At 37.3% G+C, this 144,179-nt stretch overlaps 1 protein-coding gene across 8 annotated transcripts; it reads right to left on the reverse strand.

The window, feature by feature from the left end:
- Positions 1 to 30,884: 30,884 nt before the first annotated feature.
- LOC107077586 (adhesion G protein-coupled receptor E3-like) lies at positions 30,885 to 95,902 on the reverse strand. Of its 8 annotated transcripts, XM_015349024.2 has the most exons (16): positions 95,824 to 95,902; positions 92,726 to 92,791; positions 91,307 to 91,603; positions 83,223 to 83,269; positions 74,395 to 74,472; positions 73,465 to 73,642; positions 71,910 to 72,023; positions 71,153 to 71,349; positions 67,609 to 67,779; positions 61,335 to 61,535; positions 60,195 to 60,430; positions 48,124 to 48,190; positions 45,645 to 45,736; positions 34,749 to 34,908; positions 33,753 to 33,842; positions 30,885 to 32,078 (listed from the first exon to the last, which is right to left on the reverse strand). In XM_015349024.2, exons 1-16 carry the CDS (start codon positions 95,843 to 95,845, stop codon positions 32,046 to 32,048), a joined length of 2,049 nt encoding a protein of 682 aa, XP_015204510.1. In that variant the 5' UTR covers positions 95,846 to 95,902; the 3' UTR covers positions 30,885 to 32,045. The 8 variants fall into 8 exon arrangements, 5 of the variants coding, with proteins under 5 accessions (XP_015204510.1, XP_069052023.1, XP_069052022.1 ...); XR_011191145.1 differs by lacking the exon at positions 45,645 to 45,736; XM_069195922.1 differs by lacking the exon at positions 61,335 to 61,535.
- Between the last annotated feature and the right edge of the window lie 48,277 nt (positions 95,903 to 144,179).

The raw sequence follows: 144,179 nt of genomic DNA on the forward strand, positions 1-144,179 counted from the left end.
CCGTGTTGGTCCACCAGGTAGATACACCTGTTCTGACCAAACTATCCTATTCTCCTCCCCACATGTCTGGATGGTGCCCAGGATGAGTACCATCTGAGTTGGATGCTGCATCATTGCTATGGATCTAAGAAGGACATCGTGGATATAGCTATCGTTTAAGAGGAATTTACTGGTCTACAGAGGTCTGCATGCAGCACTAACACACAGAAGACATGATGGATGGATTAATACCCTCATGATTTCCTTTTTTTAAATTATATAATGTTAGCATGCCCAAAGGGGTTGGGCAAACTGTTGACCTTGGACCCCTGGAGGTTTTTTTTCTGGTTACTAAGGAGTTTTTGGTCCCTCTCCTCCGTTGTCTTCTGGTCTTCTGTTTTGTTTTGACAAAATGTATCATCAATTGAATTGTTAAGCACCTTGGGGCAACCTTGTTGTGAAAGGCCCTATATAACAATAAATTGAATTGAATTGAATTGAATCTCTGACCTCGCTCTAGCCTTGGATTTGGATTACGTTCGCCTTAAGAATTCAGTTTTCACTCTCTGACACTGCATAGGGTATTTTGCCTACATTTTCCCTTGGCATACGTGACAAACTGAGCACTATGATTATTAAAAAACAAAGATTGAGACAGGTTGATAATATGTCTACTGCTGTGTTGTGTGCCCAATTATTCCACAGCAAGCATCTGACAAATAAGAGACACCTGTTAGATAATTGTCTAAATGCTTTTGCTCCTATTAATTTATTGACTTATGAAAAATCTGAATTAATTAAAAAATAATTTACTATTTAACCACTTAACCATCTAACTACTTAAACTAAAAAACTTAGGACCTTTAGTTGTTAGCTATTGTATACTAAATGTATTTATTGGATTTCATAGGCATTTAAAATTAACAGTGGCAAAAATCATAATAACATTAAAAGAAGGATTACAAATGAAAGAAGGCCATTTAACTCATATAGCCCATTTTGTATTAATAACCAATTGATCCAATGATCTTTTCTATTTATTGAAAGAAGCCAGGTTACTGGCTTAAACAATTTCATATAGTTTCCACTTGTCCCTTATGGTTTGCTTTATGAAGCTTGTAACGAAAGTTCTGAAGGGATGAAAACAACAAAGTTCAATCAGTTCAATCGCCTCTCAGTAATTAGAAATCACTCCTGTGTCATGTCCTCCAAATCTAGAGGGCTCTCCTGCTCTGTCCTGTTCCTAGTTTCCCTGTGCTTTACTTGTTCTTCCAGTGTGTCATGTTGTCTGAGGCTTTATATTTCCAGGTCTCCCTATCCTCCTCCCTCGGCATTGCGATAGGTTGTCAAGAGGCTCACCTCATCAGGTCGCCCCATGTCTGCTACCTGAGGGCTTATTTCCTGTTCTGACTCCACCCAATACGTTGAGCCCAGACCGAACCCCCGTGTTTGCTCTGTTCCTGCCGCTACGCAGAGGGTCCTCCCATCTCGCCGGTCTCTCTTCACTGCTAGCCCCCGGCTTCCATGACATCCTGAAGTCATTTCCTCTCCTGAAACACTATTAATACTGTACATGATCCCCTTCTCTCCCTCACATACGTCTTTTGCATCTCACTTCCACCCCATTTCCACCTTTACATCTGCCCCTTGATCTCTCCTCACTCTGCATGGGGGTCCTAGCCTCCTTGTACTATGGCCAGGACATTAGCCCTCAGCCAAGCAGGTTGAGCCAAGTTTTCACACTGTATAATCCTTTCACTACACTTATTTTTGGGTGTTTGTTATTTCTAGTGAAACACTGTTAATCTTAAAAAATTAACCTGTCCACATTTTTCAGGATTCTGAAAAAAAAACAAAACAGGTCTCCTCTTAGTATTCAAGATTAAAAGGGATCGATTACTTCAATCTGTCAATGTAGGTAATTTTCTTAAACCACTGAACTGAGCTAGTTTCTTTCCTCTGGACTGATTTCAGACCAGATATATATATTTTGTAACACATTGACAAAAACAGAACTTGATATTCTGAATGTAATCACTTATACATTGTACAATATTAAATTAGCATTTACTTAAATTATATTGTTTTATTTCTGTTTTCTTCAGTTTTGTTCATTTTTTTTCGTTCTTCCCTACATTACTTAGACATTGTAAATGATGTAACACACACGTGATTTTCAGCAGTAGCTTTTCAACCTCAGAAATTTCATGCATCAGTGCATTTTCTAATCATGGATCATGGGGGAGCCAGAGCCTATCCCAGCAAGCAACGGGCTCAAGGCAAGATACACGATGGATGGGATGCCAGCCCATCACATGGTCCACACAGACATAAAAGTGCATACACTCACACCAGAGCCTTTTCCCAGAAATCAATTAACCTGTATGATGATGAACATGCTGTAATACACAGTTTAAATTTTAAAGCTCAAATGCTGTACATGAGAGGTTAAGCTTTATTAGCTCCTCCTGGTGGTTTTACAAGGTGATTCCGGATACTATTAACATAATTTAATTTGCATATGGTCATTTGCGGTATGACGCGAAATGACGCGTTATAACGCGTTTGGACGCGACAGTTGCTTTATAAAGTTGCTTTATTTAGGAATGTAACCTTTACTTACAACAGGACCCTCTGTGCCATATTTGGTAAGCAAATCACACAGTCTAACTTATCGTACCTAAGCAGACTATTTTCTATTGACTCTTATGGTAAAAGCAACCATACTTTAAGTCATATGGACGACAATATTTATTCTCATATAGTTCTAAATTAGGAAATTATTTGCAGTGTCTCATCACTGAGGACCAGCGGGATGCGGCACAGTGGCTGGATGACTGGGTGCATGGTGTTATCAAGCAGGGGCTTGTGGTAAAAAGCAATGATGCAGCCGTGGCCATGAAATGCTGCGGGCCACTGGGACTGCCACTGAGAGCTGACAGTGAGAAAAGCTGAGCCACTGTTGTCAATAAGAGTGAACCCCAGGCAAGCAAAAATTCCAGTCCCAGGAGGTTGGCGCCGTGGTGGGACACATGGAAATTGAAGGCAGAGAGAGACCTGGAGCCATAGTAAGCTGAGTGAGCCCACAATATCAATTTTAGAACTGCCATAACCACACAAGATGGTAGATGGTGCTGAGAGAGGCTGGTGAGAGAAAAGTGTCCTGCCTCAGAGGAATACATACACAGTCTAGCTCAACAGTGCACATTTTGAAAGCTCTAGGCACTGCATTCACTGTGTGAACTGTGGTGGGAGCAGAGGGCGGCAAGTGTTGCGGGCGGGCTGGCAACGAATGGCCAATCTTGGCAAAGTGATTATGAGAAGGTGGACCACAATTCCCACAGTGTCTGTGAGGAGACTTGTGTGAGCGAGTCTGGGCTGCCCGGCCGCTGAGGCAGCTCCACATGGCCGGTGGCGAATGCGGGAGAAGGAGCAGGGGAGCACGCTAGTGTAGAGGACAAGGCAGCTGTGGCCAGGTAAAGTGAGGAACAGGGGAGGCGATGAGAGTTAAAGCTCCATCTTTGTCACCAATGTTACACCGTGTAAAATCAGATACTGAGGTGGACAGATTTCACAGATGTCTGCTCTTTATTGTGCATAACTCATAACTGACACAGAACTGCAAAACCCGCCAAGGCACCTCAATGCTGTAAAGTGGTAACCCCCAAACCAAAAGCGTTACAGCATCGTAAACCCCAAACGGACGCTGTCTGTGACATAACAGCAAGTATTCACAGAAAAGGTGAAAACATCATAGCTTTTTATAAAATATAAAAACTATATATAGTCAGAACAAACATGTCAAAGGCTTTTATGAATAAAATATTTATGAAGAAAGTGGAATACTGTTGTGTATTTCTTATGCTACCACTACCAGCTATATACAGTATGGTGTGATGGCTTAAGTGACTGATTTATAAGTGTGAGTTCGGGTGTTCAAATCCAACTATCGCTACAAATTTTCTTTTAACAAATAAACATTTCTTTGAAAAACTAAAATAGCAATAGCAAAATTGCAATATTATGGACACTCTATTGACTTTTCTATATTTCTAAATATCACAGCATGTTCGAATCTAAGTCATTTATTAATAACAACGAATAGTTTCAATCTGCTACTGATATCATTATCATCAATATGTGAAAAAAGTGAATTCTGTTTTTTATGGTCTGTAGCTGAAAACCTGCTTAACTAAAAATTAGACACAAGAAGAGTATTATTGGACAATGTTGTGAGGCTAAAGAAATCAATAACAATATTAATTCAAAGATCTAAATATATTTAACGCATACGCCTGACATTAGAGGGCGTGTCTGCTCGCCTGTGCGGTGACGTCACCATCTTTCCCTCTGAATCGCTGTAGTAGCAGGAACCTGAACCATGTGGATCCCTTTAGATCTTCCTTCAGATTTAAAAGGTTATAAATAATATCTTCAGTGTCACATTAACATTGGAATGTTCTTCCATGTGTAAAAAGAAGCGATACTCAATGTGTATCCTTTGTAAATTTTCAGTTTACATACTGTACAAGATCATTTTTTATGAATAATGTCTTCCGTATTGCATTAAAATTGGAACTTTTTTCACTGGTGTAAATCCACCTATTTTCTAATCGCTTTATCCAGGACAGGTAACAGTTTCACAACTCACCCTTACCCCTGCCTGTCTGACTTTCTTTTTAACCCTTCTGTACCTGAATCGCAAAGGGTAAGAAAGACGAGGAAGACAAATCACCCGTTTTTCATGCACAAAAAGTGGTTATTAACTATCTAAACCTGTTTTAATCGCTTTTAAAGTCATGCAATTTCTAATTTAAGCAGGAACACATCATTATATCTCATTTTTTATTTTATTTTTTTAATTAAAAAATTTGATTGCCCAGCCAAAGGGGCGTTTATAATATCGTGGCATTATTATATAGCACGGACACAATGACTCAGGCACTCGTTGAATGAAAAACTGTGCTTTATTTTTCAGTACAGCTGAGTATACACACACACTTTTTCATTGACAAAAAGTAACGTTACACTCTCTTGTTCAACGCACACAGGCAGCTGAAGAACTATACTATGGTTGCAGGCTCGCTGATTTTTTTGTAATGTGAACTCAGCCCAATCCCTTGGTGTATTTATATTATATTCTCATGTACGAGTAGAATAGGTTCATTGTCTTCCAATGAAAGACAGGTTCTTTTCGGCCAAGACAGTCTGGGGACAGTAGAAACTCGCCACACCCGGACTGTTACAGTAACTCAATCAATCTTAACAGCCTTGCAAATTAACTCACACTGTTGGATATATACTCGACACTCCAGAGATGTCACATTTTACTTTACACGTCAAACCAGTTGCTTTCTATTGCAGATGTGCTCCCGCTGGGACTTTTTTTCCTCATAGCACTTTACACTTAGTTTAAACTACTGAGAGAAATAGGTATAAATCAGGTGGGTAGCCATGTACAGCATGCGTAGGCTGCAAAGGAACAAGTAATAGGTTTATTCCATGCTTAAAAGAGAATTAAGACAACACAACATTTCGGCCGTTTCAGGCTGCTCTGTTCTGATTCCTATGGTGATATTGAGTAGTATTTATCGCATTGTGAACATGTGTACACAGCGGTCCCCGGGTTCCAGTCAATGCGTAATTACGCATCGATGAAAAAAAGAGAATTAGCTCACTGATAGTTTTATGTGGAGGCTGTGAAGATTTTCACATCTTGTGGTCTTTAAAAAAAATGAATTTGGTTTGAAGGCTTTCTGTGTTCCTTCCAAAGATATGGACAGGGGAATATTCGAGCGTGGTAAAACAAAATTGCTTAAAAACGACATAGTGAAGGCTGTGAAAACAGCCACATGTACTCTGTACACACAGCAAGTGGTTTCGTAACTCTAGGAGGTTTCGTGAAAAATCTACAGGCATGCCAATTGTAATCGTTTTAATTTTTAAAAACTTTTAGAAAAGTATCATCTATACAAAAAAGTTGCACTTAATACCACTCGATAATAATATATTGAGATAAGCTCTCAGTTAAAGCTCAGATCAAAAATCAAGTACAGATCAAACAGCAGGATCTCACACACTGGAACTGATCTGTGATTTGTGATGTGGTTGAATGTGAATTGTGGTGCTCTAGCAGGCTAAAAAAAAATAAATAAATACCGATTTAACAACTCTTAAGCATACTGTAGTTTTTGTTAACACAAGTTTATCATTGAAAAGACCATGGGCATTTTTCCTCCCCCCTACATTCTCAGAATAGAATAGCATTTATTATTAGCACAATATATTACAGTGCTTAATTTAATATTATTGATTACTTAATAGTTTATACTAATACCTAACTTTCTTAATTAGATGTAATTAAAACTATGAAGTAAGTGTAACATAGCACTCAGAAATACAATCAAGAATAGTTTTGTGGTGTATGTATAGATGAAACTTTTGTAAAATGTATAACAAAATTAAAGACGATTAAAATCTGTAATCTTTCCACCTGTAATGTCATTAGAAAGTACAATAAGTTCCTGCTTTGTCTAACAATGGTATCAAAAAGTAGCCTGAGTGCTGAGAAACCTATGCTTAATGATAATCAAGGAACTTAGGAGTCAAAGAAAATGATCTACAGTACTGTGTGGTTACTGTATCATTTTAATACAGGCTTTGTTAAAGAAGGGGTAAGACTTACAGTATTATGTTTAATTTGATACGTATTTGAGAGACTTCAGAACTCTTTGAGTGATGTGTAAAAAATATAACATAATGGTTGCTGTGGTGAAAAAGCTGTTGTGCACAAAACATCTTTCTTCCTGACAAAATAATTGCATTACTCTAATTTGAGTAGAAACAGAAAATACAGAAAGATTTTCTCACGTTTAAGAGAGGTTTGTGTTATTCTGCTTTAGATTGTCAGGTGCTTTGCATACATATGAACAGTAATTCTGCTTTATTCAAAATAAGGTTTCTAAAAATGGAACCAGGTACTAGATATTGTTCAAATAAAAGTTGTGAAATTTTTCACAAATCACAATCTTTAAATCTGTAGGTTGCAGGTTCATTAATTTAAATTAATCTTTAAAATGCCTGTGTTTTGAAGGCTCTGTGTCATTCATTTGCAAGGTTATTGACATCTGAAATACTGTGTCTCAAGAATAGTCATTTTAATAAGAAAGAGAAGGTTGTGAAAACAGTGACAAATCACCCTGAACAAAATACAAGCAGTTAGAAATTATTAATACATTAATATTGTAAATAATGATAATGATTATACTTTGTTTCACACAAATTACTATATAATGTCAAAGTGGAATGAAAGTTTTTAGATACGAAATCTTTGATATGCTGACTCCTTTACTATAATACACCAAATGTAGCCCAGATTAATCTAATGTCCGTGTGCGATTATTCTAAAATGAGTTCTCCTGTGTCCAGTTATATATATTATATAAGGTCCGTCCCTCAAAGCTCTCTGATCAAACTTGAGGGGGCATAAATCTTGGAAAGGGTATACAAACATTTCTAGGATGTTGAAAGTTCCTGGGTGTGTATCAGTTCCTTCATCAGGAAATGAAAATTACTGTATGCCCTGCTCATCCCAAAATTACGTAAATTGGAACAAATGACATTGGTCAGAGAAGTGACCACGAACCTAATAAACACTGACAGAATTATAGAGGGCCTTGTATGAAATGGGAAGAACTCCGGTGAGGACAACAATCCTTACCTCTATATACTATATTGATTTAGCGGTAGCACTTCACAATAAGGTTGTGATATTAAGGGTTTATAAATGCTCTATTAATAATGAACTGACAAGGATTCATAGTTTATTGAAATTGAACAAAGTATTAGTTAAGGATTAACAAAGATGTTCTTAGGCATTGAAAGATACAAGATGTGAAGAACCTTTTTGTGCGGATCGTGGTCGCCGGCGACCACACCAGTCTTACCAGCCTTTACTTAATGTTCACGCAAGATAAACAACTTTTTCAAACCAATCCACAAATCTTCTCACATGCAAGTATTCTCCAATATCATCACAACAAAACAATAAAGTTTGTTTCCACAGCTGTGACACTATTGTGCTATAAACCAATAAATTAATGAACTAGCACGAACCCCAATAAAAACACTTGGCCAGCACAGCATGTCAATATCATACATTTTTACCAACAAAACCACAAAAGGAGCTTTAAAAAAACGTGTTTAAAAAAAAAACCCAAGACAATCGATCACAAAGTCTTTTATCTGATGATGCACTTCCAAGATTCCAATATGCATTGATAAAGCAATCAATAAGCCAGCAAAACAAGACCACAAAAGCAAAAAACAGCAATATATATATATCCAATGTTTTTACCTTATTCTGAAGCATGATATATATCCACACTAGCCCAGACTAGCTTATCTCCAGACCTGGAGGCTATTCACCGTTATTGGCTTTGTTGTAAAATGGAGTTTTGAATGAAAGTTTGGGAGGAATGAAGGCAGCCGCGCTCATTCGACACAGCTGCTGCAATTCTCACTAATCCTGACATCAGCAACCGGTCTCCATAAATATCAAACGTCACCCTCTCCTCTTCCTCGTTCGTTTTCTGCATCCCTCCTCCACCTTTGCAGCTACCCAATTGGTTGTATGGGGGTCCTATCCTCCCCGTCCAACGGCCGGGAGGTTGGCCCTCAGCAAAGCGGGTTACGCCAAATCTCCACATCACAATAAACTATTCTAATTTCTCCCAAGCTTTCGGCTGCTGTCATTCCTCGTGAATAGTAGTAAATGTTTGAAGCAGGACCAAGAGAAATAAGGCAATCTGATTGGTAAAAGGCGTCGTCATTCATTGTATTTTCAGCCATTCGGAGCCCTTAGGGGGTAAGACTTCCTCAGGCTGTATTCCGCCTGCCTTTTCGCTGTCAATCATTGACTCAGAAGGGGGAATCAATCAGTTTTTTATCAGTTTCTTATCAGTGCTCCTTTTTTCACATCAGAAGGCAACTCTGAGGTTTTTTTTCATTGCATAACAGCAGATAAAGGCTATCTAGCAGTGTCTTTTTATGTTTTTTTTATTATAGGCATCAAATTTCATTCCAGGTCAAGTCTTCACAAAGACAGTGATAGATAAAAGAGTGTTATTTACATGTATTTTGTCCTCTAGAGGGTCAGAGAAAGAGAAGCAAGATAAGGAGGAATCAAACAGAATTTGTGAACCTAGGCTGATCAAGTGATCGCCAGTTGCAGACATTTACAGAGGGTGAGGGGGAATTGTTAGAAACAAGTAATTCCAGATTGAAAAGAATTGCTAAATTGTCAGAGAGGCCTAGTTTAAGGGAAGAGAAATGGGAAACAAAAAACCCATTTACAATGATTAAATCTAGGGTGTGTTCCCAAGAATAGAGATCCTCTTATATCTGAGGCATAAAAATAAATGTTATTGCTATGACACCACCTAAGCAGCTGTACGACTTCATCCCTGTAAGTGGACTCATCATCATCACTGATCAGTCCTATTATAATGGTGTCATCTGCAAACTTAATGATGAAGTTGTTGCTGTGTCTTGTTGTGCAGTCGTGAGTGAACAGGGTTGACAACCTTGGACTCAGACAGCAGCCTTGTGGGGTTCCAGTGCTCAGGGTGAGTGGTGTTGATGTTTTATTGCCTATCCGCACCACTTGTGGTCTCTCGATAAGAAAGTCCAGCAGCCAGTTGCAGACAGAGTTGCACAAACCTAATCCCCTGAGCTTTGTTACCAGTTGACTGGGTATGATGGAATTGAATGCTGAACTGTAGTCCACAAACAGCATTCTCACATACGAGTTCTTAGTGTCCAGATGTTCCAAGGCTGTATGCAGAGCCAGGTAGACAGCATCATCCACTGATCTGTTGTTCTGGTAGGCAAACTGCAAGGGGTCCAGGGACTCTGTGATGGAGGAGTTGATGTGTGAGTACACCAGTTTCTCCAGGCATTTCATCACCACAGATGTTAATGCTACTGGGCGGTAATCATTCAGGCATGTCACTTTTGCCTTTTTGGGGAGTGAAACAATATTGTTTTTTTTAAAGCAGGTGGGGACCATAGACTGTGACAGGAAGGAGTTAAAGATGTCCGTAAACACCGTGGTCAGCTGGGCTGCACATGTCCTCAGGACACGAGGTGGTATCCCATCAGGCCCTGCAGCCTTACGGATTTTCACCCTGCTCAGAGTCTTCTGCACGTCCTGCTCTGAGAGTTTCAGAACAAACTCGCCCTGTACACTTCATACAGAACCATTGTGCCCATCCTTTGATTTACAAAAAATATATTTGTTTTCACTATAACAGTGCATGCTTTTTTCAAATCTTTTTTCATAGTTGCATTCTTCATAGTCAAATGGTGGATGTCATTCTTGTAGCGTGATCTCCCAAAACACAGGTCCTTATTGTGTCTGCATTGTTTGACTTTTTTTGCAACTTATCTATTTATCCAACTAACTCTTCTTAATGTAATAGGGTAATTAACAAATACAAGCGACAGACAAGTATTTCAACTTTGTCAATTCAGGGCTCTGTTAAGGTAAAATTAATACTGAGTGATTTTCTAAACCTCAGTCATGAATTGGAAGATTTAACAGGTAGAGTATTGTATTTGGTTGACCAATGTCCACTTTATGAACAGTTTTTGAGGAACAAAATGTTTTCATCAATCAAGAGACTAATATCTACTAGCAACCAAGTCAGCTAGATGTATCAAATGGCCTCCTTTTTCAAAATTTCTTATGTTCTGTGTTCTTCTGTCCTTTGCGTAGACAGAATGTAATCAAACTCTTTAACTGGGTATGGCATGGAATAAGGCTATTCTCCAGAAGAACACAATTATACCAAGTCAGAGAACTGTGTCTACACCTATTTCCACTGCCTACACCCAAATAATTTCACAATACATTAAAACTCCTGTTTGTGCTGTAGATTTTACACAGAAGTACAATTAATAAATAATAATAATTGCTTACACTTATATAGTGCTTTTCTGGACACTCCACTCCACTTAGCTTTGCAGGTAATGGGGACTCCCCTGCACCTGGATGATGCAACGGCAGCCATAGTGTGCCAGAACGCTCACCACACATCAGCTATCAGTGGGGAGGAGAGTAGAGTAATGTAGCCAATTCATGCATAATTCAAATAATCCATAGGGATTATTAGGAGGCCATGATTGGTAAGGACAATGGGAAATTTGGCCAGGACAACGTGGTTACACCCCTACTCTTTCCGAGAAATGCCCTGGGATTTTTAATGACCATAGAGAGTCAGGACCTCAGTCTTACATCTCATCCGAAGGACGGCACCTGTTTTCAGTACAGTGTCCCCATCACTATACTGGGGCATTAGGACCCACATGGACCGCAGGGTGAGTGCCCCCTGCTGGCCCCACTAACACCTCTTCCAGCAGCAAACATTAGTTTTTCCCAGGAGGTCTCCCATCCAGGTACTGACCAGGCTCACACCTGCTTAGTGGGTTGCCAGTTGTGAGTCACAGGGTGATATGGCTGCTGGCAATTATTTCAGCCCTTGGATGTATATGTTTATGTATTTATGTACAGTGCCCATAAAATATTTGTTTTTTTTCCTGTAACCATTTTATTCACTCACAAAAGAGTGCTGAATTACACACTTGAAACAATACAGCCAGTGGATTGGATTAAAATAAATCTACTCATGAACCTGTTCGCTTAACAACATGGTCAACCAGATTATTCAATTAATTGTAGAATTGTAGAAAAGTGAATGATTAAATCAGCACTTACCTTGTTCCCTAATGATACTTAAATTGGTTTTGACAGTGCTTCCCTGCTTAGTGTTGGAACTCTCAGCGTTTTCTCACTCGTGCTACTTGACTTCTTTAGTTTGGATCATCGATTTTTCTCTCAACCATGGTTCCTGAATCACTCTTGTGTTTTTCTTAGTGTCTACCCATATTTGAACCGTACAATTTTGACCATGTGAATTCTCTCCTATACTACTGACTTCTATCTTCCCTGATTACTCCTTTGGATTTCCTTTGTGTTTTTTCTGGCTTCAACCCATGCCTGTTTGACTACAGCTAGGGCTATGTTCTCTGGCTGTTTTCTGTAAGCTTTATATTTGATAGTTCTGCTGCCTAATTAGTTAAAACATTAATAAAGATGGAGTGATCCAATTCAATAGGCACTCATACATGCCTAGATCAAACATTTTTTACATTTTACTTAGAAGTACAAATAATGTTTTTTTGACGTACAGATCCAGCCATTCAAAATGCACGGAGTACACTGTGTTTAAACGCGGTAGGCACATGTAAATTAAAATATAATAATAGTATCCGGAAGCACCTTGTAAAACCTCCAGGTGGAGTTAATAAAGCTTAATGTCTCATGTACAGCATTTGAGCTGTCACCAGAAAATGCCCAGTTTTGAATCCCGGTCACTGCTGAGGGACAGTCTTTTTCCAATTAAGAATTTAAGTTGTATACTCTGTAGACTTTTAATAATTTTAAATTGTGTATTACAGCATGTTAATCATAAAGCATTAAAAAGTCGGTATATTTCATAAAAGCAAGATTGCTCAGTTGGACAAAAGTACACAACCTACCATAAATATTTATAAAAAATAAGGAGACTCGGAGATCGCTTCAGAGAACATGTCAGGGCTGTGAAGATTAAAGATCTCTCCAAGCCCATTGTTTCTAATTTCACCTCTGACGGCCATGACCACTCTAATCTCTCCATCTGTGTTCTCAAAGATGGTTTTCCGAACTCATACAGATGCAGCCATTCAAAATGAGCGGTAAAAACCCGCGGTACAGTAACCTACCCGCTGGGCACTGGAGGGCACCGCGGTAAGTGATTGGCTGGCCAAAATGACCGACAGGGGCACTCGTGGTGCATTGGTTGGTAGTGAAAAGATTTAATCATTTAATGTCTTTACTGTGCACATTTTAATCCGCTTAGTTTTGAATATTTATATTGGAATTTTACCACTAAAGGGAAATTTTAGTAGCTGAGCATAAAAAGAAGAGCAGCATAACGCATCTGAAGGTCATAAACGATATTAATTTAGGAACATAAACATTACTGTATGTACATAAACTGTACTGTGTATGGCTGGTCTTGATAGTTTAAAGAAAAAATACACATCAGTCATCCATTTCTCCCTAAACATTTTAAGCATGAAAGTTTTATGAAACAGTACCCAAATATGTGATTGCTGTATAGAATGAATTTTATTTTTTTTAAATTATTTAACACGAAAATTAAGCTGTTTACATCTTCCGCCTGAGAACAGTCACCTGTTGCTACCCAATGCAGAAACACAGCCACTAACTAGCAAAGAGAGGACATTAGCTAGCCAATATGATAAAGAAATAAATGATTATTTTGTTTATTTCTTTTGCACATTTATTTGAACATTTCCATCGGTTGTACAAGCACTTGGAAACTATCCAATCCCTAGTTCATCAGGCATTTACCGGTCTGGTGCTGGTCTGTGTCTTCTAGGATATAATGCCAGCGAACTCTTAATTTTATGTCCACTATAACTAAGCTGGGTAAACGTTCCGAGGTCAAATTCTTCCAGCACGGGGGTACCTTTAAAACGGAGACGACGGCACCGAAATTTTTTGGCGCGCCTTCTCTTTAAACCTTGGCCAAATATGAAGACAGTACGTACAGTTATAATTCAAACGGAATTAAAAACTACACATCCCAGTTACCATGGTGGTGCTTGTGATCATTGCGTTTAACCAACGAAACAGGGCGAAAAATCAGTCACATGACTTTGGGGCAGAGTTTCGAAAGCTTAACCTATCAGCAACAAAGCAAAATTGACACTATAGGCTACCTCAAACTGTCAGTTACACGACTGTGTATGTCGCTTAAGCCACTCCTATTTGGCATTTTAGTTATGGAGGCGAGAAGACGATTTGCCGCCATCTTTAACTGTTGGGTGTCTGAATCGGAGTAGCTACGCGTACGAAATAAAGTTAATCCCAACTACAAAACATATATTTTTGTGGTAAGAGAGCGCAAAACATCAGTATTTACTGCTATTAATTACTGTACGATTTATAGTTGAAATCTGAGTCTAGATATAAAGTTAAAATCTCGACAAAGCAATGTAGGAAATACAGAGAAAATAAATCCTTTCTGACATCTAAAATCAGTTTCGATCAAGGTCTCTAAAACGAACAAGAAAAAGAGGATTTTCGGAGGGCAATTATGCTGTGTTTAAATAGAATTAGTGATTTCTGAGCAATCTAATTTCTTGTTAGTTTAAAACAGTGAAATGTCAGCTGCAAAAGATCGCACCAGAAACAGCACTCTCTCTGCCTGTCATAGACGTTCAGGAAAGGCTGAATGAAGTCATGTCAAGTACAATAATTCGGAGATCAATAATAACAGTTGTAGGACAGTATATAAGGAGGATAAGGATTTTGAAGTTGACTCGAAATCTAATAGGTAATCAGTGCAAGGACTTGAAAACAGGTGTAATGCATCCCTGATAGGATTCTTGCTGTCATATTCTGAACATATTGAAGATTGCTCAGTGTGGATTTAAGTTCCCCAGTGAACAGGATGTGCATTTATTAATTCTAGAAAAAAAGCCTTTCTTGATTTCTCTAGTTCTTAGTTTCTCTAGTTCCCTTTAAAATAAACTATTATTCCACAATGCAGAGTATTACATGGCCAGTATTTACACATGATATTTGTGATTATAGAAATTAACACAAGCAGCTTTTGGAGATTTACGTGTTGGCTGAGTTATTGCAGGATAAAAGACTAGAGATGTTGGTAAGAAGAAGATAATTTAGGGAAAGCTGAGGAATACACTTATAACAAGAACACTTCCTAATGGGGTTAGGGATACTTTTGATGAAGATGATGAAGTTAACAGACTATATGTTTACATAGATACTGAATTAGGGATTGTATTTTAGATTATGTGTAGTTGCTGGCATTGAACTGTGTGTTGGATGCATTGAAGGAATGGGCAAACATAGCTGATGCGGATCCACAGAGCCAGCATATTAAGATGTTTTTAATTAGAGGCAATTTGTTTAAATAACTAGGTATGGATACTAATGTGCAAGAGAGGTGGAAAGGCTGTTTCCTTAAGCCAGCACTATAAAATATTTTATTCTCAGTGAGATGCTGCCATTTCATAGTGGGTTTCTAACACTGTGTATAGTTCCATCCACACAGTGCCTTTACTTCCATCCATTTCTAATCTCTATCCAGTACAGAGGATTTGGAGCCTATCCCAGTAAGCAACGGACACAAGGCAGAATACACCCTGGACATAGCGCCAGTCCATCACAGGACAGACAGACACAAACACACACACCAGGGCTAGTTTTCCCATAAACCAATTAACTTACCAGTATGTTGTGGAGTGCGAGAGGAAGTCATATCACACATATGGAGAAAAACCATGTAACCCAGAGAGAAGATGTAAACCCCACACACACAGGATGGCAGGAATTGAACCTAGGACCCCAGTGCTGCAAGATAGCAATGCTAACCACTTTGCCACCATTATAAATGGATGGATATCTTAGTTATCTTTCTAGTTCACAGGTTTGCATGCATAATTTAATTTTGAAAGCCACTGAGACATCAGGTACTACTGTTGTATTTATGAAAAAGAAACAAAACAAAAAACATACTAACAACTGTGCCATCCTACTCCTTAGTTAATACATTTTATTATTCATAAACAGTTAACATTGTTAGCAAAATATTTTGAATTATATTAAACCCTATTTTTTCTTTAGTTTTGTATTTAACTTATTATATGATAGTCAGACTTAATGTATATTTGAACAATGAAAATATATTTTTACAAGATGGGGGGGAAAGTGCAACAGCTTATTACAGTGCTAAATTTAATATTATTGATTGCTAATAGTTTATGCTAACACCTAACTTTCTTAATTAGATGTATTTAAAACAGTGAACTAAGTGTAACATACTATTCAGAAATACAATCGAAAATAGTGTTTGTATGGATGAAACGTTTCTAAAATGTATAATGTAACAAAATTAAAGACGATTCAAATCTGTAATCTTTCCACTTGTAATGTTATTAGACAGAACAACACGTTTCTGGTTTGACTAAGGATGGTATCAAAAAGTAGTCTAAGTAGTGAGAAAGCTGTGCTTAATGATAATTAAGGGACTTAAAAGTAAAAAGAGATGTTTCATATTGCTTGATTAATTTTAAAAACTAAGTTATAAATGCAGACACGATTGCTGCCATGAGCGCTCCATGCAGCAGAATGTTCGTTCTGTACTGCTGAGCTCCGCGCCTCCTCCCTCTCTGTAAAATCCTGGGTTCAGTAAAATGTTTCAGGCATTGATGTGAAGGACAACAGAGCTTTCACTGGCCGATAATCATTATTATCATTATAATCATTATTATTAATAATGATATTAATTTAAGGGTCTAAATATCTAAACATATGTATCTGTATAGCAGGTAGTATCACTGTATTCCACTTTCTTTATAAACACGGAAAAACAGATTCACAACGCAAAGCTGTATCGCTGTGTAAAAAAACCCGGTTTGTAATGAGCTGCTGAGCTAAGAATAGGAATGTTCCTGCTGGCAGAGGGGGTGGAAAGTGCCTGCGGTCATTTAATTAGTATTGCAATTCGCACTGATTCCCTTGCGAAGGTATGGACTTAAGAATATTCGTGCCTGGTCAAAAAATGGCATTAAGCACTTAAAATTAATATGGTTAATAATAGTAAACTGTAACATGCTGTAACAAGATCGGCTAAACTGCGAAGAAAATGCTTTCAGAGAAAATGTTTCAGGTGTGAAGAACATAGATCTCCAATGCAATTTCAACCAAACCTGTTCCCACACACCCTGCCCCCACTACCATTAGAATATACACAAAGCACTGAAATCTTTCGAGCTAATGCTAGGTGACCCGAGAGAGAGCGAGAGAAACACCAAGGGGTGCGGAACCAGGGAACTATTTACATGGAAAACAGGCGATCTCCCCAGACTGTCCGCCCGTTTCACTGTTACCTGGATACCTCTTTATTTAGAACTCACTAACACTGATTTTTAGTTTAGAAGGATTCAAGTAGGGTTTTAGATGAAAGGCCTTAATCACGCCCAAATCATAATTGAACCCATTCAGAGCCTACATTACATTTTAGCGTTTCATTCTGAGCAGAAGACCCTCACACCTGAATAAGGCTTGCGTTTTCTCTCTTCTCTTTTAAGCATGTGTACAATGTGTAATTACAATGCTGTAATACAATTTGAATAGTTTGAGGGGGGGGAGGTGTCTTTCGCTGGAAATCTTGCCTGCTTCTACTTTACGAGTACAACCCCTTCTCTGCCAGAGTGCTGGCTGTGACGAATAGACCGGTTTCACAGGTATTTTCAAAGTAGGAAGTACAGTGTTAACTGGTAGCTGGTTCAAAACACGATTCAAATCAACATAAATGTTTATTTTGTAATGCATAGGTGACTATTCATTGTTATTAAAAAGACTTAAATTCGATCATGTTGTGATATTTAGAAATATAAATTTGTTTGGTGCGAGTGAGGTTTTATTTAATCTCTGACCAAGGGAAACATTTCATTTTTTCAAAGAAATGTTTGTTAAAAAATAAAGTCATAGTTCCATGGGATTCAATCACAGACCATGTGACACGGGAGTCAGGAAACTAACATACAGCGCCACCGGATTTGATAATGCTATAAAAACGCTATTAAGATTTCCCTTCAGTGGTCAAATTAGATATGAATATTCAATACTTAAACGGGCACAGTTAAGACATTAAATATACATATACATACTGTATACAGTACATTTTTCATATGGTAATATGTTTATGTTCCTAAATCAATCTTTTTTATGAGCATGTGAAAAGCATGGTGAATCGATTTTCAAAAATTACTGTACTTTGCATGATTGGAAACAAATGCGTTATTGCGAAATGCTGTGGTGTTACTTTTACAAAGACGGTCGATGAAAAAAAGAATGTTGACCAGAGCAATACTTTGAGTTTACACTTACAGCTTGTCCAAGGTCATTCATTATTAATACTATTAGTAATATCTTCGTTAAAGATTTTGATGGCCACAGCTCAAACATGAGAGGTTGAGCTTTATTAGCTCCACCTTGCGGAAATTCAGGATACTATTATTTTGCTTGTCATATTATAGGAGAATTTACGGTAACTCACGGTATTTACCGGTAGCTTGCGTACAAAGTACCGGAAAATAATGCGGTATCGCCTGCGCATTTTGAATGGCTGCATCTGTACATCAGAAAGACTACAGAAACCAAAATTATCCTGCAGCCAGGATCACACCTTCCCCCTTCTCTTAACAACAGACTACTTTTCTTCTAAATTTTCTCCATTCATTGGAAGTTTCATTTCACACCTCTCTACAACTATTCTGACTTCACACCTCTTGATTGGCCCCTCTTTCTGTCCCCTGCTCCCGCCTCTCACTCCTCCTCTCTCCTAGCCTTTGTTTTCCCACTACATTACCTTTGCTTACTGCCTTGTCTTTCTCACGCTTCTTTTTTTCAGCATGGAATAAACCTATTACTTGTTCCTTTGTTCTAACATTATTAAGCTTATATTTTGTACTTCATAAAAATTGATAGTTTTATCCTTTTCTAAGAATACGTCCTGTAGTAAGAACACCACTTGCTGTTACTGTAAAAAAATTAAAGTTGTACTGATTTAATACTGATATTGATAATATTGATAGTAATATTAATATGGAGTCATGTAACTAAGCAGCTAAAATATTTTGGAAACATATTTTGGAAACACTTTTGACATTCATTTTTTTAAAAAAGCTTGTATTGTTCTTATTTTGGTAATGGCAACATATTGTAGAGCATGTTGAAACCGTACCATGACAGTGAAGACATGATACACCTTCAAGTAAGCCAGTGACTGTTGTTTACTATGTTGAGACAAGGTTGTGTAACTGCAGAAATTATTCTGAACACTAAAGAGAATTATAGAGCAGACACGTTGTGTATCGCCTCATACACTTGCTAAAATATTCCAATTTTGATGTGATACGGAATATATTATTAATAGTATTAGTGATGAATGACCTTGGGAAGGCTGTAAGCTTAAAGTATTACAACGTATTACTGATCCACTTTCTTTGTAAATGTCTACATCAGTTTAACTTATTCACCTGTGAAACATTTTGCCTGCCTTTTTCATCTTCTGCATAAGTTATTAAGTGTTGGTGTAATGGGTTAGGTATGTGTCTTGTATGCTGGAGGTCAGGGGTTTGAACCCAGCTGTTGCCAAGAGTTTTCTTTTAACAAATAAACATTTGTTTGACAAACTAAAATAGCAAATATTATGGACACTATATTGACATTTTTGATATTTCTAAATATCACAACATGTTCAAAGCTAAGTGAGTTATTAATAACAATGAATAATTTGAAACTGCTTGTATTTTAAAATTGTATTTTGTAGGGGGTGATTTTTCTTTCAGTTTTCACAACCTTCAATTTATAGAAGAGTGTTACACTGTTTGTTATGTAAAATAGACAGTTCTGCTCGGGGGATGGGAATGGATTTTCAGTAGTATGCTTTGTTGTCATTGTTACTCTTTAACATAAGGCAACCAGCAATCAAACTTCCTGTTTTTTCTTAACACTCGTTTTTCCAAACTGTATTTTTAAAACTTGAACAAAGATGTGCTACCAGCATACAGCTCAACATTGTATAGTTTTAAAGCCACTACAGTATAGCTTGTGGGAAATACATTTATTTGTCCTGCATCAAAGTTTAACCTGTTCAGGGCGCCCTGCATTACAAACACCAAGTATTACATTTTAGGGATTTTATAATAATAGAGAAATCATAACAATGACCCCTTGGGTATGCTAATCATGCATACCCAACTGAAAGAAGGACACTTAAATCGACACATGATGGTTTTGTGTTTAAGCATTTCTTAAAAGAAATCTTTAAGTTAAACAAGGGAAGAGGGAATGTTTTTTTTACAATTGCAGTAATCAGAGAACAGCCTATCAACAAGATGGGCAAATGTTTTTTTATTTTAAAAAATTAAATAAAAAATAAGATACAATAATGTGTCCCTGCCTAACTCAAACATTGCGTGACTTTAAAAGCTGTAAAAAATGGTTTTGATCAGTGGTTATCAAACATTTTGGACCAAGTACCACCCCTGATCAAACCAAAGCATCCAAGTACTACCTGCAAGTCATCTTCTCATAGGAAACCAAGAAAATCTCACTGACCAACATGAGTGCGCGTGCATACACACACTCACATACACATATAATAAATATAAAATGATTTTTATTTGATATAGTGCCTTTAAAGGTGCCTTCTCAAAGCACTTTTACAGAATGAAAACAGAAACAACAATTAAAAATAAACAATACAAAAAAGCACCATTTCAGTGAGAGGGCTGTGCAGATGTGAATTCATTGGTCAAGCCTTGATACAATTCACAACAGAGTCTAACAGATTTTAAATAATCAGGCCTCTTCATATCTGGAGCGACCTCTCTAATTCGTGCAATCAGACCGCTGTGTCGGCTTGTCATCACTCTAGCATCATCTGTACAAACTCTGATGCATTTTATCTAGTCGATGCCATTCTCTTCAATAAATTCATTCAGAAGCTGAAATATGCGCTATCCCATAGATCCTGTTGGTAGCAGCTTACAGAACAGAAAGTCCCAATTGCAACGCTTGAGAGAGAGTAGGGAGAGACAGAAAAAAAGATAACCCTGGTTTTTTGATTGTCAGATATGACATATGTATATTAATGTTTTTACAAGATGTAGAAGTGCAACAATTTATCACAGTGCGAATTTTGTTTAAATAAAAGCTGTGAAATTTTTCAAAACTCGCGATCTTTAAACCTGTAGGTTGCAGGCTATGTGTTATTTGTTAACAAAGTTATTGACATCTGAAACATTGTGTCTCATAAATAGGTATTTTAATTAGCGAAGCTTATGAAAACTGAAGAAAAAAATGACTCTGAAAATGATAAAAGAAGTTTGAAATTATTATTATTAAATTAATACCGTTAATAATAACCAGACACATTATTATAGTTTCAGTGGTATTTTATATACTGCTTATTTTATTCTCGATTGTAATTACAATATATGCGGTTTTATTTTAAGGATTGAGGCATCTCTTAAATTGCCCCACTGAATAAAATGTTTTGAATTAAACCGGTTGAACAATTAACAGTATTCACATTTGCTAATTCAAGTTTTTATTTCATTATCAATATAACTTAATATTGAATATGTTATAATATACATACAAAAAAACATTAATATAGTGTACATAATACTGCATCATGCGGGAAGGAGTTGAATTAAAAATAAAACATGTTTTATAAAGAAAGTGGATTACAATAATACAACCAGCTATATAAATACATATATTTAGATCCTTAAATTAATATCGCTATTAATTTCTTTAGATAAGCAACTTTATATTATATTCTAAAAAGTATCAGGTTTGTTACTGCGATAATGAGTCTATATTCATAGAAAAAGTTAATCACTTCAGTCCCTTAACTTTGAACATGTTGTGATATTTAGAAATACCAACAAATTCAATATAGTGTCGATAATATCTACAATTGAAGTTTTTCAAAGAAATGTTTTTTTGTTAAAAGAAAACTCATGGCAAAAGCTGGGTTTGAACCCCTCGCCTCCGGCATGCAAGTCAGGTCCCTAAGCCATTACACCAATGTGCCTCTAGCCAACTTACGCTCTAACTGAGCAGGGTAGGCAAAAAGTTTCCAAGTAATCGCTGGGGAATTAGTCAAATTGATGCAGATGTTTACAAAGAAAGTGTACAACTGTGATAATTAGAGCTATATGAATATAATTATATTGTAATTAATTTGTTTAGATATGCGATTCCATATTATATTCCCTATTAATCAAATTCTAAAAGGTATGCGTTTCTTTTACTGTGATAATGAGCACAAATATTCATAGAAAAGGTTAAAACATTATAACTTTTTACAAAGTATATAAACTTAATATAGTCAGAAGGAGCATGTAAAAACGTTTTCAAAATAACCACAGTATGTAACCGAATGAAAGACTTTAATGCTTAAAATGTTTAGGAAGAAAGTGGAATACCGATGTGTAATTTTTATTTAATCTACCAATACCAGCCATATACAGTTTACATAATATGTTTATGTTCATAAATTATTATCGTTTATGACCTTCAAACGTGTTATGCACGTGTTATGCTCGAGTTGCTAAAACAACTCGCAGACTGGTGCTGAACCAACAACCTATGTCTCAACATCAGCAGAACCAAAGAGCTGATTGTTGACTTCAGAAGACAAAGAAAAGTTCACTCCCCCATCTACATAGAAGGGTCTGCGGTGGAGATGGTGAATAACTTCAAATTCCTAGGCGTTCACATCTCTAAGGACCTTACATGGACACTGAACACCTCCAGTCTCATCAAGAAGGCACAACAGCGGCTGTACTTCCTGAGAAGGCTGAAGAAAATACACCTACACCCACTGATCCTCACCAACTTCTACAGATGTACGGTGAAGAGCATACTGACTAGCTGCATCACAGTCTGGTACGGCAACTGCACCGCATCCGACCGTAAGACACTACAGTGGGTGGTCAAAACTGCCCAACACATCATCGGCAGTGCCTTACCATCCATCCAGGAAATATACAACACCAGGAGTCTGAAAAAAGCCACCAAAATTATGTCTGAGCCCACTCACCCCGGTCATAACTTGTTTGTTCCTCTACCATCTGGCAGAAGGTTCCGGTCACTCCAGTCGCACACAACTAGACTCCAAAATAGCTTCTTAATAGCCCTTCTTCAAAAAGCCCCCACTCCCTTCCACATTATTATGATCTCTCCTAACATCCTCCTGTACCCACAACCACTGTACTCCTACACCACCACACACACATGTAAGCCAAAATTATACTGTCCGCTCGATAGCCCAGTAAAATTGTAACAGGCATAATAATATTTAATATTAATTAACCATACTACTTTTAACCACACTATTTTTTTGCACTGTTCCAAGAATTACCTTGCACTGTTTTTGTCCTGTTAAATTTTCTCTGTTTGCGGAATTTTGCACAGTTTTCGATTACTTGATTACGTTATTTATGTTATGTTATTACATGTTACTATTATTGCTATTGTCTAACTGTCTATTGTCTTATCTTCTGTCCTATTTATATACTGCACCTGAGTGACTAATGAGAAACACTTTTCATTATACTATGCACTTGTGTAAGTTTAATGACAATAAAGTTGAATTGAATTATATTGAATGCTCCTCTTCTTTTTATGCTCAGCTATTAAAATTTCCCTTTAAGTTGTAAAATTCCATATTAATATTCAATACTAAGCAGATTAAAACATGCACAGTAAAGAAATTAAATGATTAAATCATTTCACTAACAACCAATGCACCACTAGTGCCCCTGTCAGTCAAGCCAATCACATACTGCAGTACAACGCAGTTAACCTTAGATAATTTCACACGGTATTGGGTTGTACTGTGCATTTTAAATGGCTGCGTCTGTGCATACAAACTTTAACCAAAGTGATGGAAAGCTAAAGTGTGAAGAGCGAAAGATATGCAGATGTTCCAAAGCCTCATCTGTGGAACATGGTTTGTTCGTTGATTAGCATCCATTTTAAAATGTGATTCTCCCAACACCTGAATAGCTGGATATGATCATTATGAGTGTGCTAATGTTGTTCCACATCTAAGCACTTAATAAAACAGACCAAAGTTAGATCAACATAGGTAGTTTGAAAATGTTGTGTATGGAACTTCCTCAAAAATTACTCAGCCAGTTCATGTTTAAAAGTTATCAACACTGCCTTTAAAAAGAAGCAAGAAAATGTAGGGAGAAATAAGACAAAAAGAGACAATAGAGAGATCTTCAAGAATAAGTTTCTCTTTAATAAAAAATGGATATTGAACCAAACCCATTGTTAAAATACCTATATAAATTAAAACAGCAAAAGAACAGTAAAGAATGAAGTAAAATGTATAAGGGATAGTAATTGGAAAGATCTACAGTAAATGTTGAAAGTAAAATGACTGATGTACCTGTATTAAATGAACAAGTAATAGGTTTATTCCATGCTGAAAAAAAGAAGAAAGAGAACACAACGTTTCGGCCGTGGAGCCTTCTTCAGGTCTGAGAGAGACAGGGCAGTAGGCAAAGGTAAAGTAGCAGGAGAACAAAGGTTGAGAGGGAGGAGGAATGAGAGGCGGGAGCAGGGGACAGAAAGAGAGGCCAATCAAGAAGTGTGAAGTCAGAATGGGTGCAGAGAGGTGTGAAATGAAACTTCCAATGAATGGAGAAAATTTAAAAGAACAGTAATCTGTCGTTTAAGGGAAGGGAGAATGTGTGATCCTAGCTGCAGAATAATTTTAGTTTCGGTGGTCTCTCTGATGTATGAGTTCGGAAAACCATCTTTAAGAACACAGACGGAGAGATTAGAGTGGTCGTGGCCGTCAGAGATGAAATGAGAAACAATGGGCTTGGAGAGATCTTTAATCTTCACAGCCCTGACGTGTTCTCTGAAGCGGTCTCCGAGTCTCCTTCCTGTTTCCCCAATGTAGATGGCTGGGCATTTACTACAAGAGATACAGTAAATAAGGTTGCTGGAGGTACAAGATGCTGTCTGGGTGATCCGGAATTGTCCTGAGGGGCCTTGAATGAGTGTGGTGGTGGCTGTGTACTTGCAGGTGATACAGCGAGCTCTGTTGCAACTGATCTCTCCAAGCCCATTGTTTCTCATTTCACCTCTGACGGCCACGACCACTCTAATCTCTCCGTCTGTGTTCTTAAAGACGGTTTTCCGAACTCATACATCAGAGAGACCACCGAAACTAAAATTATTCTGCAGCTAGGATCACACATTCTCCCTTCCCTTAACGACAGATTACTGTTCTTTTAAAATTTTCTCCATTCATTGGAAGTTTCATTTCATACTTCTCTGCACCCATTCTGACTTCACACCTCTTGATTGGCCTCTCTTTCTGTCCCCTGCTCCCGCCTCTCACTCCTCCTCCCTCTCAACCTTTGTTCTCCCGCTACTTTACCTTTGCCTACTGCCCTGTCTCTCTCACACCTGAAGAAGGCTCCACGGCCGAAACGTTGTGTTCTCTTTCTTCTTTTTTTCAGCATGGAATAAACCTATTACTTGTTCCTTTGCAGCCTACACATGCTGACGCAGCTACCCACCTGTATAAAATGAATATTTCCTTCATGTGAAATACTCCTTGACCTCAAAGGTTTCCTGGACAACAGCAGTGATCGAATTACTCTCCTATGGGATCCCATTTAGCATAATGTTAGGCTGTTAGGCTGCAATCTGCTCTGCCCCTCCACACAAACAATCTTCCTCAATTTCCAACATCATATCGTCTGCACCTCAGCCACGGTAACGTGTGCTACCCTTCCCTGCTTGTAAAGTGTCCTGGACGTCAGTCCAAGCAATATCTCTTTCCCTTTACTCCTGGAAGCAGAAATTAGAAAATGCCAAAAGAGAAATGGAAAATCATATTGTAAAGGAGGCTAAAATAAACAAATGAACTGTTAATGGACTAAATATTTCTAAGAAAATAATTGGAAATGTTACTCAAGTGAAGAATTCAACAACATCTCAGGCACTGAAACACTAAAAAAAAAAGAAAGAGTTATTTATATTACTTAGTAATTACAATTACTTAGAAGCAGGCATTGAAATAAAAAAAGAAAAAAAAAGTTTTCCTCTTTGTGAAAACATAATAGTCTGTGTTTTCTGATAAAATGATTCACTTCCATCTGTCTTTGCATATTTGTTTCAAACTAAAGAATCATATCTAAAAAAATTAAACTAATCTAATTGTCCTAACTGTTGTTCAGAGGGCTGTACAAATATAATACCCTTATCATGGTAACAAAAAAACTGCTTTCCAGATGAAGACTGTATAGTACAATGTACAATTTTAACATAATTCTATTAATTTAAATTTTACTTTAGCTAGATATTCAATCATTCTGTTGGATGTTATTTAGTTGCTTCCCCACACTGTCTGGAACAGTAACAGTGAGGGACAGTAAACTTCAGCCCTCATCATACAAGAGGCACTTTTTATTTAGCAATTAGTTAAAGTTAAATGACTCAACTTTTTATATACTTAATCATTTCAATTAAGAACTTATCATCTGTGATGGAATAAAAGCCAGAAACAAATACAGCATCCGAAATGCTGACCTTTGGCCTAGATGTTAATAGCTTCAAGCACTTGTCTTCATTTTGAATATCGTTTTTATACAGATGCAGCGGGGTATGCTGCAGTATAACACAGTGGGCGTGTCGCAGTATACCGCATCATACAGTATGCAAATTAGATTAAGTTAATTGTATCCATAATCACCTTGTAAAACCGGCAGGTGGAGCTAATAAGCTTAACCTCTCCTGTACAGCATTTGAGCTGTCATCAGAAAACATCCCGTTTTGAATCCCGATCTCTGCTGAGGGGCAATGTTTATCCAATTAAGAATTTAAGTTGTATACTCTTTAGACTTTTAAATTGAAACTGTGTATTACAGCATGTTAATCATTTTGCATAAAAAAGTTGGTATATTTTATGAAAGCAAGATTGCCCAGTTGGACAAAATTATACAGCCTACCACCTTTATCATAAATATTTTAATTATGCAGAAACATTTTATGCATCAAAGTCTTTACCGAAGATATTACTAATAGTATTAATAATGAATGACCTTGGACAAGCTGTAAACTCAGAGTATTACCCTGGTCCACATTCTTTGTAACCGTCTTTGTAAACAAAAATACTTTATTTTTTCATTGACAAAAAGTAACACCACACCATTTCGTTGATCCGATCACACATTCGTTTCCAATCATACCAAGTAAGTCTTGAGAATCACCATGCTCATAAAAGATATTAATTTAGGAAAATAAACATATTACTGTATGTAAACTGTACTGTATATTGCTGGTCTTGGTATTTTAAAGAAAAGTACATACCAGTATATCATTTCTCCCTAAACATTTTAAGCATCAAAGTCTTACAGTACATGTGGTTATTTTGAAATGTTTTTACCTGCTCCTTCTGACCATATTACTATACGTTTATACACTTTGTGAAAAACTGATAGTTTTAACCTTTTCTGTGAATACGCTCGTTATCGGATTAAACAAAAGCATACTTTTATAATTTGATTAATAGGGAATATAATATGGATTCGCGTATCTAAATAAATTAATTATGGTATAACTATATTTCTATTTTGATAAGTATATTGCTGTTTCAGTGTATCACATGACTGGCCTTGGTGGTGTGACATCTTGAGTGAGTGATTTATAAGCGTGAGGTCGGGTGTTCAAATCCAGCAACTGCTATGAGTTTTCAAACAAATAAACATTTATTTGAAAAACTAAAATAGCAAATATTATGGAAACTACAGTATATTGACAATTTTTATGTTTCATGTTCATACTGTATGTACACAGCAGTACCACAGGTTGTAGGACGTAAATCCACGTGAACCCGAAAGCCCTACATTAATGTTGTACATTTGCCTGGCGCTGTGTGGTTTTCATCTCTCTCTGCAGGAGTGTTGGCTGTGCTGAATTAAAGTGGTTTCACAGGTATTTTCAAAGTAGAATAGGACGAGTCTTCCAGCAAAAGACACTCCACCTTCCCCCACGGACACGTTTTCTCAGAAAAACAGACTCACAGATTTATTTTAATTTTCAAAAAATAAATCAAAAATGAAATAAAACTATGTGTTCCTACTTAGACATTGCACGACTTTAAAAGCTATAAAAACAGGTTTCGATAGTTAATAACCACTTTTTATGCATGAAAAAATGGATGATTTTTCTTCCTCGTGATCAGTTTAGAATCTGTCTATGATGTAAGGTTTTTACTTCTTAATTAAACATTTAAAATACATGAATTTCATAAAAACAACATACATTTAGAATAGAAAAAATCATATTCTGTTGTCTTCCTGGTATGTAGAACAGATCAGCAGGTCTTTTTTCCCCAATCAGAGGCTCTGAAAACAGCGTGCTGCCCAGTGCGCTGTGTCTGAGGGGGAGGTAGCACTGGGAAGGAGGAAACACGGAGCTCAGTAATGCACAATGGCTGTAAAACACCAATTGCATTTATAACATAGTGTTTAAAATTAAACGACATAAATAATTTTCTTCTAAGTCCCTTAATTATCATTAAGCACAGGTTTCTTTTTTGATACCATCGTTAGACAAAGCAGGAACTTATTGTACTTTCTAATGACATTACACGTGGAAAGATTACAGATTACAGATTTTTATCATCTTTAACTTTGTTGTACATTTTAGAAAAGTTTCATCTATGCATACACCACAAAATGATACTCGATTGTATTTCTGAATGCTATGTATAAAAAAAACTTGCAGCTTACTCAATGATTCTAAGATAATCAAGAGTAAGTGTATTGCATCTGTAACAGCTTTTATTTACCTGCCACATAAGCCTAGCGTTTTTGCTGGCTGTATTAATAATCCTCCAAAGTCTTTATGTTTGGAATGGATTGTGACAAGACTCCTAAGATTACAACAAGATTGTGAATATCATTACCATACTGTATGTTGTGAAATTTCCGTCTTATCAATCTTTTCTCTCATCAGTAACTCAAGGTTCTATAGATGTAACCAGGTGATAGAAACAAAAAATTCACTTTATTAACTCAAAGCAATTTTCATGTTCTGTATTTTGCATTGCCATGTGTTTTCAGAGAAGTTCTATTGAGTAAGTTTTTGGTCTGTACTATATTTTAAGAAAACTTCCCCATGACCACAGCTTCCTTTTTCGATTACCAAGAATTGCATTTAGACAGTAATGATAAGCTGGGTTATGATGATTTTCTTTCAGAACAAAGTTTAACAGTTTTAGAAAATCAGTCTTTTAAGGAACAAAATGGAGCACATAGAATAGGATAGGATGGACATAGAATCAACAGAACATAACACAAACATATTGTAACGCCCTCGCCTGGTGGTGAGGAGGAAGCGCCCCTAGGCGCTCGTAGTACTGCTGGGCATGCTGGGAGTGGTAGCCAGGGAGAGTCTGAGGGTCAGCACGATGACCAGCGGCTGACCCTACCTGTGTAAATAATGTCCTAGTAGTTCTAATGCCCTGTGTAGTCTTATAAAAGTATAGCGTGTTGTTAAGTAATTACCACCCTAAAGATGTGTACGTGTTCCGTCAGTCTCCTCATGTGCGTGTCTATTGTGTGGTTGTTAATGAATAAAGCTAGTGCTTGGTTTGTTAATTGCGTCTCCACTGGTCCTTTGTTCTGAAAAGAACCTGTAAACTCTACAATATTCACAATCACCAGAAAGTAAATAAAAGCCAGAAAAGCAGTAGCATTAGTATTTAAAATAATAATATAATGTTTCTTTATTAGCCCTATACAATTTCTTGCATTAGGAATTCATCTTTTCGCATACCCCAGCTTTTCTCTGAGGAGACAGACACACAGACAGGGAGAGAAGCTTGGGGTCAGAGTGCAGGGTGTGCCATTGTATGGCGCCCCTGGAGCAGTTGGGGTCAAGGGCCTTGCTCAGGGGCGCAACAGAGTAGTATTCTTCTGCCAGCCACAGGATTTGAACCAGCAACCTTCCAGTCACAGACGCAGATCCTTAGCCACAGAGCCACTGATTAAGAAACAAATAAGAGAACACAACCTCCTCAGATTTGCATTATCTTCATATAGAACAGCTATTGTATGTGTTACACTATGCAGAACATCTTAGGTAGAGTACAAGGATCCACAGAGAGGTATGTGAAGGTCACACATATATAGTGTCAAACTATATAGAGTGGAGGTTCCTACTGTGTTCCTGAATGTACAGTAGAAGAATTTCAGAAATTCGAATTGTGCTAAAGGCCACTTGTATGCTGAGGTTTGTGGCTGAGAGACAAGAAAATATGATGTGAAGCTTTTTTTTCAGACTTTGATTATAGAACATGTAATTATTAAACGGAATTAATATGTATTTATTAATAATACAAATTATAAGAGCAAACTTTAAAAATAAACCAAGATTAAATTGATGTAAAACATTGCTTATTTTTTACTTAAAAAACCACTTTGCCAGTGCAAAGGGTTTCTACACAGTGTATGATATGATCAGAGTTGCTGCAATGGATGTACTGTAATGTGTCAAAATGCATCAGTACAATTTCTAATTCTTGAACCAGAGCAAAGTCTCACTGCAAAGCAAGTGTCATGAGCCTCAATTTTTTTGAACATTTGTAACAACTTCATTTTAAAAAACGGAAGTAGGTGATCTTTATCATTTAGGGTGTTTAGAAATAATTTCAAAAGCAAAACTATAATTCCTTGTTCCTTTCAATGACAACCAAAACTACCTTTTCCAAAAAAATAATTGACTAAAAACGATACTCAAAACGATATTCACAAGTTTCAAACTATTACAAAATGATAATATAAAGTGTCCTATAAGATCTGCTAGGCTGTATCATTCTAGGACCAAACGTGTTAATTGAAGACATTGTTTGCGAAGATGGTTACACTGAGAGGACTGAATTTTGGCAGTGAAGTTTAATGACGGCATTGTGGAACATATGACTATGATACTGTTACAAATTATGGGTTATGAAAATGATGAATATCAGAAATTGACTGAGTAGTTTAGTTAACAAGTAAAATAAATATTCATAACCCTCAACCTGTAAGTGATTTCTTCAGAATATACAGTAGCAGACCATTTGGTATAATTAGAGGCACATGCATTTGTTCTTCACTGCTATGTGAAAAGAGTAATAATCCAGGCACACTTGACTGAACAAATGTTTATTAGCAATGACAATATGAGCACTACACTACATACAACAAAACATACAATGCACAAATTGTTATATTTACAGTACAGACAAGGTGTTTCTGAGGCCTAACATCTTAATCACCCAGAAAACCCCAGACTAATATTAAATATTAAATTCTTAAATAATGCATACAGTGGCCAAAATAAGATATATATTGCCTTTTAAAATTAATGCAATTCAACCTGCAAATACTACTAAATATTAAAGTCTTAAATAATGCATACAGTAGCCAAAATAAGACATATATTGTCTTTTAAAATTAATGCAATTCAACCTGCAAATGCTACTAAATATTAAACTCTTAAATAATGCATACAGTGGACAAAATAAGACATATATTGCCTTTTAAAATTAATGCAATTCAACCTGCAGTTAAGTTTCTCTCTCAGCAAACCCGGATGCCACAAAATAAATGGGAGCCTATCTCTCCACCTACAAGCAGAAAACCTACAAGCAGATATCCACCTACAAGCAGAAAACACTCTTTAACTAAGGTATTGTTTACTCAGCAAACCTAAAAGTTCCCTAAGAATACCGTATAGCAAGCTCTCTTTAGCAGAATTCACATCTTAGCTCCACTCAGGTTTTATCTGGATGATCATGAATTAGGGACTTTCATCTTACATCTTGTAGTCTGGCCATCTTTCTCCTCTCCTCTTCTTCCTCCTTCTCTTCTCCTTTCCTTATGTTACAATTGTTTTCATTGCAGGACTGGGACCCCCTACATCTCAGAAAACATTCTATCTGTTTTGAAATTGGAAATCTTTACACTGCCAGGTGTAACACACATTATCTTAACTCATAGAGACACTTCCCAGTCACCTATTGCTGTAACAATACAATGATAAAATATATCCAAAACTGCAGTTATATACTATTATTATTTTACGATTTTTGTTTCACACCAGTTTTCCCTTTTAATATCGCTATTGTATCATAATATTTTTATTCAAAAATATGCACATTATTTTAAACAATTAAAAAGCAAAGCATTTGTAGACATTTTGTACATGTAACATTTATACACATTTCCATTTTCTCCAACAGACAGTAGCATTTCTGATGTTTTGTATCTGTTCATGTGTTCTTAGCACATTTTCTTTTTTTTTTGTTTTATTTTGGTTCATGTTCCTTTGTAGATGTTTCCTAGAAGAAAATAAATAATTAAAGGGTATCTATAGAGCAGTGTTGATTTACTGGACCTTTTATTCTATATTGGAGTTAATTCATTCTACTGACACTGATCCTGACTTCATCTACCACTCACCTTTCCTCTTCTTTCTCACCAGATTATGATCACATTTAGGTAACAACTAGAACTGTTCTTCATTTCACCATCTTCTACTACCTGCTCAAGCAAACACTACTCTAAATGATGTTGTTTCTTACTTTTACCTTTGACTGTAATTATATTGCTACTATTAATAATAATAATTTCTTACACTTATATAGTGCTTTTCTGGACACTCCACTCAAAGCATTTTACAGGTAACATGGATCCCCTCCACCACCACCAATGAACACTCACCACACATCAGCTATCAGTGGGGAGGAGAGCAGAGCAATGAAGCCAATTTATTGAGGGGGATAATTAGGAGGCCATGATTGGTAAGGCCAATGGGAAATTTGGCCAGAACGCCAGGGTTACACCCCTACTCTTTTCGAGAAACGCCCTTGGATTTTTAATGACCACAGAGAGTCAGGACCTCGGTTTTACATCTCATCCGAAGGACGGCGCCTGGTTACAGTATAGTGTCCCCGTCACTATACTGGGGAATTAGGACCCACTTGGACCGCAGGGTGAGCGCCCCCTGCTGGCCCCACTAACACCTCTTCCAGCAGCAACCTTTAGTTTTTCCCAGGAGGTCTCCTGGGTCTCCTGGGTACTAACCAGGCTCACACCTGCTTAGGTTCAGTGGGTTGCCAGTTGTGAGGTGCAGGGTGATATGGCTACTATTTCTTAGCTACAGCTTTTCATTCATACATTATACTCTCCAGACTGACATTGACTGAAATATAACTTTAATTCCGACATGCTGAATTACTCCAATATTTGTTTTATTTAAATTTATTGTGTATTAAATTAAAGTTACTTGCTGTGTTTAAGCTTAAAAACATCTCTTATGATTTGATAAAGGACAGTTTGAAGTGATAGCATGCTACCTCAAAGTCAGTCAAATGAAATATTCAGTTTAAGTATAGCAAATTGAAAATAGTTGTAATACATAAAATGATAATGATAGTAAAAAATCTCAGTGCTACAAGCATGTTTTAACATATTCCATATACATTTTAATTTTAGAATTAGTGTGCTTGAGATAGAGAATAAGATAATTGAAGAAGAAAAGAAGGGGTTAATATTCAAATTAAACATGCATCGAGTCCTCTAGCTTTGTATGGATAATTTAAATACTAAGCTTATCACCTTAACAAAATTAACCCAAAAGTATGTTACCCAAGAACAGAGAACATAAATTTGAGAATTTCAGCACAACACAAGGTGGTCAGGTGTTTCCTTGAGTATTTGGAACAGATCATGTTAAAGCACAGGTAGCTTCGAATAGATTCACAATATATGTTTATATGTAATATTGGCTTAGAACACAGAACATTAAACGAGGAATTCCAAGTCTATGGTACTGTACATCATATGAGATAATGTATGTTATTCCACAAGTATTGCAAAAATACAAGATATGGATATTCTGAATGCAGTGAGCTATGATTAATGCTGATCTGAAATGAAAAACATACTTTTACATTTTATGTGAAATTTTAATACCTTTAAGAGTATATTCTGGATTGAAAAGTGTCACTTACTTCAAACGTTCTCATTGTAATTCCAGAAGACTCAGATTTCTCCTTCTGTCTGCGTGTGCACCTGAGCCATCTTCTATACTCTTCTCTTATCTGGGGATGAAAAAGTGTCTCTTAACAACAAGTACTATGGACAGACAAAAGTGGAATTGTTTTTTTCATTGTCATTCTTAATGTACTGTATATAAACTTGAGGTAGAAATATAAAAAACTTTTTTATACTCACAAAGATTCCATCTTATAACATTTTAAAATGCTTTGCTGTTTTTAGATCATATTCTGAGGCCTCAGGATCTTCACATTTTAATTACAACTAGTTATTTGCTTAATTAATCAGCATTGAAGTGACCCTAAGAAAATAAGTTTATATTTTCAGATCGATAGAACCAGAAGAACAGAGGCTGTTCAAATAGTGTCAGAGAGATAGTGTAAGATTAAGGAACTCTGTGAGAACAACTTTTCTGATCATTTGATTTATTTTATATTTTGAAGCTAAACCTTAAAATGATTTTAAGCCTCCATAATATATAAGCAAGTGTACAGTTATAAAGAATGGGTTGTGTGTACAGACATTCCAATTCATACTAAAGAGGAGACACGAACAGAAAATCAGCAAGTCACTGCATGGAGAAAATAAGCATACATTCTCTTGTTTGGGAAGGTCAGATACAGAAGGATGAACAAGCTGTAGCTGTGTACCGTACCTTAGACTAATAAATTGGTTTACTGCAAAGACTAAAGTGTCAATAAATCATATTGACTGTGATATAAAGTTATGTACTGTATTTTTGAGGTAAGAACATTATTTGAATTTACAATGTACAGTCTTTAAAGACAACAGCTGTAAAATCTAAGAATTCATTTAATTTGCATTACTTACAAAATGACCATACAAAATGAATTGCAGTGATTTTTAGGGAAAACAAAAATGTGCAGCTACATTGACAAGGTGTAAATTAAACTTTTCTGTAGTGGCAGGTTGTACTTTCAATTAGTTACCTGTTGGCTCAACACACAGTGCACTAGGAAAATAAAAGGTCCCTGCAAGGAGTTGATGATGACAAACGCATATTTGAAGAACATGGCATCTTGAAAGAAGCCCAGAATCCAGCTGCAGCCCATGATAAAGCACTGTGCCATGGATTTGAAAGTCAGCAATCTGAAATGAAATGTGGCGACAAGCAGTAATTACCCCTTTATGATTCAGTTTACTTGCCATTAGCGGTTGATCACGGGTTCCAGTATGTAAAAATATTCATATGTTGTGAATTACAGATCCGGACATTCAAAATGCGTGGAGTACACTGCGTCAAAACGCGGTGGGCATGGCACATCATACTGCATCATACCGCATGCAAATTGAAATATGATAATTTTCAAGGTCCGGAAGCACCTTGTAAAACTGCCAGGTGGAGCTAATAAAGCTTAACATCTCATGTACAGCTTTTAGATTTTTAATAATTTTAAACTGTGTATTACAACATGTTAATCATTTAACATTAAAAAGTACACAACCTTCCACCTTTATCATAAATATCTTAATTATGCATCAATATTTTATGCATTAAAGCCTTGAACTTGGTAACTTACATGGGTTCTGTTTTTTACGTGTTTGTTCTAACATTATTAAGCTTATATTGTGTACTTCATAAAAACTGAAAATGATTTATCCTTTTCTAAGAATAAGTACGGTAGTAAGAACACCACTTGCTGTTACTGTCAAAAAATAAAAGTTGTACTGATTTAATACCACTTGATAGTAATATTAATATGGAGTCGTGTAACTAAGCAGCTAAAATATTTTGGAAACATATTTTGGACATTATTTTTCATGACAGTGAAGCGTTACACCTTCAAGTAAGCCCGTGACGAGGTTGTGTAACTCTGCGGAAATTATTCTGTACACTGAAGAATTATAGATCAGACACGTTGTATATCACCTCATACACTTGTTAAAATATTCCAATTTTGATTCGATACAGAATATATAATTAATAATATTAATAATGAAGACCTTGGACAGGCTATAAGCTCAAAGTAACACTGTGGTCCACTTTTTTGTAAACATCTGCATCACTTTAACTCATTCACCCATGATTACGTGAAAAAATTTGGACTACCCTTTTCAGCTATAGGCAAAGCTGGTAAGTGGCGTGTTGGGATAATAGGTTTGGCATGTGACTTGTGTGCAGGAGGTGGGGGGTTTGAGCCCAGATGCCGGCATGAGCTTTCCTTTAACATATAAACATTTCTTTGAAAAACTAAAATAGCAAATATTATGGACACTATATTGACATTTTTGATATTTCTAAATATCACAACATGTTTGAAGCTAAGTAATTTATTAATAACAATGAATAATTTCAAACTGCTTATATTTTAAAATTGTATTTGTTTCAGGGTTATTTGTCACCCTCTTCACAAACTTCAATTTATAGAGAAGTGTTACACCCCACTTTTTGTTATATAAAACAGGCAGTTCTGCTCGGGGATGGGATGAACTTTCAGTAGCATGCATTGTTGTCACTGTTGCTCTTTAAAATAAGGCAACCAGCAATCAAATGTCCTGTTTTTTCTTCACACTCATTTTGCCATACTGTAGCTTTAAAACTTGAACAAAGATGTGACACATGCATACAGCTCAATGTTGTCTAGTTTTAAAGCCACTACAGTATAGCTCGTGGGAAATACATTTATTTGTCCTGCATCAAAGCTTAACTCGTTCAGAGCGAGTTAAGCTTTGACATTAAAAACTCAGAGTTAAAAGAAACGTGTCAAAATATTTTCAAAATGATCACAAGTGAACGGGTTGATGGATTCGATAATAATAGAGAAATCATAACAATAATCATGCAATCCAACTGAAAGAAGGACACTTAAATCAACATGAAAAGACTGTATATAAATCAGTTAAAAAAACTTTTTATGCACGTAGAGTCTTTGGGTCTTTGTGTAAGCTGTAAGTTCTTTTTACTTCTTAATTAAACATTTGAAACACTAATTTTGTAAATGCAACACATATTCCGTACAGAAATAAAATAATGTTTTCTACAGGTGTTTAGCAGGTTAGCAGGTTGCTGACAAAATAGCATGCTATCCACTAACCGTCCACCACTGCCCAGTGATATAACTTTAATATAAACAAGATCTAGTACCTGGCGCAATTTGTAAAAAAATATTTTGAATTAATCAAATCCCAGGTCTCAGTTCATAAAGCCAGAATTACATACTATCCCTAGGTCTGCAAAACACCTGATTATCTACTGTAAAGCTTTCAGTGCTTTGTTTTTGTATATTCCAATCTCAGTGGGGGCAGGGTGTGTGGCAAAATGTTTAGGCTGCAATTGAATGGATGTTTTTATTTTTCACACCTTAAACATTGTTTTCTCTGAAAGTGTTTTCTTCCCTCTTTAGCTGATCTTTTGCTGCCTACACATGCTTACACAGCTCCCTGTGTGAATTCTCATTCTTGATTGAGAAAGCTTTAGGGAACTTTTTATACTCAACAAATTGTAAGTATGATGTTAACATTGGTGTTTTTATTAATTGTTCACTTAAGCGTATGGAGGAGTGTCAACTGTTAAGGAGAGCTCCCCCTTCCCCCCACAGACAATAAAGCAATTTTGCGTTAAAGCAAGTATTGACTATCTATCCATTGCAAGACACTGCAGCAGCCACAAATAAATAAAAAATAAACTTTTTTCTCCCCAATGGTAACTAACAAATTGTCACGTTACACATCCTTGTGAAACAATCATGACGTTCTCATCCAATCAAAGGTTTGATGTTTTTTTTATTTTGAAACCATGATCTTGACATGCAGGTGTGGAGTAAAGTTAACAGCTTCAGATTTATAAGGTTATTAATAATATCTTCCATGTCGCATTAGCATTGGAATGTTCTTACAAGTGTAAAAAGAGGCGATACACAATGTGTCAACTCTATAACTCTTCAGTTTACAGAGAAATTCTGCCAGAGCCACACAAAATTATCCAATAATACTTTTCTTATGTCTAACTTCTAGTTTCGCAGGATTTGCATGATAAGCACATTGTTTAATGGGGTTGACATTACACACGTCTATATCACTGTACATCACATCATTTTCAGGACTGTTTTGAGTGTACAGACTGGAGTGTGTTCAAAGATGCAGCCTCCCATGGATCCCACACTGATATTGATATGTATGCATCAGCAGTCAGTAGCTACATCAGCAAATGTGCTGATGATGTGGTGAGCGTTAAAAAGATATGCAAACTCCCGAATAAAAAACCTTGGATGAACACTGAGATCTGCTCCCTGCTCAAAGCCCGTTATGCAGCCTTCAAATCTGGTAATGAGGAAGAACTGAGAGGGGCTAGGAAAAAATTAAGAGCTGGCATAAAATCTGGCAAGATACAGTACAAATCTCAGATAGAACACCACTACAACATCAACACTAACCCACGACGCATGTGGCAAGACATAAATACAATCACAAGCTAGAAGAGCAAAACAAGCCCTGTAAACGCTACTGACCCCTCTCTTCCAAACAAGCTTAACACCTTCTATGCATGCTTCGAAACTCATAACCCTGAACCAACCACCTGGACCACTGACACCCCTACCACCCCACCCCCCACACTATCGAAGCTAGATGTGTGGAAATCACTAAGTAGAGTGAACACACATAAAGCTGCTTGACCTGATGGTATCCCTGGCCTGGTACTCAGAACATGTGCCTGGCAGGTAGCTGATGTCTGTACTGACATCTTCAACATGTCCTTGGCCCAGGCCACTGTACCTAGCTGCTTCAAGACGACCACCATCGTGCCAGTACCGAATAAATCAGCCCCCACATGCCTGAACGACTACCGCCCTATTGCACTCACCCCCATCATAATGAAGTGCTTTGAAAAAATACTTATTCCACACATTAAAGCCAGCATTCCAAAAACACTTGATCCTCTCCAGTTTGCCTATCACACAAACGGATCCACAGAGGATGCAATCTCTATAGCTTTACACACCACACTAACCCACCTGGATAAAAGGAACACCTATACAAGAATGCTGTTCATTGACTTTAGCTCAGCATTTAACACCATCTTACCCATAAAACTTTCTACCAAACTCAGGGCTCTAGGTTTAGATACAACCCTCTGCAGCTTGATCCTAGACTTCCTCACCAGCAGACCCCAGACTGTCAGGATTGGCAACCTCACCTCCAACACACTCACCCTTAACACCGGTGCCCCTCAAGGGTGTGTGCTCAGCTCACTGCTTTACTCCCTGTTCACACACGACTGTACTGCCAAGTTCAGCACAAACACCATCATCAAGATACCCCAGTCGTGGGCCTGATCACTGACAATGATGAGACTGCCTACAGGGAGGAGATAAAACAACTTGCAGACTGGTTCCGAACCAACCACCGATGTCTCAACATCAGCAAAACCAAAGAGCTGATTGTTGACTTCAGAAGACAAGGATAAGTTCACTCCCCCATCTACATAGAAGAGTCTGCGGTGGAGATGGTGAATAACTTCAAATTCCTAGGTGTTCAGATCTCTAAGGACCTCACATGGACACTGAACACCTCCAGTCTCATCAAGAAGGCACAACAGCAGCTGTACTTCCTGAGAAGGCTGTAGAAAATACACCTACAGATGCAGCTATTCAAAATGCGCGGTAAAAACCCGCAGTACAGTAACCTACCCACAAGCCACCGCAGGGTACCGCGGTAAGTGATTGGCTGGCCAAAATGACCGACAGGGGCACTCATGGTGCATTGGTTGGTAGTGAAAAGATTTAATCATTTAATGTCTTTACTGTGCACATTTTAATCCACTTAGTTTTGAATATGTATATGGAATTTTACCACTAAAGGGAAATTTTAGTAGCTGAGCATAAAAAGAAGAGGAGCATAACGCATCTGAAGGTCATAAATTATATTAATTTAGGAACATAAACATTACTGTATGTACATAAATTGTACTGTGTATGGCTGGTCTTGATAGTTTAAAGAAAAAATACACACCGGTCTTCCATTTCTCCCTATTCATTTTAAGCATGAAAGTTTTATGAAACGGTACCCAAATATGCGATTGCTGTATAGAATGAATTTTAATTTTTAAAAATTATTTAACACAAAAATTATGCTGTTTACATCTTCCGCCTGAGAACAGTCACCCGTTGCTACCCAACGCAGAAACACAGCCACTAACTAGCAAAGAGAGGACATTAGCTAGCCAATATGATAAAGAAATAAATTATTATTTTGTTTATTTCTTTTGCACATTTATTTGAACATTTCCATCGATTGTACAAGCACTTGGAAACTGTCCAATCCCTAGTTCATCAGGCATTTTACCGGTCTGGCGCCGGTCTGTGTCTTCTAGGATATAATGCCAGCGAACTCTTGTTTTTATGTCCACTATAACAGACAATCTCCTTTGCTTTTAACTGAGCGTTTAATAATTTCCTAAAATGAAAATGATTTACTTTATTTCCCTCACGGGATCAATGAAAGTATCTATCATCTGTCTAAACTATGGGACAGAATTCTGGGGTCTCCCCATACCAGAGATTATGGTAGGGCTTCAGGATGGTGATTGGCTGACACCATCTGACACCCCTCTGATTGGAGAAAAAAGACGTGCTGGTTTGCTATACATACAGTACTGTACCAGGAAGAGGATTTCTTTCTATTTGAAACGTGTATTTTAAAAGTTTAAGAAGTAAAAACCTTACAGCGTACACAGATTTCTAAACTGATCAGGATCGTTATCATTGTCTTATGCATAATAATGTTCACCGCTCTGTCCAGCAAATTAATAATAAACTTTATTTTATATAGCGTTTTAAACGGATAAGTAATTAGATTGCTCATAAACCTAATCACTAGCTTTTTCTTTTTATTTATGCTCAGATTTCAACTATAGATCGTATTATTAATTACCATAATAACAACCAACCAACAAAAACAACCATATAAACATAATTCCAACCAAAAACATAGATAACAACCACAATACAAAATCAAATATACCAAACCATTATACTCTCGCAAATTCCTCCAATTATCATAATCCCGCCCCTTATGCAAAACCAAACCCTCCTCCCATCCCAGTTTATCCTTTTTATCATAAACAAAATCCACCTCAATTTTCAACATAAAGCATTACACAAAATCAATACCTCAACACTCCATACTCAACAACGATAATTCACAAACAGCCAGAACATGTAACTCCACATTCCCAAACAGACCTCATTTCCATAGCCCCGCCCCTTATGCAAAACCAACATCCCTCCCCTGTTCAACATAAAGCATTACACAAAATCAATACCTCAACACTCCATACTCAACAACGATAATTCACAAACAGCCAGAACATGTAACTCCACATTCCCAAACAGACCTCATTTCCATAGCCCCGCCCCTTATGCAAAACCAACATCCCTCCCCTGTTCTCTCTCTCCCCTGGCGTTTGTCATCGTTTTTATTTTCAAATAAATTTTAGCAAAGTCATGTATTTTAAAAATCTTAAGATTTGTATATTTATGTCTTTATTTAGTGGTTTCATTAGTGACAAAGGCTAAACTTTCTTGGAAAAATGTCTTTTATGTAAACCATGTTTGCTATGAATATATTCAGGGCTAAAATATGTTCATTGTCTTCTAATGAAAGAAGGGTTCCTTTCGCCGTAGTCAGGTTGAAATTAGAAGCTTGCTACGCCCGGACTGTTACACCAACGCATTAGCATGTTAAAGCGATTTCATTGAGGAGCCTAGCCTTTAACTAGTAAGTACTGTACTTACTGGTTTTTGAGGGGGGAGGTGTCTTTCACTGGAAATCTCGCCTCCTTCTACTTTGAAAATACCTGTGAAACCGGTTTAATTCATCACAGCCAGCACTCCTGCAGAGAGGGGGTTGTACTTGCAGTGTATACAGAAGATGGGAAAGCCAGAGCCGACCTCTACGCCACCCACATGTTATGCTCTTTGTTAATGTCTAAGCTGGAACACATCATTATATCTCATTTTGTATTTCTTAAAAAAAAAATCGTTTGCCCAGCCTAACAGTATTGTTGTTATTGTTTTTAACCTGTAAAGCGCTTTGAGGAGCCACCTTTAAAGGCGCCATATACAATAAAGTTCATTTTTATTACTATTGTTAATTTGCTGGACAGAGAGGTGAACATTATTACACAGAAGACAAAGATAGCGATTTACGTTGCATTGTGCATTGTGCTGCTTTAATACAGTTTTAAATAATTAAAAGTCTAAACAGTATTGTTATTAAAATAACTTAAATTCAATCATGTTGTGATATTTAGAAATATAAATTTGTTTGGTGCAAGTGAGGTTTTAATTAATCTCTGACTAAGGAAACATTTAATTTTTTCAAAGAAATGTTTGTTAAAAAAAAACAGTGGGAACCTAACCCACAGCGCCACCGGCAAAGTCACGTGCAGACTGCTGAAAAAGCACTACAGAAACATTATCAACAGACAATGTACAGCGTGTACTATTCTTGTGTTGCGGTACATGAAAATAATTATATCATTATTAATTTCTTTAGATACCCGATTCCATATTATATTCCCTTTTAATCAAATTCTAAAAGTATGCTTGTTGACTCCGGTATCACGTTAGTTAAAGACTTCGATGCTTAATATTTAGGGAGAAATGGAATACTGGTGTGTATGTTTTCTTTAAAGTACCGAGACCAGCCATATACTGTATGTTTAAGTTCCAAAATTTATTTTGTTTATGGCCTTCACACGCGTTGCAGTATGCTCCTATTCTTTTTATGCTCAGCTACTAAGATTTCCTTTCAGTGGTAAAATTCTATATAAATATCCAATACTTAAACGGGCACAGTTAAGACATTAAATATACATATACATACTGTATACAGTACAGTTTTCATATGGTAATATGTTTATGTTCCTAAATCAATCTCTTTTATGAGCATGTGAAAGGCACGCTGAATCAATTCTCAAAAATTACTGTACTTTGCATGATTGGAAACAAATGCGTGATTGCGAAATGCTGTGGTGTTACTTTTACAAAGACGGTCAATGAAAAAAAGAACGTGGACAAAGCCAATACTTTGTTTACAGCTTGTCCAAGGTCATTCATTATTAATACTATTAGTAATATCTTTGTTAAAGACTTTGATGGCGACAGCTCAAACATGAGAGGTTGAGCTTTACTAGCTCCACCTTGCGGAAATTCCAGATACTATTATTTTAATTGCGTAATTATAGGAGAATTTACGGTAACTCGCGGTAGACCGCGTAAAGCACACCGCAAAATAATGCGGTATCGCCCGAGCATTTTGAATGGCTGCATCTGTACATCCACAGATCCTCACCAACTTCTACAGATGTATGGTGGAGAATAAACTGACCAGCTGCATCACAGTCTGGTACGGCAACTGCACCGCATCCGACCGTAAGGCGCTGCAGCGGGTGGTCAAAACTGCCCAACACATCATCGGCAGTGCCTTACCACCCATCCAGGAAATATACTGTACAACACCAGGAGTCTGAAAAAAGCCAGCAAAATTATGTCTGACCCCATTCACCCCAGTCATAACTTGTTTGTTCCCCTACCATCTCGCAGAAGGTTCCGGTCACTCCAGTCACACACAACTAGACTCCAAAATAGCTTCTTCCCCAGAGCTGTCAAGTTGGTGATGCCACCCCACTCCCTCCCACCATATTATGATCTCCCCTAACGTCTTCCTGTACCCACAATGACTGTACTCCTACACCACTACACACACATGTAAGCCGAAATTGTACTGTCCCCTCGATAGCCCAGTAAAACTGTACCAGTCGTAATAATATTTAATATTTATTAATTAACCATACTATTTTTAACCATACTATTTTTGCACTATTCCAAGAATTACCTTGCACTGTTTTTGTCCTGTTATATTTTCTCTGTTTGCGGAATTTTGCACAGTTTTGATTAATTGATTACATGTTATATATGTTATGTTATTACATGTTACTGTTATTGCTATTGTGATACTGTCTATTGTCTTATCTTCTGTCCTATTTATATACTGCACCTGAGTGACTAATGAGAAACACTTTTCATTATACTATGCACCTGTGTAAGTTTAATGACAATAAAGTTGAATTGAATCACAGGTTTGAGTCAGAGTGTCTGTTAATAAAATAGAGCGCCTTCCAACACATTTAACTACTGGATGATTTCTTTATCCGTTTCAGCTAAATGAGGGGAATTAAATCAGTCAGACTCTTGGAGTACCAATTGTAAAAATAACTGTTCTTCCCTCATTTACTTCACTTAAAGAATTTAGTGAAGAAATCCTTAATCACAATACCATCATTTAATTTATCCAGATACACAAATTCACACCAGAGCCAACAACAAGCTATAATAGAATACTATTTTTATATATTCGGTTATGTAAAAACAAAGTATTTCTCTGATCGGGGTTTGAACCGCCTGAGTTCACCGCACTACATGACAGTCCATTGCCTATTACCACTATAAGGACAATGATATATATGTATATTATTTTTAAAAAACAAATGTCAGATGTTTCCAAAATGTCCCCTTGTGATATTTTAGCTGCTTAGTTACATGACTCCATATATTACTATAAAGAGGTGTTAAATCAGTACAACTTTTATTAAATTCAAGTATTTTTAATGTTTAATTAAAAAGTGGTTCACATTTATTTAGATCCTTAAATTAATATTGTTATTAATGGCTTTAGATAAGCAATTACATATCATATTCCCTATTTAGAGGATTCTAAAAATTATGAGGTTTTTTACTGCAATAACAAGTGCAAGTATTCATAAAAAAGGTTAATCATATAAATATATCATATCATATAAAGCTATATAAATATAATTATATTGTTATTAATTTCTTTAAATACACGATTCCATATTCTGTTCCCTATTAATTTTTTACTGCGATAATGAGCACAAATATTAATAGAAAAGTTTAAAACATTATAACTTTTTATGAAGTATATAAACTTAATACAGTCAGAAGGAGCAAAATAACCAGAGTATGTACTGTAACTGAATGAAAGACTTTGATGCTTAAAATGTTTAGGAAGAAAGTGGAATACTGGTGTGTTTTTTTTTTTTAATTCAAGCTATTGTACCAATACCAGCCATCTGCAGTTTATATACATTAATATGTTTATGTTCCTAAATTAATATCGTTTATGGCCTTCAGACGCATTTTGCTCCTCTTCTTTTTATGCTCAGCTACTAAAATTTACCTTTAGTTGTTAAATTCCATATTAATACTCAATATTAAGTCGATTAATCGTTTCATTAACAACCAATGCACCACAAGTGCCGCCTGTCAGTCATTTTGGCCAGCCAATCACGTACGGTGGTACAACGCAGTGAACTATAGATAATTCTGTGCGGCATGGGGTTGTACCATGGATTTTGAATGGCTGCATCTGTAGTTAATTATTTGGATGATTGGTAACATAGGTTTCGTTTATAAAAGTTTGGTAAATAAATGTATTCATGGGGATAGTTGGTGTTAGGTTATTAGAGTAGGTGTTTCTGTTGTAGGACCATGGTTATGTATAAATAGTTCTTGTACATTACCTATTACTTTCTCTCCATTGTGGGCTTTTCCATGTTCCTAGGCCTTGTGAGCTACCTGAGTAGAGGTAGGCCTGTCACAGTTATATTAAATCTTATTACATCTTTTTCAACAATCTTGCAAAAATACTAGATCACTGAATGTAAGAACCCACTTACAGAACACATCATTGCTGAGTAAAATAAGTCAGTTCACCTTTTTTACCAAGCAATATGGACTGTTTATGGATGCGGTGGTCTTTTACTTTAGTTAGGGATGAATAACAAAAAAATGTATAACATTTACCTTGTGTTTCTCACTCTAGAAATGTCAGTGTTGAGAAAACCAAGCTGTGATCTCAAAGCCCATAAAATGATGGTGAATAGTATGATGTTCACCTTTAGAAAAACACAGATCTTGATTTGAGATATAGAATATCAATCAATGAAATAAGGGTATAAAAATAAGAACATCCTAAAAATGTATCTAGATTGTAGTTAGCGGAACAATATAAGAAAAAAAGAATATATCTGTGCTTTGGAGGAAGTTACGTGCCGTTCTCTTCCATAACTTATACTTTACATAGATACAGTACAACAATACATGTAAATGTTTGTTTCTACTGTGAATGGTTCATTTAGGAATATGATATAGAATGGCAGAGACCTATTAAAACAGCGATGTACAGTGCATTTTCACTTAAATCATAACGAAATAACCCATTTTAACTGATAGAGACATAAACCAAACACATTCTGTGTAATTTATATCATGTAAATTATATAAATAAAATGTATATTTAATATAATATACATATAAATAATACCACTCAAAATAGATGTAGATGAAAAAATATGAAGAAAACACTGAAATTAGTTTTTAGTTGTGCCATACTCCTAAATTTCCGTTTTTGAAGTAACATTTTTCAATATAATTAAACTGATTTTTGAGATAAGGAGTAAGCAGTTTGGATCTGTAAATAATAATATCTCTTTATTAACCCTTTACAATTTTTTGCATTAGGAATTATCTTTTCACATACCCCAGCTTGCTCTCTATGAGACACACAGATAGAGAGAGAGCCTGGGGTCAGAGCACAGGGTCTGCCATTGTACAGCACCCCTGGAGCAGTTGGGGTTAAGGGCCTTGCTCAGGTGCCCAACAGAGTAGGATTCCTCTGCCAGCTGTGGGATTTGAACTGGCAACCTTCTAGCCACAGGTGCAGAGCCTTAGCCACAGAGCCACCACTCTGACAAATGTAGCGTTTCTATGAACTATCAAAGTATTCTGTCAACATGACTTCAGGTTTATTGCTAGTGTCACAGTACAGTAACTACAGTATTGGAAAAGCCGATATGATATGCTAAGCTTACACAGCATGATGGGAGAATATGTACTACAATGACAGGACTAACAACATCCTTGTGTTTTCTTTCTTCTCTTTTCAGCATGCAATAAACCTTTACTTGTTCCTTTGCAGCCTACGCATGCTGACGTAGCTACCCACCTGAAATTCTGTTTTGCGTAAATAACACCTTTTAGATCTTGTTGGTCATGCACCTTATAACTTGCATGAAATGGCTATACACCCTTATTTAAAAACTATTGGTAAATTTCACATCACAATTAGGCACTGAGCATAACCTTGCGCTATTACTTTGATGTAAACAAAACAAAGATTGTTATTTTTCAATTAATTATAGCACTAAAACATGAAGATACAGGGTTGACTTGAACATCAACCCTGCTATGTGTCCTTGAATTTTGGATTTTTTACCACATCACCAACAGACTGTCAGGGTGAATAACAAGACATTTTGCCCTCTGATTCTCAGCACATGTGCTCCCCATGGCTGTGTCCTATCTCCATGGCTCTTTTACCTTTTCATAAACAACCTCACATCTCGGGATGCCTCTGTCAAGATTTTCAAATATGCAGATGACACTACCAATGATGGCCACATTGGGAATAATGATGAGACTTGTTATCGAAAGCAGGTTGACTTGGGAAGAGCCTAGTGTTAGGACAATGACCTTCTACTCAATGCTTGTAAAACCAGGGAAATCATTCTGACAACCTCTATTACAGTCTGGTATTGGAGCTTGGATAACTACTCAAAAGGTAAATTCTAAAAGAATGTGTCCAAAGCTGCAAACATTGTTTATCACATAACACATGTCAAGCTGCATCTCCAATTGTGCCAAGAAAATCATCTCAGACCCCTCACCCAGCTCATAATCTCTTTCAGCTTCTCCCTTCCCTTCCTCTCAAGGACTTCCAGCTTCAACCTCAGCTTCTTTCCTGCTGTCATACGAACTCTGAATTCACATTGATCTCTGAATTCTATTGTATAATTTATGCTGCTAAAATGCTGGAAAGTTGTTTACATATGTATGTGACAATGTTTGTCTGTCTTCTATCCTATTTAAATTTGTACTGTTTATATTGTATTTGTGTTCTTGCTGTTTCGATAGCAAATTCCAACAACTATTGTTGTGTGGCAATAAAGAATAATCTAATAATCTAAAAAGGAAGGAAATGTATAATTAATGTTCTAGATAGAAGGAGAATTGCAATAATAATGCAATTAATAATGCAATAATATGTGTATGGCTTTGGAATGTTTTGTGTTAGTTGATTTACCATTTTAAAGCACCATTTTGTTTACTGTGAGAAACTTAAAGGTTTAAAACTGGTTCCTGTTTCTATATTTAATCTCTTTTAACTTGGAATTTCATTTACATAAATTCACTGAAATTAATAAATATAGGGTATCATACTTACAGAGATCAGGAAGCTAACAGGACCATGAAAACTCCAGTTGAACCCTCTCTCATAGGACAGCCAACAACTGCAACATCAAAATAATAGTTTATTGCTGTGATAGTAGGTACCGCAGATACTCCTGGAGAACTCCTAACTTTTGTATAAACTGCAGTGACAAACCCTTTCTCTGTCTTTCTCTGAAATATATAAAGGACCTCTTACTATTCACTGGTGAATATAGAAGTTTACAGCCCAGTAATATTAGATGTTTTGCCTTCTGAAGAAGAGTGTCAAGGAAGTTGCCCTTGTGTAAGTCTCATGCTCTGTCTATAATGCCATGATTAAGACATTTCTCATTATTATTCATAATTGTAATCTGAATGATTTTTAATTAAATTAAATTTAATAAAATTGGAGTTCCAACTACCATTCTGCATGACATAATGTTTCTTCAGTGTGTTGACAAAGTTATAGTCAGGGGAAAGAATTCCTGTTTTCTATAACCTAAAGAGCTATGTGGATTTTTTCTTTACTAGTCTATGAGACTGACAAAATTAAGTACATGAGAATCAAATAAGAAAAAGCCTGTTTTTAATTTCAAATCTTATCTAATCTAATAATAATAGATTGTATTATTTTTGCTGAATGTCAGCTATCAAAACATTAAACTTAACTTCAATATCTTCAATATATATGTTTATATAAACTCATGATTTTAGTATGTCAGTATTAACTCATATCTAAATTTTTAAAATATTGTTAAAAGAGTAGCAGATATGTTTGCGTCAGCAGCATTTACAAGTGTGTTGAACACAGGTATTGTTGAATAATATGCTTTAAATTCAATTAATCATGTATTTCATGAAGTATAACTCTACCCAAGAATTAGATGCATTTGAAGATGCTTATTAAGTATTACGTTACAGTGACATTTGGCATATTAGATGCAGCCATTTAAAATGTGTGAGGTGACAGGCAGTAAACTGAAACAAGTACTGCAGTTTAACAAACAGCGCCACATGTCGCCGTTTTTATTTTTTGAATAATCTGAACTCAGACTGCACTGCTCTGTAAAACCTCCAGGTTTGTACCACAACACAAATTGTAACAGTATTCAAGTAAATGTTAATTAACCCATTAGTGCATTCTTTCTACTTTGAGCTACTTCAATAGCACGAACTGGCACTAACAGAGCAGTGATGAATGAGACTTATGAGAATTTATTACTCCTGTGCTGCTGTAGTAGGGCTGAGTGAGATCACTAACCCCAAAAAAACAGGTGCTTTCTTGGCAAAAGCATTAGAATCGCTACTTTCTACAGAACAAACCAGTCAAACAGAATACATTGTAGATACTGTTTATAATGCCATAACTCAGCATTAAAATATGTTATTCCTTGTTACTGGTGCAGTTCTTTTTTAGTGTGTTGACATCTTGGATCAGTTCTGTGATTTCAATGAAGTCTTGCAATAAAGCAAATGGTGTTTGCTTTAAAATGCTTTCAGAACATTTCTTAGCACATTAGTCAATGCCATCAAATAGATTTAATGAAAATAGTGATTCCTTGGTAAGGGAGATGGTAAATGATTTATATTGTCTTAATGCTAATTAAAAAATCTAAATTGTCGCAGATGTCCGAAAGGTATGCCTTGGAATGACAAGGAGAGCAGTAATGACCCAATGCGTAGTGGTAAAAGGGGCAACATGGAGGTTAGCCCAGGCTCAGGGCGTTGGACGATGTCGTTATAGAAACCTGTGCCCTCAGGCCACAGACGTGGGATGACCTGGTAATAGAAGGGTCTCACGACATCTGTTCCCTCATTGCTGAGCTTGGAGCAGAGCAGACACAGGAAGTAATTAGGCTACACAACAAGACACACCAGAAAGACATGAATAATCACAGATAACTAGGAACAGGACAGAAGTAGAGGACTCTCTAGGAGTACAGGGCATGACATAAATGATAGAATGAAACTGAAATAAACATTAGAAAACTTTTTTCCATTTTCATTAACACAAAAAATTAACATCATACTCCCGTGTTTAATCAAATTATTTAATTGTTTCACACATTATTAAATCAAAGGAAATCAGTTTCTTTTTTTGTTGTGAGCAACTTGTTCATCCAATCATGAATCCTCTTCCAATCATCTGATGTTTTGTGAATCTTCGATTCACCATGTGTCTGATCCTTTCCCAATAAAGTTAAGCAAATCCTCTTAGCCTCTGGAGCTGTCAAATATATGGCTTATTCCCACTAAGTTTTAAAAGTCACCAAGATCCAAAAAAGAAGAGCGGCTTAACTGATCTTGCTCTCCTATCTATACCAGTGTGTTCCACATACCATATCTCCTTGTTCTCTTGACCTTTGGTTAAAAGTTGTATATATCTGGGAGAGTTGTACACAGTCTTGGCATTGGTGAATTTTGCTGTCACATAGTCCTTTTTGATGGTCTTCCTGACAGGAGAGAGACAACAGGGATAACATCTCCCAATTCTTGAGCAGTGGTGAGCAGAGAGATAAGGATGGCCTGTCCTGACCTGGTGTGCATGGAGATCATACGTGTGGTGCTAGCAGTACAGGGCAGTGTAGAGACATGCATTCAATTGGATACTGCAATCTGCTAGGTGGGGTCAGACACTCTTCACTGGCTGTTCAGCAATAGTAAACATGGTGGTTGGGTGCTGAAAAATACTGTCTCCTGCTTCCTGCATCTTTAACAGGAACCTTCCGATCCTTCCCAACAATAAGCCAGACAGCTCACACTCCTCCAGGAAGGTCTCCACACAAGTCCAGTTCTTACAGGCAAACACCCTGGCCTGTAGCCTAGAGCTGAGCCAATGACAAATAAAAGAATAAACAAAGGAAATAATTGTATTCTTTCTAGGCTAGTCATTCTAGTCATACTACAGTGTTGCTTTAGAACAGACTTCAAAATAAAATTATATGTTCATCTGTCTTACTGCTTTCTTTCTTTTTGATGGTCTTGGAAGATTGCTTTGAGCATGCAGTGTTTTCCTGAAGAACAGCCCATGAAGAAACAAAAACAAGAATTTAGAAATCAATAAAGCCATATATTTAAAATATAATCTGTAATCAGATATTTCTACGGTATCTGCTTACCTTTCACTCTTTGCGAGCCAAGGCAGTTGGTACTGAAACAGCATGTCTATTCCCTTTAAATATCTTGATCTTCATACTGTGATCATTGTACTGCAGGTTCATGGATTTTTTTAAAATAACAAATCCACCGAATCCCAATGCTTATTTATACGAGTATTAAATATAGTAATGCCGGACCTTTTCTCCAAGAGAAACAGGATGCAGGAAGTGTGATAAAGAATGTTGATACTCAGGTCAGATTGCCGATTGATCAAACCTCTTTTTAATACCCTTGCATTATCTTGCAAATTTGCTTGTCTCTTTGACAATTACACCGTTTGTAATAAGACCACTGAATGTGCCTTCAGTGTGCCACAGACACATTGGCATATGAAGTTAGACTTTCATTATTTGAAACTAAGTATCTTAACAAAACTACCTTGAGATGTCAAACGTCTTGCATTTTGTTGAGAGTGATTTGTGAATATTTTTATAACCTTCTCTTTAGCATTTATACATATCTTTTTGTGACATGATTTGCAAAATGTCAATAACTTTGTGGGATAAACACTACAAACTTTCAAACATTCAAACCATTAATGTAAAAAAGACAACTGCCTGTGGAATTTTTTTTTACATTTTTTAAAATTACATCTATTATCTAAACTTCCGTGCAGTAATGCACGGCAAAAATGGCTTTCAACAGATCTATTCTTATGCAAAATAGTAGCAGCTTCAAATGAAATTGCAGATGATCAAACAAGAGAAGGCCCTGTCACCCATAGAGTGTCGATGGGCTTGGGGGACATATAGTAGACCAGAATTAGAACAGCTAAGATTGCAAGGTGGGGCGTAAAACAATAGTAGAAGACAGATACTGAGGTGCCATGTCATGCAGAGTCTTATAGGTGAGCATGAGGATTTTGTAGTTGATATAAAACCTGACAGGAAGCCAGTGCAAGGACTCCAGGAGTTATCACTTGCAAATAGACCTGGTCAGGATTCTGGCTGCTGAATTCTGGACATACTGCAGCTTGTTTAATGTGTATTTAGATACCCCAGCAAGTAGGGTGTTACAGTAGTCAATATTTATAGACAACAAAAGATGTAATCTGGTGATATTTCTGAGGTGGAAGAATGATCTTTTGACAATATGTTACACATGCCTCAATCAAATTTTACTACCAAGTTCTTCAACTTTGATTGAAACTGACATAGAGTACCATCCACAGATAGAGTTACAGTACCAGTTTTGCATAGTTGATGGGGCATGCAAAGAAACATGACTTCAGTCTTGTTGCAGTTCAGGTGAAGAAAAAAAATAATATGTTGAAGAGGCAAGTGGAGATAAAAGATACAGCGACATTAGTGTCAGGTTTTTTATGGATGTACATTTGAATATCATTTGAGTAAAGAAGTGGTAGTTGAGGCTATGTGATCGTAAAAGCTGACCAATCTGAAATATGTAAATGCTGAAAAGTAGGGGCCCCAGTATCGAGCCCTGAGGAATATCAAATTTAATGAGTCAAATTTCACATTAAATCTGCCAAGTGAGATGAAGTGACAGTGATGAGTGAGGAAAGACTTCAACCACTTAAGAGCTGTATCAGAAACTCCAAACACATTCTCAAAATGATATCATTCTATACCCACTTATTCATACAGTGGGTATAGAAATTACCACCCCCTTTCAAAATGTTTACCTTTTGTTGCCCTAAAGCCCAAAAAGAAGACAACTAAGATCAGTCTTTTTCCAGTTTTATTTACAAATTGTACCTTGCAACATCCAAGTAAAAAAGAAAGCCAAATTTCTGAAAAAAAAAAAATTGTACAGAATTGTTCAAGCTCAGTCAAACTGCCTGAGGTCTGGCGTTCGAACCCAGCTATCGCCATGAGTTGATAGACTGCCCTCTTCAAGTCATTCCAAAGATTTTCAATGGGATTTACAGATGCAGCCATGCAAAATGCACGGTACAAACTCGTACCGCACGCAACTACCCACAAGCCACTGCGGTGTGCCACGGTATGTGATTGGTTGGCATACTTTCCATGTGACTGTGTCTGTGGTGTAATTGCTTAAGTGACTGACTTATAAGCGTGGGTATAGAAATTACTACCCCCTTTCAAAATGTTTACCTTTTGTTGCCCTAAAGCCCAAAAAGAAGACAACTAAGATCAGTCTTTTTCCAGTTCTATTTACAAATTGTACCTTGCAACATCCAAGTAAAAAAGAAAGCCAAATTTCTGAAAATAAAAAATAAAAAAGTAGAATAACTGGGTTGGATAAGAGAACACCCCCCTGAGTTAATAAGCACATTTTAAATGAATTAAAGCCTTGAGTCTGTTGAGTCATCTCTACCAACTTTGCACACATAGAGGGAGGAATATTTGCCCATTACTCCTTACAGAATTGTTCAAGCTCAGTCAAACTGCCTGAGGTCTGGCGTTCGAACCCAGCTATCGCCATGAGTTGATAGACTGCTCTCTTCAAGTCATTCCAAAGATTTTCAATGGGATTTACAGATGCAGCCATGCAAAATGCACGGTACAAACTCGTACCGCACGCAACTACCCACAAGCCACTGCGGTGTGCCACGGTATGTGATTGGTTGGCATACTTTCCATGTGACTGTGTCTGTGGTGTAATTGCTTAAGTGACTGACTTATAAGCGTGAGGTCTGGCGTTCAAACCCAGCTATCGCCATGTGTTTTCTCTTAACAAATAAACATTTCTTTGAAAAACTAAAATAGCAAATGTTTTGGACACTACAGTATATTGACATTTTTTATATTTCTAAATATCACAATTGTTCGAAGCTAAGTCATTTATTAATAGCAACGAATAATTTGAAGCTGCTACTACTGTCGTTTTTACTGATAATAAATATTATCAACACTGTACTGAATTTGTTGGTCTTTCTAAATATGACAAAACATTCAAAGTCAAGTGATTACCATTTTCCATGAATATTTGCACTCGTTATCACTGTAAAAGAAACAGTAAAAGGTGATGTTAGGCAACCTTTTAACTGTGACTATATCCACGATATAGCACAGGCCTCGAGTGCCTTATTGGTTTTATATGACAGGCCCCAAATATGCGAGTGCTGTACAGAATGAATTTTAATTTAAAAAATGTATTTAACATGAAAATTAACATGTTTACATTCCTCCAATGTGTTACGCAATGCAGAAACACAGCCACAAGTACCATTAGCTAGCAAAGAGGACATTAGCTAGCCAATATGATAAATACAGGAGAAAAAAGCAAAAAAGCAATGGGGGAAAGAAAGACCTGCTGATCTGTTCTACATACCAAGAAAAGAAAAGAATATGATTTTTTCTGTTTGAAACATGTGATGTCTTTATGAAATTAATGTAGTTTAAAAGCCTAATTAAGGAGAGCAACTTACAGCGTACACAAAGATTCTAAGCTGATCACTAGGAAGAAAGATCACAAATTGTTTGCGCATAAAAAGTGGTTATTAACTATTAAAACTTGTTTTTATAGCTTTTAAAATCATGCAATGTCTAAGTTAAGCAGGAAAATATATATCTAATTTTTAATTTCTTTTTAAAAACTAAAAAAAAATTATTTGCCCAGCATAAGGGCGTTTATAATATCATGGTGTATCAAAATAAATAAATAATTATATGATTATATTCATATACTGTCTGGCAGAATAGACTGAAGAGTTATTTAATGCAACACAGGAGATTAATAATGTAGCACTTTAGGGCTAACGCCCTACCAGCTGACGAATCAAACTCAACAGCGTCACTCAACAGGGAAGCAGCCAGTCAAGCTACAGTGAGGTCTGTCCTCAGTACCGACTGACCAGGTCCCTCCTATTCATATGAAAGGAAGTGACATCACCGCGCTGGCAAGCCCTCAGTCTCCTGACCAGTGGATGCACTGCATCACAGAGAGTCAGTATTGCTTCTGGGAAATACATTTCTCCTGCATCAAACATTAACTCATTTAGAGCGCCCTACATTACAAATTCCAAGCGTTTCATTTTGAGCCGAAGACTCTCATACCTGAAGAAAACGTTGAGTTTTCTGTCTTCTCTTTTCAGCATGGAATAAACATATTAGTTGTTCCTTTGCAGATGCAGCTACCCACCTGAAGCAGTTACAGTATATGTATTGCACGGCACTCTGTTTTATTAACAGACACCCCGACTCAAGTATTGTACAGTGATATAGACGTGGGTAATGTCATCCCCATTAAACAATGTGCTTCCACATTCCACTCAGTGGGTGATGCATTGTTAACTCAATCACCTGCTAATTCATTTTACACCACTGGAAGACAGGAGAATGTGATTGTACTATATCTTTACAGAATGTGTGTTGCGTTTACAAAATTAAAGTGTTTAAAATGTATAATTAAAAAAAAGTTTTAAAAAACTTAGAGCTTACACAAAGATTCTAAGATGATCATGAGGAAGTGTATTGCATGTCTAATGGTCTAACCCCATTACCCCCATTTTGATTAAAATCGCAAATGTGTGTTTAATTAAATGCCTTTATTGATTCACAATCTGACAATGCAATGTAAATCATTATTTTTGTCTTTTTAGTCCCTTAATTATCTTTAAGCATAACTTTTTCACCATTTAGATGGATTTTTCATACCATCATTAAACAAAGCAGGAGTGTATTGTACTTCCTCATGGGATCAAATGTGGAAAGATTAGATTGTAATCCTTTTTCTTCTTTTTATACATTTTAGAAAAGTGTCATCTATACAAAAAAGCTGTTTATTTAATACCACTCGATAGTTATATCAATAGAGATAAGCTCCCTATTAAAGCTCAGATCAAAGATCAAACACAGATCAAACAGCAATATCTCACACACTGGGACTGTTCTGTGATCTGTGATGTGGGTGAGTGTGAGCTCTGGTGCTCTAGCAGGCTAGCTGGTATCTGAACTGGTTTAACAGTTGTTAAGCATAGTGTAGTTTTTGTTAACAACTTTGTCAGTGAAAAAAAGACCGCGGGCACTTTTCCTCCCCCCTACATTCTCAGAGTAGAATAGGTGAACCTTCCAATGAAAGACAGTCCCCCTTCCCCCCATGGACAGACAGACAAATGTTTTCACTGCCTATTATTTGAGGCTGGGTCCCTGCAATCTATTTAGAAGGAGAGGCAGTGACATCACTGCTCTGGCAAGCATTCTCTTTAGATACGCGATTCCATATTGTATTCCCTGTTAATCAAATTCTAAAAGTATGCTGTTGTTTACTCTGATAACGAGCATATTCGCAGAAATACAGAAATCATTTTTAAAATATGCTAAAAAGAGAATATAATATGGAATTGATTATCTAAAGAAATTAATAACAATATTAATTTAAAGATCTAAATATATGTATTTTATAGCTGGTAGTATTGCTGTAATCCTCTTTGTTTGTAAACATTTTATTTTTTATTTTAATCAATAATTAGTATTAAAATTTGCACTGTGATAAATTGTTGCACTTCCACATCTTGTAAAACTTTCATTTGCAAGACTGTGTTCAAACATATGTTACATTTGACTATAAAAAAAAAAGTAGGGTCTCTCCCTACTTTCTCTCACCCTCTGCGATTCACAGAATGGTTACAAATGGGAATAGGTCAGGCAGGCAGAGGAAACTGGGGGGTGGGTGGAACTGTTACCTGTTACCTGGATTAAGTGGTTAGAAAATAGGTGGATTTACACTTGTAAACAATGTTCCAATTTTAATGCGATATGGAAGACATTATTGATAATAAATGACATTGGACTGTCTGTAAACTGAAGATTTATAGAGGAGACATGTTGTGTCTTTTCTTTCCAGCTTGGAATTAACCTTTAGTTTATGTGACACAGCTCAGTACTTCTCACAAAGGCTAGGAGTGTTAACACCCAGCTGTGTAATGTTATGTAGAATAGACAGTTCTGGGGGAATTTCCAGTAGCATGCTCTGTTGTCATTGTCACTGTTTTCACAACCTTAAATTTATTGAACGTCTATTTTAGAGAGAGCTTTGGCAAAATCTATGGATACTTTGCCCTTGAGCTGTGAAGCTTTTAGATTCTTTGGGTCCTTTATGCAGACCTCTCAACTGTAGGAGCACCCATGATTTAAAAGATTTAAAAAACTATGGCTTTCATAAAAAGTGAGAGTAAGTACACTTGAGTACACTTGCAGAGTAAGTGGGTGCAGCATTGTGGGTGCTGTGGTTTAAATGCTGTTGGCTTTTGAACAGCATATCCCATCTCAGTGCATAGTGCCACATTAAATAAAAGCACGAGAAAAAGAGATTCACAACATAAAGCTGTCAGTCTTCTGTGGACATAAAGAAAAGGTTTCAGAAATCAAACAAAGCTTTATTCCCGTGCTTACAGTCTGGGTAATTGAAGACTGTGCTGTTCTGCTTCCTATGGTGATATACAAGTTTTTCACACGAAGCCGTATTGAGCATTATTTCTAGCGTTGTTAACTTGTGTAAACATCGGTCCCCCGGGGCTCGATGAAAAACCGGAGGTTTACAAAAAGAGAATTAGCTTACTGATAGTTTTATGTGGAGGCTGTGAAATGTTTCACAAGTAAAGGTCTTTAAAATGCATTTGTTGAAGGCTTTCTGTGTTTCCCTTGCGAAAATATGGGCATAAGATGGACTCAAGCACGAGCCAGAGAGGACCCCTGGCCAAATTATTCTCAGGAACTCTAATTTATTAATTCTCATTCCCTCGGTCCCCTGAGGGTTTATCCCAGTTGCGAAGCAGCACAACTTATCCAAATAAGGTACTTTACTGTTGTAATTAATTAATTTTCAGAATGTTTTAGAATTTTATTTTCACTTGGCTAATGTGGGTTACTGTGTGTAAATAAAAATGGAACAAATCTAATTAAATTTGTTTTTATTTTCAAAATAAAAAAAGGTACACATTTTGAAAGGGGATGGTGATTTTCTATACACACTGTATATTTGGAAAGGTGCAGAAATACCTGTGTCGGATCATCAAAACTGGTTATGATGTAAGTGTGCTTTGCTTCTGATGACAAGCAACCCATTTTTTTTTAATTAAGTGGTCTCGAATCCCTTGCAAATCATTTTGTGGATCTTGATTTAATTAAAAAATTTCAAATGTAAAATTACCAAGCCACAAGGCTTAAAGAGGTATTTTCATTAACAAAGAAAAGAGATAAAGAGGCTCCTGGGAAATATGAAAATATTGAGATGGAAATAATCAAGGAGGGGTTTTCCGATAATGTAGGACTGCATTTTGAAATAAAAAAATCTACATGCTAGAGATGAACTGACTTGTTTTCTTTCTCTTGAATTGAAATTATAGCATATAGAAAGATGGGATATTTATATGGGATGTGTCAGCATGCATTTCCCCCAACACACAAAGTCCAAAAACATATTGGTAGGTTAAACATCTATGGAAACTGGCCCTAGTTGGGAGTTTGTGCATGTCTCTTTGTGTGTCTGCCCTGCAACCATCTAGAGTGTAGCCTGTCTTGTGCCCATTGCTTGCCAATTGCTTGCAACAACCTAAAGTGGGAGAAACGGTTGCAAGATGAATGGATGCACTCAAGTCAGACAAAGCCAAAATGTTGTTTTTTCTTTCCTCTCTTTTCAGCAGGAATAGGACTAAACCTGACACAGCTATCCACCTGAACCACATCAATTAAATTTTGTTTCCTGAATATTTGTAAACAGTGATAACAATGGGGCTAATATAATAAAAAGGAAAAAGAGAAGAATCAAAGAGGCCATTGATGACCAATAAAGCCATTGATGACCTCAGTCTTTAGGAAATACTATAAGAATCCAGGTAGAGATTGTGGATGGGATATTTTTACATTGGAAGAAGTGGAAGAAGGAAACGGGGTTAAAAAACAGCAGAAAAGCCAAGTGAAAGGATACTCACTATCTTTCTTGTAGGTGGTAAGTGAGAATGAAAATGGGGGTAGAGCTATAATCAGAAGTCATTTGGGTACATGTGGAAGTAGGTTTGCCTGGTCATGGATGATAGGCTTTTCCACAGTATTTGCAAATTGCAGAAAACAAGGAGAGCAGAATGAGAAATTAAAATGATTACAGACTTAACAAGATCTAACAATTAACATGGGACAACAATGGAGATCAGACAGATAGAGGTTGAAAGGAGCTGGTAGAGTGAGTAACAAGATGGCCAAGATTAACATCCACATAGAATTTACTGTCAAAGATGAAGGGGGGTGTGAGGTAGAGGTAACAAAATGGAGGTGGAAGGCACAGGGGGTATTATGGTCCTAAAGAGGTTTAAGTGTTAAGAGATCAGAAAGGAGAAGAAAGGTAGAAAGAAAAGTCTAAGAAGCCGGAAGGAGAAATGAGATAGGACATCCAATGAGCTGTATTTGAGGCCAGAGTAGAGAAAGGATGTTACGGGACATCTCCAGGGCCCTTGAGATAGCATCTCATGCAGCAGGGGATGAAAGAGAAGAAACTGGTGCCAAAAACACCAAAAGAGATGAGTTTTGGCAGTGCTGGCAGCAGTGATAGAGAAAGCAGTGTTGCTGGAAGAGAATAAAAGAGATAACCTAATAAAGAAGAAAAAAAATCAGAAAGACCTTGGGATGGAAGCACATTGGATTGGGATTCTTTAAATGGTGCTTTTTACCATTATAGCAGGCCAGTGTGTGTTTGTTTCCATGGATATTCACAAAAAGATATTGTTATGGCACCCTAACAGATGTCAGATTGTTTGGAACATATTGTGTTTGTAATTTGTTTGCTAATTTAATTTGTCTACATTAAATATCATCTGATGGGTGTCTTGTACTTGGTATTAGTCCCTTCAATTTATTTTCTGCAACTTCTTCAGTATTTGCTAATCCTTTTCTCGTTGATCCCTAAGTCTATGAAAAACCTAGAGGTAAATTGGAAGAAAGAAATTTAAAATGATACAGCTGGACATTGAGCAACTTCAGACAAAACAGTATGAAATAACTTGCTCACCTGGTCTGTGTTCCATAACCGCCTGGAAAAACTCCAGCTGACACAGCAACGATGATGGCAGGAATACCATACCCAGGGGGTAATAGATACCTCTTGGTCAATCTGCTTCTGCTACTGTATTTGACCACTCTCAGATTCGTCACTAACAGAAGCAGCTGAACTCCCTCCAGACACATCCAGACAAAACTAGCAAGGAAAAAGAAGTGGAGGACTCCTGCTATCACCGCACAGATCACCTGCAGTAACAGAGAAGAGATCAGAAGTGCAGAAGCACTGGAAAATAATATCTGTTGCAACTCACTCACAAGAAAAAAATCTGGGCATACTTTTGTTTACTTGACTTGTAAATAGATTTATCTTAAAAGTTATTGGCAAATACAAATTAAGGAAAAAAAATGTCAAGGCATGTGCTTGTCCGGTAATGTAGTGCACAGGGATCTTTTGCCCTAGTATGATGTAAAATGTCCTTATCCTGCCATTAGATAAGAGATAAGATCACTTTATTACCCATATACAATTTCTTGCATTAGAAATTTGTCTTTTCACATACCTCAGCTTGCACTCCATGAGACACACAGACAGGGAGAGAGAAGCTTAGGGTCAGAGGGCAGGGTCAGCCATTTATACAGCTAGGGGTTAAGGGCCTTGTTGTAAGGCCCAATGGAATAGGATTCCTCTGCTAGCTGCAGGATTTGAGCCAGCTACCTTCCAGCTACAGGTGCAGATCCTTAGCCACAGTGCCACCACTCCTCCCTAAAAGCTTATTTGTTTCCTCCCTTTTTTCGAACCAGGGACCTATTATAAAGTTATCTCTTCAGATTATGGATAAAATCTCCTTTGCAGATATCACTGCACTAAGAACAACCTTGGTATCTCAAAATAAAATTCCATTAACAAAAACTTAGCTGTAGACACAAAAAAATTATAGTTGTGCCACATTAACAATTTAAAGCAGCGCATATTACTTTGTGGCCATATAAAATATTAAAACATCAATATAAATTATGTTATAGATACATTGTTATAACTAAATCCTGAGAATAATCTAATACTATTATAAATATATAAAACTAAGCCCTTATTCTTCAGTTCTCTTCACAAAATAATTAAATTTTTGCAGTTTTAAAATACCCTACTTACATTATGGTCCGTTTTGGATCCTCCAGTTAAAAAGAGAAGGTGTGCCATAAATAAACACAGGCTCAAGTGCAAGTGAATAATGTTGTGTCCTTTATGAACTGATTTACAGAATACAAATGTAATGATTGCAAGACTGAGACAAATCAGGGCTGTTATTACAAACACATAGCTGATAATTGACAGGACAGAATCTTCATTAATCTGTGGGAATAAAAAAACATTAGCATGAATAATTTCTGGTCAAACACTAAATGTTGTGATTTGTAAGAATCCCTGAATCTAAATTACATTTAAAACTTAACATTAATTCTCTCTCTCATCCTAGCATTAATCCCGCATCAACACGGTCCGCTTGTCGACACGCCCATCTCCATTTGATGGTTTGAACCAAATCTTTGAGCTGACGTTGCCATTAAATGCGACTGAGAATACTCCAACCGGCACGTTGCTCCGCCTGCCATCGGGGGGGAAGGAGAACAAAGTAATTTATCCAATTCATAAAGGGGGATTATAAGGAGGCATGGGAAATTTGGCCAGGATGCCGGGGTTACACCCCTACTCTTTTCGAGAAACACCCTGGGATTTTTAATGACCACAGAGAGTCAGGACCTTGGTTTTACGTCTCATCCAAAAGACAGCACTTGTTTACAGTATAGTATCCCCATCACTATACTGGGGCAGTAGGACCCACATGGACCACAGGGTGAGCACCCCCTGGTGACCTCACTAAGACCTCTTCCAGCAGCAACCTTAGTTTTCCCAGGAGGTCTCCCATCCAGGTACTGACCAGACTCACACCTGCTTAGCTTTAGTGGGTTGCATGGTGACATGGCTGCTGGCACACAAAGCTTAACATTATTTAATAGTAATAATAACAGTATTATACTTTTTCTAAAATTGATTGATGTATTATAAATCAATTTACAAATGTAAATTTGTAAATGTAAAATGTATTAACTTATTTGAGTAATTTCAAACAAAGTAAAAAAAAGGTCCTGAGATATTATCGGTTTGAATGTCACCTTTTCTATTCCGAAAGGGTCTTTTCAATATGCAATTTAAAATTTAGAGAAATAAAATGAAGAGATCCAGCCATTCAAAAATATGCGAGGTAGGCTGCATTAAAACGCAGTGGGCATGGCGCAAAATACCGCATCATACCGCATGTTAATTGAAATATGATAATAGTATCCGGAAGCACCTTGTAAAACCACCAGGTGGAATTATTAACTCTGGCGACACCTCAAATGCTGTACACGAGACATTTGAGATGTCACCAGAAAACGCCCAGTCACTGCTGAGGGACAATCTTTTTCCAATTAAGAATTCATGCATCAAGAATGCATCATGTCGCATTATACAGTATGCAAATCGAAATATGGTATTGATATCTGGAAGCACCTTGTAAAACCACCAAGCTAATAAAGCTTTCCGTCTCATATACAGCATTTGAGCTGTCGCCAGAATATGCCCGGTTTCAAATCCTGGTCATTGGTGAGGGACAGTCTTTTTCCAATTAAGAATTTTAGTTGTAGACTCTTTAGACTTTTAATAATTTTAAACTGTGTATTACAGCGTGTTAATCATTAAACATTAAAAAGTTCGTATATTTTATGAAAGCAAGATTGCTCAGTTGGACAAAAGTACATAACCTTCCAACTTAATCATAAATATTATAATTATGCATAAATATTTTATGCATCAAAGTCTTTAACTTGGTAACTTACATGGGCTCTCATTTTAACGTGTTTGTTCTAACATTATTAAGCCTAAATTATGTACTTCATAAAAAGTTATAACGTTTTATCCTTTTCTAAGAATACATAGTAAGAACACCACTTGCAGTTATTGTAAAATAATAAATGTTGAAGTGATTTAACAACACTTGATTGTTATATTAATATGGAATCATGTAACTAAGCAGCTAAAGTATCACAAGAGGACATTTTGGAAACATTTTGACATTACTTTCTTTTAAAAAAAAAACTTCTGTTGTACTTGTAGTGGTAATGAGCTGCACCCAAGCGGTTCAAATCGCAATCAGAGCCAGGTGCCAGCACGGTAATGTCACAGCCTGTCCCTGTGAATAACAGGAACCTCAGCGCTTGGGCTGAGGGGAGATCTCCCTTTAGCTCAGCTGGCTGTTCCTTGTTGAGTGACACCAGGGGCTTGGCTTTGAGCCCCTGCTGTGAAGGGCCAACCTAAGGTGGAAGTGGCAAGGGCACAAACCCACGAGAACCCGAAAATGTTATGTTTTTATATGTGATGGCTTTATGTTTAAGGATTTCTTCCCGGAAATCTTTAAATTAAATGAGGGGGGGAGGATTATTTTTTACAGTTGACAGTAATCGGGGAACAGCTTATCAACACAAATCAAATTATTTTTTTATTTTTAAAAATGAAATAAAAAAAGAGGATACAGTGAAGTGTTCCTGTCACCTTGCTCTTACAAGTGGCTCTGTTAAGTAAAGTTTGTGTTAACATGCCACACCCTTTGAATGAGTTTTAATCAACTTTGTCAGTGAAAGAAATGACCACGGGCACTTTTCCTTCCCCTCTGGTGCTAGGTGAGAATGCAGGAAATGTTTTTTTTTATTTTACTGGGAGTGTGAACATTGAGTGAGCACTGTGGTGTACAGTGAGACTAACACAGTGAAATTGCTCAGATGGATGGTTTTAGTAAATATGTTGACAAATATCTGAATTTTTGCAAGATAAAATTGTATTCAGCTTTGAATCAGCTTGGTGACCTTGGCCCCGTGAAATTGTAGGAAAGAGGTTTAGTGAGCAGTGTAATGACCATAGAATGTTTGAATACACTGTACAGTATAACAGTATAAATCAAGTATGTTTTTTAATGTTTGTAAACGCTATTTTTGCAAGTACATTTTGTATTCAGTTTGCTTCTGTGTGTTAGCTGGTGAAAATTCTTCCACAAGGAGTGTACCTTTAAAGCAGAGAAGACTGCACCAAACGTTTTCGGCTCTGTATGTCACCCAAGCCATTTCTCTTTGGCACTGTAGTCATAGAGGTGGGAAGATGCCTCCCCCTTCCCTCAGCCTAACTCACCTGTTCCCATTTTTAACCATTCTGTGTCTGAATCGCAACACTTGAGAGAGAGTAGGGAGAGAAAAAACAAGTGAACCCTGGCTTCCTATAGTCAGATTTAACGTATGTTCCAAGATGTGGAAGTTAAACAATTTTTCACAGTGTGATGCCTGACTTTATTTCGGATAAAATACTGTGACATAACAGTAAGAAATACAATCATCGCCGCCTCTTCTCTGACTGAGGTTAGTGGGTGGTGCACTGTTTTCTCAACTGCCTGCTAATTCGTTTCACACCACGGGAAGAATGTGATTGTACTGTATCTGTACGAAATGCGTGTTGCATTTACAAAATTAAAGTATTTAAAATGTTTAATTAAAATGCAAAAAAAACTTACAGCTTACACAAAGATTCTAAGATTATCACAAGGAAGAAAAATCACCTGTTTTTCGTGGATTTCGTGTTTTTAACTAAACCCATTTTTATGGGTTTTAAATGTTTAATGTTTATTTGAGGCACACACATTATTGTTTCCTATTTTTGATTTTCTTTAAAATTAAAATAATCGGTTACCCATCGCACCACACAAGATTATGTTACATTTTTATGTTTTTGAGAGACTTCAGAAGGCTTCAACTGATGCATAAAAATATAACATAATGCCTTCTCCCGTTATGAAGTCACTTGCACCTGGGATCCACTTTATTCAAACTAAGGTTTCTAAAAATGCAACCAGGTACTAGATATTGTTTAAATAAAAGCTGTGAAATTTTTTACAAATCTGTTTTTAAATCTGTAGGTTGCAGGCTCTGTGTGATTTGTTTACAAAGTTATTGACATCTGAAACATCTTGTCTCATAAATAGGTATTTTAATAAGCAAAGCTTATGAAAACTTAAGAAAAATATTACTCTAAAAAAGATACAAGAAGCTTGAAATTATTATTAAATTAATACTGTTAATAAAGACCAGACACATTATTATAGTATCAGTGATCATTTTAATACCGTTTTGTTATTCTCAATTCTAATTACAATATATCCAATTTCATTTTAAGGCTTGAGGCATCTGTTAAATTGCCCCACTGAATGAAGTGTTTTTAATTAAACTGGCTGAACAGTTGGCAGTATTCATGTTTGCTAAATAACATTTTTATTTCATTAGTTATATAACTTAACATTGAATATGTTGTACTATATATACAAAAAAACAAAAATGTTAATATAGTGAACAAAATATTTACTATTTTATTTTTTTAAGCATTTGTTAGAATATAAACTTGTACCATAAGCAAGTATTGAACCCGGATCATGTAGACAGAACAACTATTTACAAAACTATTGACAAAATATTAATGTATGAATGAGTTAAATTAAAAATAAAATGTGTTTACAAAGAAAGGGGTTTACAGTAACACTACCAGCTATATAAATACATATATTTAGATCCTTAATTTAATATCATTATTAATTTCTTTAGATAAGCAATTCCATATTATATTCCGTATTTAGCGGATTCTAAAATGTATGAAGTTTTCTACTGCGATAATGAGCGGAAGTATTCATAGAAAAGGTTAAAACATGGAATACAGAGGAAGTTTCAGAAATTAAACAGAATTTGGAACACCCACTCAAAAATAGACATTTAATAAATTTAGTGAAAACAGTGACAAATCAACCTGAACAAAATACAATTTTAAAATAAAAGCAGTTTGAAATTATTAGTTGTTATTAATCACTTAACTTTGATATGTTGTGATATTTAGAAATACCAACAAATTCAATATAGTATCGATAATATTTACTATTTTTGTTTTTCAAAGACATGTTTATTTGTTAAAAGGAAACTCATGGTGAGAACTGGGTTTGAATCCCCAGCCTCCAGCAGGCAAGTCACATACCTAAGCCATTACACCAGCACACCACTTGACAACTTAAGCTTTAACCGAACAGGGCAGGCAAAATGTTTCCCGTTAATCGTGAGTGAATGAGTCAAATTGATGCAGATATTTAGAAAGAAGGTTTACTACTATAATAATTTGAGCTATGTGAATATAATTATATAGTTATTAATTTATTTAGATACATGATTCCATATTATATTACCTATTAATCAAATTCTATAAAGTATGTGCTTTTTACTGCGATAACAAACACAAATAATCATAGAAAAGGTTAAAACATTATAACTTTTTATGAAGTATATAAACATAATATAGTCAGAAGGAGCATGTAAATTTTTTTCCAAAATAACCACAGTTTGTAACCAAAAAAATTAGGAAAGTGGAGTACTGGTGTTTATGTTTATTAAACTATCACTACCAGCCATATACAGTTTACATAATATGTTTATGTTCCTAAATATCGATTATGACCTTCAGACACGTTATGCTCCTCTTCTTTTTATGCTCAGCTACTACAATTTCCCTTTAGTGGTAAAATTCCATATAAATATTCAATATTAATCTGATTTAAACATGTGCAGTAAAGAGATTAAATGAAGCAATTGTTTCACTAACAACCAATGCACCACAAGTGCCGCCTGTCGGTCATTTTGGCCAACCAATCACGTACTGTGGTATAATGCGCTAAACTGCAGATATTTTTGCGCAGTATGAGGTTTTACCATGCATTTTGAATGGCTGCATATATATTAAAAACCTTATGTAACAAGTAGTGGAGAATATCTTTTATAATCTAGCTTCAATATTTGACTTGTGAGAAGATGTCAAACATATGTCAGAAGTAGAGAAATGCTGTGATAAGACGATGAGAAGAGTTTTCAGTTTTACTGTGTGGAATAAATAAAAAATCAAGTCCTTTATTCTAAACTCATTGGAAGTATTCGACGAAACAATGATTCACCAGATTCAGATTAATTACTATTTTAATAATCTGTAATAAAGATCTTATTGTGCTTTGGTATTTTGTTAAAGCTCATTCTTTAGCTTCTCTCGGTATGAATGATTCCTTGATTAGCTACTACCAAACAAGCTACAAACCAGATCACTTCCTTTTATTTGTGACTTTCCTTATGGTCTTATGTTTGAAATATAATTAAACTAGATGCATTTTGTTAATCACAAACTGATTGGGATGTTCTATTCACAACAGAAATGATTGTGATGATTTGCATGGAAACCAGCACACACATGGGGAGAACACACAAACTTCACACAGATAATAAAAATAGTAATTTATATTATTTTTATGCCTTTGAGTTCATACCTGCTTGGAATTAGTTGCCATGATTACAGCAAAGCTGCTCAGATGGTCGCTACTGCAGACTGTGTGAGTTTCATTGGAATGGATCACTTTCAAACCAGTTTTAGACCAGGAGCTCTCGTTTCCTTCAGATTTCCAGTAGACACAGAATAGTACATTTTTATTACTCCTTTTCTGAAAGGAAGAAAAATCAAATTTAATTATTTAACTGATGTTTTATACATGTCATGAAGCATTTTCTTTTCCCATGTAAAACTATACTTGTATTTAACAAGCAATTTAAAAAAACAAGAGCAATACAATTGTTAAACCGTTGGATTGCTGATCAGTGTTTACATTTAAGAAGTTAAATACCAAAAAAAAATCCTTTCTGTTCACATGAAACTTCATGACCAATCATACATTTAATCAAAGGAACAGATAGAGGTTTATTCCATGCTGAAAAGAAGAAGAAACATGTTTTTTTTTTTTGTGGAGACTTTTTCAGGTGTAAGAAAGAAGGGAACTGGCAGATAAATAAAGCGTGGGAGAAGAAAAGATTTAAAAAGGGGAGAATGAGTATTGGCACGTAGGGAACACAGGAGAAGTCATTTACTGTACCTTCTCTGAACTGTTGCAGAACAAAAAATGTATTACAGTAGGGTCTTGACATTCATGAGGGTTCAGTGCAGATAGTTATAAGCAAACAGTCAAATTTGCATATAACTATGTCCAACTAAACCCTACAGTATATATTGCCTAATGTAGTGAAGTATACAGTATGTATGGTTAAAAGACATACATCCCTTACAGATGCAGCCATTCAAAATGAGCGAGGTAAAACATGGTGGGCGTGGTGCAATATACCGCATTATACCATATGCAAATTAGATAATGATAATAGTATCTGGCATCACCTTGTAAGACCTTGTAAAACCGCCAGGTGGCGCTAATAAAGCTTAACTTCTCATGTACAGCATTCGAGCTGTCGCCAGAAAACTCCAGGTTTCGAATCCCAGTCACTGCTGAGGGACAACATTTTTCCAATTAAGAATTTAAGTTGTATACTCTTTAGACTATTAATAATTTTAAACTGTATATTACAGCATGTTAATCATTAAACCTTAAAAAGTGGGTATATTTTATAAAAGAAAGATTGCTCAGTTGGAAAAAAGTACACAACCTTCCACCTTAATTATAAATATTTTAATTATGCAGAAATATTGTATGCATCAAAGTATTTACGGAAGATATTACTAATAGTATTAACAATGAATGACCTTGGACAGGCTGTAAGCTCAAAGTATTTTAAAGTATTCTTTGTAACCGTCTGCATCAGTTTAACTATTGCAACATGAAAAGACTTTATTTTTCCATTGACAAAACGTAACACTACAGCATTTTGTGGATCCTATCACGTATTCATTTTCAGTCATACAAAGTAAGTTTTGAGACTTTCCAATTCACCATAGCTCTCACATGCTCATAAACTACATCAATTTAGGAACATAAATATGTTATGTAAACTGTACATGGCTGGTATTGGTAGTTGAAATAAAAAATGCACACCAATATTCCACTTTCTATCTAAACATTTTAAGCATCAAAGTCTTGCATTTGGTTACATACTGTGGTTATTTTGAAAACGTTTTTACATGCTCCTTCTGACTATATTAAGTTTATATACTTTATAAAAAGTTATAATGTTTTAACCTTTTCTATGAATATTTGTTTTTACGTGCTCCTACTGACTATATTAAATGGATATTCTTTGTAAAAAGTTGTAATGTTTTAACATTTTCTGCGAATACGCTCATTATCACAACAAAGCATACTTTATAGAATTTGATTAATAGGGAATATAATATGGAATTGCATATCAAAAGAAATTAATAATGATATAATTATAGTCATATACTGTAGCTCAAATTATCACAGTAGTACACTTTCTTTGGAAACGTCTGCTTCAGCTTCACTCCTTCCCACATGATTACATCTGTGGCGTAATGGATTAAATGTGTGCTTTCCGTGCTGTAAGTTGGGTGTTTAATTTCTTTAGGTACGCTATTCTATATTATTTTCCATATTAATCAAATTCTAAAAAAGTCAATATACTGTAGTGTCCATAGTATTTGCTATTTAAGTTTTTCAAATAAATTTGTACTTGTTAAAAGAAATCTCATGGCAACAGCTGGGCTTAATAACGATAGAATTATATTCATATACTGTAGCTCAAATCCTGCTAAACTAAAAATTAGACACAAGAAGAGTATTATTGGACAATGTTGTGAGGCTCTGGCGGAATATCTCTGTAAACTGAAGAGTTAAAGAAGAGACGCGTTGTGTTTCGCCTCTTTTTACACTTGTAAAAAAGAACATTCCAATGTTAATGCGACACAGAAGATATTATTAATAATGTAGGGCTTTCAGGCTCACATGAGTATGCGCCCTACCAGGTGGGGGATCAAACCCGGGCCTCTAGCGTCACTCAACAGGGAACCAGCCAGCCGATCTACAGTGAGATCTACCTTTACCCCCAATGGATCAGGTCCCTGCTATTCAAATGAAAGACAGTGATGTCACCACGGTGGTAAGCAGCACAATACCTGTAATGTCGGCCATATGGCGTATGCATTTACAAAGTATATAAACTTAATATCGTTAGAAGGAGCACCTTCCAAAATAACCACAGTATGTAACCGAATAAAAGACTTTGATGCATAAAATGTTAAGGAAGAAAGTAAAATATTGGTGTGTATTTTTTTTATTTAAACTACCAATACCAGTCATATACAGTTTACATAATATGTTCCTAAATTAATATTGTTTATGATCTTATGATGCGTTATGCTCCTCTACTTTTTATGCTCAGCTACTAACATTTCCCTTAAGTTGTAAAATTCCATATAAATATTAAATACTAAGTGAATTAAAACATACACAGTAAAGAGATTAAATAATTAAATTGTTTCACTAACAACCAATGCACCACAAGTGCGTTGCCAGCCAAATCACAAACCGCTGTACACCGCGGTGCACTGTTGGTAATTGCGTGCATTATATGGGTTGTACCGTGCATTTTGAATGGCTGCATCTGTATATGGTAATAAGCAATCAGCTAAAATATACATGAATCCCTCCTCTCTGTTCAACCTTTAGTCTCCCTCTCCATGGGTATCATAATGCATTGGAATGAACCCTGTAATAAAATGGTCAGAGATCGTCTAAATTTGTTTCTAGCCAGCCATTACTCACACTGGTAACACAGAAACACATTGAACTGCAGATGCAGGAAGCGGATAAGGGGAAAGGCTCACTCACTAACTCACTCCAAGTTTGTTGTGTCACTAATCTGAAAGCTGTGGTTAACAACTGTCAGCTCAGTTTCATCCTGCCTTTCTCTTCTTCCATACAAGGCCCTGTTGGCCACACAATATTGCTGATAGCGACACCCTATTGTACTGCATTATGTTAAAATGGACTCACAATTTATTTTTTCTCATTATTAAATGTATTTTTAATTACCCTAAGAATTGGAAGGAATAATTAAATTGTATGGTTGTCCTACCTGCTTATTCTGGAAAGTGACATTGATGGGCTGGAAACATTTGTAGTTGTGATTGTTCTTCTGTTTTATTACAACAGTTACTATGTGTGAGTTGATCTGAGGAGATATAGTGTCCTCAGAGGAATTTGACTGGAAGAATCTTCCATCCAGAACAGATTCAAGCCCAGTATATGAGGCAAACAGAACAGCTGTATTTCCTAAAACAGTAAAACATTTATGAAGCTCTAAAATAAATATTTAGAAAAAAGTACCTCAGTCAATTTTATATTGAATTGAATCCCTCCCACTTAAACTATGTGCTGTTATTTTTTAGTCTTTCCAACATTTAAAGAATACTTGATTTTTTTAAATCAGTATTATTTCTTGTTTATTTTATCCTAGTTTAGACCTGACAATTGTTTCTCATTCATAACTGAAGAGTGTTCATATGCTCCTACAACATGCTCACTCTCAAGTTATTTGCCATTTGACAACAAGTACACAAAACCGTCTGGAAGAGCTAACATCAAATGAAGGAGTGATGTATGTCTTCAAATAATTCAAACTTGGCAAATTCCATAGAAACCCTAGGGACATGTTATTTTAATTACACTCTTTTGATTTATCAAATCCAATTGTAATCATCTATAACAAAGCCCAGGATGTACAATGAATGTTACAAGGACAGCACATTATACTGTGTATTCATATTAACAAAAATACCAGTTCTTTATGAATCTATGTGTACAGTATATTCAGCCCACATATTAGGGTTTACCTTGAGTGGTGTTCTGGATAGGACTTTGCAGATTTACTTGCAGTGTGTTCCCATATATTTGTAAAGGTTCTATTTTCTGAGTAAAATTAGCAGGAATGACAAGCCACTCTAGAGCTTTAAGAAAAAAAAATAGTGAGTGAAAAACTGAACAAACTTAAGTAGTAAAACCTGCTACAACAAGAAGAGACACAAAACAGGGAAAGTTCCAAACAAGAACATTTTAGTCCATACTAATCATTTGACTGAATCTTGCTTAAGGAAAGAAAATGACAAAAAAGGAAAGCATGTACATCAAAAAATGTATTAATCTGCAGTTTTCTCACTTATAGTACTTTCATATCACAGCTAGTTAATGCTACAATGATCCTCAACCCAATAGGTCCTCTGAACGTAATGGGATTCTGCTAAACAATTACAACCTTAAAGTTAGAGAAAATTTTGTATGATAAAAATCTTGAATATCAACCAAAAATTATTACTCTGTGTGACAAAAAGTATAAACTCATCCTACAACATATATTGGTTAAGTAAAATAAGCTAGCATCAATGTGATCATAATGCAGAAGGACTTGCAAAGTAATTTCATATGTACACCAGGGTTCACCAGCTTGTGTAGCTGCAAGCAGCAATCAGTATTTTCTGTGGAGGACATACATGTGGGAGTGAAAGGATTCTTGTGCAATTTCTGGTTACTGGTAGAGATGTAAAATGGCTAAAGTAGTCATGCTTTTTATATCTAGTATTTAAGTGAAAATGCACAAAGGATGTCCACTTTGGAAAATGTAAAAATGGATAGAGGACCTATCATGATGTTTTGTCTGAGCAAATGTGAAAATAGCTGAGGGAATGTGTAAACAGGATGTATTTCAAACAAACTAAGAGGTGCTTAAAAATAACAGGTGATACATTTTCTTTTCTGCAGTATAGTTACACTTTCCTGAAACACTTTTATACTATTTCTTGATCAACAATTTTCAAATATCTTGTATAAGTCACTGCACAGCACAATTTTACTTCCAAATGAATATAATTGACTCTGTTATATACTGTGCTCCACTTCAAAGGAAAAGCAGAAGATATTGCCTTAAACATTGAAATAACCATGAATACTCATGCAGTAATGCTTTTGAGTATCAGAAAGATATCAATGTTTTCTTTTTGTGGTGACAGCTAAAAGTATAACAATAATAATCAATAGTATCAGGGAATAAGCAACAAATCTTAAATCATTTCATTATTCACATTTCAATGCTGTGTTTAAAACAGTAAAAATGTGCATAGTTCTATAATGATTATGTAATTTAGATTATGGTAAAAAACAGTTGAGACTGTTTTTTCCAATAAAAGGTTGAAGTCCTATTTAATCTATTAATATATTTATTGATTTGTGACAATTAAAAAATAGACCATGCATAAATAGACCATGCATAAATCTAAATTTGTCACTCTGTTACAAAAAACTGTTACATTTATCATGAGAAAATTATGCAGTTAATGTTGCACACCATTTAAAATGAATGAAACCATATTCTATAGCAGATATTTATTTCCATACCTAGTTTATCATCACTTTTATTTTTCTTCATGAATTCATCAAAGTTAGCAGACACAGTCAGCTCAATATTCTCAACACTTTGCAGGATGATTTCTCCTGCTGTTGTCCTCTCTTCTTTAGTCAAATTACTAATAATCTCAAGTTTTTTCAGGAAAGAGCTCAAGAGTCCAATAACTTTCTGTAATATAACAAATTGAAAATTAATACATTTCAAAATATACAAACAAATCCAAACTGCTTCAACAACATGCAGCAGAAGTGTGCTTTCTTCAATACAGGGTGGTACAGTGGTTGTGTGGTTGAGGATCTGTTCCTGGGGCTGGAAGGTTACTGGTTTGAATTTCGCAGCTGGCAGAGGAATCCTACTCTGTCGGGCCCCTGAGCAAAGCCCTTAACCCCAACTGCTCCAGGGGCGCTGTATAAATGGCTGACCTGTGCTCTGACCCTAAGCTTCTATCCCTGCCTATGTGTCTCACTGAGAGCAAGTTGGCGTATGCAAAATAGACCAACTTCTAATACAAGAAAGTGTAATGGCCAATAAAGTGATCCCTCTCTCTTATTTGAGAGAATCTGTTCTCAGTCAGTTTTTTCCATACCATCTCCTGGAAGGCTACAGTCCTGCAGCCTTTTTATTCCAGCAAAACATTTAAAGATCTAATTGAAGTAATTATTAGTTTAATAGTTACAGCTTGGTACGTTCTTTGAACTCTTCAGGTACAGTTAATTCAAAAAGACCAATAAAACCTGAAGAAGCACAGCTTTCCAGGTCTGAGGTTTGGAGCCCAAAATATAGACTACATGCATACTGTACTGAAAATAAGGAAAGAATTCTTAGTTTTTCTAGCAAGTACTTGGAAAAGCAAAGAAGTTAGAAACCTTTTTGTGGAAATATAAAACTTCAAAATATGTAAGAGAAAAAGGGTTACAAACCTGGGGTTCATTTTTGGTTTCACTAGAGTTGGAGCAGTAAATAGATAAAAAATCATATGTAAAATTTGTAGATTTTATCTGCAAAAGAAAAAAAAGTCTAGAATATCAAGACATACAGTATTAAACATTGTACAGTGCTCACCACAAAATTACTACTCACAATCACTGACTAGTTTACTATACTGTAGATTCTCACAGGCAGCAAACGTGAATATTAAGGAATATAAGATCATTTAAAAGATGACTTCCTAAGCATATGGCTAATTGATCCAAATGTGTCATGAAGCCATTTCTTGAAAGAAGTTAGAGCATCAGCTTCAAAAAATGGCTGGGAGCCCATTCCTGACCCCCTCAACCATTAGATCAAAACAGTTAATTTTGTTTTTGGTGTTAAGTACATTCTCGTATGGTTTCCACTTGTGTCCACTTTGGTTCGTGTTTACTTGTTAATTTTGAAGAAATCCATAGGGTTGACTTTTCTCAATGGCTTTGAAGTTTTGAAAAATGTAAAAAGGCACCATCATGGTATTTTCTGTTCTAAGAAAAAAACATGAAGTGTTTTTATCAAGTTGATTAAATATATTCTATTAAACCCAGATATGCATCTACATTTTATTTTATTCAAAATCTACACTTTAAGCTACAGCATATATTCTAATATTATATAAGACTTTCTTATTTCTGGAAAAAAAGTTGGAATAGGTACAGATGCAGCCATTCAAAATGAGCGGTAAAAACCTGCGACCGACAGGGGCACTCGTGGTGCATTGGTTGGTAGTGAAAAGATTTAATCATTTAATGTCTTTACTGTGCACATTTCAATCCGCTTAGTTTTGAATATTTATATGGAATTTTACCACTAAAGGGAAATTTTAGTAGCTGAGCATAAAAAGAAGAGGAGCATAACACATCTGAAGGTCATAAACGATATTAATTTTGGAACATAAACATACAGTATATAGCTGGTCTTGGTACTTTAAAGAAAAAAATACACACCAGTATTCCATTTCTCCCTAAACATTTTAAGCTTCGAAGTCTTTAACTAACGTGATACCGGAGTCAACAAGTATACTTTTAGAATTTGATTAAAAGGGAATATAATATGGAATCGCGTATCTAAAGAATTTAATAACGGTATGATTATATTCGTGTGCTGTGACAGGGCTGTGTAGGGCTGTTTCGCCTACCTGTTCATGCGAGCTGTCTTGTAGCCTACTGGTCTAGGTACGTGACTAACAACGCACAGGTTGTGTGTTTGAATCCAGCTGGTGCTGGATTCTTCTTTTAACAAACATTTCTTCAAAAAAATAGAATAGCGATATTATGGACAATCAATTGACTTTTATATTTCAAAATATCGCAACATGATCGATTCTAAGTCATTTTTGATAACAATGAATAGTCACCTTCTTCCCTTCTGACAGCGGTTCCTGCTTCTATTGTGTGTGTGTGCAACAGAGTAAATTTTTATAGAGAAATGGAGGCTGGACAGTATGCGTTACAATATAAACATTTATATTGATTTAAATCGTGTTCTGATTTAAATCGCAAACGCGTGTTTAATTATATGTGTTTTTTAATCATAATCAGGCTAATGCATTTCTACATTTTCTGTATGAACCAGCTTATTAGAGGTTCATACAGAAAGACAGCTTGTGTTTAAATTGAGTGTAAGGTAATTTATGCTTCTAAAGTCATGGTCAGCATTTATTATTGTACTGTGCTGTGAACTTTTTCTGTGCCTAGTCACATTATTTTATAGCGTTTTTATTGCGTTATTAAATCCGGTGGTGCTGTGGATTTAATAACGAGGCAATTTAAACAAATTTAAACAAATTGCCTCTAATTATAAACATCTTAATATGCTGGCTCTGTGGATCCGCATCAGCTATGTTTGCCCATTCCTTCAATTCATGTGCATCCAACACACAGTTCAACGCTAGCAACTACACAAAATCTAAAATATGAGCTCTACTTGCCACTTACAATACCAACAGTACCAGCTAACTTAAGTAGTGACATTTTCATGGATCTTTTTAACAATAAAATTTACAACATCAGACTTCAGACACAATTAAACAGGCCTCAAAAAAGTCTGGTACAAACATTTTCAGCATGGAATAAACCGTTACTTTAATGGTATAAACCTTAAATGGATTCATATTCTCAATAAGATTTGGTGCTCAGTAACATGACTTAGAAAATGACAGAAGACAAACGTATCATGCTTATCCTTCTATTTTTCATAATCGTAAACTCCTTAAGGCAGTTACATTTTCTCTGTTCTGACCTGGAGTTACAGAGAAATTTAAATTCTAATAAGAGATTTGTAATGAGGAAAGTCATACCAATCACTCATACAGTACCTGTCACGGACGTCCAAAGGGACTAACCGTGGGGAGCAGGAGAGCGGAAAAAGACCCATATGCGTAGCGGCGAGACGGAAAAAAGGCCCGGGCTCATTAGTGCAAAGAGTTCAGGAATGCCATATAGAAACCTATGCCCTCAGGGAGCGGACGTGGGGCGCCCTGGTGCTAGGCGGGTCTCAGGACATCCGAACATCAATGCTGAGCGAGGACAGAGTGCAAGACCCGGAAATATATAGCCCAAGGGAAAGAGAGGGACAGGAAGGACAGCAGACCGGAAACTAGGGACAGGACAGAGAAGGAGCGCCCTCTGGCTGCAGAGGGCGTGACAGTACCCCCCCCCCTTCATGGGCGGCTCCCGACGCCCATACAAATAAATAAGCTGCACAGCACTGGGGGGAGGAAAAACCTAATTTAACTGAAAGAAAACCTCCGGGAATCCACGGCTGAGAGCTACCCCTTCCTCCGGGGTATAAACCTTTATTGGGTGGAGGAAGGGGGGGTAGAGAAGTGCTCCGGAGACTAAAACAAAAAAGTACACAAGCACAAACACAAACACAACAGACAAAAACCTGGGAAAGACCAGGGAGACAAACCACACAAAACAGATAGGAACCAAAGTTCCGAGACACAGAGAGCAGGGGGGACCAAAAAGGAGGGGAAACCAGGAAGAAAAAAAATCAAAACAAAAAAGCCAAAAAACAAGAAAAAAACCACAAAAATCCCGGGGAAAAATACCGCAGACTGGGCAAATGGCATGTTCACATTCTAACGCTGATATCGGAGTGGACAACCTGAGGAAAGCCAGACCGAAGCCCGCTCACAGACACAGATGCCCGGAGAGGACGTGACAGTACCAGGATTTGCAATTACAATACAAATACTTTCTTTCTGTATGTGTTTATTTTGCAGTTTGAGTCTATGGCATTCCTATGGCATACTCCAAGGCATGACTTTTTTATGTATAAACATCAGTATTTACTGCTATTAATTACTGTACGATTTATAGTTGAAATCTGAGCCTAGATATAAAGTTAGATATAAAGTTAAAATCTCGACAAAGCAATGTAGGAAATACAGAGAAAATAAATCCTTTCTGACATCTAAAATCAGTTTCGATCAAGGTCTCTAAAACGAACAAGAAAAAGAGGATATTCGGAGGGCAATTATGCTGTGTTTAAATAGAATTAGTGATTTCTGAGCAATCTAATTTCTTGTTCGTTTAAAACAGTGAAATGTCAGCTGCAAAAGATCGCACCAGAAACAGCACTCTCTCTGCCTGTCATAGACGTTCAGGAAAGGCTGAATGAAGTCATGTCAAGTACAATAATTCGGAGATCAATAATAACAGTTGTAGGACAGTATATAAGAAGGATAAGGATTTTGAAGTTGACTCGAAATCTGATAGGTAACCAGTGCAAGGACTTGAAAACAGGTGTAATGCATCCCTGATAGGATTCTTGCTGTCATATTCTGAACATATTGAAGATTGCTCAGTGTGGATTTAATTTCCCCAGTGAACAGGATGTGCATTTATTAATTCTAGAAAAAAAGCCTTTCTTGATTTCTCTAGTTCTTAGTTTCTCTAGTTCCCTTTAAAATAAACTTTTATTCCACAATGCAGAGTATTACATGGCCAGTATTTACACATGATATTTGTGATTTAAAGAAATTAACACAAGCAGCTTTTGGAGATTTAAGTGTTGGCTAAGTTATTGCAGGATAAAAGACTAGAGATGTTGGCAAGAAGAAGATAATTTGCGGAAAGCTGAGGAATACACTTATAACAAGAACACTTCCTAATGGGGTTAGGCATACTTTTGATGAAGATGATGAAGTTAACAGACTATATGTTTACATAGATACTGAAATAAGGATTGTATTTTAGATTATGTGTAGTTGCTGGCATTGAACTGTTTGTTGGATGCACATGAATTGAAGGAATGGGCAAACATAGCTGATGCGGATCCACAGAGCCAGCATATTAAGATGTTTATAATTAGAGGCAATTTGTTTAAATAACTAGATATGGATACTAATGTGCAAGAGAGGTGGAAAGGCTGTTTCCTTAAGCCAGCACTATAAAATGTTTTATTCTCAGTGAGATGCTGCCATTTCATAGTGGGTTTCTAACACTGTGTATAGTTCCATCCACACAGTGCCTTTACTTCCATTTCTAATCTCTTTATCCAGTACAGAGGATTTGGAGCCTATCCCAGTAAGCAATGGACACAAGGCAGAATACACCCTGGACATAGCGCCAGTCCATCACAGGACAGACAGACACAAACACACACACACCAGGGCCAGTTTTCCCATAAACCAATTAACTTACCAGTATGTTTTGGAGTGCGAGAGGGAGTCATATCACACATATGGAGAAAAAACATGTAACCCAGAGAGAACATGTAAACCCCACACACACAGGATGGCAGGAATTGAACCTAGGACCCCAGTGCTGGAAGATAGCAATGCTAACCACTTTACCACCATTATAAATGGATGGATATCGTAGTTATCTTTCTAGTTCACAGGTTTGCATGCATAATTTAATTTTGAAAGCCACTGAGACATCAGGTACTACTGTTGTATTTATGAAAAAGAAACAAAACAAAAAACATACTAACAACTGTGCCATCCTACTCCTTAGTTAATACATTTTATTATTCATAAACAGTTAACATTGTTAGCAAAATATTTTGAATTATATTTAACCCTATTTTTTCTTTAGTTTTGTATTTAACTTATTATATGATAGTCAGACTTAATGTATATTTGAACAATGAAAATATATTTTTACACGATTTTACATTAAGCACTTAAAATTAATATGGTTAATAATAGTAAACCGTAACATGCTGTAACAAGATCGGTTAAACTGCGAAGAAAATGCTTTCAGAGAAAATGTTTCAGGTGTGAAGAACATAGATCTCCAATGCAATTTCAACCAAACCTGTTCCCACACACCCTGCCCCCACTACCATTAGAATATACACAAAGCACTCAAATCTTTCGAGCTAATGATCAGGTGACCCGAGAGAGAGCGAGAGAAACACCAAGGGGTGCGGAACCAGGGAATTATTTACATGGAAAACGGGCGATCTCCCCAGACTGTCCGCCCGTTTCACTGTTACCTGGATACCTCTTTATTTAGAACTCACTAACACTGGTTTTTAGTTTAGAAGGATTCAAGTAGGGTTTTAGATGAAAGGCAGTGACCTTAATCAAGCCCAAATCATAATTGAACCCATTCAGAGCCTACATTACATTTTAGCGTTTCATTCTGAGCAGAAGACCCTCACACCTGAAGAAGGGGGAGGTGTTTTTCGCTAGAAATCTCGCCTGCTTCTACTTTACAACCAGAGTGCTGGCTGTGACGCTATAAAATAATTTGACTTGGCACAGAACAAGTTTACAGCACAGTACAATAATAAATGCTGACCATGACTTTAGAAGCATAAATTGCCTTACACTCAATTTAAACACAAGCTGTCTTTAGCCCTCTAAGCTGGTTCATACAGAAACGTAGAGATCCAGGCTATGTATCCATTAGCGAATACATATGCAGGACAACTAGAGAAGACGTTTTACAGAGGATGGATTTTTAGAAACATCCCATCAGTGACATCACTGAAGTCAACTCCTAGGTACTGTAACTGTCGTGTGGATAGTTTCACAAGAATCAGACAAAGGTTTAAGCATCGCTTGTTCTAGATAAAACTGCAAAAAAAAAACAACCTATAATGTACTTCTTTGCGGCTCTGTTTGCCCATATCATATATTCACAACGTGAAATCTAGAAAATAATATTACGTAACCAAAATCCGCAATAAGGAAAAAGAACCTGTGTAATTGTTGATAGATGATGTACTCGTAACATTTTTTCAAGACGAACTACAACATTTAAAAAATGACATGTATGTACTTGATATCTCTAATCAATCCACGGGTCCCAGCACAAAACGAAACTAAAACGCATACCGTTTCGCGCTTCTTATTAGTTGCTCAAAAGTAATTTGACCGTATGAAATGCATAATATAAACCTAGAAACATATACGTGAGCAGTACTTAAGCACTGTAGTATCGGTGTTAAGACATACCTCTCAAATACTGTAAATCAAGTTAAAAATATCTCAAGACCGATTCTGGTCATAATGAAACCATGTTTCGTGTATGTTTTCTTTAAAGTACCGAGACCAGCCATATACTGTATGTTTATGTTCCAAAATTAATATCGTTTATGGCCTTCACACGCGTTGCAGTATGCTCCTATTCTTTTTATGCTCAGCTACTAAGATTTCCCTTCAGTGGTAAAATTAGATATGAATATTCAAAACTTAAACGGGCACAGTTAAGACATTAAATATACATATATTGTATACAGTACAATACATATTGTATACAGTACAGTTTGCATACGGTAATATGTTTATGTTCCTAAATCAATCTCTTTTATGAGCATGTGAAAGGCATGGTGAATCACTGTACTTTGCATGATTGGAAACAAATGCGTGATTGCGAAATGCTGTGGTGTTACTTTTACAAAGACGGTCAATGAAAAAAAGAATGTTGACCAGGGCAATACTTTGAGTTTACACTTACAGCTTGTCCAAGGTCATTCATTATTAATACTATTAGTAATATCTTCGTTAAAGACTTTAATGGCGACAGCTCAAAACATCAGAGGTTGAGCTTTATTAGCTCCACCTTGCGGAAATTCTGGATACAATTGTTTTGCTTGCTGTATTATAGGAGAATTTACGGTAACTCGCGGTATTTACCGGTAACTCGCGGTAGACTGCGTACAGCATACCGCAAAATAATGCGGTATCGCCCGCGCATTTTGAATGGCTGCATCTGTAGCTGTGTCAGGATGCATAGGCTGCAATGGAACAGATAAAGGTTTATTTCATGCTGAAAGAAAAGGAAAGAGACACAAGATTTTAGCCTGAAGAAGGCCCCACAGTTGAAACATTATCTATTTTTTTTTCAGCATGGAATAAACCTTTACCTGCTCCTTTCTTATTTTTTGACCACTTTAAACAGTTCTAACACCTTTATTCCTGCAATTTGAGAAATAAACTTTTATGGGAATTTTATCTAAAGAGTTCTGAAAATCTTTATAGTTTATTCTTCATGTGCTCATTACTTGTTCAAAGAGCTCTAACAAACTGAATAAACCTACCTTTTCTATAACCATATGGATCCTATTTCCAGACATAGGATATGTATGCAATTTTTACATATTTGCATATTTTGTTTAATTTTTATTTGCATCTATATGTGAAATTAATCAAAAATTAATCAAAAATCATTTTTTATTAACTTTTAAACTATGTACAGTGTCTGCTATATATATAACTATATCCCCTAAATGCAGACAAGATTCAGTACTCTTGGAAATTTTCGCTCCAAATGGAACCAGTCATGTACACATGTTATTGTGGCAAACATCACAATAAAAAATAAGAAAAAATATTTTTAAAAAACAGGCTGCATGCATGGTAAAAGTGGTGGGGTCCATTTGAGGAATAAAAATAACTTCACCTGACTCTTCTGCTATCAATAATCCTGAGACATGTTCAGTCTCTAAGGAACAAAACTAATGTCCTACAAGCAAATATAAATTAACTCCATGAGTGCAGGGATACTGGTCTCCTAGCCTTTACAGATACTGGGCTTATAAAATCAGATTTGGTCTCGGATCTGACTGTTGTTTTGGCACCCTCCTTTGGCTGGACAGAGATGGCACAATAAAGAGAAAAACATAAGGAAAAGGTGTTTGTATATAAACAAAGGATAGTGCAGATTAGAACTCAATTCTAATAATTCAAGAATTGCATGGAGTGGGGAAACTATGAAAACAGTATGGTGGGGCTGCAGGACAAAGGTAATTTCTCCAAAAATATGGTGAATATTGATGGTTTTAACACTAACGAAGTGTTAGCTGATAAAATTAACAGTTTTTAATTTAGTTTTAATAAGCATGACTTGGATAAATTAGGGAGCTTAAATAGAAACTCATTGCCACGTTGCATTTGATACTGTTTTAAATATTCTTAAGAAAACAAATGTCAGAAAAAGTCAAGGACCTGTAATATCAAAGTGCAGGAACTAATGCCATGTGATGAGTAGCAAAGTATTATATTTCACTGTATTTTCTTGAATCACCCAAAATTTGGAAAAAAAAACACCTGTTGCAAAACAAAACTCCCAAGACATTAATTGATTTCAGATCAGTGGCATTGACCTCTTTAGTAAAGATGTTAGAGAAATTTGTTAAAAGGCACATGCTTTAACAGGTACAGCACAGGGTCTAAAGCAGTCTTAAGTCTAAAAGTTTAAAAGAGGAGTCAAGGATAGTACCCTAGCATTGAATCTATTTATACACTTCTAGAAGGTACAAGACAAATGCCATATGATATGATTCTTTACAATCCACATTGCTCAGAAAAACTTACCTCTTTTAAATGATCTCTGCAGTTTTTAACTTGCTTTCTTGCATTCTCTGTAAATAAATAATAATGATTATCATTAATTAGCGGAAGTATTAGTATTAGTGTAATTAGTATTATACTAATGGAAACCGATAGGTGGAATTCTAGGAGAGAAGCGGGGGTGCTCCGTCCCTTCCTCTATCATTCAATTATCTTTCCCGTTTAAACTCTAACCCCGCTTACACAAACGTCTCGAGTTTTTTTAGTTCAACTTACTTGAATTCTGAGCACTAGACCTATAATGGCTCGCAGGCCTAATTCTCCATCATTTCCAGACCGCATTCCTATCCTCTAGCACCTTGAAGATTCTCCAGTGCTATTCAACCTAATTTTCCACCTAATCCTTCTTTCCCCCATCGCTGATGCTTCTGTTTCTCCCATCCAGCCTCATGCACTACGCCATTCAAACACCACTGCATCACCTCAGATACACCGACTCATCTCTTTTACAAGGAATGGCCACTTCCAAATCTCCTCAAATCACTGTTTGACAGATGTATTCCTATTATGCCTCACTCTGACAGTTTACCCCCCTTTTTTTCTACTTTTCTGCAATTCCATTTCAGGTCAAACAGTCCTCCATTCCTCTCTCTCTCTACAGCAGTACCTGCAACTCCTCCCTCTGCAAATCGGGCAGCCCCTCCTCCTTCTCTCAACACTCCAGTTCCACCTTCTCCTCCTCCACAGCTACCTAGCTCTCTAGCAGTTTCTCTTTCTCTGGAGATTTCCCAGCAGCTTTCTCAAACTCTAGAACCACTTTCTCGCTCTGTAGCCGATATTAACTCCTGTCTGCTGAAGCTGGAAAAATCCCTACATTCAGCTCCACCTCCTTCAGCCCCGCCCATCTTCAGTGCAAAAATAGTACAGTGATTAATAAATATTACAACTAATACAGTTTTACTGAGCTATCGAAGGGACAGTACAATTGCAGCTTACATTCAGTTGTCATGTATGTAGTGGAGTTGGAGTACAGTCATTGTGGGTATAGGAACAAGTTAGGAGAGATCATAGTATGATGGGAGGGAGTGGGGGCGTCACCAGCTTGACGGTTCTGGGGAAGAAGCTATTTTGGAGTCTAGATGTGTGGAACTGGAGTGTCCAGAACCTTCTGCCAGATGGTAGGGGGACAAACAAGTTATGATTGGGGTGAGTGAGGTCATACATAATTTTGGTGGCTTTTTTCAGACTTCTAGTGTTGTAGATTTCCTGGATGGATGGTAAGGCACTGCTGATGATGAGTTGGGCAGTTTTGACCACCCGCCACTTGATGATGGCATTTGTGCTGAACTTGGCAGTACAGTCGTGGATGAACAGGGAGAAAAAGCAGTGGGCTGAGCAGACAGCCTTGAGGGGCACCAGTGTTAAGGGTGAATGTATTGGAAGTGAGGTTGCCAATCCTGACAGTCTGGGGTCTGCTGGTGAGGAAGTCTAGGATCCAGCTACAGAAGGATATATCTAAACCTAGAGCCCTGAGTTTGGTAGAAAGTTTTATGGGTATGATGGTGTTAAATGCTGAGCTATAGTCAATGAATAGCATTCTTGTATAGGTGTTCCTTTTATCCAGGTGAGTTAGTGTGGTGTGTAAAGCATAGATATTGCATCCTCCGTGGAGCGGTTTGTGTGATAGGCAAACTGGAGAGGATCAAGTGTTTTTGGAATGCTGGCTTTAATGTGTGGAATAAGTAGTTTTTCAAAGCACTTCATTATGATGGGGGTGAGTGCAATAGGGCAGTCGTCGTTTAGGCATGTGGGTGCTGATTTTTTTGGTACTAGCACAATGGTGGTCGTCTTGAAGCAACTAGGTACAGTGGCCTGGGCCAAGGACAGGTTGAAGATGTCAGTACAGACATCAGCTATCTGCCAGGCACATGTTCTGAGTACCAGGCCAGGGATACCATCAGGTCCAGCAATTTTATGTGTGTTCACTCTACTTAGTGATTTCCACACATCTAGTTTGAATAGTGTGGGGGGTGGGGTGAAAGGGTAGTCAATGGTCCAGGTGGTTGGTTCAGGGTTATGAGCTTCAAAGCGTGCGTAGAAGGTGTTAAGCTTGTTTAGAAGAGAGGGGTCAGTAGCGCTTACAGGGCTTGTTTTGTTCTTGTGGCTTGTGATTGTATTTATGTCTTGCCACATCTGTCTTGGGTTAGCGTTGGTGTTGTATTGGTGTTCTATCTGGGATTTGTACTGTTTCTTGGCAGATTTTACGCCAGCTCTTAGATGGTGCATGAGCGCTTTACACAGTGATTTCAAACTGTGCATCACACCGCTAGGGGAAGTGCCATTGTTGGTCAGGGACATCTCAGGTATTGCCAGTGAAAGAAAAATTTTACAAGCAAAAAGCGCTGTATGTGCGCACAGAATCACATGACACTAGACAAGAGATTCGGCAATCTGTAAGCAGCAAACCAGTTAACCATGGCTTCAGTGTTTCATGTTTCTATAAATGGTCATTTTGTGAGTTTTTTTGTTATACGATCGCAATTGAGAGGTTTTTAAATATGAGTAAAGAACATGAAGGACACAGATCCTAGTTCTAAAGAGAAATGGAAACGCAAATAAAGAAAGTATGACAGTTTCTTGAATTTCTGTTTCATGTGTACAATTGTGGACACTGAAGAATGTCCACTGTGTGTTGTATGCCTTAAAGTGTTGGCTGCTGAGAGTATGCTTCCAAAAACATTGAAACATCATTTGGAAACTGTTCACAGTAGTTTGATAAGTAAACCTTGTGAGTATTTTTCACGCAAGTTCAACCATTCAAAGTGCGTGAAGAACACTGCGTTAAGACGCGGTAGGCGTGCTGCATCTACCGCATTATTCCACATGCAAATTAGATTATGATAATAGTATCTGGAAGCATCTTGTAAGACCTTATAAAACCACAATGTAAGGCTAATAAAGCTTAATGTCTCATGTACAGCGTTTGAGCTGTCGACAGAAAATGCCTTGTTCCGAATCCCGATCACTGCTGAGGGGCTGAGGGACAATCTTTTCCAATTAAGAATTTAAGTTGTATACGCTTTAGACTTTTAATAATTTTAAACTGTGTATTACAGCATGTTATCCATTAAACATTAAAAAGTCAGTATATTTTATAAAGCAAGATTGCTCAGTTGGACAAAAGTACTTCAGTTTACAGAGAAATTCTACCAGACCCTCATGCCATTGTCCAATAATACTCTTCATGTGTCTTATTTTTAGTTTAGCAGGATTTGCGCGATAAGCACATTGTTTAATGGGGATGACATTACCCACATCTATAATCACTGTACAACACTAACTGCTTCAGGTGGGTGGCTGCGTCAAGCTGGGTAGTCTGCAAAGGAACACATAATAGGTTTATCCCATGCTGAAAAGAGAAGAGAGAAAACACAACGTTTTGGCTGTAAATCCTTCTTTAGGTGTGAGGGTCTTCAGATCAAAATGAAATGCTTGGAGTTTGTAATGTAGGGCGCTCTGAACAAGTTAATCTTTGATCCGGAAAAATGTATTTCCCAGAAGCTATACTGATTCTCTCTGATGCAGCACATCTGCTGGTCAGGTGACTGAGGGCTTGCCAGTGCAGTGACATCACTGCCTTTCATATGAATAGGAGGGACCTTTTTGTCAATGAAAACATAAAGTATTTACGTGTCAAATTAGATGTCCTTTAGGTTGGGTTGCCCTCAAATCATTAAATTTTATTTTGGAAGCATTTTGACATGTTCCTTGTAATTGCACTGCTGTCAATATTGTAGCAATAGACAAAACGAAATGCTTGGAGTTTGTAATGTAGGGATTTCTATATTTATGTTTTTATTTAGTTCTTTCATTAGTGACAAAGGCTAAACTTTCAGCTTCAGTAATGTGTACGCCGCGTCTGTTGTCTGTTTAGGATTCTGTAGCATTCCAGTTTATGTTGTGTTTGTTTGTGTACCCCAGTGTGTAAGATATTGCTGTTTGATCTGTGAACCCGAAATAATACAATATATATTTCTAAATATCACCTATGCAGGTTGTTCGTATGAACTTGTATTGAGCAGTATTTCTCTCATTGTGATCACATGTACACAGCGGTCCTGCAGGGTGTAGGGCACAAACCAACGTGAGCCCGAAAGCACTACATTATTTATAATATCTTCTGTGTAGCATTAACGTTGGAATGTTCTTTTTTACAAGTGTAAAAATAATAATTGCTTACACTTATATAGCACTTTTCTGGACACTCCACTCAAAGCACTTTACAGGTAATGGGGACTCCCCTCCACCATCCACCTGGATGATGCGACGGCAGCCATAGTGCGCCAGAACACTCACCACACATCAGCTATCAGTGGGGGGGAGAGCAGAGTAATGTAGCCAATTCAAAGAGGGGGATTATAAGAAGGCCATGAGTGGTAAGGGCCAACGGGAAATTTGGCCAGAACACCTGGGTTACACCCCTACTCTTTTCCAGAAGCGCCCTGGGATTTTTAATGACCACAGAAAGTCAGGACCTCGGTTTTACGTCTCATCCAAAGTACAGCGCCTGTTTACAGTATAGTGTCCCCATCACTATACTGGGGCATTAGAACCCACATGGACCGCAGGGTGAGCACCCCCTGCTGGCCCCACTAACACCTCTTCCAGCAGCAACCTTAGTTTTTCCCAGGAGGTCTCTCATCCACGTACTGACCAGGCTCACACCTGCTTAGCTTCACTGGGTTGCCAGTTGTGACATGGCAGTTGGCAATACTAGGCAATTTTAACTCTTCATTTTACAGAGAAAAATTCACCAACGCCTCACAAACATTGTCCAATAATACTCTTCTTGTGTCTAATTTTAAGTTAAGCAGGATTTGAGCTACAGACCTTAAAAAAACAGGATTCACTTTTTTCTGTCTTTTTCTCACCCGTTGCGATTCGGGTGTTAATAAAATGTGTTTACAAAGAAAGTTTAGTACAGTAATACTACCAGCTATATAAAAACATATATTTAGATCCTTAAATTAATATAGTTATACATTTCTTTAGATACATGATTCCATAATATATTCCCTATTAATCAAATTCTAAATGTATGCTTTTAAACAAAAGTAAATAATCCGATAACGATCGTATTCGCAGAAAAGGTGAAAACATTATAACTTTTAACAAAGTATATAAATTTAATATAGTCAGAAGGAGCACCTAAAAACGTTTCCAAAATAACAATATGTAAGACTTTGATGCTTAAAATGTTTAGGAAGAAAGTGGAATACTGGTGTGTATTTTTTCTAAACTACCAATACCAGCCATATACAGTTTACATAATATATTTATGTTCCTAATTTAATATCGTTTCTGAGCATGTGAAAGGCATGGTGAATTGTAGAGTCTCAAAACTTACTTTGTATGATTGGAAACGAATACGTGATCGGATCAACGAAATGCTGTGGTGTTACTTTTTGTCAATGCAAAATAAAGTCGGTTACAAAGAAAGTGGACCATGGTAATACTTTAAGCTTACAGCCTGTCCAAGGTAATTTATTATTAATACTATTAGTAATATCTTCCGTAAAGACTTGTATGCATACAATATTTCTGCATAATTAAAATATTTATGATAAAGGTGGTAGGTTGTGTACTTTTGTCCAACTGAGCAATCTTGCTTTTATAACATATACCAACTTTTTAATGTTTAATGATTAACATGCTGTAATACACAGTTTAAATTTTAAAGTCTAAAGAGTATACAACTTAAATTCTTAATTGGAAAAAGATTGTCCTTCAGCAGTGACCGGGTGACAGCTCAAATGCTTTACATGAGAGCTTAAGATGATTCTGGATACCATTATCATCACTGCAGTATGACGCGTTGTGATGTGCCACGCCTACCGCATTTTAATGCAGCATACTCCGTGCATTTTGAATGGCTACATCTGTATGTCATGACAGAGCAAGTGCCGGTGAGCAGTTCCATATACACACATGGCACTGTTAGAACACGATCGAGCAAACTTTCACAGTGGGTGACAATTAATGTAAAAAAATGTATTTAATTATTAGTTCCATTTTCTTTAAATACTTCCCTCACCCTTCAGTCAGGGCTCTGTCAGTAGCTGATTTACTGCATGTTTGCTGGCTCCTTGTTTCCTTACGCCTGTTTTTTTTTCTTTTGTTTGTGCTTATTTAATTATATTTAGTGATTTCCTTGTTCTTTGCCACTACCACTCTGCAGTCCTGAGTGTTGGGTTTATTTTTGTGTCTTTCTTTTCTTTTTGGGCTTCATTGTTTTTTTCCATCTCCCCATGTCATTACAATATACAGCACATTATATAGAGTTTTTTAAAGTACAGTATGTATGAAAAATATTTTTCACAATCAAAATCTAAAGTAAAATTGTTTTTAATTACTTGTTACTTAAATTAACAATACAACAATAAAACAAAATATAGATTATTTTAATGTGGATATAAACCTTTAAAAAGCACATTGCATTCACAAGTTATAATAATATTTTTTTATATATATCCTTCTGTGTCATTTTGTTTCAAACAGATCTACTCTTCTAATATCAATGTAATGTTTAACACACTGTAATATACAGAATAAAATTAATTAAATCAAAACAGTATACAGATTAACCTCTATAATTGGAAAAAGATTGTCCCTACGAGGTTCAGGATTGATCAGGATTTTCGATACCAGACATTTTTGGGTGACAGCCAAAATGCTTCAATATGTCTCATTAGGCATTCACTGTGCCACCTGGTGGCTTTACAAAGTAGTCCAGTCCTGCAACACTATTATGTAAAGAACCAAGTGCAATGTGGTATGAATAACTCATTATGCTGCTGTTATGCTGTGGTTAGCCTGAGCTGACAGCTGTGTCTAATGGCAGGCATTCAATCCAACTACAGATGCTCTGCGATTTGTGGAAACTGATGAAGATTGCCGAAGAGAGAAAAATGGTGGAAAGAAAAAATACTGAAAAAGACAAGAGTCTGAGCTGAATCCAGGCAGGGAATAAGACTGGTTACAGAGACAGGGAAAAACCACAGGGATGTTTCATGCAGAAGAGGGTCAAGGCAAGGTCAGATAACAGGAGTTTGTGGTTTATTCTAGTTTTTTTTTGTAAGAGCCAAGAGATGCAAGGGCAGATCAGAGTGTAGTGGTCTCTCAAAGCTCAAATAATCCCTGTGGCATTTCAGATGTTTTGTACAGGTCAGGGTTGATTAGATGAGGAGCTGGCTTGATAGATGAAAGGGGAAGGGTGAATCGGCACGAGACCCGAGTGTGTAATAATTGGAGCCCCGTGAGGAATGTGTTCATTTTCGAGAGAACTGCATTAACCCATGGCTACCGTGGGTTGTGAGCCACTGCCTGTCAGGGTGTAACAACTGCATTATTAGTCATTTATTCTGAATAATTCGATCTATACTTATTGTTCAGGTAACACTGCTATTAATATAATTCTCATTTATTTGAATTACATTTATGCCACAAGTATTTCACTCAAATGTTTTATAGTCTTGAAAGTTGCTAATAAAAATGGTAGGGTAATTCCAATATCAGTAACTACTGAATAATCTAAATATTTAACTAAATATTTTATAGCCTATTATACATCACAAGTCATTTACAAAAATTAACTCCTCCCTATTTATATATGAATGATTGAGGTAGGGTGGTGTTAGTTCAACTAAACTAGATTAGTTCAAATGATTTGCAAGTGTAAAAAGCAAACATAAAAAAGTGTGGTTGTAACAGAAGATTTATCTTTACTTTCATTATATAAAGTATTATTCACTGCATGTATGAGAATGTTTTATGGTATATAACACTAAATGGTTAGAAAGTGCGTTTATTGAAAGAGCATTTTTTAATTGTGAAGTATTTAGATACAAATTTAAAAACACTTAAACTAGATTAGATATTTTGTGGTCTCCTGGATTATTCTATAATTTCTGATACTAAAATAAATTCCTTGATCGATAATGTGTGCTTCACAAGTAAAATAATTTGTCCTGTGATATATCACATGCATATACAAGTACCTTTACTATTTTGTAACCAAAGTTCAGAGCAATAGAACATGACAATCTTACCTGAACAGACAACAACAGCAGCATCACTGCCATAGCAAAATTCTTGGATCTTTTCACACTGTAATACAGAGGTCTCATTGCCAGAACACTGAACTTTTGAGATTTGTTTCTCACTTTTTCCTTGTCCAAAGTTGCCCGTTATGAACTGAGCTCTTCCACAGCCCAGTTCTCTGCACACCACCGTAGCATCCTTTTTGTCCCACAAATCTTTACACACTCCTACCCAACTGCTTCCATCATTGACCTCCACTCTGCCTTCACAGTCATGGTACCCATTTACCAGTCTGACATTCATGACTAAAGGAAGATAAAAAAAGATGTTGTAGTAATCTAGTTGTCTGTATAGTCCTGGTGTAACATATCTACATACAGTAATTGAGTATTACAATTAATAAAAGTACATTGCACTAATCACAAACTTTAGAAGGTCAACACTGAAATCACCAGGTGAGAGCAAGGACATTCTTGTTTAAGAAACCTTTCTTCAAAAATTTACATTTTCAAAACTTCACATTCAGATGTTCTAATAAAAATGCATTAATAGAGCATTATGGACAGAGTATGCACGAACAACTAGGATAACATTGTTAGCTTGACAAAGTAATGAACACTCTGAAAAAAAGCCCATTTGACAGTTAGGATTTTTGGAAGCCATGTATATCCCATGCACTGCCCAAAATAATTTCATCTGCAAGTAATATCAGTCTATACATTAAAAAGTGATAGTAAACACCATCTCTCACCAGTAGTCAACAAACATATTTCAAAATTGTATCTCAGTATTTTTTTTCTGTAATACAGGTCTGAAATACAATGCAAGCAAAACTGAATTTCTTAAAAAATCACGTCTGAACACAGATTCAGGCAAACCAATTCTAATTTAGTTAAATTTCTAAGACTGGCTTGGAGCATACAGATTTTACTGAAGATTTTTTTGGGAAATGTTATAACTTAAATCAATAAATGAAACTGAAAATATTCAAAGTAGAAGTCTCAAACACAGTTCCTTGATTCTAAGCCTTCTAATCTCAGTTAATTTTATTAATACAAATATTTTTCCAGAAGAATAAAAACATATTCAACCACTTATTCATCAGAAATGAAAACTTAAAAGATACAACTTAGATACAGATATTTCAGCCCAATAAATAGAACTTAACCTGGAATTTGCTTCCATTATTCAGACATTTACAGTATGAGAGTTATTTAAGCAATGTTGATTTGATCTTGAGAAAGCAAAGCCTCTAATATTGTAATATAATATTCTACAATATCAGAAACAAATTACATACCCTCCCAAAATTTGAAGGGAAATATTTAGAGATTTATAAATGCGAAACAAGCACACTCCTAGTAAATTACAGACAATATTGTACATACAGTACATTAAAAAAAAAACAATCATGATCTGCAGCTTACCAGTGCATGTCCCGTTAGGAAAACTTGGACCAATGCAGACAGGCAGGAGTAATCTGCTAATGATAACTGGGTACCAAAAGAAACACAAGATGAAACATTTGTATTCTTAAAACAATGTCACCATTTTATATTTATTGTTGTACATTTTTTAGATAAAATGTACACAAATCACTTATATATTGCAGTGATCTTATGAAACATATTTCTTTCTGTAGTACAAATGCAGCCATTCAAAACAAGCGGGCAATACCGCATTATTTTTCGGTGCGCTTGACGCAGTTTACCGTATTAATACCGTAAATTCTCGTCTTTGTAAAAGTAACACCACAGCATTTCGCAATCACGCATTTGTTTCCAATCATGCAAAGTACAGTAATTTTTGAGAATCTCTGATTCACCATGCCTTTCACATGCTCAGAAAAGATATTAAATTAGGAACATTTCCCCTAAGCCAGTTAACTTGCCAGTATGTTTTGGAGTGCGAGAGGGAGTCATATCACACATATGGAGAAAAAACATGTAACCCAGAGAGAACATGCAAACCCCACACACACAGGACGGCAGGAATTGAACCTAGGACCCCAGTGCTGCAAGATGGCAATGCTAATCACTTCGCCACCATTAGAAATGGATGGATATTTTAGTTATCTTTCTAGTTCACAGGTTTGCATGCATAATTTAATTTTGAAAGCCACTGAGATACCAGGTACTACTGTTGTAATTATGAAAAAGAAACTTAAAATCTGTAATCTTTCCACTTGTAATTTCATTAGAAAGTACAACAAGTTTCTGCTTTGTCTAAGGATGGTATCAGAAAGTAGTCTAAGTGGTGAGAAAGCTGTGCTTCATGATAATTAAGGGACGTAAAAGTAAAAAGAGACGCTTCATATTGCTTGATTAATTTTAAAAACTAAGTTAAAAATGCAGACGCGATTGGAGCCATTAAGCGCTCCAGGCAGCACAACGTTCGTTCTGTACTGCTGAGCTCCGCACCTCCTCCCTCTCTTGGTGCCAAGCCAGGTCTAAATAACTAAACATATGAATGATAAAAGTTGAATGATAAAAGTGTCGCAGTTTATTTATTTTATTTGCTTTGGCAACACTGATTGTACCCATCGGTCATGCTAATGAAGCACCTTGAATTGAATTGGGGGAGGGGGAGGGGCAAGCGAGCTAGCGAACGAGCGAGAGAGAGAAACCAGGGGTGCGGAACCAGGGAACTATTTACATATTAAAACTATTTCCCAATTTTAATATGTGCTTTTGTATATTTATTGTCAATTAATTGTCCATAATATTGCTATTCTATTTTTTTAAAGAAATGTTTGTTTAAAAAAAATTCACAACACTGGCTAGATTTGAACACACAACCTGTGGGTTACTAATCCAGCGCATAGACCACCAGACTACCAGCATGTATTACTGTGTTACAGTACACGAATATAATTATATCGTTATTAATTTCTTTAGATATGCGATTCCATATTATATTAGCAAAAAAGCTTAAAACTACCACTTTTTTTCACACTATTTCACATGTTAGTTAAAGACTTCGATGCTTAAAATTTTTAGTGAGAAATGGAATACTGGTGTTTATTTTTTCTTTAAAGTACCGATTCCTGGAATCTGACTGGCTGACACCCTTCTGAAGTGGTTCCATAATATCTGGTATACGGAAAAGAAAGCGTACCAAGATCAGCCATATACTGTATGTTTATGTTCCAAAATCAATATCGTCTATGGCCTTCACACGTGTTATGCTCCTATTCTTTTTATGCTCGGCTACTAAGATTTCCCTTCAGTGGTAAAATTCCATGTAAATATTCAATACGAAAACGGGCACAGTAAAGACATTTATATCTTTCTACGACTGACCAACGCACCATGAGTGCCCCTGTCAGTCAACCAATCATGTACCACGGTATTGCGTGAGGACGTAGCCAATTACCCGGGGTACGTGTCTGCACTTTGAACGGCTGCATCTGTACCATCATGTGTAATGCTGGTCCAAGAAGAATCCAAAACCAACATAGAATGCCACAATTACAATTTTAATGAAATGTAGGAATTTATGAATTCCTATACCTTTTTACAGTTGTGTGTAATTTTATTTCCTTCAACAAAATGCAAAAGAGAAAAAAAAATCTGATTTGTTATTCAATTGCTAGCAAATACTCTCAACAGTCGTAATTATTGTATGTACTTTAGAGTTTGTAGATCAACACTACATTAATAACAATATAACCAACATTATAATTATTATTAATAATAATATTGTTCAATTCACCATAGATATCAGCAGAACTGTACTTGTGTGGAGCCTATTTTGTACCAAGTGACAAAAGAGTATTTTTTTGTGAGGATATATGGCTGATTGGGTTCATCATAATAAACAGTCAGTGTACCGGAGTTTATAGGGGCTTATGACTGACTTTAAATGAAAAAAAAAAGGACTAATGAATATTAATTATGAGGAAGTAGAATATGGTAATGTTTGGGACCATTCTTCTCCTAAGTCTTTATTTAAAATATAATTTTTAAACATTATTTTGAGATAGGGGATGTAATGGTTCTCTCAATACTACATTTGAAAGGTTTCCACACACAATAATTTTTCCTGTCCGATAAAGCTTATAGAGTTAAAAATATGCTAGTCCTCATCATTAATTATATTATAAAACATAACAAAATCAACTTAACTTTAAGTTCAGTTGTTATGATTTCTTGGTCCCATTTAGTCTGCTAAACTACATAGCAAAAACACATTATGATTAATTTAAAATGAGTATAGCAAGATATCCACTCCTGTCCTATTTTATTTCAGAAAGCAATAGCTTGCAGAATCATTGGTTATGGTTTCATTTCTTGGCTCCTCTTCCATTCATAATTGATTCTTTGATTGTGCTTATAGGTGCTCATGAATGTGTTAAGTCCTGAAGCTCAGCGAAATAGTTAACAACTTTTTTATTGTAAATATGATTTTCATGTGTTATTATTAAGGACAAGCAGTTTCCAGACTGATATCAACTATATTATCTCCACAGCAAGAAGCATACCTATTTTTATTGATATTAAACTTCAGTAAAGTTAGTAATTACCTTTTATCCAGAATCTCCACATCTTTTTCTGCCTTGAAGTAAAGCCAGAATATATGACCAGTTTATCTCTAATAAAGGAAAACAGAAGGGTGGTATTACCACATGTTTCATTTCCTTCCTTAATCTTGAGTTACAGCTGTGTCTATTATGTATATATAAAAGTGTTCCTGAGTTTCAAAACATCTTGCATGCATTACTGTGCAGATCATCAACATCATATTAAAATTAGCCATTGCAAACCTCTAATTCATAAGCACAAACTTATTTTTTAATTTGGCTTGTAGTTCAGATGTAGTTCCAATAATGGCACAAACTGACAAATATAAAGGTATTGCATACTTATTGCATTTTGATGCTAACTCAATGATTGAGCTGGCAATGTCAGCACTCTCATAACCTCCCTAACTTACAAAGAATGAAGAAGGAAACTGTTGCAAAGGTGACAAATGGGGGATGTGTACTAGAAATATGTGCACAGAGTTGCAGGCAGCCAGCGAGTATTTAGACAAAGGAGAGAAGGTGTGTGAGATTAGAATGTGATTTCTTCCCAAATGTTGGGCACTGTAAATAACATTCTATAGTTTGGTCAAATTCTCATAATAAAATTAGCCCATCATTTTAGATCAGTGATTCACATACCACTGGTGGTACACGGAGCACCCCCAGGTGGTAAGTCAGATGACCCTGGAAATTTGTTGTGTGCACTGAAAAATTGGGAGTTAAAAATTTAATAATTAAAACATTATGTAAATTTTCATCTGTAATTTACTTTATTGGTTTCAGAAAGCTTGAGACGGGTTTTCATATTTTCTATTTTAATAAAATTAGTTAATTTGTCAAATATACAGCCTACGTACTTAGCTACGTTGATACAGTATGCGCTAATACTTGAGTGTTCAGACTCCTCTCGAGCTTTCAGAGACAAAGCTTAGTGCCACATTCGCCAATAGAACAAGTAATCGAAAAGGAATACCTTGTAAAAATTAAAATTTATGTCAAGGCTGAAAGGAATAGATGCCAAGATTACTCTGATGAATCACGCACGCCTGGAGAACGAGGAGGATTATACGTTGGCCGCTATGGTTTTACCATATTTTAAGGGGTTTGGGATGGAAAAGGATTTAAAAATATTTCTTTGTGGTTTCTGAGAAGATGACTTGTAGGTGGTACTTTGGATTGATAAGGAGTGGTATTTGGTCCAAAACGTTTGAGAACCACTGATGAATAGTGTAATTGATACTTTGACATTAACTTTGAAATGACTGAGGAAATGACAGATCTGTCACAATCCTCAAAACACTGATTCAGAGCTTTTCAAACACTAAACACACAGTGACTGGGTTTCAGTTGCAAAGTGTTGGAGGAACTTGGCATACCATCTGCATAGTGTTGAATGAATGAGAAACATTAGATACAGTCTTGTCTTTGTTTGATCAATTAGATTGAGAGGAAATGAAATGAATGAGAAGCCCAAATGATATGATATAGGGAATAGCAAATCAACTAACAGGTGACAGTACAGCCACCAAAACTTTGCTAGCTTGAAATACGAACTCAGTGGTATACAGTAGAATACAATACAGAAACTTGGAAGTGTAGGAGCAATACAGATGCAGCCATTCAAAATGGGTGAGGTATTTCGCGGCATACCCCGGTGGGCGTGTCACAGTATCACGCGGTATCACGCATTTCACGTGTGTCACGTGACTAATTATCCGGCGTCGCCTTGTAAAACCGCCAGGGGGAGCCTAACCTCTCATGTACAGCATTTGAGCCTTTAATTTTGAACTGTGTATTACAGCATGTTAATCATCAGTCATTAAAATGTTGGTATATTTTATGAAAGCAAGATTGCTCAGTTGGACAAAAGTACACAATCTACCTTTATCAGAAATATTTATGCATCAAAGCCTTTACTGAAGATATTACTAATAGTATTAATAATGGATGACTTTGGACAAGCTGTATACTCAAAGTATAATTTCTTTAGCACATTTGTACAAGCACTTGGAATCTGTCCAAGCCATACTTTGTCAGGCATTTTGTTTTACTTAAACGGGGCATAAAAACTTCCTTGCTTTTAACAGGGCGTTTCATAATTTCTAGCTACGAAAATGATTTAAAATGCGACACCTATTATTCAACTAGAGCTTAAAATATCACAAGGAAAAATACACACCGGTATTCCATTTCTCCCTAAACATTGTAAGCTTCGAAGTCTTTAACTAACGTGATACCGGAGTCAACAAGCATACTTTTAGAATTTGATTAAAAGGGAATATAATATGGAATCGCGTATCTAAAGAATTTAATAACGGTATGATTATATCCGTGTACTGCGACAGGGCTGTGTAAGGCTGTTTCGCCTGCCTGATCATGCGAGCTCTCTTGTAGCCTACTGGTCTAGGTGCGTGACTACCAACTGGCAGGTTGTGTGTTCGAATCCAGCTGGTGCTGGACTTTTATTTTAACAAACATTTCTTCGAAAAAATAGGTAAGCGATATTATGGACAATCAATTGACTTTTATATTTCAAAATATCGCAACATGATCGATATTTGCGATATTTTGAACATATCTTCCCTTCTGACAGCGGTTCCTGCTTCTATTGTGTGTGTGTGCAACAGTAACTTTTTATAGAGAAATGGAGGCTGGACAGTATGCGTTACAATATAAACATTTATATTGATTTAAATCGTGTTCTGATTTAAATCGCAAACGCGTGTTTAATTATGTGTTTTTTAATCATGATCAGGCAAATGCATTTCTACATTTTCTGTATGAACCAGCTTAGAGGTTCATACAGAAAGACAGCTTGTGTTTAAATTGAGTGTAAGGTAATTTATGCTTCTAAAGTCATGGTCAGTATTGTTGTACTGTGCTGAACTGTGTCACATTATTTTATAGCGTTTTTATTGCGTTATTAAATCCGGTGGCGCTGTGTTAGTTTCCTGACTCACATTATTTAAACTGCGACACTGATCATTCATCTCTAAATAAACTTTATTTTATATAGCGTTTTAAGCGAATAGGTAATTAGATTGCTCATAAACCTAATCACTTTTTCTACATAAACACAGCGTGATTGCTCTCTGAAAATGCTTTTCCTTTATTTTTAAAGTAGGCTCAGATTTCAACTATAGATCGTATTATTATAAACTTTCTTGGAAAAATGTATTTTATGTAAACCATGTTTGCTATTAATTCATTTAGGGCTAAAATACGTTCATTGTCTTCTAATCGAGTCGAGTTGACATTGGAAGCCTGCCACACCCGGACCGTTAAACCAACGCATTAGCACGTCAAAGCCCATTGAGCCAGTATTGGCTTTAGTATCCCCTCCTTCTCCCCTCAATTCAATTCAATTCAAGGTGTTTTATTTGCATGACAGATGGGTACAAGCAGTGTTGGGTACTGTATGTATATTGTAACGCTTACGGCAGACAGGCACTGTGTAGGAGCCGACGCACCAGAGCAGCGCCTGCAATTTTTATATTTATAACTTAGTCAAGCAATACGAAGCATCTCCTTTTACTTAGTGCCTGAGCATACTGCAACGCGTGTGAAGCCCATAAACGATATTAATTTTGGAACTTAAACATACAGTATATGGCTGGTCTCGGTACTTTAAAGAAAACATACACACCAGTATTCCATTTCTCCCTAAATATTTTAAGCATCGAAGTCTTTAACTAACGCGATACCGGAGTCAACAAGCATACTTTTAGAATTTGATTAAAAGGGAATATAATATGTAATCGCGTATCTCCAGAATTTAAAGACCAGACAATCGCAAACTCATTTTCAATAAAATTATTTTATTCATTCAGCAGTTTGTGAGAGGGACATCCAGCAGGGAGAGACACACACACCGGTTTTCATTGACAACATTGTTTTTTTTTCAATTCCTCTTGTCTAACAGGAATGTTTTGTTTGTGGACAGACTGTTAGACAAGAGGAAAAGACCGCCTCCTCCTACGAAGCATTTCGTTGATCCGATCACGAATTATTTTCCAGTCGTACGCAGCGAGGGTTGAGAATCTCCGATTCACCATCGTACTAATGGTTTCCCGGAGATTGCAAGGCAAGGCACCTTTGCCTCTGGACCCATCGAAATTTACAGACGTGGTCCACCCCCAGTAAATTTCAAAAGTCACAAGATTTCGAAACACGAGGGCGGCGTAGCGGTCGGCTCTTGCTTTCCCGTCTATGCCGATGCACTGCAAGTACAACCCCCCCTCCAACTCCTGGGTGATGGGTAGCAGTTGGACATCTGGAAAAATTACTCGTCCCACTGGCATCTGTGAATTCCGCTGTGCTTCCTGGGGGGAGATAGCCGGCGGGGACAGCATCAACAGATTCCTGCGCGGTGGTGAACTGAGAGGCCGGGATGGAGTGTCCTGAGGCGGTGTGTGCTCTGCGGGGGGCAGAGCTTCCGCCAGGCATTGCAGCCTGCGCGGCGGGGAGAGGCACTTTTCGGAAGACAGCTGCTCAACTGTTTGACTGCTGGAACTCTAGCCTCCCAATCCTCCCCAGTAATGCATCGTAATGCTCCCGCTGCTGCCGAAATGTCTCCATACAGGTGCTTCTTCTACAGGTTGGCACCCTGGCCAGTGGCCGAGAGCAGAGACCCACGGCCTGTGGCAAAATAACATAATTCATGTAAGGAAAAAAGTCACACAGTAGTATTCATCAGTCGCGGAATAGAAGTCTAAATAAACTTTTCTTTTTTTCCGTCTTACCGCTTTCTTTTTTACTGTCCTGGTGGTAGATCGTTTCGCCCGTGCGGTGTTTTCTTGAAGAACAGGCTACGAAGAAATAATTATAATTGAATTTAAAATTCAAAACGGCAATAATACCTTGTAATATGCGCTGTAATCGCGTATTTCAGATGAAGTCTGCTGTATTTGCTTACCCTTCGCTCTTTGGAAGCTGGGGCGGCAGAAGCACCCCGTCTCTTCCCGTAAAACGCCTTGGTCTCCATACTGTACTATGGTCGCTGCAGTGCAGGTTCGCAGTTTTTTTTTTGGGATGGGAGCTCACCCAATCCCTTGGTGTCTTTTATGCGTCACACACACTGTATTTCAGCGCCATATATTTCATGGATATTATGGAATATAATGGATGGATATCTTAGTTATCTTTCTAGTTCACAGGTTTGCATGCATAATTTAATTTTGAAAGCCACTGAGACATCAGGTACTACTGTTGTATTTATGAAAAAGAAACAAAACAAAAAACATACTAACAACTGTGCCATCCTACTCCTTAGTTAATACATTTTATTATTCATAAACAGTTAACATTGTTAGCAAAATATTTTGAATTATATTTAACCCTATTTTTTCTTTAGTTTTGTATTTAACTTATTATATGATAGTTAGACTTAATGTATATTTGAACAATGAAAATATATTTTTACAAGATTTTACATTAAGCACTTAAAATTAATATGGTTAATAATAGTAAACTGTAACATGCTGTAACAAGATCGGTTAAATTGCGAAGAAAATGCTTTCAGAGAAAATGTTTCAACCAAACCTGTTCCCACACACCCCGCCCCCACTACCATTAGAATATACACAAACATTTTAGCGTTTCATTCTGAGCAGAAGACCCTCACACCTGAAGAGTGCTGGCTGTGACGAATTAAACCGGTTTTACAGGTTTCAATCACAGACCATGTGACATGGGACTCAGTAAACTACAGTAACACCGTATTTGATAACGCTTTAAAAACGCTATAAAATAATGTGACTTGGCACAGAACAAGTTTACAGCACAGTACAAAGATAAATGCTGACCATGACTTTAGAAGCATAAATTGCCTTACACTCAATTTAAACACAAGCTGTCTTTAGCCCTCTAAGCTGGTTCATACAGAAATGTAGAGATCTAGGCTCAGAACACACAGCTTCATTAGCGAATACATATGCAGGACAACTAGAGAAGACGTTTTACAGAGGATGGATTTTTAGAAACATCCCATCAGACATCCTATCATATTCACAACGTGAAATCTAGAAAATAATATTATGTAACCAAAATCCGCAATATGGAAACAGAACCTGTGTAATTGTTGATAGATGATGTACTCGTAACATTTTTTCAAGACGAACTACAACATTTAAAAAATGACTTGTACAGTACAGTATGTACTTGATATCTCTAATCAATCCACGGGTCCCAGCACAAAACGACAGTAAAACGCATACCGTTTCTCGCTTCTTATTGCTCAAAAGTAATTTGACCGTATGAAATGCATAATATAAACCTAGAAACATATACGTGAGCAGTACTTAAGCACTCTAGTATCGGTGTTAAGACATACCTCTCAAATACTGTAAATCAAGTTAAAAATATCTCAAGACCGATTCTGGTCGTAATGAAACCATGCAAGGGAGTTTTTATGTCCGTTGCAGTTCTTTTGCAACATGAATATAATTATATCGTTATTAATTTCTTGAGATACGCGATTCCATATTATATTCCCTTTTAATCAAATTCTAAAAGTATGCTTGTTGACTCCGGTATCACATTAGTTAAAGACTTCGAAGCTTACAATGTTTAGGGAGAAATGGAATACCGGTGTGTATTTTTTTCTTTAAAGTACCGAGACCAGCCATATACTGTCTGTTTACGTTAAGATTTCCCTTCAGTGGTAAAATTAGATATGAATATTCAATACTTAAACGGGCACAGTTAAGACATTAAATATACATATACATATTGTATACAGTACAGTTTGCATACGGTAATATGTTTATGTTACGCAATTAAAAAATAAATAAATAAACTGGAAGGTCCAGCACCACCATTATGTTTATATGGTTGTTTTTGTTGGTTGGTTGTTATTATGGTTATTAATAATACGATCTATAGTTGAAATCTGAGCCTAAATAAAAAGAAAAAACAAGTGATTAGGTTTATGAGCAATCTAATTACTTATTCGTTTAAAACGCTATATAAAATAAAGTTTATTATTAATTTGCTGGACAGAGCGGTGAACATTATTATGCATAAGACAAAGATAACGATCCTGATCAGTTTAGAAATCTGTGTACGCTGTAAGGTTTTTAATTCTTAAACTTTTAAAATACACGTTTTGAATAGAAAGAAATCCTCTGTATAGCACACCAGCACGTCTTTTTTCTCCAATCAGAGGGGTGTCAGATAGTGTCAGCCAATCACCATTCTGCGTTGGGTAGCAACGGGGGACTGTTCTCAGGCGGAAGATGTAAACAGCTTAATGTTCATGTTAAATATTTTTTTTTAATTCAATTAAACGGGCACAGTTAAGACATTAAATATACATAAACATACTGTATACAGTACAGTTTGCATACGGTAATATGTTTATGTTACGCGATTAAAAAATAAATAAATAAAAATGAAGAGTCCAGCACCAGCTGGATTCAAACACACAACCTGGCAGTTGGTAGTCACGCATCTAGACCAGTAGGCTACAAGACAGCTCGCATGATCAGGCAGGCGAAACAGCCTTACACAGCCCTGTCGCAGTACACGGATATAATCATACCGTTATTAATTTCTTGAGATACGCGATTCCATATTATATTCCCTTTTAATCAAATTCTAAAAGTATACTTGTTGACTCCGGTATCACGTTAGTTAAAGACTTCGAAGCTTACAATGTTTAGGGAGAAATGGAATACTGGTGTGTATTTTTTTCTTTAAAGTACCAAGACCAGCCATATACTGTATGTTTACGTTCCAAAATTAATATCGTTTATGGCCTTCACACGCGTTGCAGTATGCTCCTATTCTTTTTATGAGCTACTAAGATTTCCCTTCAGTGGTAAAATTCAATATCTACAACGGGCACAGTAAAGGCGTTTACAGTAAGTCTTTCTACGACAGACCAACGGACCACGAGTGCCCCTGTCGGTCAACCAATCACGCACCGCGGTATCGCGTGTCATCTTACCTGCGGTACGTGTCTGTACCGCTCACTTTGAATGGCTGCATCTGTAGGTGTGTTGTTGGTAGTGGATTGAATGGTTGACCAGAAATTGAGAAAAATAAGGGGGGGGCAGAGCAGTGGTGCTTAGAGAACACATAAGGGGAGGAGAGAAGATGAAGCAACTGTTACAATCCCTGCCTCCCGGCAACGGAAGAGGCAGAAAAAGGCGTAGCCTTACTTCATCAGTCTACCTATCAGTTTACTTATTCACCACCACACCCCCATCTCATCTTGTACTTAAACACCAGTCTTTTCCTACCTATTTGCTCAGTATTGGTTTTCCTTTCGAGCTTCCTAGTTGCGCTACACCTTCTTCCGCTTTGTGTCTTTTTTGGTTTTCGGATTACGGTTTTTCCCCCTTTGACTTTGGTTTTTCGGATCACGGCTTGGCTTCAGTACTCATTCCCTGTTTTGGATCTCTGGCTTCTCCTGGACTCTCGGCTCGTTTCCTGCGACTACTGTTTTCTTTGGATCACGGCTAGGCTTTATCAACTCCTGCAAGTGGGTTCATTAACTGGTTTTGATTTCTCTTACCGAATCCCTAACAGCAACCATGGTTGTTTGGAGTTGTTCGGAGTTCTGGGTAGGGTTGGTATTTAGGAAGTGATAAAGTTGAGGCCTTAGTATCGCAAAGTGTGAGAGAAAACAATAACTTGCTAGACACCTGCCATCACTAATCATGTGTAATGTTAAAAAAAAAGGACATTGAACTTGATGAGCTACAGGCAATTATCTCCATGAGTATAGGGAAGCTGGTCTGATGGCCTTCACAGATACTTGGCTTACAGACTCAGTTTTAGACTTGGATCTGAACATTGATAGTTTTGGCACACCCCTCTCAGGTGTTTGTCTGTATAGAAACAAAAGCAAATGGTTTAGCATGTCACCATGTGAGATAGACTCTGTTTGCCTGATATGGAGTTGCTGTCAATATCAATAAAGCCTTTTTATCTGCTCAGAGAATACCCACAGTTATTTATAACTTGAGTACATTTATCCAAAAAGTAAATGAAACAAAGCTGTTTAACAGCATTTGCAATGCCATTAACTCCCTGTAATCCCTGATGCACTTAATTCAATTTAGGTGATTTTCACCACTCCAACTTAAAGAAGTCTTTGAGTAATTTTGGCCAATATATTGATTTCCTAATGTGTTACAGTAAAGCTTTAAATTTGTGCTACAGCTTGATCAGTGGCTACTGCACAATCTCTGCTAGGATCATCCAAACATAATACTATGCTCTTGTAGCAGTGAGGCTTATTAAATTACAGGAATTAAGTTTTCTGCTCCCTTGCCAGTCTTTCTCTCCTTCATCTCAGTGGTGCCTGATACAGTTCAACATTAAGGTGTTTCCCTAGCTGATAGAGTGTCCTGAAAAGGAACAGCTCCCCAGTTCCTGAGATTCTCCAGGAACCTTAATAATCTCAATTCTGGCGCCTTAATGTCTGGGAGTCTGATTCAAAGTTTGTTTATGACCCTAAGGTCAGAGGGCATGGTTACTCATCATCAGCCAATCAGAAACTGGTAGGGCACGTTAACCCCACGTGGGTCTCTGATGCCCATGAAACTTTTAACCAATAAACAACCTGCAATTCCTCCAGGTAAAAACAGGCAACACAGAGGGCCTGTAGCATGGTTTGCGGGGCAGAACAGTTGGGAAGCGCAGAACAGTTCCCAAGGGAACACAGTTCCCAAGCACAGGACTTTCTCGCAGCGCACCTGCTGGACATTCAGACCCAGAGCTGCTCTTGAACATCCTCAGACTCAGCCCGGATCACCATGTAATGGCCAGTGTGTCCGAGTGCAGGACTTTCTTTTGTTTTAAGAGTCGAGAATGGAGGTTGCCAGCGTGTAACCAAAGGATCCACATGAGGTTAGACAGCAGCAAGCCTTGTGAACTGTGAACCCAATCTGAATTTAAGGATTCAGGACTAGTGTTTCATCAGGTCTTCCTCCTGGGACCCACAATCACTTTTCTCCTTTGCAAAAACTCTGCTAGTAAGCCAGAACTAACTGGCCAGTCTTCAGAGAGCCAAATGCTAGAGCATCACAGTAGAATCTCTTCTCTCCAGCCGCAACAGCACTGCCTGGCACCAAGCCAGAAAGCACGGATTGGACACAGCAACAAGCCTGCCTTTGCTTCTTTGTCCGCGGGAGATCTGAATCCCCACAGATTGGATGAGTATTTAACATTCTGCATTACCACTCGATAATTCAATTGTTATCTCAACCAGTTGATATCAATTTAATTCCTAAGAGTTATGTACTTGTTTTGAGTATCTAGTGTAGAAGTTGTAACCAAGTTCATTTACGAAACGGTCTAGATGAATGATATACTGAATGTATGTCCCTCTTGGTATGTCTTGGTAAAAACTCTTCGTGATTGAATATATACCTGTTGTATTCTGCTAACCCTCATGATAAGATCTATTATATTTATATGCACATTTAATGTATTAATAAATGTATTTTAGTGTATTAGTACCCGTGTGTGTGTATTGTTTGAGTTATCCTGCAAGGGTGGATTCTAATGCCATGAAAAGAATCAATTTGTGATTTACTGCTACAATTGAGAATTGTCTCAGTAAATGCACAACCCCTACATTACTGGTATCTTGTGAGAGGGTACTACACTCTTAATGTTGCACAAACATTAAAATATCAGAATTCTGATGTTGGTGAAAGAAGAGTAGTTTATTATGCTTACAAGCGGGAGAGTACTGTAGCTTACCAAAGCCAGTCCCACTGAAAGATGTTGCTCAGTGCTTTTTATACACAGTAACAGACAAGCTTCTTACCTTTAACATAGATTACCTAATCCCTAAAACGAATCATTAGTTCTCTAGTCAAGTTTAGGTAGCAGAAAACAACTCCTTATTAAGACTTTCGTTATTGCTTCCATTCGCAAAACAAGACATTCAACTTCCCTTTTTACTACATTTAAGAAATAAGCTGTACGTTTTCACTGACCTATAGATGCCCCCTGGTATGTTTCCACTTGCCAGGTTAATAAGCAGTTAGGAATCTAAAAGACAGGCAGTTTGTTAGCTTTTATAAAATGTATTACATTCCTTCAGTCCCTCCTTTAGAACTTTTTTGTTTACTTTTCTCTCGTCAGTCCACAGAGAATCTTCCCAAAAGTCTTGGGGATCATCAATATGTTTTCTGGCAAAACTGAGATGAGCCTTTATGTTCTTTTTGCTCAGCAGTGGTTTTCGTCTTGGAACTCTGCCATGCAGGCCATTTTTGCCCAGTCTCTTTCTTATGGTGGAGCCATGAACACTGACCTTAATTGAGGCAAGTAAAGCCTGCAGTTCTTTGGATGTTGTTGTGTGGTTTTTTCTGACCTCTTGGATAAGTCATCGCTGCGCTCTTGGGGTAATTTTGGTCGGCCGGCCACTCCTGGGAAGGTTCACCACTGTTCCATGTTTTCGCCATTTGTGGATAATGGCTCTCACTTTGGTTCGCTGGAGTCCCAAAGCTTTAGAAATGGCTTTATAACCTTTTCCAGACTGATAAATCTCAATTACTCTGTTTCTCGTTTGTTCCTGAATTTCTTTGGATCGCAGCATGATGTCTAGCTTTTGAGGATCTTTTGGTCTACTTCACTTTGTCGGGCAGGTCCTATTTAAGTGATTTCTTGATTGAGAAGAGGTGTGGCAGTAATCAGGCCTGTGTGTGACTGGAGAAATTGAACTCAGCTTTCCAAAGATTTGATAAACCACAGTTGATTTATGTTTTAACGGGGGGGGTAATCACTTTTTCACACAGGGCCATGTAGGTTTAGATTTTTTTTCATTAATAATAAAAACCTTAATTTAAAAACTGCATTTTGTGTTTACTTGTGTTATCTTTGTCAAATATTTCAATTTGCTTGATGATCTGAAACATTTCAGTGTGACAAACATGAACAAAAATAAGAAATCAGGAAGGGGGCAAACACTTTTTCACACCACTGTAAATATCTAAACATACTGTAGTGCATTCGCCTTGGGCAGAAGCCGAAGAGCGCCCGGCTGGAGTACGGGGTGAGGGGCAGGACAGGAATGAAAGTGGTCAGGGCAGGGTTTAGGAAGGCCGCCGACCAGTGCGGCTGTCCCACAGTGAAGCGGGCGTACAGTCTGGGGAGATGTCCGTTATCCTTGTAAATAGTTCCCTGCTTCTGCACCCCTGGGTGTTACTCTCTCTCTCTTTTCTCTCTCTCGGGCTCGCGGGCGGTGTGTTGGCTCGCGCTGTTGACGGGCGGGGGCTGTCTGTCTCTGGTTGGAGGCGCAGGAGAGCCGGGTGGGCAGGTGGTGACGGAGAAGAAAAATAAAGGCAGCTTCAACTCCGCAAGTCTGAGTTCTTGTGTCCGTCCTATCTGAACCCGAAAGTATTACAATATGTATCTATATAACAGGTGGTGTACAGCTTTTTAGTATAGATTACACTTTTCTAAAATGTATTTAACAAATAAAAACGATTACAATCTAATCTTTTTACGTTTGATCCCAAAATCCCAAGAAAAATAAATCTAAACGGGTTGAAAGCTATGCTGAAAGTTTATTAAGATACTAAGAAGACAAAGATATCAATTTATGTTGCATTTGTCTGATTGTGAATAAAAAAACACATATAATTAAACACGCGTTTGTGATTTAAATCAAAACGCGATTTAAATCAATATAAATGTTTATATTGTAAAACATACTGTACAGCCTCCATTTCTCTATAAAAATTTAAAAGATCGTTTGCGCAGCCTAAGAGGGGGGGGTCTACTCTCAGTGACAGCTGACAATCCTCCATACACCAAGTGAAAAATTTATAATGCCAATGTAAACGTTGCATTTACAATTTAGAATAGAAATGTTCAGTTTTCTAAAGCTTTGTAATAGTTTACCCAGGCAGCAAAAGATCAGCTACACTGGGATGATGCGACACCGAAGATATGATTAATAACCTTTTAAATCTGAAGGGAGATTTAAAGGGATCCCCCCCACACACACACACACGATAGAAGCAGGAAGCAGAAGCAGGGACAGTTGTCAGAAAGAAAGAAGGTGACTATTCATTGCTAATAAAAATGACTTAAATTCGATCATGTTGCGATATTTAGAAATATAAAAAGTCAATTAATTGTCCATAATATTGCTATTCTATTTTTTCAAAGAAATCTTTGTTAAAAGAAAAGTCACGGCGCCAGCTGGATTTAAACACACAACCAGTGGGTTACTAGTCCAGCACATACAGATGCAGCCATTCAAAGTGCGCGGTACAGACACGTACCGGAGGTAATTGGCTAAGACTTCGCGCATTGTGATGCACGATGACGCGTGGTACGTGATTGGTTGACCGACAAGGGCACTCGTGGTCCATTGGTCCGTTGTAGAAAGATTTACAGTAAACATCTTTACTGTGCCCGTTGTAGTATTGAATATTCATATGGAATTTTACCACTGAAGGGAAATCTTAGTAGCCAAGCATAAAAAGAATAGGAGCATACTGTAACGCGTGTAAAGGTCATAAACGATATTAATTTTGGAACATAAACATACAGTATATGGCTTGTCTTGGTACTTTAAAGAACACACCAGTATTCCATTTCTCTCTAAACATTTTAAGCATCGAAGTCTTTAACTAACGTGATACCTGAGTCAACAAGCATACTTTTAGAATTTGATTAAAAGGGAATATAATATGGAATCACGTGTCTAAAGAAATTAATAATGATATAATTATATTCATGTACCGCAACACAAGAATAGTACACGTTGTACATTGTCTGTTGATAATGTTTCTGTAGTGCTTTTTCAGCACTCAGCATGTGACCTTGCTGGTGGCGCTGTGGGTTAGGTGATTGAATTCCACTGGAGCCATGACTTTTTTTTTTAACAAACATTTCTTTGAAAAAATGAAATGTTTCCCTTGGTCAGAGATTAAATAAAACCTCACTCGCACCAAACAAATTTATATTTCTAAGTATCACAACATGATCGAATTTAAGTCTTTTTAATAACAATGAATAGTCACCTATGCGTTACAAAATAAACATTTATATTGATTTGAATTGCGTTTTGATTTAAATCGTAAACGCGTGTTTAAATATATGTGTTTAAAGGCGATATATAAAAGCGTTGATTCTTATGGAATGTGTTCCGGCAGGGATTCAAAAAAATATTTTTTTTAATCGTGGATCTAAGGAAAAGAGCAGTATAACTTTGTTCATGCACAAACAGTGGCATGTTACATTATTAATTTGGGTGTCTCCTCTTGCCAGAAAGCTCTAAATTGCATTTTGAGTGCGGTTTTTGACTTTTTCTAAAGTGCAACCCATAAATAAAGCTGATACAGTTTAAACTTATTTTAAACTGTATTACAGCAGCACAGTGGACAATGCAACGTAAATTGCAAAAATGCACTTGGAATCTGTCCAAGCCCTACTTTGTCAGGCATTTTCTTTTACTGCAATGGACATAAAAACTCCCTTGCTTTTAACAGAGCATTTCATAATTTCAAACTCCGAAAATTATTTAAATAGCAACACTTATCATTCATTCCATTCCATTCCATTATCAGTCTTCCATTTCTCCCTAAACATTTTAAGCATGAAAGTTTTATGAAATGGTACCCAAATATGTGACTGCTGTATAGAATTAATTTTAATTAAAAAAAATATTTAACACGAAAATTAAGCTGGAAATCTCGCCCCCTTCTACTTTGAAAATACCTGTGAAACCGGTTTAATTCGTCACAGCCAGCACTCCCGCAAAGAAGGGGGTTGTACTCGTAAATGTCTTAGCCGCACATCATTATATCTCATTTTGTATTTCTATAAAAAAAAATCGTTTGCCCAGCCACTATAGTTGTTATTATTTTTATCCTGTAAAGCGCTTTGAGGAGCACAGCTTTCTCACTACCTAGATTACTTTTTGATACCATCCTTACACAAAGCAGAAACCTCTTGTATGTTCCGATGACAAACAAGTGGAAAGATTACAGATTTTAATCGTGTTTTTCTGAACCAGGGAAAATCTGATCATGTTTCTATATACCAATAATAAAAAGCTTTATTTTACATATCACCTTTAAAAGTTGCATCTCAAAACAATACAGTAGATGTAAACCACAGATTACAAAGTAAATACCCAGACAAACGCAAACGCGTTTTTAATAAAATACTTTCATTCATTCAGCAGAGAGAGAGCGTAAAACCTGGGTGTAACAGCTGTTCCTTTTTCTGATCACTCGCTCTCTGGATAAACGTCTCGCCTGTCCTGTTCTTTGTTTTCCTAATTTGCCGATTATGCCTGCTGCAATCCACTCCTACCCTCACACCTAAAGAAGACTATTTTAAATTTCTTTGCATATCCTTAAGGTGATATCACATAAAGGTGATATGTAATATAATGTTTTTTTATTGTTGTTATAGAGAAACATGATCACATTTTCCCTGGTTCAGAAAAAAAGATCTAAAGTATACTAGTTAAGAAAAATAAATCTAAACGGGGAGAAAGCTATGCTGAAAGTTTTTTAAGATACTTAGAAGACAAAGATATCAATTTATTTTAGTTAAAATTTTATATATCACCTTAAAAAGTGGAATCTCAAAGCAAATACCCAACACTGATTGTACCCATCTGTCAAGCTAATAAAACACCTTGAATTGAATAGAATTGAGGGAGAGAGGGGGGGAGGGCGAGCGAGAGAACCAGGACAGAGAGGCAAATAAGATACACTCCACAGACATTCACAACAGCGACATATCATAAAATGTTTGCACATATAGTTAAGTTATTACTTGGTTACTTGGTTAGCAGAAGGAGTGAACTGTGTGAAAACTCCAGCCGAATCCCCAGATCTAAATCCGATAGAGATGGTTTGGCATTCGTTGAAAGACTACATGCGGAAAACTGCTAAGCACGTCACAAAGCAGGTACTGATCGATGTGATCTATAAATTCTGGGAGTAAGAACTGATCGAACAAAATAGTAACAATTTTATTAACAGGCTGTTTCGTGTTCTTCCTAGGATTGTTGACCGGGGCGGGATACATTCGGGAATGTGAGTCTGAGAAAGACAGTCTCACATTTGTGGACAGTCTGTCCACAAACAAAACATTCCTGTTAGACAAGAGGAATGTAAAAAAAACAATAACTTTATGTCAATGAAAACCTGTGTGTCTCTCTCTCTTCTGGATATCTCCCTCTCTCTCTGCTGAATGAATAAAAGCGTTTTTAAAAACGCGTTTGCGTTTGTCTGGTATTTACTTTGGTCCCTTTTAACTGTTTTTCCATCTACTGTATTGCTTTGAGATGCCACTTTTAAAGGTGATATGTAAAATAAAGTTTTTTATTATTGTTAAAGAGAAACATGATCAGATTTTCCCTGGTTCAGAAAAAAAGATCTTAAGTGCTACACCTAACTTTCTTAATTCGATGTATTTAAAGCAGTGAACTACTGTAGGTGTAACATAACATTGAGAAATACAATCGAGAATAGTTTTGTGGTGTTTGTATAGATGAAACGTTCCTAAAACGTATAACGTAACAAAATTAAAGACGATTAAAATCTGTAATCTTTCCACTGTATTGTATGTCATCGGAAAATACAAGAAGTTTCTGCTTTGTGTAAGGATGGTATCAAAAAGTAATCTAAGTGGTGAGAAAGCTGTGCTCAATGTATTTAAGGGACTTAAAAGTAAAAGGAGATGCTTCATATTGCTTGACTAATTTTAAAAACTAAGTTATAAATGCAGACACTCCCTCGGTGCCGCGCCGGGTGTAAATATCTAAATATACATTCGTCCCGGGCAGAGGCCGAAGAGCGCCCAGCTGGGGTGCGCGGGGAAGAGCAGGACAGGAGTGAAAGTGGTCAGGGCAGACTTTAGGAAGGCCTGTGCGACCAGTGCGGCTATCCCACAGTGAAGCGGGCGTACAGTCTGGGCAGGTATAGATTACACTTTTCTAAAACGTATTTGAAAAATAAAAACGATTACAATCTAATCCTTCCACATTTGATCCCAAAATCCCAAGAAAAATAAATCTGAATGGGTAGAAAGCTATGCTGAAAGTTTATTAAGATACTTAGAAGACAAAGATACTGTATCAATTCATGTTGCGTACTCTGATAATGATTAAAAAAACACATATAATTAAACACGCATTTGCGATTTAAATCAATATAAATGTTTATATTGTAACGCATACTGTCCAGCCTCCATTTCTCTATAAAAATTTACTCTATTACAAATTTACAATTTGTTGATAATAGAAATGTTAGGTTCTCTAAAGCTTTGTGATAGCTGACCCACCCAGGCAGCAAAAGATCAGCTGCACTGGTAAGATGCGACACCGAAGATATGATAAATAACCTTTTATATCTGAAGGGAGATCTGAAGGGATCCCCCCCACACACACACACAATAGAAGCAGGAAGCGGAAGCAGTGACCTTTGTCAGAAGGGAAGAAGGTGACTATTCATTGTTATAAAAAATGACTTAGAATCGATCATGTTGTGATATTTTGAGATATAAAAGTCAATTGATTGTCCATAATATTGCTATTCTATTTTTTCAAAGAAATGTTTGTTAAAAGAAAAGTCCAGTACCAGCTGGATTTGAATACACAACCTGTGAGCTGGTAATTGGGCACATAGACCAGTGGGCTACAAGGGAAGTCACATGAAGAAGGAGGCGAAACAGCCCTACATAGCCCTGTCGCAGTACACGAATATAATCATATCGTTATTAATTTCTTTAGATACGCGATTCCATATTATATTAGCAGAAAAGCTTAAAACTACCACTTTTTTACACGCTATTTCACATGTTAGTTAAATACTTCGATGCTTAAAATGTTTAGGGAGAAATGGAATACCGGTGTGTATTTTTTCTTTAAAGTACCGATTCCTGGAATCTGACTGGCTGACACCCTTCTGAAATGGTTCCATAATATCTGGTCTACGGAAAAGAAACATTGATAAAAAAGCCTGGATTCTCATGTATCTCATACAAGTATCTTTTAATACAGTCTTTGTTGTGCTCTTGAGGATCCTTGTGATATTTTGAGCTCTAGTTGAATGATAAGTGTTGCATTTTAAATCATTTTCGTAGTTAGAAATTATGAAACGCCCTGTTAAAAGCAAGGGAGTTTTTATGCCCGTTGAAGTAAAAGAAAATGCATGACAAAGTAGGGCTTGGACAGATTCCAAGTGCTTGTACAAATGTGCTAAAGAAATTATACTTTGAGTATACAGCTTGTCCAAAGTCATTCATTATTAATACTATTAGTAATATCTTCGGTAAAGGCTTTGATGCATAAATATTTCTGATAAAGGTAGGTTGTGTACTTTTGTCCAACTGAGCAATCTTGCTTTCATAAAATATACCAACATTTTAATGACTGATGATTAACATGCTGTAATACACAGTTCAAATTGAAAAGCTCAAATGCTGTACATGAGAGGTTAAGCTCCCCCTGGCGGTTTTACAAGGTGATGCCGGATACTTTCCGGCATGACGTCAAATGACACGATTAACCCCGTGATACTGTGTGAAACTGCGACACTCCCACCGGGGTATGCCGCGAAATACCCCACCCATTTTGAATGGCTGCATCTGTAGCCCAGCAGGCTACTGGGTAAGTCACATGAGGAGAGGTGAAACAGCCCTACACAGCCCTGTCGCAGTACACAAATATAATTATATCGTTATTTATTTCTTTAGATACGCGATTCCATATTATATTAGCAGAAAAGCTTAAAACTACCACTTTTTTACACGCTATTTTGCATGTTAGTTAAAGACTTTGATGCTTAAAATGTTTAGGGAGAAATGGAATACTGGTGTGTATTTTTTCTTTAAAGTACCGATTCCTGGCTGACACCCTTCTGAAGTGGTACCATAATATCTGGTATACAGAAAAGAAAGCGTACCAAGATCACCCATATACTGTATGTTTATGTTCCAAAATCAATATCGTCTATGGCCTTCACACGTGTCCTATTCTTTTTATGCTCAGCTACTAAGATTTCCCTTCAGTGGTAAAATTCCATATAAATATTCAATACTAAAACGGGCACAGAAAAGACATTTAAATCTTTCTACAACCGACCAACGCACCACGAGTACCCCTGTCGGTCAACCAATCACGTACCGCAGTAGTCTGCGTCATCGCGTGTCACGATGCGCAAGGACGTAGCCAATTACCCGCGGTACGTGTCTGTACCGTGCATTTTGAATGGCTGCATCTGTAGTGTCCATAACATTTGTTATTTTAGTTTTTCAAAGAAATGTTTATTTGTTAAAAAAAAACTTGTGGTTACAACCCCAGACCTCAGACTTATAAGGCACACGCTTAAGCCATCACACCACAGACATAATCACATGGAAAGTAGTGAAACTGAAGCACACATATCCATAGAAAGTGTATTATACTGTATTTGAGCTACAGTACATGAATATAATTATATTGTTATTAATTTCTTTAGATACGTGATTCTATATTATATTCCTTTTAATCAAATTCTAAAAATATGATTTTGTTTACTCTGATAACGAGCATATTTGCAGAAAAGGTTAAAACATTAAATCTTTTTAAAAAGTATATAAACTACCAATACCAGCCATATACAGCCATGTAGTGAAAAAGTTATTTGAGAAGATTGTTAAAAAGAATGTTAAATGTGCCTACAGGTCTAAAAGAGGAGTTGAATAAGCTACAGTCACATCACTGAATCTCTTTTTTACACATCTAGAATGTCCCAAGACACATGCCTGGCTTTTATGTATAGATTTCTCACTGGTCTTAATGGTTGGATTGTCTTTAACACCATCCTACCACACTTGTTAGTGGAAAGATTAGTTTCAGATTTTAACTTAGACTTTTATCTTGTAGGTTGGAATTTAGACTTTTTGATCAACAGATCACAAAGACAGATGGTAAATGTTTATGTATCAGAGCTTTGTTCTTCTACCAGATTTCCCCAGGTATGTGTGCTATATCCTTATTCATACGGTGAGCTTTAGAAGCCCCTTTGAGGACAGATACATCATTAAGCTTGCTGATGATTCTTTGCCATTGTCAGTCTCTTCCAAAATGTAGGCACAGATTATGGGCCTGTGATGGATTATTTTGTTAAATGATCTACAATTCCTTTCTTCAACTTAATGTGTTGAAAACCAAAAATATGATCATTGATTATAAAATACATCCACCAGTAGCAAAACCATCAGTTATTGAGAATCCATTTTCATGTAATGAAGTTTAGTTGTCATAATATATAAGAATGAATAAATGTTTTTATAGTGACCGGCAAATTTTTCTGTTGTTGTCAAGCCAAAAATATCTCTGGATCATTATTTAGCAAAATATATTTATTTTTAAATTATTTAAAATAATTTTTACATTTTACTGCTGCATAATATTGTAAAATGCAGCGTGCTCTCTTTCTTTCAATATTTTTTGTGTCAGTTAGCAAGTAAGCAATAGTGTATTTTTGGTAAAATAATAAAAACAAAAGGATAATTTTTTTTTGCCCACGTTCATCCCTGGTCAGAGATGTTAAATTATTTCTAGTAATTTGGAGGACTGTGCAGTGAAGCAATATTTCTTGGTAAGTAGATATGTGTTTTCCTAAAAGACTTCATTATAAATAAAGTCAGTAAGGACAATTTTAGATGGTTGCTGCTGACTACATACAGTAGCTTTAAACTGTGTGCTTAGAGGAAATAAAAGACTTTCAAAACAGGATATGAATTAAAGCCACACAGAATTACTAAAGCTATCCCTATTGCACAACTAATACAGATAATATACTGTTGCATTGGAATGTGTCATGGTGTTGCTTGGTTATAACAAGATCTCTGTTCAATCACTCTGTTTAAAGTGAAGTTATTGAGCCTCACCCGCCTAGGTATTCAAATGATAATTCTCTCAAATTAGAATTACATGCATGCAGAAAATGTGTCAGTTAACACTTTCCTACTAATGCATAGCATGTCTGTCTACAGATTTTAAGAAGATGATTTTTTTCACATTATTTAATATTTATAAGGGAGTCAGAAATAATTACCTTTTTTATTCCCTTTTCTAAGTAAACCACACATTTCTGGTAAATCAAAATGGAGCTTTCCTTATTGAAAAAATCTTTCCCCTTTCTAATTATTTAAAGCAAGGAGACCAAACAGTTAAGTTAACATGTTCAGGTGGGTAGCTGCGTCAGCATGCGTAGGCTGCAAAGGAACAAGTAATAGGTTTATTCCATGCTGAAAAAAAGAAGAAAGAGAACACAACGTTTCAGGCCATGGAGCCTTCTTCAGGTGTGAGTGCTCACAATGAAGAAGGTGTTACGATCCCTGCCTCCCGGCAATGGAAGAGGCAGAAGTGGGCGTAGCCCTACTCCATCAGTTTTCCTATCAGTTTTCCTATTCACCACCACACCCCCATCTCATCCTACTTAAACACCTGTCTTTCCCTACCTCCTTGCTCAGTATTGGTTTTCCTTTCGAGCTTCCTGGTTGCGCTACTCCTTCTTCTACCTTGTGTTCTTCTTGGCTTACGGTTTACAGTTTTTCCCTTTTTGACTACGGCTTTTCGAATCACGGCTTGGCTTCGTTACTCACGCTCTGTTTTGGATCTCTGGCTACCCCTGGACTATCGGATTGCTCTATTGTCTACGATTTCGGATCACACTTTGGCTTCGGTAACTCGTTCCCTTTTGGATCTCTGGCTTCCCCTGGACTCTCGGCTCATTCCTTCGACTACGGCTTTCTTTGGATCACGGCTAGGCTTCATCAGCTCCTGCAAGTGGGTTCACTCACTGGTTTTGGTTTCTCTTACCGAATCTGTAACAGAAGGCTCCACGGCCGAAACGTTGTGTTCTCTTTCTTCTTTTTTTCAGCATGGAATAAACCTATTACTTGTTCCTTTGCAGTTAAGTTAACATGTTAACCTTGTCTCTTACTCACTTTTCTAAGAACAACATCAGGCTTTTATTCTTGAGGATGAGATATATGTATGTTTGTGTATGAAAATGTATGACTGGTCAGTAGCAGTTTGTTACCATATAAGGTGTAAGCAAGGTCAAAAAGTTAGGCAGTTAGGCCACTCTTGGGCAATTAATCAAGTCCCTAATTAGCTAAGACTTTTGTTCCGTTTCATGCTGCTAAATCACACACAGGATACATGAGTTACACCTCCACTCAAGAGACCCTGAAGAAACCTATGCCAGCTGGGAATGCACAAAACAATAAAACAGGCATAGATTCCTTCACTTTGAAACCAGTTTTGATATGTGCGCTTGGTTTAATCTAATTAATGATTGATTTTTACACATAAACACTACTATTAAGCGAGATTTCATAAGAGTCAAAGTACCAATGCAATGAATGTCAAAGATTCTAAACAAGAAGAAACTATTTTTTTAGAACTATTTTTCTCTTTTGGTTTCTAGCAGTATAGTGGTTCAAGAACTTCACTGAGTTGTTTACATCACCAGGAATGCTTCTAGCTACCACTGCAATACAACCTGAGTGTTTGCATACTGCTGCAGGGTTGCAGGGTTCCCTTAAACCAGTCCAGCTGACTTACACTCCAAGGATCCCTTACAGCTACCTCTGTACTGTAAGAGAGTAGGTTCTGATAAAACAACAATCAATGTGTTTGGTGTCAGGCAAAATGTTGAAGTTAACCTCTATGTTTTTCTTTGATACTCACACACTGTTCTTACCTAATCATTTGATTTTTACAAATGACTTGCTTTCTTATTATTTCTCAACTTCAGTCTTGCTACTCATTAAAGTCTGATCATCTTTCTCTTGTAAAAAGTCTTGAAGTTACAAACATTCTATACTGAAAATTTTAATTAAATTAGTAATTGACGTTCTACTTGGTTCATTTTGAGATTCTGATGACCCCATCATTATAGTCAGGTTTCAAACAACACAAATTTGTTCTGTGCCATTTCGTAAAACAAGACCAATCCAGCTCCAGCTTTTAATTTGTAAGCTTATAAAATTTTGTTTCAGGTAAATAGCAAAAGGTTTTATATAGCAACTGAAAGATCTGTGTTTGACACTGTAGGGAAATTCATGAAAGACATTTTCAAGCACAGCTAGGACTCAATATTTTCCCTACAACTGAGGAAGGAAACAAAACATTTGGTGATCTGCCCATGCATTAAATAAAGCTGTTCCTGTATTATAATTTAAATCAAAGCTGCAAAATAATGGTGACTATATCAATAGGAGAAAACAAATTACACCAATCACTTAATTACCATAAACACTAAATCTTTCTCATCTGTGTTTAAATAGAAAATATAGACAGTCTTATTCTTCTGAATTTGGGATTTTAAAAAGTGCTCCTGTAAAGACCTTTTCACCTCTTATTGGAAGGCTTAATACATCTTTAAAGATAATTGTATTGGTGATAAAGTACAGTTCTGGATAACTATTTTTAGTTCATTACCAAGATCTTATGTTTGGATTGGATTCATTTAATAAAAAGTGGAAAAATGTAAATAGAATTGAGGTTGCAGTAAAAGCCGAGTTATCTTAAGCAATGGTTCTGTATCTCTGCTCAACTACATTAATAATAATTATAATAATTGCTTACTCTTATATAGCACTTTTCTGGACACTCCAGTCCAGAAACTTGTGCTTTACAAGTAATGGGGACTCCCCTCCACCTCCACCAATGTGCAGAGTCCACCTGGATAATTTGACGGCAGTCATAGTGTGCCAGAACTCTCACTCCACATCGGCTATCAGTGGGGAAGAGAGCAGAGTAATGAAGCCAATTCATGGGGATTAATTGGAGGCCATAATTGGTAAGGGCCAATGGGAAATTTGGCCAGGAGGCTGGGGTTACACCCCTACTCTTCGAGAAACACCCTGGGATTTTTAATGACCACAGAGAGTCAGGACCTTGGTTTTATGTCTCATTTGAAGGATGGTTTATTTATAGTTTAGTGTCCCCATCACTATACTATACTTAGGACCCACAAGGACCACAGGGACCACAGGGACCCCAGGGTGAGTGCCCCCTGCTGCCCCGCTAACACCTCTTCCAGCAGCAACTTCAGTTTTTTCCCAGGAGGTCTCTCATCCAGGTAGTGACCAGGCTTACACCTGCTTAGCCTTAGTGGGTTACCAGTTGTGAGATGCAGAGTGAAATGGCTGCTGGCCATATCATAAAACATTATGATATTTTATTTGAAGTAGGACTTGTATCTATACCATACATATCCAGCACTACAATATTAGTTCTGAACTATATTGTAGAAGTCATTAGAGTGATTGCTAAGCTCTGTTAACTCAGATTGTATCACAATATTTGCTGTATTTGTTTACAATAAAGTGTAAAGTACTGTAGTACCTTTGTTTCCTGTCTGCAATGTATATAACCCCTTGCAGTTTGTCTGTTCTGCGGGGCAGACCCAACATGTGTTGCTGTACTTATTGAGACTCAATAAAAGTGAAACTGCACAAGACTGTGTCCTGCTCCTCTGAATTTATATATTATTGTCTAACAACTTGTGAGATGAACGCGAACCAAAAAATCATATCACAATCTTTCATGTGAAAAGAAAATACAATTGATTTTAATAAGAAAATAAATCCTTGTTCATGTGCGAAACAACTCACATAATTGCATGATATTTTAGTGTTATAAGTGCTGCACTGTGGCTATACACTGAAAGTAGCCACATACTGTATGGGTTCATGATGCTTAAGATGGAGACATCCAAATGCTAGGGTATTGAGTCTGCCAGAGAAGTCCGAAGGCTGCTCAAGCAGATCTAAAAGTAACAATGATAATCACTGCCACTGTTGATCATCAACTCAATCTGGCAATGCTGAAGCAGTTATAGCAGTGTTGGGCTACTGACTTGCTGTGGAGTGGAGAAGCTGTGGTTGTCACGAGAGAAATGAGCTGCTGACTAGTAGGTGACTGGTAAAGCTGTAGAATTCACTGTTAAACTAGTGCTGGTGTGTTGCAGAGCAATGGAGAATAAAGGTCACCACAGGGTGATGCAGTGACAAGCCGCTGGCTTGTTGCTGACTGGTGGTGCTGTTGAAGCTGTGGTAGACTGTTTTGCTATGGAGACAGAGTAGAGTACTGGTGTGGAGACTGGCTGCCATCGTGTAGCAGAGCAGAGTACCGTCAAAGTCGCAGCAGGGATTGGCTGGCAACTTGTGGCACTGTGGAGTCCATGGCAGACAGTCAAATCTGACAAGACCCCAGGGGGCCAGGTAGGGAGACTTATAGCTGGTTTGTTGCAGACCACTATTGGTGTTAGAACCATGACAGACGGTGAACGTGATGGAACAGCGATGGACTCGTTAAGTTGAACAACCCATGGCAGGCTGCTTCCAGAACCATCAGGTTAAGGCAGACAGTCACACCTAAAGTAGACTGCTAACTGAGGTAGAGACTCCTTCATAACAAACACAAGCTAACAACTAGCAGCATCTGATGTAGTCATATAGGAGCTGGTTGCTGACTAGAGTAGCAGCTGGCAGACTATATGGAAGGTAAATGCAGTCTTCAGGGCAGGGTTAAGCTGAGAAACTGCACTGCAGCAGGTGTGGATATCAGAAGTGTTAGACAGTACTCATCCGGTGCTAATAGATAAGCTGGTGATTTTGGGTCCAGGGCTGGGTTAGATATCTGGGTTTCAGAATGAGAGTATCCTGTACCCTATCCAGCCATCTATGACTTTTCCTAATTCCTGACTTCCCATCATCTCTCAGCTTTTTAAGGATATAAGGTACAGCTGTGCACTTAAACTCTATAAGAGATCAAAAGTACTATATATGAGAAGACATGCCAATACAACTGTGACTCATTTACAGCTGGAGCTGTGAAAGAAGCTAACCTGCAACTCACAACTTGTAACCCACTGAAGCTAAGCGGGTGTGAGCCTGGTCAGTACCTGGATGGGAGACCTCCTGGGAAAAACTAAGGTTCCTACTGGAAGAGGTGTTAGTGGGGCAAGCAGAGGGCGCTCACCCTGCGGTCCAAGTGGGTCCTAATGCCCCAGTATAGTGATGGGACACTATACTGTAAACAGGTGCCGTCCTTCGGATGAGACGTAAAACCAAGGTCCTGACTCTCTGTGGTCATTAAAAATCCCAGGGCAACTGGGCAAGAGTAGGGATGTAACCCTGGCGTCCTGGCCAAATTTCCCATTGGTCCTTACCACTCATGGCCTCCTAATAATCCTCCTCTATGAATTGGCTACATTACTCTGCTCTCCTCCCCACTGATAGCTGATGTGTAGTGAGCGTTCTGGCGCACTATGGCTGCCGTCACATCATCCAGGTGGATGCTGCACATTAGTGGTGGCGGAGGGGAATCCCCATTACCTGTAAAGTGCTTTGAGTGGAGTGTCCAGAAAAGCACTATATAAGTGTAAGCAATTATTAATTATTATTATTATTATTAGCGCTCCAGGCAGCAGAACGCTCATTTTGTACTGCTGAGCTCCGCGCCTCCTCCCTCTCTTGGTGCCTCCCCCCTCTCTGACGGAGCGCAGTTGGCAGTACGCTATTTTCAGAGCCTCTGATTGGGAAAAAAGGCCTGCTGATCAGTTTCACAACACAGGAAGAGAGAAGAATGGGATTTGTTCTGTATGAAACGCTTATTGTGTGTATGAAATTCAAGTATTTTAAACATAATATATATACATACGTTCTTAAAAACTGGTGAAACTGGTTTTATTTTCCCCTTTGGAAAGATTCTCATGTCTGCTAGCTCTACAGTACAGAAGATCAATCTTGCAAAAAGGTTTGTGCACTCTGGTTTTCACTGTAACTGCATAGACATGCCTTTTATCCTAACAAATCTGTATGTTTTCATTTATTAAAAATGACTGTAAATCAGTCATTGTGTAAGGTTAAATTCTATTAAATGGCAATTTAACTTAGTCATATTTAAAATTAGCAAAAATGTCAATACAGGATGCATATTAATTATAATATTTTACTATTAGTGATAAATGTATTTGATTGGAAGTTTCATTTTCCATTAAACAGCAAATAAACATTTTAAATACTAATTACAAATATATATCAACAACAAATAATTATAATTACAAATGTTATAATTATTAACGTAGTGAAACCAAACAAACCATAAAGTGAACAAGTAAAGGTTTATTCCATGCTGAGAAGAGAAGAAAAGAAACACAATGTTTCGGCTGTGGAGCCTTCTTCCGGTGTGGAAGAAGAAGGCTCCACAGCCAAAACTTTTCTTTTCAGCATGAAATTAACCTTTACTTGTTCCTTTGTAGCCTATGCATGCTGATGCAGCTACCTACTTGAACTACTCAAACCATAAAATGATATGGATGAATAAAAAAATACTGAACAGAAACTTACACTAAATTACAGAGAAATACACCAATAAACAACATATTGTTACAAATGGGGGGTTACTAAACTGGTGAAAATCCAGAATTGACCGAGCGGATTAGTCAATCAGTGAAATCATTATTTGCTGTATAACCCCTGACTTGTAAGTGATTTCTATACCCGAGCGGCTGGCATAATTAGAGGCAAGTAAATTCTTTGTTCTCTGGCACAGCTTTGTTGAGAAGAGTAATAATTCAGACACACATGGTTAAACAAATATGTATTATAATGTCAAAACACACAAACTACACTATACCTAATAACATACAAAATTATATTATACAGTATTTACAGACAAGACGTTTCAGAGACCTAACATTCTGGTCACCCAGAAACCCCCCTACTGTTACTAAGAATTTAGTTAAACTTATCCTGACTTTAAGTTAAGGATTAAGAGCTTGACTCATAGACCAATCAATACCCTGCAAAACCACATCACTTTTCTTCAGGGATCAAGTTGACATTAGAGCTTTGCAGAAAGAATGAAAGTTTAGGGATTACTAAAACCCTTTAAAGTTCTTTGATAATTATATTTGAAATAAACTGTTTCAGGAGACAGGGTATATATTACATTCCCAATCTCGTAAACCCATGCATTGTAAATACAGCTTATCATAGCTTAGCTTTAAAAGGAAATCAAACTCATGGGGCTAAGATTTATTGTGACTGGTGTACTTTTTTTTATTCTTGTAGGGGTTTCGTGAATTTACTGGTACAATATTTAGTGTGAATCAATAGGCAGAACAGAGTCTTCACAAGGCTTTTTAACACATGGAATACATTTTTTGATACATTACAATAATGTGTTCATTAAAAGCATTTAAAACATTAAGATGATACAGAAAAGATACATAAAAACAATACTACATTACACTGTGTTGGTTACACTAACATCCTAAGCAGTCTCATTCACATAATCAATATTCAGGCACTCTTACTTGCTACTTCAAAGAATTGAATTGATATTAATATGCTAACATAATTTTATTCTCAAGTGGGTGAATATTGACATATACTCATCCACAACAGTGAATTTCTAACTCCCACGCAGAAGGAGAATATGTGACTGGGTATGTCACAGTGCTGTCTAATCTGTGGTCTGCTGGCTTGGTGCCACACCAGTTCTTAGGCAGCTTGAGGTATTAGGGAGAGAGAGAAATGCTGCTGTAGCCTTGAGATGACGGTCTCTTCCCACTAGAGTGTTTGGGTTAGCGATAAGTTTAACTGGGACAAAGTTTGTGCACAGTGTGTTGACTGCTCAGTTGGAGGGAGTCAGGTGGAAAGGGGAGAAACTCAGTTTGTCCCCAACGTAGTGGTTACTGCTGAATTGTGCTTTTTTTAGGCACGTCGATGAGAAGTCCAACCATAGTGCCCTGGTGATCAAACGTACGCTTGCTGGTAGCAGCTTGTCGCAAGGCACAATTCTGACTTTACATATGGGTTCACTCTCTAACTCGGTTCTACGGGAAAAAGTTTACGTTCCAAAACAACCTTTAAAATTGTATATACAGGATTATGACATTGTACTTTTCCCATTAAACATCTTTTGTAATTGTGATGAACATGGTATTATACATATAATTTTATTGAGATTTTCTATGTTAAGCATGATGATCCTTTGGTATTTTGCTTTTTTGTAGGACTCAACCAACCATTTTTTTTTCAGTTTTTTCAAAGCCTGAAAAACTGAAAATTATCAGAGATTACATGAAAATTAATCTTTGATCATGACACACTGTGTATATACACAGTAACATACGTTTTGGCCCTTTATTACACATCTTATGATAATATTACGACAATGTTAAGACCACCAGATATTTGTCTTATTTCTTTTTATTTTGCTTTTCCCATTTTTAATAGCAACAGGAAAAAATACACCACATTTGGGACAATTAAGAAACCTGTTTATGAATTGGCTTCATTACTCTGTTCTCCTCCCCACTAATACCTGATTTGTAGTGAATGTACTGGTGCACCTTTGCTGCCATCTAAATCATTAAGTTGGTGCTACACATTGGTGGTGTTGAAAGATAGTTCCCATTACCTGTAAAGTGTTTTGAATGGAGTATCCAGAAAAAATTACCATATACTTTTGGTAGGATATCATTAGGATATTATTAGTAGTAGTACTCTCCATTCTAGCTGTAGTTGATCAAATATATACATTGAATCCATTCATTTTGTAAGTACTGGGATACACTGTGGATGGCATGCCACTCCATCAATGGGCACCAAGATGCACACACTCAAACACTGGCCATGTCATTTAAACTACAAGTAAGACTTTGAACTGTGGAAAGTAACAGCACTCCTGGTTGGTGACTGAACCCAGTGCTGCGAAGCAATAATAGCAATGCTAACCACTGTGTCACTAGAAACATCATGTTAATTCTCAAAACAAAAAGTCCACTTCCTCAAATGCAGCAGCTGATAAGCCCCAGAGAGCGGAGCTTTAAGCAGTGTATGTACAGGAAATAACAGGCTTTTGCAAACAGGAAATGAATGAAAGCAACCTGCAACTATTTAAGGCTATTAGTATTTCACAATTGTAACTCGGCGATTGCATTTGTGTTGCATTTGCATTACAGTATGTTGTTCATAATTTAGCTCATCTGTTTTGCACAATGATTATTACATGCTTACAATAATCAGAGCTTCAATTAGCTGCTCATTAAAGAAATATATGAATACATTATATATAAAATGAGGGTATATTAGTATATTGGCCCAAACCAGCACAAAATGTTTTTATTTGCAGTACATTCCATAAAAAGTATGGTACCTATGTTTATACAGTTTACAAATTGAATTTAAGTATGGTTGTGAAAATAACATAATGCTGATATTTTGAGAGGTATATTTAGCTTTAGCCATAAAAGGGAGTGCCGGGAATTGATGCAATGGGTATTTAATAATTTAAAATACAATTTTAATACTTTTTTTCTACAGTACTTTTTTACATATTAGAGTAGTTTTATTTACTTTTCATGAAACCTAATACTGCATATATGCAACACATTAAGATAAGAAAGAAAGAAAAGCACTGCAAATTAGCATTATGATACCAAAAGTAAAAGGTAATTCATATGGCTTACTGACACTGCTCCGGAGCTGAAGGGGAAGCTGCTGCAGACAGACGGATATAATTAAGTACTTTTTTTCTTGTTTAGTACAGGGATTTCTTTCAGATTTGCAGATCAGTTCAGAGAACACACTGTTATACTGGTGAAAGCATATCTGATGACAGGACACTAAATCAATGGTATAACAGGGTTTCAATAAAGGTGTTTGACAAGTGAAGAACCCATTAATTGGATGAGGGGGTCTGAGATAATTGGCCCAAACAAGTTCTAATTGCCCAGGATGTCATGCAGTCCCTCTGGAATTGCTTAGTCTCCGGAGAGACCAAGGGCTGGGAGCTCCAGCTCACTCAGGCATGAAATGACAAAGTGAGTTCCCTTTTATACAGATTCAGTCATTCAAAATGCTGGGTGTGGCGCATCATGTCGCATTATACAGTATGCAAATCGAAATATGGTATTGATATCTGGAAGCACCTTGTAAAACCACCAAGCTAATAAAGCTTTCCGTCTCATATACAGCATTTGAGCTGTCGCCAGAATATGCCTGGTCATTGGTGAGGGACAGTCTTTTTCCAATTAAGAATTTTAGTTGTATACTCTTTAGACTTTTAATTATTTTAAATTGTGTATTACAGCATGTTAATCATTAAACATTAAAAAGTCGGTATATTTTATCAAATCGAGATTGCTCAGTTGGACAAAAGTACACAACCTTCCACCTTCATCACAAATATATTAATTATGCATAAATATTTTATGCATTAAAGTCTTACTTACACACTTACATGGGTTCTGGTTTTAACATGTTTGTTCTAATATTATTAAGCTTATATTGTGTCCTTCATATAAAGTTCAAATAAAAGTTATAAAAGTTTTATCTTTTTCTAAGAATACATACTGTAGTAAGAACACCACAAGTTGTACTGATTTAATACCACATGATAGTAATATTAAGATGGAGTCATATAACTACAGTGGTGTGAAAAAGTGTTTGCCCCCTTCCTGATTTCTTATTTTTTTTCATGTTTGTCACACTCAAATGTTTCAGATCATCAAACAAATTGAAATACTAGAGAAAGATAACACAAAATGCAGTTTTTAAATGAAGGTTTTTATTATTAAGGGAAAAAAATCCAAACCTACAGTCTGCATGAATAGCTTCTCTGTGCCTGCACCACAGAGATGAAGGGAGAGATGAGGCCTCATTTTGGAAAGCACATCAACACATAATTCTGTCTTATTAACAAGCATTGCCGCTACACAGCTTAAGTAAATGTTCCCTGGGTCACAGCAGAGGGAATCGGCATCTGGGATCAGGTGTGTCCACAGAGCAGTAGTCTCAGCGTCCAGCTGGACCTCCTGTCTAACCTGTGAATGTTGCACCAGGGGCAGCTGGTGGTGGCCCTGCGACAGCTGCTCAAGCAGATCCTTACTAATAGAGGACCTCTCAGGGCTAAGGGTGAGGGCTACATCACCAACCTGCTCTCCTGCCATCTGGATCCCTTCCACCACTGCAGGGTGGTGTTCCTGACCCCTCTTGGGTGCCTGGGTGCACAGGGAAAGCTCCTTTTCATCGCCAGGTGGGGAGATCTGCTCCTCTTTAGGGATGTAAAAGGGGTGTGCTTTACCTGGTGGATCAAGCGGCTGCTTGGAGCACCGCTCCTGTGGTAGGGAGGCTGTTGGGACCTCTGCCGGGACACGACTTCCCTGTATATCCGGGGAACAAGAAAATATTTTTATTTCTTGTCCAGAGGGAACAGAAGGAATCTTCGCATGGGCTTCTGTGTTCGGTGGGCACTATGTGAGCACAGTCCGCCTCTTGGCACCCCTTTCCTTCTGTACAGAAGGCTTAGGAGCCTTGACCTGTTTCCACACTTTGCCTTTCTGGCGATCCACCAAAGGTTCCACTCTGAGTCGCATGCCCTTTATTTTTCTACCCGTTTAAGCTTGCCGTGTGACATCAAACACCTTTCAACCTCAGTGTCAATCAGTATCTCACTGGGTAAGACATCACCCATGGCAGCCTCAAGGTAAAGGCTTCCTGCTTTTCCTCTCTGTTTTACTGCTTGCTCTGTGACTTCAGGGGTGGAGTCAGCACTCGCTTGGGAGTGACTGACCTCATCCAGGCAGGAACCCTTCCGCTCAATCAGATAGACTGAGGGAGGGAGAGGGGGCGGGTCTCCGCCTCCTCCAGTGGAGAGTATCGGCTCATTCACGTATCCGGCAGCCTTGGGGAGCGGTTTTCCCTGTCCTAATAAAGCTTGTTCAAGCCTGGCCAGGCGGGCGGCTACTGAATCCTTTTGTTCAGCTTTTTCTAGCCCTTTCCCTCCCCCGGTGTTCTCATGGCACTTAGGACGCTGGGTGCGGTCCTGTGTGCCTGCTTTGGAACGGGGCTTAGCCAGCTCAGGAGCCTGTGCTCCTTCGAGCAGGAGGGAATTAACCCTGCTGGCTCTGACGGCGAACACAGTCGCTTTAGCAGCTTTTTGCTCAGAGCGACTTTGGACATCATACTCCCAGCCTTTCTGCACGAATCTCTTAATATCAGTCATTTTCATGGTCTGTGCATCTGTATGCATTAAGATCGTCTTTCTGACTGACGGGTGGAGATTCGCAATGAATAAACCCTTGAAATGTGTGTTCTCTTCGCAACCCTCATCATTTCGCCCTGCAAAATAAGTTCGTCTAAGTCTCTTGTAATATTCGCGAGGGGACTCTGCTCTCTCGTGCTTAATGTTAAGGGCGGCGGCTATCGCGGCAGTCGGGTCAATAAACGCACTGTATTCTTCGATAAGTGCTTGACACAGCTCCTCAAAATCATTACAGACTTCTTTCATCTGCCTAGCCATCCACTCATGTACAGCTCTGCTGGTAGTTTTCCTGACCAGAAACACTTTCTCCTGTTCTGTGGCGTTTGGCAGGAACTGCAGGTTATACCTGAGGTCCTGAATATAACTCTTGATATTATTCTCTGACACTGCGGGGTCAAATCTCTCTATGTCCTTCGCTACTGTAGCTCTCTCAGAGAATGGAATTTTTTTCTTCTAGCTTCTCCGCTGATGGAGATATGGCGGAGATCGTGTTCAGACCTGTCGCTGCTCGAGAGAGTGCTTAATAGCGACTCGAATTCAGACCTTTTAGCAACCATCGTTAAACTTAAAGAGTATTACTTTTAAGTACGAAATCACAGTTTTACCACAGAAAACCACAAGATCAAGTATGCAATCAACACGGTAGATCGCAAAAGATCACAAAACAATCAAGCACTTTTTAAAGAGCAAGGGGAACTTTTTTCCTTTCGGCTTTCAGCATACTGTATAGTCGTGTATGAAACCCGCGGCATTTTATATTGAATTATTCCACTTGGTTGACTCATTTCAGTCTTACCAGCCCATGTCAGGGACGCCAATAAAATGTAGTGTGCTCTCTTAAGGCACCAGTTCTGTAGGGTTTGGGCATTTACTGGGACAATTATTAATTGTAGCAGTAAATCACAAAATGATTCTTTTGATGACCATAGAATCCAACCATGCGATATAACTCAAACAACGCACACACACAGGTACTAATACACGAGATACATTTATTAATACATAGAATATGCATATAAACCTAACAGATCTTATCGAGAGGGTTATCAGAATACAAAAGGTAAATATTCAGTCAGTTACAAAGAGTTACATATCTCAAGAGAACATACGTTCAGTATATCATTCATTTAGACCGTTTCGAAAAAGAACTTGGTTATAACTTCTACATTAGATACTCAAAACAAGTACATCACTCTTAGGAATTAAATTTATATCAACTGGTTGGGATAACAATTGAATTCTCGAGCAGTAATGCAGTGAAGTTGAATACTCATCCAATCTGTGGGGATTCAGATCTCCTGCGGGCACAAAGAAACAGTTTCAGGCTGTTGCTGTCCAATCCGCGCTCTCTGGCTCGGTGCCAGGCTGTGCTGTGCAGCTTGTGACGGTGCGATGCTGATGCTCACTGACCGGCTAGTTAGTGTTGGCTTTAACCAGCAAAGTTTGTGCACAGGAGAAAAGATGACTGTGGGTCCCAGCAAGTCAGGAAGAGAACCGGTTTGTTCCTGATGAAGAGCTAGTTCTGAATAATGATTCAGCTGTCCACAGTTCTGACCTGTTCACGAGGCCTGCTGCTGGTGCTAACCTCGGGTGGATCCTCTGGTTACTCTCCGCTAACCTCCGCTCTAGACTCTTAGAACAAAGGAAAGTTCTGGCACTCAGACACACTGGCCGTTCCGTGGTTGTCCGGGCTGAGTCTCAGGATGGTCAGGAGGCGCGCTGCGAGAATGTCCTGCCCTTGGGAGCCTTCTGCTCCTGGGCCGTCCTGCCCTGGAATTCTCCTTTGAATTCCCTTTAGAATTGTCTCAGAATAGTCCACTACAGGCTCTCTGTGTTGCCTGTTTTTACCTGGAGGAACTTCAGCTCGTTGATTGGCTGAAAGTTCCATGGGCATCAGAGTCCCACATGGGTTACTCGGCCCTACCAGTCCCTAATTGGTTGATCAAGGTGAGATATGAGTCACTTATTCCTGACACTTAGGAATGCAGTCCAGATGTCCATCTGGCACTCCCTAGACAGATAGGCGCCAATTGATGACCATTGATCATGATAGCCAGGCTTAGCTAAGTGCATCCCCCTTTGGGAGCTGTCTCTTATCAAAAGAAAACATCTTTAAATCAGCCTGCATGAATAGCTTCTCTGTGGCTGCACCACAGAGATGAAGGGAGAGATGAGGCCTCATTTGGGAAAGCACAGCAACACTTAATTCTGTCTTATTAACAAGCATTGCCGCTACACAGCTTAAGTTAATGCTAAGTGGTGTGTTGGTGTAATGGGTTAGGTGTGTGTCTTGCATGCTGGAAGTTGGGGGTTTAAATCCAGCTGTAGCCATGAGTTTTCTTTTAACAAATAAACTTTTCTTTGAAAACCTAAAATAGCAACTATTATGGGCATTATATTATGGGATTATATTAAGCAGAGATTTGTTTTAATACATCACACATCACATGATAAAAATGACAGCGGGCACTGTTCCTTCCCCCCTGGTGCGAGGTGAAAATGCGGGAAATGGGTTTTTATTTTACTGGGAGTGTGAACATTGAGTGAGCACTGGGGTATACAGTGAGATTACTGAGATGGATAGTTTTAGTCAATCTGTTGATAAATATGTGAATTTCTGCAAGATAAAATTGTATCCAGCTGTGAATCAGCTAGGTGACCTTGCTCCAGTGAAATTGTGGGAAAGAGGTTTACCGGGCAGTGTAGTGACCATAGAGTGAATACACTGTACAGTATAACAGTATAAAGCAAGTATGTTTTTTAATGTTTGTAATTGCTATTCTTGTATTCATTTTGTATTCAGTTTGTTTCTGTACGTTAGCTGGTGGGCAAATGTGTGAGGTGAAAATTCATCCGAGTTTTAATACTAATTATTGATTACTTATAGATTATGCACCTGATGCCTGACTTTATTTAGATGTATATAAAATACTAAACTGACATAACAGCCAGAAATACAATAAGTGCCACCTCTTCTCTAACTCAGTGTGCGGTGCGCTATTATGATCCGACACACCCCCCGCGTTGTACTGCAGCATACCTCGCTCGTTTTGGATGGCTGCTTCTGTATGTATATTTACTACATTAAATATTTAAAATTTCTTTAAATAACATTTGTTGCTTTTCACAGGAAGAAAAAGAATGCCAACTCCTTCAACTAAGTCATCTTTATCAGAAGATTAAAACACATTAAACTCTTCACTATCATTTGAATCCTCTTCTGATTCTTCTCACAAGAAAAAGAGAATTAATAAGAAAGGGAAGAAGAGTTAAGTTCATAGAGGCAGTAAGAGAGGTAAATACTACTGTGGCTGCTGCATACAGTATGTAAAAATGAGTTTGTTTTGTACATTACTTAATTATTTTTACCTAATTGGGTAGTGTAAGTGTCATTTCATTGGGAAAGGTGATTGAAAGATTGACCAGGATGTGGAGGTATCCGCTTATTATCTTTACACTGAAATGGCAATATTTCAGTTGACCCCTCATGTTGTATACAACACCTTCTGTATCTGAAGATATCCTGGGGTCCCAACGTCCAAACAGAACCACATAGACACTAAAACAGAAAGGAGCATTTCTGACTAATTATTATGAATCATTTAAAAAACTCGACTAGGACCTCTAAAGAGACTTGCTGGTTTCTGCAGCACCTGCGACAGGATCATTCTGTCAGTGGCTGTAACACAGGTTTCAATTAGATTTTTTAAAAACTAGTGATTTTAAGATAATTTTTAATATAATTATGTTATGGAAAGAAGGGAAATTTGTTATTGGTTGCAGTAACTGTGTTGTCTCTGAGAACCAGTCATGACAACAATCTAGATAGTATTCCTTTATGAATGAATTATTTTTCTCCATGTAAGATTTCTCTACCCTGCTCATTTAATACTTCACCTTCCAACTTTGTATTGCAGTTAATGCTCCTTCCAGTGTTGTTCTACGATACAAGAAGGTGCTGAAATTATTCAGAAGAAAGGGGGATCATGATGAAAGCATTTCAGAGGATAAATGTGGACAGGAACACGATTGTTTCAACAGCTGCCATTGCAGAGCTCGCAATGAGTGCACCTATACAATGAAGTCTTACAGTCTTATACTGGAAAGACAAAGCTGCTTAATTTTGCAAAGCTCTGTTCAGCAGCAATAGATGGTGAAATAAAATTCAAAATTAGAAAAAATGACAATGGAAGCAAGTTGTTCAACTCTGAAAAAGAATACGTCGAGTGCTGAATTAGGTCAAGGGTTAAAGTTTCACTGCATTTAAACAAGTCTTTTATACTTTTAATTTATCATGTTATTGTTTCTCACAGTATTTTTCATTTTATGTCACCTCTGAGATCTGTATGAAAATAACCTGTACATTGGTGTCAACAAAAGGAAATCTGAAGCATTGTAAGTTTTTCATGGCTTTGAAATTATTGAGCTCACCTTTCCTGTAGGAAGACATCTTTCTGTTTTTGTATTTGTTAAACAACTTATTTAATTGTATCCATTTTTTCTCTCTTCTTTTTTTTCAGCATGGAATAGACCTATTACTTGTTCCTATATTTTCTAATATAGGCACATCCTGGAATTTTGACTTCATTGTGTACTGAAGAAATTTTTAACACTACTTCTTAGCGTAGATAAAAAAGCTTGGATTCCCATGGACAGTATCTTATACACGTATCTTTTTCCGTTGTCTTTGTTGATCTCTTGAGGATCCTTGTGATATTTTGAGCTCTCATTGAATGATAAAAGTTTTTCAATGCTTGTACAATCGATGGAAATGTTCAAATAAATGTGCTAAAGAAATAAACAAAAAAGTAAGTTATTCCTTTATCATATTAGGTAACTAATGCCCCATCCTTGTTAGTTATATCAACGAAATGCTGTGGTGGGTGTTACTTTTGTCGATGAAAAAATAAAGTATTTTCATTTAAAATGACGGTTGCAAATAGTGTGGACCAGCGTAATACTTTGAGTTTTACTGGTGGAGCTCATGCAGCTGGGTCTATAAACAGATGGAGCCATTCAAAGTGTGTGGTACAGACACGTACCGCAGGTAAGATGACACGGGGTACCGCGGTGCGTGATTGGTTTACCGACAGGGGCACTCGTGATCCGTTGGTCTGTCGTAGAAAGACTTACTGTAAACGTCTTTACTGTGCCCATTGTAGATATTGAATTTTACCACTGAAGGGAAATCTTAGTAGCTGAGCATAAAAAGAATAGGAGCATACTGTAACGCGTGTGAAGGCCATAAACTATATTAATTTTGGAACGTAAACATACAGTATATAGCTGGTCTCAGTACTTTAAAGAAAAAAATACACACCAGTATTCCATTTCTCCCTAAACATTGTAAGCTTCGAAGTCTTTAACTAACGTGATACCGGAGTCAACAAGCATACTTTTAGAATTTGATTAAAAGGGAATATAATATGGAATCGCGTATCTCAAGAATTTAATAATGGTATAATTATATCCGTGTTCTGCGGCAGGGCTGTGTAGGGCTGTTTCGCCTGCCTGTTCATGCGAGCTGTCTTGTAGCCTACTGGTCTAGGTGCGTGACTACCAACTGGCAGGTTGTGTGTTCAAATCCAGCTGGTGCTGGACCTTTCAGTTTTATTTATTTATTTTTTAATCGTGTAACATAAACATATTACCGTAGGCAAACTGTACTGTATACAATATGTATATGTATATTTAATGTCTTAACTGTGCCCGTTTAAGTATTGAATATTCATATCTAAGTTTACCACTGAAGGGAAATCTTAACATAAACATACAGTATATGGCTGGTCTCGGTACTTTAAAGAAAAAAATACACACCAGTATTCCATTTCTCCCTAAACATTGTAAGCTTCGAATGAAACCACTAAATAAAGACATAAATATAGAAATCTTAAGATTTGTTTTATTTAATGTTGGTAGCAGGATGAACTGTCAGAGTGTATATTTTGTCGCAAAGGTGCTGCAAGATGTTAACAGTGAAAAAGGTATTTAGAAATGAGTTATTTCAAGATGAAAAAGAAAACATACACGAAACATGGTTTCATTACGACCAGAATCGGTCTTGAGAAATTTTTAACTTGATTTACAGTATTTGAGAGGTATGTCTTAACACCGATACTACAGTGCTTAAGTACTGCTCACGTATATGTTTCTAGGTTTATATTATGCATTTCATACGGTCAAATTACTTTTGAGCAACTAATAAGAAGCGCGAAACGGTATGCGTTTTAGTTTCGTTTTGTGCTGGAACCCGTGGATTGATTAGACATATCAAGTACATACAAGGTTCTGTTTCCATATTGCGGATTTTGGTTAGGTATTATCAAATCCAGTGGCGCTGTGTTTTAGTTTACTGAGTCCCATGTCACATGGTCTGTGATGAAACCTGAAACATTTTCTCTGAAAGCATTTTCTTCGCAGTTTAACCGATCTTGTTACAGCATGTTACAGTTTACTATTATTAACCATATTAATTTTAAGTGCTTAATGTAAAATCTTGTAAAAATATATTTTCATTGTTCAAATATACATTAAGTCTGACTATCGTATAATAAGTTAAATACAAAACTAAAGAAAAAATAGGGTTAAATATAATTCAAAATATTTTGCTAACAATGTTAACTGCTTATGAATAATAAAATGTATTAACTAAGGAGTAGGATGGCACAGTTGTTAGTATGTTTTTTGTTTTGTTTCTTTTTCATAAATACAACAGTAGTGCCTGATGTCTCAGTGGCTTTCAAAATTAAATTATGCATGCAAACCTGTGAACTAGAAAGATAACTAAGATATCCATTCATTATATTCCATAATATCCATGAAATATATGGCGCTGTAATACAGTATGTGTGACACATAAAAGACACCAAGGGATTGGGTGAGCTCCCATCAAAAAAAAAAAACTGCGAACCTGCACTACAGCGACCATAGTACAGTATGGAGACCAATGCTTTTTACGGGAAGAGACGGGGTGCTTCTGCCGCCCCAGCTTCCAAAGAGCGAAGGGTAAGCAAATACAGCAGACTTCATCTGAAATACGCGATTACAGCGCATATTACAAGGTATTATTGCCGTTTTGAATTTTAAATTCAATTATAATTATTTCTTCGTAGCCTGTTCTTCAAGAAAACACCGCACGGGCGAAACGATCTACCACCAGGACAGTAAAAAAGAAAGCGGTAAGACGGAAAAAAAGAAAAGTTTATTTTGACTTCTATTCCGCGACTGATGAATACTACTGTGTGACTTTATTTCTTACATGAATTATGTTATTTTGCCACAGGCCGTGGGTCTCTGCTCTCGGCCACTGGCCAGGGTGCCAACCTGTAGAAGCAGCACCTGTATGGAGACATTTCGGCAGCAGCGGGAGCATTACGATGCATTACTGGGGAGGATTGGGAGGCTAGAGTTCCAGCGGTCAAACAGTTGAGCAGCTGTCTCCCGAAAAGTGCCTCTCCCCGCCGCGCAGGCTGCAATGCCTGGCGGAAGCTCTGCCCCCCGCAGAGCACACACCGCCTCAGGACACTCCATCCCGGCCTCTCAGTTCACCATCGCGCAGGAATCTGTTGATGCTGTCCCCGCCGGCTATCTCCCCCCAGGAAACACAGCGGAATTCACAGATGCCAGTGGGACGAATAATTCTCCCAGATGTCCAACTGCTACCCATCACCCAGGAGATGGAGGGGGGGTTGTACTTGCAGTGCATCGGCATAGACGGGAAAGCAAGAGCCGACCGCTACGCCGCCCTCGTGTTTCGAAATCTTGTGACTTTTGAAATTTACTGGGGGTGGACCACGTCTGTAAATTTCGATGGGTCCAGAGGCAAAGGTGCCTTGCCTTGCAATCTCCGGGAAACCATTAGTACGATGGTGAATCGGAGATTCTCAACCCTTGCTGCGTACAACTGGAAAAGAATTTGTGATCGGATCAACGAAATGCTTCGTAGGAGGAGGCGGTCTTTTCCTCTTGTCTAACAGTCTGTCCACAAACAAAACATTCCTGTTAGACAAGAGGAATTGAAAAAAAACAATTTTGTCAATGAAAACCGGTGTGTGTGTCTCTCCCTGCTGGATGTCCCTCTCACAAACTGCTGAATGAATAAAATAATCTTTTTGAAAACGAGTTTGCGATTGTCTGGTCTTTAAATTCTTGAGATACGTGATTCCATATTATATTCCCTTTTAATCAAATTCTAAAAGTATGCTTGTTGATTCCGGTATCGCGTTAGTTAAAGACTTCGATGCTTAAAATGTTTAGGGAGAAATGGAATACTGGTGTGTATGTTTTCTTTAAAGTACCGAGACCAGCCATATACTGTATGTTTAAGTAATCGTTTATGGGCTTCACACGCGTTGCAGTATGCTCAGGCACTAAGTAAAAGGAGATGCTTCGTATTGCATGACTAATTTTAAAAACTAAGTTATAAATATAAAAATTGCAGGCGCTGCTCTGGTGCGTCGGCTCCTACACAGTGCCTGTCTGCCGTAAGCGTTACAATATACATACCCAACACTGCTTGTACCCATCTGTCATGCAAATAAAACACCTTGAATTGAATTGAATTGAGGGGAGAAGGGGGGAATACTAAAGCCAATACTGGCTCAATGGGCTTTGACGTGCTAATGCGTTGGTTTAACAGTCCGGGTGTGGCAGGCTTCCAATGTCAACTCGACTCGATTGGAAGACAATGAACGTATTTTAGCTATTTATGAATTAATAGCAAACATGGTTTACATAAAATACATTTTTCCAAGAAAGTTTATAATAATACGATCTATAGTTGAAATCTGAGCCTACTTTAAAAATAAAGGAAAAGCATTTTCAGAGAGCAATCAGGCTGTGTTTATGTAGAAAAAGCGATTAGGTTTATGAGCAATCTAATTACCTATTCGCTTAAAACGCTATATAAAATAAAGTTTATTTAGAGATGAATGATCAGTGTCGCAGTTTAAATAATGTGAGTCAGGAAACTAACACAGCGCCACCGGATTTAATAACGCAATAAAAACGCTATAAAATAATGTGACACAGTACAGCACAGTACAATAATACTGACCATGACTTTAGAAGCATAAATTACCTTACACTCATTTAAACACAAGCTGTCTTTCTGTATGAACCTCTAAGCTGGTTCATACAGAAAATGTAGAAATGCATTAGCCTGATTATGATTAAAAAACACATAATTAAACACGCGTTTGCGATTTAAATCAGAACACGATTTAAATCAATATAAATGTTTATATTGTAACGCATACTGTCCAGCCTCCATTTCTCTATAAAAATTTACTGTTGCACACACACACACAATAGAAGCAGGAACCGCTGTCAGAAGGGAAGATATGTTCAAAATATCGCAAATATCGATCATGTTGCGATATTTTGAAATATAAAAGTCAATTGATTGTCCATAATATCGCTTACCTATTTTTTCGAAGAAATGTTTGTTAAAATAAAAGTCCAGCACCAGCTGGATTCAAACACACAACCTGGCAGTTGGTAGTCACACACCTAGACCAGTAGGCTACAAGACAGCTTGCATGATCAGGCAGGCGAAACAGCCCTACACAGCCCTGTCGCAGTACACGGATATAATCATACCGTTATTAAATTCTTTAGATACGCGATTCCATATTATATTCCCTTTTAATCAAATTCTAAAACTATGCTTGTTGACTCCGGTATCACGTTAGTTAAAGACTTCGAAGCTTACAATGTTTAGGGAGAAATGGAATACCGGTGTGTATTTTTCCTTGTGATATTTTAAGCTCTAGTTGAATGATAGGTGTCGCATTTTAAATCATTTTCGTAGCTAGAAATTATGAAACGCCCTGTTAAAAGCAAGGAAGTTTTTATGCCCGTTGAAGTAAAACAAAATGCCTGACAAAGTATGGCTTGGACAGATTCCAAGTGCTTGTACAAATGTGCTAAAGAAATTATACTTTGAGTATACAGCTTGTCCAAAGTCATCCATTATTAATACTATTAGTAATATCTTCAGTAAAGGCTTTGATGCATAAATATTTCTGATAAAGGTAGGTTGTGTACTTTTGTCCAACTGAGCAATCTTGCTTTCATAAAATATACCAACATTTTAATGACTGATGATTAACATGCTGTAATACACAGTTCAAAATTAAAGGCTCAAATGCTGTACATGAGAGGTTAAGCTCCCCCTGGCGGTTTTACAAGGTGACGCCGGATAGTTAGTCATGTGACACGTGAACTGCGTGATACCACGTGATACCGCGACACGCCCACCGGGGTATGCCGCGAAATACCTCACCCATTTTGAATGGCTGCATCTGTATATATTCTACAGATATATATATTCTATATATTCAGAATATATATTCTGGATATCTTGGTCAAATATTTGGCTAGTGTGTATTGTCTGTTTAGGGTTCTGTAGCATTCCACATGGCTTGGCAGCTTGTTCCCCCTTCCGCCCCTCTCTGTGTAGAGTAGAGCCAGCCAGGACAGGAGGCTCTACTGGACACAGAGAGGGGTGGGAGAGGGGAACAAGCTGCCCAGATGTGTGGTTGAAGCTGATACCCTGGATTCTCTCCAGACACAGCTGTATGAGCTCCACCAGCCAGGACAGGAGGCTCTACTGTACACATCGAGGGGTGCTGCAACCAGTACAACCCCAGGATACAGTCCTCGCGGACTGGGGCAAAGTAGAAGGGGTGTTTCACCCTCGCAGCCCCAAAGTGCACGGTGAGCACCCTGGGGGTCCGGCTGCCTTGGTGTCCGGCAGGACACCAGGCCGCAGCAGGGTGATGGTTAAACAGGTGTCGACGAGGGCCCGGTAGGGTCTGCCCTCGGTGAGGCAGGGAAGGAATAAGCCCCGGCTGTGGCCAATGCTTCCCACAGCAGGCGGGGTGAAGCGCTCCTTCTGCCTTTCCGGAGCGGGGGTAGCATTGCTCAAGGGCGGCCTTTCCCCCTTTAGGCCACCCCACTCCCATTTCCCAACAGCATCCGGAGTCCCCGGGGCTGGGGGAACCAGTGGTTCTCTGAGTCCGACATCATCTCCGCCAGCACCTCCCCGCATCATCTCCGCCATCACCTCCCTGCGCCCAGACAAGAGAGAGACACAAGACAAGCCCGCCAAGAGCGCGGGCCCGAGAGAGACAAAGAGAGAGAGAGAGAAACACCAAGGGATGCGGAACCAGGGAACTGTTTACATGGAAAATGGGCCATCTCCCCAGACTGTACGCCCGTTTCACTGTTACATGGATACCTCTTGGGGGATATCCTCTATATCCTCTTGGGGGGAATATCCTCTTGGGGGATATTCTAACAACAAGTGATTATAAGACAATCTGTCAAAGTGCAATGAAATACAATATGCTGGACAGTATGCAAAGTGCTTTACAGGCTAACAACCATAACAACAACAGTTTTACAGAATATTTTATATCAACAGCAATACAGGCAATAGTAGGTGACTATGGAAGTGTCTCTAAGAATCTAGATAAAATGGGTAATACCTAACCTGTGTCAAATTTTCCACTTCCTAGTGTTTCAAACTAAGGGATGTTCAATTGGTGGGTGTGAGACATACCGATCAAACAAATCTTCTGGTTTATCTAAGTTATTTTCTGGAATTAATGATTAAAAGTGCACAATAAAAAGAAAAGAGACACTGGGGAATGGACAAAATCAGAACAAGAAAGAGGAGAAGACATGAGGACACAGATCATCCATGAATACCAGATTGGAATTAACTATTTGAACCTTGCTAAAAGAGTTTTTAGGGACCTCTCATTTCCTGAGTGAAGAATTCCCTGGTTTAAAATGGTCTTTCCTGGTTTGTGGGTGCATTTATAGAATAGGGAGATGAATTGGTTCCCATTCATTTGGTGGCTTCCTGGTTTACAATGAGAGAGATTTCTCCACCAAAAAGACAAAGGAAAATTGTTTGCCTTCTTTATCGATTTCAAGGGATTTGAGGTGATTTGGCATGAAGGACTGATTTATAAACTGCTTAAAAGTGGCATAGGGGGTAAAGTGTACACCATAATTAAATCAATGTATTCAGAGAACAAATGTGCTGTGAAAATAGGAAACAAAAAAACAGAATTCTTGAGACAGGGCTGCAGCCTGAGCCCAACATTGTTCAATATTGCTTACACCCGAAGAAAGCTACACAGCCTAAAATTGTTTTTCTTTCTTCTCTTTTCAGCATGGAATAAACCTATTATGTGTTCCTTTGCAGCCTAAGCATGCTGACGCAGCTACCCACCTGAACTGTTCAATAAATATTCACAGGAATATTTAATATGTTTAAAAATACAATCCTTACTGAAAAGTGTTACTTACGGCTAATGTTCTCATTTTAATTCCAGAAGATATCTCTTTCTGTCTGTATTTGATCCTGAACCACCTTCTATACTCATCTCTAATCTGTGGATTAAAAAGGCAGTGTCTCTTAACAAAAGTGGAACATTTGTCATTGTCATTTATTAAGAATTTATATAAGCTTGAGGTATAGTAGAAATATTAAAAACTATTTTATTCACAATATGATACCAGATTATTAAACATATCTAAAAAGGTTCCTATACACAAACAACTAAAGTCTGCTATTCACTAATTAGTTGTATAATTTACATCCTTTCATTAGCAGCTATATCATTTTAAAAGCTTACGGTGTAAGTTAGTGCTTATTTTTTTAATGTATATTAATGTTCACTTCCATGGTTGCTTTAATTATCTGCCTGTATCTTTCCCACTGAAGAAGCATTTGAATTCTGTGAAACTTGCACATTTATTTTAAACTTCAACAAGTGTAAATGAAAAGCATTTTTCAATGATAGCCAATCAGACAGTTGTGCATTTTATAGATCAAGGAAAGGAACCGTGCCATGATTTCCATTTACTGTTTTCCCTACTGCCATGAGAATCTTGTCATGTTTACTAATTCTTTTTGCAATACCTTGTTGATATGATTGTGTCTCATACAGCGTCTCTCATCTAGGGGTGTCCCAGGGAAACACATCACATCTTCATGAGGATCCGTCATTGTTCTTTTCACCCCCTTTTGGTTTTCACGTCTGCACTTTTTTTTTCTCCATTCTGTTTTTATTTCACCTCATCGTGTCTGTTCTCTTTTGGTCTCCGGTTCCCCAGGCTGGTGTCTAAGCAGCATCTCACCCTGGATTCTGAAGCCCATCTGAACACCTGTCTTTGGTTCTTCACTCCAGGGGTAACAGCGGCAACAGCATTCCATTCCCAAACAGAGATACCTGAATGTCCATTCTTTTTTTCTTGGGAGCTCGACACAGGATTCTGCTCCGAAGCTGAGGCTTCCCAATTCCTGTTTCCAGGCTGATTAACCAGGGTAGAGATCCCCTTGCTGGACGCTCACCGCTATTGTAGTCTGTTCGGACCCTAGTCCAGATCATACCGGTTCCAGGGCTTCACTCAGCACTGCATCTTCTGTTCCAGTTCTTGACTGCATGGTGACCCTAGATCATCGCCCTGGATTTCTCTATGCTGGCATACCTTCTACAAGATTATGTCCTGCATCCAGGGGGCAACTTCCATCGTCCAAGAAGCAGTCCCCTCACCTTTGCCCATGGCCCAGTCTTGTTCCATAAAGTTCTGTCCTTGCACTTTTTCTTTTCTCTGTCTTCATCCTGGCTTCTCTTCTGGCTCCTCTTTAGGGTGGCTTCCTCTCTTGGTTTAGGGCTCTTTTCTTTTCTTTTCCTCACTCTCCTGTTTCTTGGGGTCTCTGTGTTCTTATATTTTTTCTCCTTTTCCCTAAGTCTCCTTACAATGTCTCAGCAGAGCCTTCTGTCCTAGGAAGCCAGGCATCCACTCTGTTTGGAGAACATTTCTGTTAGCCAGGACTCCCTGAGGATTCATGTTACCAGGCTCTGAATGGGACCGCTCCTTGCAGCTGTGCTGACTCAGGATTCTGAGGGCAGAGAGGAATCTTAAGATGGGTCATTGCCTCCCATCTTTTTCAGATGTCTCCCCAAGTTGGTCGAGAGGATGCCTGGGTATCTGATTTTGTTTGCACCCAGGTGCCTCAGTCAGGCAGTGCACGCCTGGCCTGGCTTTGGAGGAGACCTTCTGTGAGAGCATGTGAATCACAGACTCCTGGGCCCTCTGGCTGGACCACTGAGTGGGGGTCCTCTCAGTAAAGCCCCTGGGGTAAAGTACCTAGAGAAGACTTATTTTCCTGTCCTGCACATCAGCCTATGGGTTTGCTGGCCTTCACCCCAGTCTATTTGGAGGGCTGCCTCCCAGATCAGTGTGGTTCCCTTTCCTTCTGGAGACTCAATTGCCAATTCTGTCCTGGAGCCCAGGACCCCAGATTCCAGTCGGTAAGCAGAGATGAGCGTTCCACTTGGTTTCTTTTCTTGCTGTCGGACTGGTTTCTTCTTTGGATTGCTGGCCAGATTAAACTGATTAAACCCTTCCAGCCAGTAATTAATTTTTTTATTACTTTTTCACTTTCCCTTTCTCCCAGAGCATCCTAGCCCTCAATCAGTTAGGTCTCCTTGACTCAAGTCTCCAGTTGGGTTCTGTCACTCTTTGATCACTTACACTTGGGATCTGGCACGTCACTGTAGGTAAGTTCAGTATATTTGGATATAGGATTACAGGAACTATACATAAATAAAGCATTACACTTTAATGTAATGTTTGGGAGCAAATGTATGAACTGAAATTGTGTCTGGACAGGAGATGAAGCTTAATAATGTGATTGATGCAACCTTTTGAAAATGAGTTGTGACAAAAAGACTCAGAAGTCTCTCAACCAATAATGTCAGAGAATCAATAAACAGTAATGAAGTGTGAGAGAAAAACTTCCACATGGTTTCTTTCATATTTGGAGCTACAGTAGCTATACCTTAAAAACCTCTTTAATATACAAGCAAGTGCATGGTTATATAAAGCATGGCTTGTGTTTAAGCTTTAACAGAATTCATATTATGTACAATTTAGTTACTGTGCCTCCATGCGCATAAAGCATCCAATTCATAATAAGGAGAAGAACCAACCCAAAGTAAAGATTAGCGAATGACTGCATGAGCACAAAAAGCACATTTTGCTTTGTTTGGGAGGACCAGAAACAGATGAATCAACAGGCTGTAGTTGTGCACTTGACAGTTTCTGTGTCATACTTTAGACCACTACATTATTTTAATGCACAATCTGAAGTGTATTGACCAAGATTTAAGGTGTATCTGTTTGTGATGACAAGTTAGAACATATTCTTTTAAGGTTTATGATGTTTGAGAATAAAATACCTGCACAATTTAAGAAATCATTTAACTTTCTGACT

This window comes from Lepisosteus oculatus, chromosome 11 (assembly GCF_040954835.1).
Source record: "Lepisosteus oculatus isolate fLepOcu1 chromosome 11, fLepOcu1.hap2, whole genome shotgun sequence".
NCBI lineage: Eukaryota > Metazoa > Chordata > Actinopteri > Semionotiformes > Lepisosteidae > Lepisosteus > Lepisosteus oculatus.

What these genes read in the sequence shown, in the direction of transcription:
- LOC107077586 (XM_015349024.2), bottom strand. Translation starts at nt 95,845, where the DNA reads ATGTGGAGATTCTGGATAAAAG. An exon ending in TGGCAACTAATTCCAAGCAG is followed by an intron (nt 61,536 to 67,608) that starts GTATGAACTCAA and finishes TTATTCCCACAG; the next exon opens with ATTAATGAAGATTCTGTCCT. An exon ending in TCTAGAGTGAGAAACACAAG is followed by an intron (nt 34,909 to 45,644) that starts GTAAATGTTATA and finishes ATTTCATTTCAG; the next exon opens with ATTGCTGACTTTCAAATCCA.